Genomic DNA, 137,728 nt, shown 5'->3' on the forward strand with positions numbered 1-137,728 from the left:
TTTGTTTTAGATTGGGTTGGGGTTTTTTGTTTGTTTTTATTTTAATTCCACTTAACATACAGTGTGATGTTAGTTTCAAGCATACAACACAGTGATTCTTCCTTGTTTCTTTTAAATTATTGGTATAACCCATGCGTGTGCCCGCTGTGGTCCCTCAGTGGTAAAGCAATCCACCTCCATTTGCTGATTTTTGTATAACCGCTACTCTTCATTGGGGGCTGGGGGGGGGGCTTTTTTTCAGCTCCGTGTGAGTCCCTATGAGTAGAGACCCCCCCCCCCCCGTCATATCCTCATGTGCACCATTCCCGGCAGATGAAACGAACCTCGGTGGAAGGGAGGCCCCAGGAAAAGTGATGGGCTCTTTCCGATTATACAGTGCAGGCTCTCCTCCGGAAGAGGGGAAAGTGAGGCGCGTTCAGAGCGCTCACTTTGGACCCTGCGGCCGTGGTAGCAGCAAGACCTGGCCCTTGAAGCGTGCGAATTACAATCCGCAGCTTTGACGGGCGCTTCAACCTCAGCATTCCCTCCCCTTGGCCCCCAGTAGGCTGCCAGCTCCTACTCACCTGAGAGAGCTCCAGCTCCCGTGAACTTTCCCTTCCTGGAAAGCCCGATTGATGCAAAATCAAATGCTGGACAAAGCACGGGTATAGCTTACACATTAAATAGTAGACACACTTTTCATGGGACTTTTAACTATAAAAAAGATCATTATAGTATTAATGTTTTGCCCAGAGATTTTTCCGTATCTATCCCTCAGTGGTCCTTTTGTTGGTAAATAAAGATCAAACTAGATTTCTTTTAAGATGAAAAGTTTATTTTGCCTTTTGCCTAGAAGCAAAACTAGTGAAAATGAAAGTATAAAAATAAATACAATTTACATTAATGAACATTCCACTCAAAGTAAAAGTAACAAAAATAATGTATATAAATAAAAAATCCATTAAAAGCACAAAACAACTTCTGGCACTTTTATGAGAAGAAGCTGTGAACATTAAAATAGGTGTAAAACACACATGCTTTTACCTTAAAAAAAAAAACAACACTCCCATTTCTCAACCTTCATCTAAAGCTACTTTTAACTTTCTCCAAAACATACTATTTGTTTTAGCTAATTTGCATTATTGTGCACAAAACTTGTAGCATCTCTTTTCTTTCTGGAAAGACCCACAATGATATGAGTAAGGTGTATCCTGAGTTTTCAGAATGATAAAGCACAATTTATCATATGAAGATATTTCGATACACTTTGCCTACAAATAAAAAATTGGTAACTCAGACATTTTTGACTGTCTTCTGATTTCCTGGCTCACTCATTTAATAGATGATAAATGATATATATCTCAATAAAGAAAATCAAGTTTACACCCAGAGTAGATTATTATTGCCTATCTACAGCTGGATGTAACAGCTAATTTTTAAATAGGACAGAAAATTGGAGAAAACAATCTTTATCTCCACCTTCTTAAAAGGATATTAAGAATATATATAGTCTGCATTTTCAAAATACCAGTATTATTTAAAATTCAAGTTAGAAAGAGTAAGTGTACACAGTCCCAATTTTATGTGAGAAGCACAAAGCCCTTTTTGGAAATGGCATGATAAATTAACAGTGACATTCTCTTCCATAAAATCATGTTCCCTTGGTAACATTTTTTGGTTTCTATTTTAAATGAATACATTAGTGATGAAAACCTTATATATCAGTAATGCAGAATTTCAACTCGACAATATTAACTATCCCACTGGAAAGTCTGAACTTATTGTATAGCCCTTTAGTGTGTCCTAAATCAGGCAAGCTAGAAAAAACAGACTATGAAGGAACAAAATACGCAAACCACCGAGAAAACAGAAGTGCATGCAGGGTGACTCAATTTTACAGAATGGACGCATGGATTCACTCCTAGGTGCTACTACCTTCAAGATTGTGCTATCACCTTAATTTGTTACCCTCCACAGAAAGATTTTATGATTTAGGAGAAGTGTTTCCAAGAGTACTGGGGTAACCTACATTAAACCTAATATTTCTGCGCAAGACAACTAGTGGTTAAGACAAATGTACACTGGTGACCAAAACGGTGGCCCCCAGCTCCTTCTGAAGGGACCACAATCAGCAGGCGTTTTCTCCTATGAGATTATCCTCTAAGTCCAAGAATATGAAGACTGAGAGATTAACCAGTGTTTAAGTTTTATAAAACCAAAGAAGAACATTCTTCTGCAGTAATTCTCCCTTGAATAGAACAGTATCTAATTTATCAAATTTAGCCATCAGTATGAAGAGGTAAATGAAATTTATGTTTCCAAACGTATTTGTAATTTATCACACCTTTTCGACATTTTATAGAAATAAATCCAAATGTCCTTGAAATTTACAAAAAAACATTCTCAGCAGACAACTGGGTACAGAAAACAAACTTATGTTTGTACAGGTTAAGCAGAGATGGTCGATTACTAAGTACGACTGTGTCTTCACCCAAGCCTAATCTTAAGAGGATACTGAGGGTGTAGAGAAGGAAACAGCCAGACTGATCAAGTTTGCAGATAACTGCTCAGCCCTTTGATGTCACTCTGCCTGTGTAAACAGTCCAAGGTTAACTAAAGAGTCCTGCACAGGAAAAAATCATAAGCGTGTAGCCCCCCCCGCCCACCCTGCCCCTTGTTCATCCTAACGAATGCTGTCTTCTTAAATTGTCGCAACATTTGGCCGCTTTCTTTGGATTTTTCCTGCATATACTCCTAAAAATAGAGCAAAACTAATATTATTTCTCAGTGACAATTTTTCTATAATTCCAGTTAATGAGTGTTCACTATACACAAGGCACCAAGCTAAGCGATATACATGATCATACTTAATCCTTACATAAAATAATCCCGAGGTAGAAACTGTTACTATCTTAAGGATAATAAAACCAAGACATGGGAGAGTAGGTCACGTGCCTAAGAAGCAGCCAGAAGCAGACTCTGAGAATCCAGTTACACCTGATTTGTTGTTTTACTTAACAACCATTTCGCATTACTGCTTCTACTTTGCTTTAATTAGTGGCTTCTGAATGTCACTATAAACTCCTGAGTCAAGCACAAGACATCAAATGAGCAAATGTTTTAAAACATGAGATCAGAGATTGCAATTTAGTTTATAAGAACTATAAACAACTTTAACTGCTTTGCAGCAAACTGTAAGCCCTTAGCATCCTACTTCGGTCTAAGAGTATGAAAGTCTATCATCACAACAAAAATGAGTTTTCTATAAACTGCTAAATAAAGGGTTCATTCTCCATGCAGATCAAAATAAAGCATGAAGTTCAAGTTTGTCTGAAACATAATCCAGGCCATTAAAAATCTAAGCAAGAAAGAATGATCTTTCCAACTGCCACTATGGATCTCTGTGTTGAAATTCAGTTAGAATATTAGGCATATCCCAAATTTCCAATTTATGTAAAATGATAAAATCTTAGTCTTTTTCATTTGTATAAATAAGGCACTCATGTACAAATAAATCTTTAGAAAAAACAGGAAATTTTGTACTTGTTTAGATATATAATAATTATATGTGATAAGTTCATTTGTATTAATAATTACGAAGCAATACAATTAAACCACACTAGTTCTAGATACTGAATTTCAGTATGTTACTAACGGCAATGACCTCCTATTCATCCTCCATACTGTTGAGCATTACTTGTTCTTTTTCTTACAGATTCACGAGGGACAAACAGTGGAGATGAAATGCATGAGACAAGAACATGGATAGTCATCACCATGGCAAGTGGAGAATACCACACAAAACAATGCTAATTCCTCAACGAATCACCAACTGGCCAGGATTTATCACAATATATAACTCTAATATGGGAAAAAATTGCCAAGGTCTTAAAATTCCACATAACTTCCCAAGCAACAGATCTGGTGTTTGGTCTGAGTTCTTCCAGAAACCTTTCAACCCAGCTGATTCTGACCACCTCTGGAATAAGCAGGATCTTCAGCTACACAGTCTCCTTTAAAACAACTCCACTGACTGTCACTCACAGCAACTTCCAAAAGATGACCTTTTATATTATACTCTACATATGCAACATAATGAATTAAATTCACCATATACACGCAAAAAGTCAGCAATCATTTCAAAGTTATGATCAGTATATCTCATTCCCTCTTCAAACTTATGTGAACAAATAGCAGTAACATGAAAAAATTTATGATGTTCATTCCCTCCTAATTTGGAGGAAATAACTTAGTAATAAAAGCTCTGAAATATGCCTAATCACATATTAATGGGAAGATTAGAATTGATTAGAGATTTAATCTTCATTTTCTAGCGATTAATTTAGGTTTCTTTTAAATGTTTAGAAAGCAGTGTAGTTAAAGCAAAGCACTTTGAAAGTATTTTTTAATGGATCACATAATTTTTGGTGAGCTTATCAATGTGTCTTAACAAAGATACCCACAAAATATTAAAACATTAGCTTAACAGCTTTGCATTAGCTTAATACTGAATTTGTCTTCTTGCCACCATAAACAATTTAAAATCCATAAAACAACAAAAACAAAACTTACCCCCTCCCACCTGGCATATTCACATGTGATCTTGTGGCCAGAGGGAGAAATTTTTCATCGCTTTATGTGCAGATACAAATATTCCCGGGTGACACACTTCCCCAAAGCTGAACAAACACGTAGATTTAGGCATCGGTTATTACACTTTATTCACGTATAAAAAGGTTTTCTGAATTAAGCATGTATAATTCTACAAATTTTTCAGATTAAAAAAATGTATGGCATTTTCATTACAGAAATCAAGATTGGAACCACAGGTTTACTACGATCTCCTGACTGCCACAGAATACTAACACAAATGATCACTTGCAGGAATGACGGTGAATATGCCCAAATTATGGTGGCAAGGAAAGACAAGGAATTGCACTAGTGTGGCCTGCATCACGGGGCAGCTCGTGCATGTCCTTCTACTAACAGGCTTCGGGAACTCATTTGCTACACACCTGAAACAGGCGCTCTGTTAGGCACTCTGCTCTGTGAAGACTTCTGTCTATTTTGCACAACCCCCTTCACTGATGTCTTAGGGGTTCTAATTGAATATAAAAAAATTAATAAGTCACTTGCATTAAGGTCTAAATGTTCAACATTCAAAGAAAGCAACCATAGTGCATCAACGGTTCAAAGTACAAATAAGCTCAAAAAGGACGAAAGTCTCACGCATGCGCACAGCAAGGAAGTGACACTCTGCTTCAGCAGGGACTAGAAGACTTTGCTGGAGAATCACTTTGGTGATGCTGAGCTTACTATATGGATGCTTACAACTCTTAATGAGTAAAATGGTATGAAATGAAAAGTAAAAACATGCCAACGTAAGATGATAATTAAAATATAATACACAACAGTACACCAAAGGGTTATCTTTGAATACAAAACTTTAAAAGATCTTCATAATGCTATGAACAAATCACATTTGTAAAATAGTTACCCTTTAAGTAAACAGCACTAAATTATGTTTCCCGCTCAAAGCTAATTTTGATTTGGATGTTTTTAAATACCCTGCGGTGGCATTCTTACCCTTGTCTACTAAGGAGCCTGTGAACGGGTGCATTCTGTCCTTGGTTTGGCTGAAGGACTCTGTCGACAAAGTAAAAAATTAATTCAAAAGATAATGACATAAATTCATTCCCTCCCCGCTTTTTCTTTTAATTGATGAAAGATGATTAACCGTGAGATGGAAGTCATCTATGCAGACAGACCAATATAATAATACCACACAGCAAATCAAGCTGATTGAAGCATACTAATATGGTACTTATATTTTGCTCACCGATAGCCCAAAGCTTAGGTTTTTATCAGGATGTCCACTGTATGTGTTTAACTCTTGTGTTTTTAGGTACTTTACTTACATACTTTACAAAAACCAACTTTTCCTTTCAAACATCCAACTAGCATCACTCTTGTAAAAGTAGAAATAAGGTCAGAAATATTAAGCTAGCTTTCTAAGGTTTTTATTTATTTTTTTAAAGATTTCATTTATTTATTTGAGATAGAGAGCAAGAGAGAGAGAGAGCACAAGCCGCCTGGACAGGGTTGGAGGGTAGGCAGAGGGAGAGAGAGAAGCAGGCTCCCCACTGAGCAGGGAGCCCCACATGGGGCTCAATCCCAGGACCCAGGACCATGACCTGAGCCTAAGGTAGACACTTAACTGACTGAGCCACCCAGAAGCCACTAAGGTTTTTTAGTAAGTAACTTAAGTAAGTCCTGGGCTATGAGCTGAACTTGGGACATAGGGTGCTGAAATTTCTACCCGAGATGGCATATCCTAAAGAAAAGTCCAGAAACACCTGGTCTGACATCTGACATGTAACCAGGCACATGACCCAGTGTTAATATGGATCGCGGTGCCTCTTCAATCCTCTAGCCAGCAGAGACTGTCCTACTGATCTAAAGTTAGAACTAAATGAATAGAAAGTAAGCTTGGGATTTATAAAAAAATTTTTTAATAAATAAATAACTTCTCACAGAGACGAAGTGATTTTTCTCACCTTGTTTCAGAAGGATTTTGCTTAACCAGAAATTTCTTATTTGGCATTCCCATTTCAGCAGCTCTAATACAACATAAAAATAAGGACACACAAACATTGTATTTAGAAAAGGAGAGAAAACGCTTCTGGATGTGATGCAGGATGACAGAAACAAATCATTAACAGGTTGCTGTACCACTCAACTGTACTCAGCGCACTAGAGATTACTTTCCAGAAAGCAGCAGCTTACTAAGACAGTTACCAATCCTGGTTCTTGGCATTAGGTTTTCCTCCCATGAAGTCTTTTGCATATTAGACAAAGAATATATTCAAAAGATGTAAAATTAATACTGAATATAAAATTTAACTATTTTTAAGGCTGAGTGGCTATGATGACACAAGTGAACACTTAGTGTCCTTCGGTAATTGATACATTTAACCTAAAGATGGAATCAGATTTTACCACCTGAATAATAAAACTTCATATAAAAAAAAGGGATTTCTATCAACTGATATGTAGAAAAACGAACTTTTATCTAATTTGAATACACAAACAGACCAACAGATGACTAAAATTAATTGCTTTGCTAGTAACTGAATTAATGTGACATGAGACAAAGAAAACTTACTTCATGTACTTCCTCCTATCGAGAGACTTCTGTGTTGCAGCCGACAGGGCCACTCGTGGACTTTTCATTTTGTCCTTGAAAATACAAACCAAAAAGCTTGAGTGGTACCAGTAATACCACTAAAATAATACAGGGATGATCTCAGACCGCATGGAAAAGCTTCTCTTACTAGTATTTGAAACTTTAACTTAATCTGTCTTTAGAACTAAAACAGTCCAACTTCTTAAATAATTATAATTATTTTTCCCAATGAAATAATATAAAGTTAGCTTCTTTTTCTTTTGTCGACCCATTTAAAATCACTGATTCAAACCACACACCTCCAACACTCTGACAGATTTCAAAAAACTCTGGTTTCCAAAAAGACCAAATCCACCTGATAGCACAAAGGAAATTCAATCAGGAGCCAATAGTTTTTTAGAAGTCATCCAAACAACAGTGAACCGCTTCAATTCCAAAATCTAATCACCAAACGATACCCAATTCTTTTAAATCTGTCTTTAGGGTTAAGTGTTGCTGGTAATCCTGGGAACGGTCTATGCTTAAAATTGTAGGGAACATGCTAAAGTCAAAATAGAGAATGAGATTTGGTATCAAATCTCAAATCCCAGAAGAACCTCAATGTGAAATAAGAAGAAATAAATATATTGGTCTCCACCCCTCGTTCCTGCTGATATTTGATCTTTGATCCCTGTTCCTAAGACAGAGCTCCTAAAACCCTAGTCAGCTGAGATAGTGATGGTAGAAGCATCTTCTGCTCTAATATTTAGTCTTGACCTCAGTTCCTGACACAGAGCTCATAAATCCCTTGGAATTTTCTGGGTGACAGAAGCATCTTTTGTTCCAATAAGACAACTTTTGGAAGGGGCTCCCAGGTACAGGCTAGTCATCAGAAAGACCAAGCAGGAGTAGAAGCTTACCCCCTTGTCCAGAGACAAGAGAGGGGCTAGAGATTGAGTTAATCACTGATCACGCCTACATGATAAATCCTCCATAGCAATACCTAAAGGATGGGGTTCAGAGAGCTTCCATGAACACATCCATGTGCCGGGAAGATGGCACACTCCAACTCCACGGAGGGACAGAAGCTCCTGCCCTCAGGACCCGTCCAGTCCCTGCTCTATGCGTCTCTTCATCTATATCCTCACTTATGTCCTTATACAATAAACCAGCAAATCCCCTAACTACTGTGAGCCATTCTAGAAAATTATCAAACCCAAAGGCAGGGTTGTGGGAATCCTGTTTTATGGCTGGTTGGTCAGAAATACAAGTGACAGCCTGAGACTTTGGATGGGAGGAAGTCTTAACTGCCTCCTTATCTTGTAGTATCGGACTCTTAACTCCAACTAGATACTACCAGAACCGAAGTGAATTGTAGGACCCCCCACTGGTGTGGGAGAAGTGATCGGCGTGGGAAAAAACACACGTCTGGTATCAGAAGTACCAGAAGTTCTATGAGTATAGAAGAAAGTTTTTCTTTTCCACTCTTCATTCATTAAAAAATCACATAACATACCATTTGCCTGAGCATTTTCTCTTTGCGCACTTCTCGGTCATGATGGAGAATAGACATTCTTTCAGCTGGATCCATTACAAAGAATATGTCATGAATACCATACAGGGCAGCTCGCAACTAGGTTCAAAAGAAGAAAACATTGTCCCCATTTAAAAAGAGGAGGTTAGAGTTTAGTAATATTATGTGCACTTACACTTTTAAGGGAAAAGGGTTAAAACGTTTGTTCTTTTTTTTTTTTTTAAGATTTTATTTATTTGACAGAGAGATAGCGCCCGAGAGCACAATTGGAGAGAATGGCACAGGGAGAGGGAGAAGCAGGCTCCTCACCGAGCAGGGAGCCTGATGTGGGGCTGGATCCCAGAATCCCGGAACCATGACCCAGCCTGAAGGCAGACGCCCAACTGACTGAGCCACCCAGGTGCCCCAAAAGGGTTAAAGTTTTAATTAAAACCTCTTTTCAGTGGTTAAATGAGGGGAGAGATAGAAATTTCCATCTAAAAGCCTTCAGGACACGTGCATTTACCTGAGCTAACACTCTTTCCTGAAGAGAAGCATCTTGTGCTGAAACAACTCCTCTCTTCAATGGCGCTTCTGACTGAAAACTCCTTATGAACTCCATAGTGTCCTGGAAGATGAAATACTCCTTCAAAAACCACTTTTCTAGAAAGATTCATGATCACTGGAATTTCCTTCTGATTTTTTTCTCAGCCAATTCAAAATCACTAAGAACATAAAACTATCACTTCCCAGAAGTCAAATAGCACTCCCTTTGAAGTGAGATACATAGAAACTACTTCACTTAAGCACTTTAAAAAGTCATTTAAATGAGATTAATCAGATTTCTATAATCGCCTACATTGCAGTGACTAAGAAATGTTTGATCTGCCTAAGTTCTGAACTAATGAGTCACCTCTAGCTAGTGACTAGCCATCGCTGGACTGAGAAACTCAGCCAGAAGTGAAACAGGAACAAAAGACCAACTCCTTACTTTTACAGTTTGGCGAAGTTGTTTCAGCTTATCTGTCTGCATAAGCCTTCGAGTAAGAAATCCTTTTGCCACTGCAGTTATCTTATTAAATTTTGTTTGTAATTCTGGACTGAAAACCTAGAAGAAATCAGACAGACACCATGAGTTAAGAATCTGAGCCTTATAATCCTTAATCTATTACAATGAGCTGAATTCTACACACATATGCTCTCTGTGTGCGGTCATCTCAGAGAAGGGCCAAGCTATTTGATGTAGGGCACAAACATCTGTCCTCACCTGTACAACCTAAGATAATGTAGCTCTGTTTTTTTAAAAGATTTTATTTATTTATTTGACAGAGATCACAAGTAGGCAGAGAGGCAGAAAGGGAGAGATGGGGAAGCAGGCTCCCTGCTGAGCAGAGAGCCCGACATGGGGCTGATCCCAGGACTCTGGGATCACAACGTGAGCCGAAGACAGAGGCTTTAACCCACTGAGCCACCCAGGCGCCCCGATAATGTACCTCTTTAAAAAAGATAGCTAGATAGACGTGCAAATATCATTAAGTTCGCCCACCTGAGACCATTTAGGTTTGGCCCTTCCAAAAGGCCTTGTTACTGAGAGCTTGGTCAAGCCACCAGTTGATGAGCCCCAGAGGTAGAAGGGTGCTTCGTTTGCAGAAGCAAAGCCGTGCTGCAGGGCAGAACTTGTGAAACCTAGAGAAATACATGTACAGTGTTCTACTTGACGTCATATAATCAGAATATGCAGAACATCCAAATAAACACTTATGACTCGCTAAGAATAACAACTGCCTCTGAAACTAGTCCACGTGCAGACTTGAAATATTTATGGACTTTACGCTTCTGCACCAGATGGATCTTTTCAACACAAACAGCATCTCAGGATAATTGTAGATGTGAAGATAAGCTCTTGCTGGGTCTGAAGAATTAGATGTAATTCAAGATCACTGGGGAGACAGCAAACTGTGTTTTCAGTTGAAGCACATCACCTGCTGCATGAATTAACAAAGCCTGGGCTCTGAGTCAAATTTCCTGATAGTTTCCTGGCTGAAGTGGCTTTTCTCATGAACACCTGCTCACCAGTCTTTGATCTGCTCTCACTTCATTTTTCACTACTTACTGGGCAGCTGGCAAACGGGATTACTCGAAGGATGGAGTTCGAGTTTGAAAGTAAAATATCTTACTATAGGATAATTTCTTCCAACAGAAGAGAATTTTGAAAATATTTACCAGAACTATTTGAGTTTGAAGGACGGAGCGAGTCCACCTGAGACAGCATTGTTTCCAGCAAACCAGACTCATTTATTTTTCTCCATTCTAAGTCCGCCGCGTTGTTGATGCCCGATTCAGACGCTTCAGCTGCAATCACCTTCTTCTCTTTTAACATTTTCTCCTGTTCTTCTATTTCCTGTAGATTAACAGTGTATTGTATAACATGCTACATCTTCTGTTGAATTACGTACCAAAATACCATCATTTTAGGCTTACCTAAAAGTAATGGGTAATTATCAGCAAATGATTAATTTCAAGTTTTCCTACCTCCGACGAAATCTTAAAACAAGTATCCTTGTTCTCACAATACACTCTTGCAGAACGCATAGTTGAGCATCAATATATAAAATCTTTGAAAAATACTAAACGTTTGGAACCAAGGATTCAATAAAGTATCCTTTTGATGAATCATGCATTTATTTTTAGATAAGGAGTTAAATATTAAACCTCACATTTTGGCAATATCCACATATCAAAATCAATCACCTCCATAGATTAAGATATACAAGGGAAGAAATTACAAGTATCCTTTAGGTGACCAAAATTCATATTACCCCCAGTGAAATTCCACTTACCAGTCCCATATCCCTACGTTTTGATTCCTCACCTTCTGCAATCTTTCCTGCTCCCTTTCCTGCTCAGCTATGAGTAGTGATAACTGCTGGGCATGCTGTTCTTCTAGCCTCTTCCGCATTTCTTCAAAAGCTAACATCTTGCTTTTTAATGACTCCTCGCCTTCTGAAAAGAAACACATCCCCTCAAATTTAGAAAATTTACTAGTATCTGACAGACAGTCAATTTAAATGATTCTTCCAACCGAAGAACATTCCTGGGTCCGACGCAACACAATCAAGGTAGAGCCAGGTCCCCACTCGGAGCCACATTCTCTTCTGCCGCGCCCTTCATGTCATGCTACCAAAAGAAGAGGCCTGCTTGTCGCCACCATCCCCACTCACTCGACAGATCCCACCACGATCTGAACCGATGGAGCCGAAACTATCTGTTCAGTCAAGAATCTCCTTATTCAGGGCACCTGAGGGGCTCAGTTGGTTAGGTGACTGACTTCGGCTAGGGTCGTGATCCCAGGGTTGTGGGATCGAGCCCCACATCGGGCTCCAGCTTTGCAGGGGAGCCTGCTTCTCCCTCTCCTTTTGCCTGCCGCACCCCCTGATTGCGCTCTCATTCTGTGTCAAATAAATAAATTCTTGAAAAAAAAAAATTCTCCTCACTCAAATCAACTCTCCTTAACTCAAATGAACTTCAAGATGTGATTCTCGTCTGCATCTCACCTCTCTTCTGACTCTGGTCCTTCTCCAAGATCTCCGGTATTGTAGTTTCTCGTTTGGGTTAGGTTTGATTTCTTAAATAAATGTTCCTTTGATAGTGTAAAGCTTCTCAGCTTCAGTTTCCAAATAACACTGGATATTAAAATTTTAAACTGCAAACTAAAAAATTCATTCAACCATTGTGACTATGCAACTTATTGCATAGAAAGTGGTAAGACACTCTCAGATGTTGAAATTCCAAGTATTACACCGATGCAGTACCTATTCATGGACGCATCACAATTCAAATGAATTCAAAGAATCCTTCTTTCCAAATATAAAGTCAATTATTTTCACTGAAGATAAGCATATTATATTATCTATCTGCTATGGTATTCCCATCATTTGTTCCTAAATACATCTTATTCAGCTACAACAATATGCATTCGTGTGCCATTTTCCACAGGCAAAGGGGAGCTGAAAAGCAGTAGAAATACAACTTTCAGGGGTGCCTGGGTGGCTCAGTGGGTTGGGCCTCTGCCTTCGGCTCAGGTCATGATCTCAGGGTCCTGGGATCAAGTCCCAAATCGGGCTCTCCGCTCGGCTGGGAGCCTGCCTCTCTGCCTACTTGTGATCTCGATCTCTCACTGTGTCAAATAAATAAATAAAATCTTTACAAAAAAAAAAAAAAGAAAGAAAGAAAGAAATAACAACTTTCAGCAAAAAACGACAAAGCTCCTCAGCTCAACCACTCAACCAACAGCGAGAGTCCACTCAGCTTTCAGCTCCATCTTAAGAATGTCATAACCGGGGGCACCTGGGTGGCTCAGTGGGTTGAAGCCTCTGCCTTCAGCTCAGGTCATGATCCCAGGGTCCTGGGATCGAGCCCCACATCGGGCTCTCTGCTCGGCGGGGAGCCTGCTTCCCACTCCCTCTCTGCCTGCCTCTTTGCCTACTTGTGATCTCTGTCTGTCAAATAAATAAATAAAATCTTTAAAAAAAAAAAAAAAGGAATGTCATAACCGAGCGCTGTCCAGGGGCTCCTCTGAGAGCAAGCTGGCTGCCTCCATGATTGGCCTCACCTCCCTCGCACTGGCCGTGCTCCTCTCAAAAGCTCTGCCAGGTCTGCCCCTTGGTTAGCTGTGTGGACCTCTGGTATTCACAGACACGGCTGCCAGTCACACTGCCCTGCCCATCTGGATTAGCTACACTGGCTCCCCAGGGACCCACTGATGTTTTTATTAGAGTTCTTATAAAGTTACACAGATTTTCAATGGTCTGTCCCAACCCTATTTTCCCATAAACCCTGTTTTTTTTAGTGTGCAATTTTACAGAATGTGAAGGTTTTTTCAGGAAGGTATAGATCACAATGGAGCTGAAATGTTTATGTCCAAGAACTTCATTGACTTGACTCATTTCTTCCCTACCAATAATGAAGACTTATGAACCACAACAACAAAGGAGTTAAGAAAGACATGTTTTAACAAGTTGCTGTTAATATGACATTAGATATGAAAGAAATTTGAAATAATTTTTATCAATAAAGATGTCATTCTTTTTTTTTATAAAGATTTATGTATTTATTTGACAGAGAGAGAGAGAGAGAGATCACAAGAAGGCAGAGAGGCAGGCAGAGAGAGAGGGGGAAGCAGGCTCCCCGCCAAGCAGAGAGCCTGATGTGGGGCTCGATCCCAGGACCCTGAGATCATGACTTGAGCCAAAGACAGAGGCTTTAACCCACTACCCAAACGCTCCAAAGATATCATTCTTAAAACACTACTCAGAGGGGCTCCTGGATGGCTCAGTGGGTTAAAGCCTCTGCCTTTGGCTCGGGTCATGATCCCAGGATCCTGGGTTCGAGCCCCGCTTTGGGCTCTCTGCTCGGTGGGGAGCCTGCTTTCTCTTCTCCTCTCTCTCTGCTTGCCTCTCTGCCTACTTGTGATCTCTGTCTGTCCAATAAATAAATAAAATATTAAAAAAAAACACTACTCAGAGCCTTATTTATGATTTTTCTCTAATAAGCTGATGTCAAAGGGTTCATTGAAAGACCAACTACATTAAGATCTCATTACAAATGAACAGACTGATGAAAATATTAGAAACCACTGTCCATCTAAAAGGAAGATATCATATTAATACACTAGATTAAGACTATGAGCGATGTTTCATCCAAGAACTATTTCCTCCGTCACTAACAATATTCTCTGTGATACAAAATGAACTGTGAAAGATTCGTATTTTAAACAAGAGAAGGCTTTAAGAAAGCCTATCCAATGGCAATAAACAATAGCTAATTATAGGTTCTCCAATAAGAGAAATGAAATGAAAAACCCTGATGAACAGATGAGGACAATTATTATTGTTTTTCAAGATATCAATTAAAAGTATTCAATTAAAAAACAAATAAATAAATAAAAGTATTCAATAAAGGTGCCATCTGCTTGGCAGGTGTCAAACACTTCAAAGTTTCCTTACCTTTGGAACTACTTTCTAACATTTTATTCTTGTTCATATAGACAGATGCCTTGGGGTATCTTTTTTCTGGCAAATGCTGCCTTTCCTGTTCAGCTATTCCAGTCGCTAAGACATAAGGGCAGTTTTCTTTTTGCAAACTATCAATATCTAAATCAAGTCTCCGTTTAACTTTCTCAAAACTGTTATCCAAAAACAGTTCATTGCCACAGGCCACTGTAGGGGTGTCTATCTGCTGTCTGGCATTCTGGTTTTGCATCAGTAAAGGAGATGGGTTTTTTACATCGTAAGACTTATTCAGTTCCATTTGTAAATTGCAGGTGTTTTTCTCCAGCACACTGGCTGACTTGAGGGCGCTCACGGTTCCAAAGTTTTGACTCACTATACACTGACTGGTGGCATATGGCTCATGCAATCTTGGCATTGTAGGACACGTACTGTCCATCTTGGGTGGTGCTCTCCCATCAGACGTTAACTGACCTTCCACGATGGCAAGTCCATGAATGACCTTGTTTTCTAACTGATTTCCTGAAGACTGGCATACCTGATTTGATTTACCTACAACCACTTCCTGTATGGCTTCAGATGTATTTTTGGTGACATAAACCTTACTTGGACAAACTCCTGCTAAATCAACTGGTAACTTTGGCACAGTTTCAGGTATGTTTGTTTTTTCATCAGTATCTTGAACAACTAAGTCTACTGTCTGCTCTTTTCCTTTAGGACTTAACTCACAGGCATTTATCGGGTTATTTATAAGTATATGACATGCTGATGATGGCCTAGAATGCCTTCGATGCATTTTAGGACTCAGGCTTGGCTCTGGACTAGGTAATTTGGCATATGAACCAGTAAGACTTTTGATAATGTTATTTTCGGGAACAAAAGTGGGAATGACTTTAAAATCAGATTCAGGGTCTAAAACAGTGCGATGGCCAGTTCGTACAGGTATGTCCACTTTAGAAAAGCTACCTAACACGGACTCATTCGTGCTGCTTGCTTGAGTGGAAGCACCTTGGAGAAGAACATTTGATTTATTAAGGCTTGGTTTGTCTGGAATCACCGAAGCACAGGGTCTGCCAGGCCACTGCGCCTTCTCCTTCCCATAGTCGGTCACTTTCACAGCCTCGTTTTCTTTATCTGAGTGACTCTCGTGAATACTCCTCTTCGCACTAGTTCTCAGACTGCGTCTAGATTGTTCTCTTTCTATATATTCCTTCGACTTTTTCATCAGGTTCTGAAGACTCATTATGTAGGGATCTGGAGTAACTTCCTCCAAAAGTGTTGGGTCCAATTCTTCACTGGATGGGAAGAGACCATCGGACAGAAGAGTTTCCTGAGGGGCTGCTGAGGGGATCTTTGCAGAAGCTTCCTTTTCCACAGGGGTAACAACATCTGAACTATCACAGTGCTTCAGAGAATTAAATTCTGAGTCCCTAGCTGAATCTGTCCCATTAGATTTAAATTGGTCCTCATGATTCAATGGCAAAATTCCAGTTATCTTTTCAAACTTTCCTAAAGTAGAGTGTTCGGTAGGGCTTGGCAAGATATTTGGAAATGTGGAAGGGACATTCAAGTTTCTGACTTCTGAATCAGAATAAACTGTTTCAGTCTCCCATGGATCAAAATCACTGGCATTAGGTGCTTTTCTAACCTGGAAAAGGAAATTTAAAAATTACTATTTCCTCACTGCAGAGAAAGGCCTTTGATTTCATTCTTTTCTAAAATAAAATTGAAATAGAAAATTCAAATATTCTAATATTTGAAAACACAGACAAAAACTAAGATAACCTTTTTCTATTGTATCGTGTATCACATGGGGCTCAAATTACTACTAAAAACATGTACTGATAAAAAAATTTAAAATAAAATAATTTTAAAAAATAAAAACATCTATTGGCCATCCTGGCCTATTTATTAAGAGTATAAGAAAAAAAGGAAATTATCTAATCTGATACAAATATGCACACATGTGAATGGGTACATACACACATCTATATACACATATCCATGCACAACTTAATATTGGAATAGATGAATTTTAACTTTCTCCTGTATTATAAGTTATTAAAGTCACCAACTGGGTCCTCCCTTGAAAGCTAAGAATACCAATGTATGAGATAAATAGCAAGTAATTAAATTTCTTACTTGAGTGGCTCTAAAAGCTAACTTGTCTAGGATATTAAGCAAAAATAATTCAGTAACAAGACTCCTACCTTCCAGATTTTAACTAAAATCCTTCTATATGATGAGGTAAATTTGTATTAAATTATAGCTCAGCCATGTAGCTGAAGTTACTTAGAAATAAGAAGATTTTCACCTTAAAATCGAAGCAAATTTCAATTTAACTGACATCTGTTAATGAGTTTTAGAACAAGCAAAATAAATAAAAATTTTATAAATTAAGATGAGAACGACTAACACACAAGAGATACAACAGAAAAAATAAAATTACATTTTCTTTCTAAATAATTTGACTTTGCAAAAGAATAAAAAGTGAACTGGACGGTTTTTAAAAATTATACAAGCATATATTAAACTGACAGAAATTATCATATTATCATATCAATACAGACTCCAGAATCCTGAATATTAAGATTTTTAGGTTGTTATGTATGTGGGTTTTTTTTTCCTAGACCATATGGCACTCCCGTTATACCTTACAAATCCCAAGACATATAATGGTTTCCAGGTAGTATGCAATAAACAGCACAACAAAATATACTTAGTCACAACGTCAGCACCAAAATAAAACAAAAGGGAAACACATTCACCAAATCCATAAACATGTTCATAGGCTTAAGAAAAATAAACTGTTTCCTTAAAATACTTCACATTTCACATTTATATATACAGCAACTACAGCTATGTTTTTTGTGTACTACATGAACCTTTGGTTAGAGAATTTAAATAACAAAAATGTACCAAAGAATGATAGGTTTTACAGGCAAAAGAGACTGGAGACATCTATTTGTACGATATAAAATGTCTCTATCTGCATAATTAATTCATTACTCTCTAGTTTAACAATGTACATGCTCTATTAAATGTTGGAAGCTTTAAGACTCAACAATCTCATTAGTAGTATATTTGATATAATCCCTCACTGGACCAACAATGACATGCCATTTTTGTTTCAATAATAGGAAACACCTAGTAAATTAAAAACTTACCCTTATTATTGTGCTACATATTATATTTTTTAAAGTTAAAATGGACAGCCATTGTATTGTGCAAATTAAACTTCACTACCCACAGAAAAATGAAGGTAGCAGTTAGTGGGAAACAGCCTAAAGTTCATTGTACAAGTGTCATCTAGGATGAATTATACAAACTACAAACCCCTAAGATTATGAAAAAATGTTAAGATGTAACCAGCAAAAGAGAGCTGTATATGGCAGAAATTATTTGTTCAATGTACTTCATGGTTTTTTTTTTTAGTATGAAATGATCCAGACCTTAAAACGAATTGTTTACGAATTCAAATTCAGCTAAATAAAAATAATTGCAAAAGGCATGAATGTATTGTTTAAATGGTTTCAGTTTAGATCTAAGATGCATCTAGACAATTCTACTTATGTAATCTAAATTACATTTGTGTACTTAAAAGAATTTCACCAAAAAAAAAATATATATATATATGGGGGGCAGTTATTTACTTTAGCAGAGAATGAGAATAAGGTCATTGACTCAATAGTCTGAATAGTTCAGAGGTAAACTACAATTGTCAATCCCATCATTTTGTCACTGAAAATTCCATGTTTTTAGAGTCATAAGACACAGACAATAAGCAATTATATTCAGGGAAGGGCTCCATTGTCTAAGTACCCTCTGATTCAAGTACTGGGTGCATTACTAACAAGCAACTGAATGTTCTTCAGAGTAACTGCAATGGAATATCACAAACCACAAAGATTCTCAAACATAACAGTAAAATATATTGGTAACTAACTAGAAAGTGCAAACGTATTTCTGAAAAGTTATTATTAATGTGTACCTCATGATTTCTTAATTACAACTTCAAAAAGCCTACGTTACACACCTGAACATTTTCAAGAATCTCTTGGACCCGAGTCAATAGAGCTTTCTTCCTATTAGCATGCTTTCTTGTTTCTACATCAAGTGCTTTCTGCTTTTCTTGTTGCATTTCCTTTCTTTTCTCAATGTTAAGCTGCAAAACATCAGAAATATGTAATTATTTCTCATAAATATAAAAACATCTTAAAATCAGGAAGCCTTGAATCAAAATGATTAAAATGTACAACACGTAAAACTACAGGGAAAGAAATCTAACGGTGGGTGGGGGCAATGAGTGGGATGGGGCATGGGAGATCTTTCTGCGGGTATGAAAATGTTCTGTATGGGTGTGAGTTACACAAGTGTATGCCATATATCAAAACTCCTAGAACTTTAGAACTTAAGCTCTGTGCATTCTACTGCATGTAAATTATTCTCAACTGAATAAAAAGTTAAAAGAAAGAAAAAAACCTGTTCACTTCTCAAATGCTCTAAAATGAGAGGTAAAATAAGCCCTTGTGGCCACTGCTGAGCTTTTCATTTGGCAGTATCTTACCCCACAGGGTCAGATTCTTCAATTTCTAATCTTCTAATCAGTGTACATTTTATCTCTTTGCTATTTCAAGAAAATGTCTAAAGCCTTAATGATAAAAGAAACAGACAATGTTTTATTTGCCTACAAAATCAGAACACATTTGGTCCCGATTCATTGTACCTTCTAGTAAAAATAAAATTCACCTAAAAAATTGAAGTTTCTAAGCATTACATCTTTTTAATGAATTTAAATCTTAATTATTAAGTTCTTTTTTTTTTTAAAGATTTTATTTATGTATTTGACAGACAGAGATCACAAGTAGGCAGAGAGACAGGCAGAGAGGAGAAAGCAGGCTCCCCATGGAGAAGAGAGCCCGATGTGGGGCTTGACCCCAGGACCCTGGGATCATGACTTGAGCCAAAGGCAGAGGCTTTAACCCACTGAGCCACCCAGGCGCCCCTTAATTATTAAGTTCTAAGAAGCTTAGTCACTGCATGAAGGAGTCCAGACTTATTTTAGAATAATGCAAATGGAAAACATATCATAAAAAATTATTCCAAAATTATGCTAGTCACCTATCACATACAACATAAAATCATGGATTAAGGTCTATAAGCATCAGATTTTGCTGATAGATACGTAAATGATGAAGTCATAGACCCTAAACAACAAGGCTCAGATATTTTGGTCCATATTAAACTACTCAAGCGGGATGCCTGGGTGGCTCAGTGGGTTAAAGCCTCTGCCTTCGGCTCAGGTCATGATCCCACGGTCCTAGGATCGAGCCCCGCATCAGGCTCTCTGCTCAGCGGGGAGTCTGCTTCCCTTCCTCTCTCTCTGCCTGCCTCTCTGCCTACTTGTAATCTCTGCCTGTCAAATAAATAAATAAAATCTTAAAAAAAAAAACTAATAAAGCAATATGTTATCAAGTATAATTGATAAAAATGTTTTTTTTTATTGTTTTTAAAGTTTTTATTTATTGGGACGCCTGAGTGGCTCAGTTGGTTAAGCTACTGCCTTCGGCTCAGGTCATGATCCCAGGATCCTGGGATCTAGTCCCGCATCGGGCTCCTTGCTCAGCGGGGAGCCTGCTTCTCTCGCTGCCTCTGCCTGCCTCTCTGCCTGCTTGTGTGTACTCTCTCTCTGATAAATAAATAAATAAAATCTTTTTTTTAAAAAAGTGTTTATTTATTTATTTGTCAGAGAGAGAGAGAAAGCGCACACACAAGCACACGGGAGGGCAGGCAGAGGGAGAAGCAGGCTCCTCATGACTTGAGCCAAAGGCAGACACTTAACCACCTGAGCCACCCAGGCATACCTGTTATAAAATTATTATTTGCATGGTACCAAAGAATCATTCCACAATTTACTTGCTAATCAAAAAGGGGAAAATGTATACTTTCGAGAGTTATCTGGCAGTCACCACCTATAAAAGCAAGTCTTCAAACATCGCTAACAAGAGGGACAACTAGATTATGTAACTTCTAATTTAATATGGAGCACAAGGCATCAGCTCTAAAGAATTCTTGCCAAAAATGTTTAGCCGGACTCTGATCCAACTTTTGTTTTTTTTCCTAATCAAACTTTTAGACTTAATTTCCAGTTTATAGGAACCACAGGAACTAGAGGACAAGTAAAATATCACCATGGAAAAACAATTAGACAAATCCAAACTAAGGCATTCTGTTAAGATAACTGGTCTGGTCTCTAAAAATTCACTATCGTTACAAAAAAAAAAAAAAAAAAAAAATTGGGGGATGCCTGGCAGGCTGAGTCACTCTCAGGGTTCTAAGTTCAGGCCCCACGTTGGGTATAGAAATTGCTTAAGAATAAAATCTTTTAAAAAATATGTTTTAAAAGGTAGAGGAGCTGTTCTAGATTAAAATATATTTTTTTTAAAGATTTTTATTTATTTATTTGACAGAGATTATGAGTAGGCAGAGAGGCAGGCAGAGAGAGAGAGAGGAGGAAGCAGGCTCCCTGCTGAGCAAGGAACCCAATGTGGGGCTCGACCCCAGGACCCTGAGATCATGACCTGAGTCAAAGGCAAACCCTTAATTGACTGAGCCACCCATGTGCCCCCAGAGTAATGATTTAAACCAAGGCCAGAAGGCTCTCGAGCCAGGCTTTTAACCACTATTCTACCCTGCTCCTGAGAGCATCATGTGTGCAGTGATTTACAATAGACTGTGGAGAACCTTCCATGCCTGCACATTTAGGTCTACTGTACTTGTTTCAATGGCATGAATAAGATTCTATAAAATGGACCACAGTCTGTTAAACTAGTCTACTACTGTTAGACATTTAAGTTGTTTGTTAATCTTTTGCTATTTTAAACAATGCTACTCCATAACCTGTATGCACTTCTGGCACAGACAAGCGTTAAGTCTAAGATATTCCCCAAAATGGAACTGCTAAGTCAAAGTTACATATACTTTTAGATTCTGATAAACATTACCAAAATGGTCCCCAAAAAATAAAGTCAAGTGTTTTTCTCAGCAAAAATGCAGTATAAGCACCTTTTCCTCACAACCTAAGGAACACTAGGATCTTGGCCTATCAAGTAGATTTAAAAAAAAAAATGCAAATTCATTTGTTTTTCTTTAATTCTAAATAAGAGCCATATTTTTCAATCTATATAAGCTTTTCTTTTGTTTTTCTGTAAACTATCTTAGTGATTCACTATAGAAAAATGATTATTTCAAAATCAAAGAATATTTACCAGTGGAGAAAGCACAGCCACTCCATGGAAGCGAATAAGTGAGATGCTTTCAGACTGGACAGGCAGAAAGCTCTCTGTGGTTAGTGATGCCTCTTGGACTCTGGCAAGACTATTTTCACAGAACTTCTCATACTCCTCCATCTTCCCACAATTACACTGTAAGAGAGAAAAATGTCTTTTTTAATGTGCTGAAAAGAACATATCTTAATTATTTGGCAAATTTTATTTAGCACAGAAATATGTCTAGAATTCACAATTTCTAAAATTGGCCTTCCCAGAGGTTTGTGCTTTTTTTTTTATACTGATGAGCAGCTAATTCCTAAGTCTAGGTAAGCACCTTAAGATCCTACCCAGTTAAGCCTTGTTTCATATAGTAAATATGTCTGAACACAAGTAAGTATATAAACCAATCTTTAAATATGACTTGTTTAAAAAAGTACTAAGAACTCGCTGGTGAAAAATTCTTAATGGGAAAAAAGTTCTGCACCACTTCACTAACTTTAGATTATAAAATAGAATATTGTATTTTCCTTAGCAGGACTTATCTACATAAGAAAAACTAAATCATACAAAGGTGGAAATGCTTTTGTAGCCAAAAGAGTTATTTTTTGGAGACAAAAAGGCTATTTACATAAAAGAGGATATTTACTTTAAAAATTCTTTTGTTATCATGAAGTTCAAAGTCTAGTACTTTCACATCTCAAAAATATACTTTGACTTCCTGGTCACTAGGTAAATCAGTCAGAGGTGGAAAATCTACTGGTTCTCATATTAATTCTATTTCATTGCTGAAAACTGGAACCACCACCAAACTACTTAAAACCATCAGACCAGTAATTTCACGATTTCTGGAAAATTGTGATGGTGGCTATAAAAATTCAAGGTAATCAGGAAGGATTAGCTAGCATGTTTGCTCATTTAGCTAGTGTTAAATATTTAATTGCCTGTTTCCACAGCGTTAAGTCTGGCTTTGTTTCCTTTAAACAAACAAGGGAAAGTAAAAAGAGAGACATCATCAGACTCATCAACAGCAAGGTTATAAACTGTGAAAGCAGAAAAACTAATACAATAATGTTCCTGTAAGTGTTCATTTTAAAACAATTAATTAACAAAGAAGGGGGGGGCAGAAAAATTCAACTGATGATGCGAGATACGCAGAGATGAAATAAGATGGAGTATGATACTGTCTTAGGCCTCAAGGCACTTAAAAATTCCGTAAAGGTGTCAGGGATAAATTATAACACAATTAGAAATGAAGAAAAAGCTTCTTCTGATTTGATTATGAAAAAAATCAGATATATTGCTAATTTTGACCAACTGGTAGTCTTATCAACAAAACTTCCTACCATCCCATCAATTCTAATTATTTCTGTATTTGACTTATGCAAAGTGTGAGTTTAATTTCAAAGAAATGGATCTCTAGAGTATAAATGAGATTGTTTTGCAAACATATTCATAAAACAAGCCAAAGTAAAAAAAACAAAACACCACACCTTCCTGCATGACAACCATAGCAAGGCCTCATTTTTTAGTCTGGATTTCAAACCCCATTATGCTGTCTTAACAACCAGAATATGCTGAAGCTAAAATGTTACAGAAATTCAAATGATCCCATTACTACTAATATACTCAAAAATATTTTTTAACACAACCCCTGAAGCCGGCATAACAGGAACATAAATACAATGAAAGAAATATACTTTCTATGGGTATACAAGCAAAGCATGAAATTCTGTTTTAAAGGTCTGGGAAATGTAAGGAATAAATAGAAGACCCTCAGGGCCAGTTTTACTTTTTTCCAACAACATCATATAGATAGGCCTCACTGCTTTGGAAAGTTAAATTCATATCTCTTCAAAGGCCCCGTATGTCATACATATTGCAGATGTACAGTAATAGATTATCACAGCATAACTATGGCATATGATAGTGCATTACATACCCAAATACAAGTGCTAATATGGCTGATTACAGAAATCACCAAATGATCCTAGAGCACGACTGAACTTTTCCTGTCCTTCAGTCTCAACTTGGATGCCCCCCTCCTCAAACCATCCCTGACAATCCCATCTACATTAACCCTACATCAGTCACTATCACATCACGTTGCCTTGCTGCTTCCCAATTTTCATGGCACTTACCACTATCTGAAATTATCTTGTTTATTTCCTTGGGTTTTGTCTGTCTTCCTCCACCAAAACGTAAGCTCCATAAGCACAGGTACCTTTTCAGTCTTGCTCACCACTGAATCCCCATTACACAGAACAGCGTCAGCACACAGCAGGCACTTGATAAAAGTATTGAATAAATGAATTAGGGTAATTAACTCAATCAATAAACCAGGAGAAACCAGGAGGAAAAAAGAGAGTGGACTATACAGCAAAGAAGCTAACAAGGAAGAATGGAACTTAGAGAATGGTCATTTCATGGATGACCCTATTCTCTGAAGAAAATGGTACCTCTAAACTGCAAAGGCAATCATTTTTTAAAAATGAGCATCATCAGGCACCTGTGTGGCTCAGCCGGTTAAGCACTGGGCTCTTGATTTCGGCTCAGGTCGTGATCTCAGGGTTGTGAGATCCAGCACCTCCCTGGGCTCTGCACTGGACATGGAACCTGCTTGGGATTCTCTCTCCCCCTCACCCACTGCCCTTCCCCCTTCCTCTCTTTGTCTCTCTCTCTCCCCCTATTAAAAAAAAAAATGAGCATCGTATCCTATATGATTAAGCAAGAGGGCACTTCGTTTCTCAAACCACAATTATTTTTTTTAAAGGAGCCTTGACAAAATGCCACTCCAACCAACAATCTACTGACCCGTACTTTACCATCAGGCATTACTGGTCCACTTGAACCAATAATTTGCCAGCTGCATCAAGTTCAGACATGCCTTGTCTTCTCCATTTATACCATGACCCTTCTCCAAACGAGCCTCTTTGCAAATCCCATAGATTCATCCTTCTGCTAGCTACTCCTCACCAGTGTTCTACCAGAAATGTCACTAAAGGGAATGGTAAAAAGTAACATATAACTGATCTTGCCTTGATTTCAAATCCTAGCTGGTTGTTTACCCCTCAGTGCTCCCAAAGACATAATCTCTTTGTATACACAATAAAGGGAACGGTTCCTTATTCAGGCACATACTAGCTGTGTGTTCTTGGCAATTTACTTACCATCTCTATGCCTCAATTTCCTCATACGTAATGCAGGGATAATCAGAGTATTTGTCTCAAGAACTCAATGAGCTAATACATGTATGGCAATTAGCATAATGCAGGACATGCAGAAAGCATCAATAAACGGGGACTGCCTTTATTATTAAGAGGATGATGATTATTATGATTTTTATCACAAGATTATGAATTCCTGAAGGGCAGTGACAGTGCTTGGTTCCTGGCAGGATTCAAATGTAATTTTAAAACATGCAAAGGGGGTCATCTTCCTCATTTCGTTGTTTCCAGACCCCTCCCCATCAATCTCTAGGCGCATTCCACTTGCCTAAGTTGGGGGTAGGGAACTGGGATTACGACAAGATAGAAGGAGAGTGGGAATCACCTAGCAGCATCAGGGGCAATCAAGAGAATTTGCTTTATTAGCCTCAAGCTTATTCCCCTGAGTCTCCAAGGCAGAATAAACAGCACTGCTAGCTAGGGCATTTGGTTGTGGTAACCGGCTTTCAGAATGGCCAGAGCACACCCTGAGGATGACTCCCTCGGCAGCATCTTGGGAGAAGAAAAACGGTCCAGTTTTATCAACAGGAGATGATTCCCCGGCTCTGCCCCGAGGTTATTTGCCAGGGACCCTCTACCCTGACCCCAGCGCCCCACGCCCACCTCCCCCAGTTCCTCTACTAAGGTTCCATCCCGAGGGCCCACCAGGCAGCGTCAGCATCCGAGCATCACCTCCGCGCGGAGTGTCGCTGGTCCCCGGGCACCTGTCACCTCATACCCGGCGCCCTTCTCTGGGCTCAAAGACCGGGGTCCCAGCACCTGCGTTCGGGTTCCCTACAGAGCTCACACCCTCAGCTCCCAGGGCGCCAATTTCGCCTCCCCCCGTGGCCTCGAGGAGGGACCCACTGAGGATGTACCTAGCCCCCGCCTTATGCACACACCTGATCTCCCACGGCCGGGTCAGGCTTTTTCTCCTTCGCCACGGTCCTTGTCAGGAAGCAAACAGCTCAATTTGTACTGACAGAGCGCAGCTCGGTCCGCCGCCTCCTTCTCCTTCTCCTCCCCGCCATATTACGGGTCTCTGGCGGCAACGCGGGATCCTGGCAACCGCCACAGCCGCCGCCACCTCCCGGACTCCACCTCTTCGGGCGGCACTTCCGGTGGTTGCTTCCGGGGCCGTTGGAACGGTTGGGCCTCCAAAAAACTACAATACCCGAGGTGCATTGCGCGTCTGGTTACCCGCCCTGGCTGGGTACTTGCGCCCTGGCGTAATACTTGCGGGAGGCGCGATGCACGCTGGAAAACGTAGTCTTTACTGCAAACTAGAGTCTCGAAAATTATATGTGAACGCTGTTCAGGTCTGAACCCCCGAAGAGTTCCTTGAAATCGCTACTTTTTTCTTATCTGTAAAGTGATCACCTCTTTCTTTGTGGTCGTTGGAAAACGTACAACAATCACCAAATTTTTTTCTCCGTAAATAAAAATTTGCTGAATCCTAGATTATCAACTCTAAGCCTCAAGACATCTCTACCTTTTTGCAAATCAGTAGGAAAACAAGTCCAAGAAAGAAAGGTAACAGGTTCAAGATGAAAAGAAAAGCTCCGGATGTCTTACCGAAGTTTCCTATCTAAACATATTACTACTTTTCCAAAATATGTAGTTGCCCCTTCACATTTCCCAATTCGATTTAACCCTCCGCCTTTCTTGCTGAAAGTCCTTCCCGTGCCTACTTTTACACATGGGAAATGAGCTTTAAAAGTGCCTATCAGGGTCGCCTGGGTGGATCAGTGCGTTAAAGCCTCTGCCTTCGGCTCAGGTCATGATCTCGGAGTCATGGGGTCGAGCCCCCCATCGGGCTCTCTGCTCAGAAGGGAGCCTGCTTCCCCGCCCCCCACCCCCCACCCCGTCTGCCTCTCTGCCTGCTTGTAATCTTTGCCTGTCAAATAAATAAATCTTTTAAAAAAATAAATAAACGAAAGTGCTTATCACAAAACAAAAGTGCCTATCACAAGGGTAGTTATGAAGAACAGTTGAGATAAGTTTCTTGAACAGTGCCTAGTATAAAAGCCTCACTATTAGTCCTTAGTAGGAGGAAAAGTAAGGTTAGGAGGAGGAGTGCAAGGGCCACTGGCTTAAAACTGGGATGGCTTGGTGTCAGTCTTGACTGTCATTATTTGCTCAAGTCACTTCACTGCTCCTGGCCTCAGTTTCCTCATCCATAAAATGAGGGAATCATTAAAATCCCTTCCAGCTTTAAAATTTGATTGTGGGGGCGCCTGGGTGGCTCAGTGGGTTAAGCCTCTGCCTTCGGCTCAGGTCATGATCCCAGGGTCCTGGGATGGAGCCCCGCGTCGGGCTCTCTGCTCAGCGGGGAGCTTGCTTCCCTCTCTCTCTGCCTGCTTCTCTGCCTACTTGTGATCTCTGTCAAATAAATAAATAAAATTTGATTGTGCCTCTTCGACTGAATTCAGTCTCCTGAGATAATACCCATTGAGACTGTTGTGAGAATAAATGAGATAATGCATAAACATTTGCTAGCACAGAACCTAGAGCATGGTAAGCTCTACAGAGATGTGAGCTGTACTCCCTAAGCACTATTACTTCCTCCCACGAGAATGTAAACCCCAGGAGAGCAGAGACCCGGTTGGTCCTGTGCACTCCTATATCCTGAGCGCCTGGATTGCTGTTGGCACATCTTGAATTGAATACGTAAAGCAATCTAAACGTCCTGCCCGTGCAAGGTTCCCTGGGCAGTTTCCTCAAGGGCAAAATGAGGAGTCACTAAGATCCCTTCCAGCCATACAATCATGCAACCGCTCTTGTATTTCACCTCCTTCTGGAGTCTGAAAGCCTTGGTTGAAGTCCGGACCCCAGAATAATCCAAAGCTATTTTGGAACGTGAGCCTAGGGCCTGAGTCCTCCTCCGTTGCCATGGCAGCGACTCCGCCCCCCGAGCTCTGCAGATCCCCCGCCCTGATTGGCTGGATGCCCGGCTCCCTCTCCGGATGCGGCTGCCGCCGCCATTGTGCGGCGCTGGTCCCCTAAGAGGGTTCTCTCTGCGGCGAGTGTCTTGGGCTTTCGTCCTCGCTTCTCGCTCTCTTGTCCGGGGAGCCCGGCGGGTCCGGGACTCCCGTCCGTGCCGGTGCGGGCGCCGGCATGTGGCTGTGGGAGGAACAGGGGGGCCTCCTGGGCCCGTTCTCTTTCCTGCTGCTGCTGCTGCTGCTGGTAACGCGTAGTCCCTTCAATGCCTGCCTCTTCACCGGCAGCCTCTACCTCTTGCTGCGCCTCTTCAGCTTTGAGCCTGTGCCCTCCCGCAGGGCCCTGCAGGTGCTCAAGCCCCGGGACCGCGTTTCCGCCATTGCCCACCGCGGCGGCAGCCACGACGCGCCCGAGAACACGCTGGCGGCCATTCGGCAGGTGAGTCCCCTACGCCTCGCGCCCCTCGGTACCCCCTGGGAGACTGGGCTTCTGCTAGACCTTCCGAAGGTTCTTCAGTGTTCTCATAATAGCCTTCCCAGTTCCCCCATTCGTCCAGAAGGAATATATCCAAGTGGCCCTCGATCCCTCTGAAGTCAGAAATCTCCCAACTTACTCAGAGAACGCAGCAAAGACCTACATTATTTGCTATATGCCAGGCACTGAGGATACAGTAATAAGACAGAAACAGTTCCTGCTTTCAAAGAGCATGCATTGGAATGTGGGAAATCGGCCTTAAACAAGTAAACATAAATGAGATACTTTAAGAGACAAAAGGGGTGATGAAGAAATAGAGTAACGGGATAAAGAATGACTGGGAGGGCTTATGCTATTTTAGATAGAGTAGTCAGAGAAATCCCCTCGCAAGACATGACTTGAACTGAAACTGGAATTATGAGGGGGAGCCAGCCTTGGATCTGGGAGAAAGGTGTTCCAGGAAAAGAGAACAGCAAGTGCAAAAGTCCGGAGGTGGAAATGATCTTGGAAAGTTCGGGTAACAGAATAGATACTATGTAGTCTGACTTCAAGGAACCCAACAAAGGTTGGCAAATAAGGTAGGAAGTGTGGCCAGCCAGGTTTAAGTACAGTCTCCGTCAGTAGTTGACTTTATTGTAAACGGATCACATTCACAGAAGCTGTCTTTGCTTGTCCTCCAAATTATCCAAGTCATCTCCTTATCACCTTTTGCTCCAAACACACAGTTTGTGCCAGACAACCCTGGCAGCTGGACTCCTGATAAGTTTTTGCCTCTCTTTTTAACAAGACTGTCCTAAGACTCTTGCTCCCTCCAAACTCCTAGCAATCTCCTGACTTCATAATAATGATAGTTTGCATAGTATGCTCTCATACTATACAACTTTTCAGTTGTATAGACATTTTTGCATCTGTGGAAATACATCTGACCGTGACATTTCTTTCAGACATTATTTTAACATCAAATGGGTAGGAAAACTGACTCAAATACACGGCAACAACTAGAATTCAGGGTTCCAAGCCCTAGAGTTCTTTGTCGGAGATTAGACTGTGTTCCAGGATATAAAAACTTGGACTCACTGTCTAGCTACAGACAGTATTACATAATGAGCAAGTTACTTAAGCTCTGTGTCCCAGTCAGAGTCCCGAGTTGAGAGGGTGTGGAAGGAAGGCACCCTAGGGCACCTGTCTTCACTCCAGCCCCACCCAGACCTCAGGTTTCCTATCTGTAAAATTGGAATGATATTGATATCTACCTAATAGGTTGTGATTCAGTGAGGTAGTCCACACAAAGTGCTTGACCCATGGTAAGACCTCTACAAATGTAAGCTCTTTAGGCCAATAATCTAAAGATGGCTTCATTTTTAAAATCATCTCAGGATAAAGGTAAAAAAAAAATTAAGTCTGAAGAAGGGAAGGAGTCAGGAAGGCAGCTGTTAATTTGTGGAGGACAGCTGACTGTTTATAAACCAAGTTAGACCTCTCTTTTCTTTCTTTAAAAAAAAAAAAATTATTTATTTATTTATTTATTTGAGAGAGAGAGAGAGAGAGAGAGAGAGCACACACAACCCAGGAGAGGGGTAGAAGGAGAGGGAGCGAGACAAACAGACTCCCAGCTGAGAGTGGAGCCCAGTGTAGGGCTCTGTCCCAGTACCCTGAGATCATGACTTGAGCTGAAGTCAAACACTTAACCGACTAGGCCACCCAGGCACCCCCAAATTAGACTTCTCTTGCATGCTTCTTTCCCCTTGTTTCTTTGTGGTGTTTTTGTTTTTGTTTTAAGTTTATTTTTTTTCTTAGTAATCTCTACACCCATCATGGGACTTGAACTCACAACCCTGAGATCAACAGTCGCATGCTCTACTGACTGGGCCAGCCAGGTGCCCCAATATCTTTATTTATTTATTTTTTAATTTTTTTAAAATTTTATTTATTTGACAGAGAGACAGCGAGAGAGGGAACACAAGCAGGGGGAGTGGGAGAGGGAGAAGCAGGCTTCCCTCTGAGAAGGGAGCCCAATGTGGGGCTCGATCCCAGAACCCTGAGCTGAAGGCAGATGCTTAGTGACTGAGCCACCCAGGCGCCCCTACATTTATTTTTAAGTAGAAAGCTAGAAAAGCTGCCCTGTCTCCTTTCCATCACAATAAACCAAGGGGAGGGGTGACTGGCTGGCTCAGTTGGAAGACATGCAACTATTTTTCTCAGGGTTGTGAGTTGAAACCCCGCGATGTGTGTAGAGGTTACCTGAAAGTAAAATCTCAGTAAATAAATAAGTAGAAATATAAAGATATTGGAGAATGTATTTTACTTTCTAACTTAAATTCAGATAGGTGAAGTAACGTAGCTATACAGGAGAATTGTCATGAAAAGAAAGATAATTATAGAGACAAAAGTACATAGTTGTCATTGACTTCCATTTCAACTTACATTTATGTAAGTTGCCTTAAAGTGTAACTCAGTATTAACTGAACACAGATGGCATTCCTGAGTATTTATAAATGATATGGTGGTTTGGCCAGGAACACGATTAACTATGAATCATGTTAAATGAGGAAGTATGTATGTGAAATACACATACACATACAGTGTTTCATATCCTGTTGTGGTGCAAGGGAATTAAAGTTAATTTCCATTCAGGTATGTTTAGGTTGTACATGTCTTTAATATATGTAATAATAATAAACATTGTGCCAAGTTTCTGGCTTAAGAGGAAATGAAATATGATAATTCTGCTTGTTCCAATATAAAGTCACTCTGGATGAACTTTTTAGCTATAACAGAATTTAGCTGCTGAATACAGACTGCAGAAGACAAGCTCGTATCCTCCCTCTTGACTTCAAAAGGAATATGTAGTTTATTTCCATCAAAGTATGTTTTGTTGTCCTCTTCTTGCTCCCTTTGTGTATTTGCAGCTCATAATTCGTATTCTTAAACATTTTACTATATAAACAATCAGGAAGGACTTTCTGAGAATGGTAGAATTTCTGATGGATTTTAAAGTAGATAGAGAAGGAAAACCATGAGAGAGTTGAAATGGATGGATTCCAAGAACAGATACATGACAGTGACAGAGGAATTAAATTATACCCACAGTCCATTCTCCACCCAGGAGCCAGAGTGCAGCTTTAAAAGTATGAATCGGATTATATATTGCCCTTATTTAAAATTCTCCAATGGCTAGGGCGCCTGGGTGGCTCACTGGGTTAAAGCCTCTGCCTCCAGCTCAGGTCATGATCCCAGGGTCCTGGGATCGAGCCCCGCATCGGGCTCTCTACTCTGCAGGGAGCCTGCTTCCCCCTCTGTCTCTGCCTGCCTCTCTGCCTATTTGTGATCTCTATCTGTCCAAAAAAAATAATAATAATAATAACTAATAAATAAATAAATAAATAAAATTCTCCAGTGGTTCTCTGTTGGAATTAAATAAAATCCAAACACATTCTATCTTATGCCCTTCTCAAAGCCTCTGCTCCTGTTCCAACCACCCTGGGTGCTTGTTAGGATGCTTTTGGCTTCATGTAATAGAAACTCAAACTTCAAATATCTCAAATGATATGGGACACTTAGTAAGTATCTGCTTTTGGCTCAGGTCATGATCCCAGTGTCCTCGGATTGAGCCCCGCAGCAGACTCCCTGCTCAGTGGGGAACCTCCTTCTCCCTCTCCCTCTGCTACTACTCCTGCTTGTGTCTCTATCTCTAATAAATAAGTAAAATCTTAAACACAAACACACAAATATCTCAAACAGTAAGGGAACTTAATATCTGACATAAAAAGAATGCAAGAACATAGGGAGAGGTGACTTCCAGGGTGGTTTTTTAGGTTTTTGTTCTGTTTTGTTAGTTTTTAGATTTTATTTATTTATTTGACAGAGAGAGAGCGCACAAGCAGGGGGGAGCAGCAGGCAGAGGGAGAAGCACACTCTCCGCTGAGCAGGGAGCCGAGTGCAGAGCTCTGTGCTAGGACCTTGGGATCATGACCTGAGCCGAAGGCAGACACTTATTGGACTGGGTCACCCAGGTGCCCCCAGGATGGTTTAATTTATAGCTGTTCAGTTTATGATCATGGAGGACTCAGGTTCTGTTGCTCTATCTGCTCTGCCACCTGCAGCATATTTACTAGCCCTCATTGTAGTTTCCCGCTGGCCACTGCAGCCCCGGGCATCACATCGTCATCTAGTCTCTATCCCTCTTCCATATTCCTTTCCCAGAAGTCTCCATCACATACACACAGAGAGATTGAAAAGCGTTCACTCACTCTGAACACAAGAGAAAGTGGAACAATGTGGCAAGAACAGGTCTCTACCAGCAGAGAAAAAAGAAGGGGAATAGATTTGGGTAGACAGTCAACATTTGTTGACACATGGCTCTGTCCTACATTGTAGTCTTTGTTTTATACTTGCTCTTTCTTCTGCTTGGGAAACTGTTCCCCTAGATCTTCATATGGTTAGCTCCCTTTGATCATTAAGGTCTCGGCTCACATGACATATTCTCAGAGAGGACTTCCTTGATTGCCTTGTCTAGTGACCCCCACTGCCTTTAACCTTCACATTACCCTTTATTTTCTTTTTCAAAACATTGATCACTATCATAATTTACATGGAACATGTTTGTGATCTCTTTTTCCCTACTGAAATACAAGATCCATAATCCTTTTCTTTCTTGTTCACCACTCTCTTTACTCCTTAGAATAGTGCCTGATCTGGTAGGCACTCGATAAGTATTTGTTGGAAGGATTGTGTAGTACTAATAGCCAGTAAACACATGAGAAAAGATACTCAACATTATCAGTCATCAGGGAAATGGAAATCAAACCCACAATGAAATTCCCATTAGGGTGGCTATAAACAAAAGGACAATAACAGATACTGATGAGGATGTGGAGAAATTGGAACTTTCCTACACTGCTGGTGAGAAAAACAGCCTGGCAGTTCCTTAAAAGGTTAAACACAAAGTTACCATTTGATCCAGCAGTAACACTCCTAGATATAAATATACGTATATCTAAAAGAATTGAGAGCATACATCATGCAAAAACTTATACAGAAATGTTCATAGCATATTAATAACCAAAAACGGAAACAACAGAAATATCCAGCAACTGATGAATGGATGTATCCATTGATACAATGTATCCATTGAATGGATGTATCACCACATGTGATGTATCCATATGGTGGAATAGTATGCAGCAAGAAAAAGGAATGAAGTCCTGATATGTGTTGCAATATGAATGAACCTTAGAAACATGCTAAGGAAGGGGGGGAAAGTCTGTCACAGAAGACTGCGTATTATATAATTGTATTAAATAAAATGTCCAGAATGATTGCTCATTCTGGATTGCAAATCCACAGAGATAGAAGTAGATTAGTAGTTGACTGGGGACTCACTGCTAATGGACACAGGATTTCTTTTTGAGGTGTTGAAAATGTTCTAAAATTGATTGTGGTGGTAGTTGCACAGCTCTGTGAATTTAATTTTTAAAAATTTTTAATTTTTAAAAACCACTGAATTGTACACTTTAAACAGGAATTACATGGCATGTGAATAGTCTCAAAGCTAAAAAGAAGAAAGAAAGATGTGATTCTGAACTTCATCAGATTGAAAAAAATCTCTGCCAAAAACGCTGTGCCATTCTGTGTTCTAATAGTGGAGTCTATGGTTTTCTTCATTGTCAGTAAACACTAAGTTCTTTCTGTGTGAAGTTATAGTATAAGATTGGATATTTAAAAGATACTTTTCAGTGAAACATTTAAAAAGCCATATAAATATAATGAATTTGTGAAAGCAAATACTTTTTAAATCAATTTTATCCAAGTATAATTTACATCTATAAAAGGCAGACATTTTCAATGTTTGATGAGTTTTGATAAATATATATACCTGGGTAACCACCACTTTAATCCATTTCCATCACCCCAGAAAGTTCCATTGTGCTCTTTGGAGTTAACCCCCCAATCATACCTCTGCCCGAAGGCAAGCAGTGATACTACACTGTGCTAGTCTATTACTAAACTATTAGTATAGTTTTTAAATAAATTTTTTCATTTTAAATAAAATTTTAATAAAATTGCAATATTTTTATAAACCAGTTTATGTGAAATATGTATGTTTAGAAGAAAAATACTATAATAAGGAATTTCTCTAAAGGAAAAGATGAGTGTGAACTGTATACTAATATGTGAATTTAAAACAGGAGATCTTCTTGCCTCTGAAAAGAGGCAATAAAAGTATTGGTAAAGACAGTTGAATGCAGTCATTAGAAGATCTGGTCTGAGAAACTCTAATGTGGTGGTTCTTTTATAAAGCTTTTGCTTGGGGCCTTAATAAACTACTCAGAAAAGACAAATAAATGAACTCACTAGTTCTAATAATCTTGCTAAAACTCAGTGTCTTACCACTGTTATTTTTTGTGTTGTTACCAAATAGAGATGGCCCTAATGGATACAAATATAATTGAACTAATTATAGTGCTGGCCTCAGGGAATAAGAATAACATTTGTGTTGCAGTGAGACAGATGTGTTGTGCATACTGAAAATGTGATCTTGTTTTATGTCTTAAATGATACAACCCATATTAATTTACCAGTGCGTTATCCTGTCTTTAACTTAGAAAAGATACCTTTTAAGCTTATAAAAAGATACACCTTCCAACCAGTATAAAGATGTGAGCACTACTGCAATGACTTTTTCACTGAAATGGATTTTTTTTTTTAATCATAATAGTTTATGTTGAGTGCCAACTTTGAGCCAGGCACCAAGCTTGGTAATGTACATGCATTATTTCTAAATCCTTATGTCTCCTAAGATCATTAGAAACGTATCACCTTTTTTTTTTTTTTAAGATTTTCTTTAGAGAACAGGGCACCTGGGTGGCTCAGTCATTGAGCATCTGCCTTTGGCTCAAGTCATGATCACAGGGTCCTGGGATCAAACCCCACATCGGGCTCCCTGCTCAGCAGGGAGTCTGCTTCTCCCTCTTCCACTCCCCCTGCTTATATTCCCTCTCTTGATGTCTCTTTGTCAAATAAATAAATAAAATCTTTTAAAAAATGTTTATTTTATTTAGAAGGAGCATGTGTGCACACGCGCAAATAAGGGGGAAGGGCAGAGGGAGAGGGAGAGAGAGAATCTCAAGCAGACCCCGCTCTGAGGGCAGAGCCTGACACAGAGCTTGATCCCGTGGTCATGACCTGAGCTGGAATCAGGAGTTGGTGAGAGTTGGTCCCTTAACCAGCTGAGCCACCCAGACGCCCCGAGAAGTATCATCTTTTTTTTTTTTTTTTAAAGATTTTATTTATTTATCTGATAGAGAGATCGAGAGAGCACTAGCAGGGGGGACAACGGGGAGAGAGAGGGAGAAGCAGACTCCCCACCCGAGCAGGGAGCCAGATGCGGGGCTCGATCCCAGGACCATGGGATCATGACCTGAGCCAAAGGCAGATGCCTAACCATCTGAGCCACCCAGGTGCCCCGAGAAGTATCATCTTAAAAATGATGAAACTGAGCCTAGAGTTTTAGAGGAAATATTGGTCATACTATGAAAATCAAACTTTGAAGCTTAGAAGAAAATGGAGTTGTATTGTATCTTTGTAAGGAAAGGATTTAAAAAGAAGGAATAACCTATGCCCATAAAGGACATGATTGATAAATTCGACTGTATTAAAATTGAAAATGTGTTTTAAAGAACACAGTAAATAACAATGGCTAGCAACTATTGAATGGCTGCTGTGCAGAACTGTATGTTGTTTCTCAGTACTTGAGTACTTAAGTGTGTACCAAATATATAGACTTTCAAGAGAATGACACAGGAATGATGCACATCAACTTTAAGATGGAGAGGAATGGGGAGAAATTTCCCTTTTTCTGTAGTGTCAGTAGTAAACATATAGTGCTTAAGAGTGCAGCCTCTAGGGGCTCCTGGGTGGCTCAGTGGTTTAAACCCTCTGACTTCAGCTCAGGTCCTGATCCCAGGGTCCTGGGATGGAGCCCCGCATGGGGCTCTCTGCTTGGCAGGGAGCCTGCTTCCCACCCCCCAACCCCCCGGCCTGCGTCTCTGCCTCCTTGTGATCTCTGTCAAATAAGTAAATAAAATCTTTAAAAAAAAAAAAAAAGCGCAGCCTCAAGCACGTCATAGTTTGTATAACTAAAAGCAAATTTCTTATTTTCTGTTTCCTCATCTGAAAATGAGAATCTTAATATTACCCAAGGGTGGTGAGAATCAAATGAGTTAATATATTTAAAGCATTTAGAATAGTGCCTGACTATATAGAAAAGGCTCAATAAATACTAACTACTATTACGTTTTAGGACAGCAAGAGATTGAAGCAAATGTGGGAAAATGTTAATATCTGTTAAGTCTTTCTTACTATATACTGCTTTGTGTGTTTGCATAATTAAAAGTTTTTGTAATTTAAAATCTTGATCCTAATGACCATTTGATGTCTTCATTGTGACAAAGAAGCCAAGAAAGCAAATGCTGGGTAGTATATCTCAGAAGAACATGCTCAAGTTCTCTTTTTAGATAAATTCCAGTGTACCTTATCGTGTTTACCAGCTTGTTGGCCAACAGCCAGGGCTGCTTACATAAACAAAATGTAGTTCCCCCTAGAAGCAGGCATGGTGTTCCTGTTACAGAGGGTGGAGTTAAACCAACAAGAACCTGACCCCCTCTTGTTTATGCCAAAGTAGTGCACGACACACAGCTAATCAGCAAACACAGGGGCGTCATCAGAGGTGCTGTACCAAACAGAGTGTAGGGAAACAGTGAATTTATCTAAATATTTGTCACTGTAAGCCATTAATGGCCCATAGAGTTAAAGCAACCAGAGAATACTTAAGTTCCAGACATCTCCCCATTTACTACTGTGAGAATGGGAAGAGTAGGTAATTTATTTTTTTTTTAATATTTTTTTTATTAGAGAGTGAGAGAGAGATCATGAGCAGGGGGGAAGAGTAGAGGGAGAAGCAGACTACCCACTGAGCAGGGAGCCCAGTGCAGACAGGATCCCAGGACTCTAGGGTCATGACCTGAACTGAAGGCAGATGCTTAACCGACTAAGTCACCCAGGCACCCAAGAGTAGGGAATTTAAAGTGTGTGAGGAATCCCTAAGTGTGCAAGTTGAAGTAGGGTTATCAGGGAAAAGTAGAGACCAGGTGGATTGCTATTTGGTACCAGAAGGAGAAGAAATTGGTAAGAGATGCTATCTACCTAGCTAGCACTATTGGTCATCTTGAACATGTAGATTGTAAAATGGTATCTTTGGCCACTTGCCATTAATATTGTTGATGTTTTTGTTAAGGCAGCTAAGAATGGAGCAACAGGTGTGGAATTGGACATTGAGTTTACTTCTGACGGGATTCCTGTCTTAATGCACGATAACACAGTCGACAGGACAACTGATGGCACTGGTCGACTGTGTGATTTGACATTTGAACAAATTAGGAAGCTTAATCCCGCAGCAAATCACAGGTTAAGGTAAGTGGTTCATTGTCACTTAAACATACCTTTCTTTCAGCTTCTGTGTGGGGATCACAGAAAGACTCTGGCACCTTCTAAAGACACTGACATCTTCTGCTCCAGAAGAATTGTTTTCTTGTGTTTTGTTTTGAACTATATACAGGTTTCCCAAGTAATGAGCAGGGTGCCAGGAACAACAGAAATATGGCATGGATAGTTTTCATCTTTTCCCACTGTGGCCAGATTTGGCCTGGGAATTATTCTTAAGACAATACACTGTCTAGTCACTAACATTAGTAACATCAGACAATTACTTTGTACTATGATAGAAATTTTATATATGAGATTTACAGATATGTGTATATCTCAGAATTAGTCCTATAAGCTATTCCACAAGAAAAGGGTTCTGTGATCAACTAAGATCAAGCACTATATGGTAGATGTTCCCTTTAGGGATAAATAGTCCACATCAATCAATTATAACCTTTAATTTCATGTTTCTCAAACATGTATGACTACAGACCATTCTGTATGTATGACGACATGTATGACGACACCATTCCCACCATAAACGGCTATAAACACATTGGAATGAGTATACTGGGTAATATACTTTGGAATGTGGTTATCTAAATCCCTCTCTTCTTTGTAATACTGAAAATGTGTACTCACCATTACCCATGTTGTATCAGTTCTCTGGACAATGATCAATATTCTTTGAGTATTAAGTATTCGACCTAGTGATTATGTTATAGTCTTCCCTGAAAGATATTCAGACTGTATTTTCCTAGGATCTAAAAAGCCAACTGAAGGAAGTTATAATCTAGAAAGAGTAATGGTAACACTTGAAAGTTCGGAGTGCAGGCTGCTGGAATTGCTCTTTGCAGTCATCAGATATTTCATTGTTCTGCTATCTGCGAGAGAAATGCTGGTTTTAATATTACAGTGACAATGAGGCTAAGAGGTCAGCTTCAAAGTCAAAAATTAAAGCAAAAAATACTCAGGGTCATCATCACCCATAAAATACTTTAAGAGGGCTTGGTATTGCTTTGTTTTAGTTTTTAAAGATTTTATTTATTTGACAGAGAGAGACACAGTGAGAGAGGGAACACAAGCAGGAAAAGTGGGAAAGGCAGGCTTCCTGCTGAGCAGGGAGCCCAGTGCAGGGCTTGATCCCAGGATCCTGGGATCATGACCTGAGCCAAAGGCAGATGCTTAATGACCGAGCCACCCAGGCACCTCAAGAAGGCATTATATTATGACTAGATCATCCAGGCAGAAAATCAATAACGAAACTATCTTTGAACAACACATTAGATCAGATGAATCTTACACTCCAGTGTTTTAAAGAAAGGAGTATGTAAAAAATTTTAAACCCATAAAACTTTAGACAGAGAAGGAAATCAAATGAGAAATCTCTGGGTAACTGTTACCCATTACTATGTTACACTTGATCTTAGCCAAAAGGCCGAGAAGCAATTACCCATTACTATGTTATACTACATCAATCTACATAGGTTTTTCATTTGTTTTTTGCTACTTCTAATCTGTATTGAAAAATAGACATGAAGAACTAATTAAACACCTCTCTCATGTCAAAAAAGAAAAAATGCAATATTGGTGTCAGTTTACCATCTTAAGTCTTTAACATAGCCAGTCTTTGTCCTCCAGTTGGAACTCATTGCATTTTCTTTGTTTGAATATCAGGTGAAGTCATTGGCTTGTGTTTATGGACCATGTTGTAGGAAAAATAGGTATTTTCTCTAGAATTATCCTCAATGTGGCAAGATGCTCATCCTGAGTTGGGGGGGCGGGGCATGGAAACTGAGACTGGCCAAGGGAATAGCAAAGTCATGTCTCATCTCTCACTCCCAAGGAGTAGGCATTGAATAGAATGGCTGGCAGAATTGCCTGTACTATTTAAATTATCTTATTTTTTTTTAAACCAAGATACTACATTTGAAATTATATTGTTGAATAAGCATAAGTTAAATCATGTAGAATGAAATTTCATTATGTGAGAAAATCTGATTTCTTATATATCTGGCACATAACTTTTTCCTTTTCTTTATCAGAAAATTATGTGTAGACATTTATTTCAAACAGTCGCACTTAAATGCACAACAATACAGTGAACAGATTATGTATTTCTAGGAATTTCTCCTGCATAAGGTTCTGTTAGGGCAATTACGGTCTTAAATTTCAATCTCAAGTACTCCAGAAGTGGCATTATACTCTGGCCTTTGGTGAGTAGAGGTCCTATTATATTCTAAATCTACCGATTTCCTAAAAATTAAGTAAGTTTTGTTGTTGTTGCTGTTCTTTGGTCAAGGATATCTGTCATCTGTTTCAAGGACATAAAGTAAATTATCCCTGACTCCAGTATGGTTAAAGAAAGGAAGTTAGGGAAAACACTCTTTCCTGTTGGTTGGAAGACAGTTGTCAAACGTCTGTTTCACTAAACTTTTATCTTTTTCTTTTTCCTACAATATACTACTCCTTTTCCCTCTTTTATAGGAATGATTTCCCTGATGAAAAGATCCCTACCCTGAGAGAAGCCGTTGCAGAGTGCCTAAACCATAACCTCACAATCTTCTTTGATGTCAAGGGCCATGCAAATATGGTACAGTTTATACCACAGACTTCACTTTCTTTTTTTTTTTTTTTAATTAATTAATTAATTTATTTATTTGACAGACAGAGATCATAAGTAGGCAGAGAGGCAGGCAGAGAGAGAGAGAGAGAGAGAGAGAGAGGAGGAAACAGGCTCCCTGTGGAGCAGAGAGCCTGATGTGGGGCTCGATCCCAGGACCCTGGGATCACGACCTGAGCTGAAGGCAGAGGCTTTAACCTGCTGGGCCACCCAGGTGCCCCCAGACTTCACTTTCTTGAAAAGACATCTTATTTAATTGAGAGTCATTTCGAAAACCAACCATAGATTTTGCTACTTATCCTTCTTAAATTATTTTTACAAATTATATTTGCTTATTAGAAGTTTACAATGCAAAAATTTTTATCTTTAAGCAAATAGTAAATTATGGAACTTTTAACCTTTGATGGAACCTTTGAACAACTCCTGATATTCTACAACTAATACAAAATTGAGTTGGGTTTTTCTTACTTGCATAAATAGCATTTACAAAAGACAGTAAATAAACCATAAAGAGGCACTTTGACTAACCTCAGGAAGAATTCAGGAGTTAGACGTACGACCAGTTGCATCCGGCTGATAAGTTAATGGTTTTAGATGGACAACTGTGGACTGAATTTAAAGAGAACTCCCATACATAAAGTTTCTGATAGCTAATAGGACATTTATCTTTTATGTAGTTATCCTTCCTGTATGATTTCTAACCCTTATGTATAGTTTTGTTATTCTATGATTTGTGTAGTTAAAATTTTATGGTAAAATTACTATAATTTTTTCAAATACATAAGACATTCCTAAAGAAAATTTTGCTTAAGTTTTAGAACATATACTTTTATTCATAAAGACATATTACTGCAATGGAAATCAATGGGAAAATATGGTTTAGATTACCTTTGTTCACTTATAACCAGCTTTTCAAGTACAAATACTTTTTTTCTTCATTTGGACAACTTATATTTTCCCCCTTGCAAGGTATAATCAGTAGTGGCCATCTACTGGTGGGGAATTCTGATCTCAATTTTTTTTTATTCATCCCAGGATATATTGAAACCAATTGTTAAAACCTGAAATAAGAGCCTAAATATATATTCTAGCTTTAGCACAAGAAACTCATTTTTGAAGAAAGGAGAATGGTGCTCTGGCTCATTAATTATTCTGGTACATTGTGATATTCTTTTTTTTTTTTTAAAGATTTTATTTATTTATTTGAGAGAGAGGGAACACAACCAGGGGGAGCGAGAGAGGGAGATGCAGGCTTCCCACCGAGCAGGGAGCCCAATGTAGGACTTGATCCCAGAACCTTGGGATCATGACCTGAGCCAAGGCAGATGCTTAACAACTGAGCCACCCAGGCACCCTCACTGTGGTATTCTGATATACAGTTGTATACATTTAGGTTTTCTAGTCAGTCTGCACCAGAATCACCACGAAGACCTATTAAAAATATGAATCCCTGGACCATATCATGTAGAGAAGAAATTCTAAAAATATCTAGGGTAGTTGGTCAAAGGTCCTACATTTCACCCACAGTGTACTTCATGCTTATTGTCTTAGAATAAAGGGGGAAAAAGAAGAAAGACTATTTGAGCTTTCTGGTTGGGTGCTCACAGGTGGTTTGGGACACATTAGAACATAGTGATCTGATTCACCACAATGGTTAGTGTAAAGGACAAAGTGATGCAAATTGGAGTTAGTAGAGCACAGGAGCCAAGGGCATGGGCTTTGGAGTCCAACAGATTGTGATTAAATTCCGTCACTTGCTACAGTGTAACCTTAACCTTGATATGCTTCCATTTCCTCACGGGGTAGCCGTTGGGGGTGGCGGGGATGGGAATAATTTTAAAAATGACCACAGGCATTGTTATAAGAATTAAATAAATAATGTGGGTGAGGAGTCAGGTACAAGGCATATGTTAGTTCAGACAACAAGAATACAAGTTCGGCTCTGTAGCTCATACTCTCACATTAGTGAAGGGGGAAGAGGACATGAGTAATTTCTGTATTCTTTTTCTTTTTTGGAATGCATTTTGTTGCTTACATCTGGTTATAAGTATGTGTGACTTTTCCAATATTTAGTGATATTTCAAGAATTGTGATATAGTGACATTACATTCCACCTAATGCCTACTCACCTACCTCTGTTGTTAGCTGCTATTGATTTTCTTTTTTTTTTTTTTAAAAAGATTTTATTTATTTATTTGACACAGAGAGAGAGAGAGATCACAAGTAGGCAGAGCAGCAGGCAGGGGTGGGGGAAGCAGGCTCCCTGCTGAGCAGGGAGCCCGATGCCGGTCTCTATCCCAGGACCCTGAGATCATGACCTGAGCCGAAGGCAGAGGCTTAACCCACTGAGTCACCCAGGTGCCCCAGCTGCTATTGATTTTCAATGGCCAAATCTGTTAATTCACTAGAGGTTACAGAATGTCAGTATTTAGCTCAGTAATTTCTTCTTCATTCATTTAACTGGACTACTACAAAAAGAAACTTCTGTTCACCTTGAAGCTCTTCCCAGTTCCTCCCTTATCCCATTGTTTCTTCCTCTGTGTTGGTGATGAATGCCATTTCCTCTCAGTCCTCTGGACCAAGAACATCTGCCCTTAGTAGTTCCCAGGCTGGTTGGCTCATGCTTCTGCCAGGAAAGGCAGAGGATGATAGGGTTTGGGGTATAAAAGGACTTTTCCTAGTGGCTAAACTGGGTTATAAGAAAAAGGTTTAAAATTTTGCTTCCAGCCTCAAATGGCCTGCTGCCTGCCATACTTTCCAAAAAAGTCTGACAAAAGGGATGAGCCTCTCAACAAAACAGTAAAGCAACAGTACTCCTACTCCCTACCCCCCGTCTACTGTAGATGTGAATTTAAGAAGGATCCCAATGGATAATGGAATCTACCCGTACTCCTGTCCGTGTCCCCATATATTAGTAAACTTCTGATTTATTCAGTAGGGTTGTACTTAGTATGTAATAGTTATTGGCTGGGACTATTACATTTAAATACATGAATCTCTATGCTTTACAGGCTACTGATGCTCTAAAGAAAATATATAAGGAGTTTCCTCAACTATACAATAATAGTATCGTCTGCTCTTTCTTGCCGGAAGTTATCTATAAGGTAAAATTCAGGATTTGTGTTGTACATAATACTGTGTTAGTTGATGGTGATAACAGAAATGGGCCAAGTAACCATAAGATAGACGGCTGTTAAAATGGAACTGAATTCCAGTTAAGAAATTCCTCTTTTGAAGTAAGTCAAGCAGAGAAAGACAATTATCATATGGTTTCACTCATATGTGGAACATAAGCAATAGCACGGAGGATCATAGGGGAAGGGAGGGAAATCTGAAGGGGGAGAAATCAGAGAGGGAGACGATCCAAAAGAGACTGTGGACCCTGGAAAATAAACAGGATTTCAGAGGGGAGGGGCTGGGGGGAGGGGTAACAGGGTGATGGGTACTAAGGAGGGCAGGTGTTGTGATGAGCACTGGTTGTTATACAGAACTAATGAATTGTTGAACACTACATCAAAAACTAATGATGTACTATACAGTGGCTAACTGAACATAATAATAATAGAAAAGAAATTCCTCTTTTAACAAGAGAAATTCAGAAAGGAGAATACCATGATTCCTCTTTAAGCTCCTTTTATATTGTTTACAGGCTCATTTAGATTACTTTAGTAAACACTCTCAGAGCAAAGAATTATGTAGCTCTTCATCTCACTAAGTAATATAAGTAACCTTTTAAAAAAATAACTCTTACTGATGGAGAATTTAAAATATGCACAAAAGTCGATGGTAGTAAAATGAGCCCCTGTTTAACTGTGATCTAGCTTGTTTCATCCATACCCCCATTCATCTACCCCAGTGTTATTTTAAAGTAAATTCCAGACATCATTTCATCCATAAAAATTGCATTAAGTATCTTTGAAAAGTGTTTCCCTTTTTTTAAAAAACTACAGCCACAACACAGTCATTATCCCATCTAAAACCATTACTAACTCCTTAAGATTATGAAATTTATCTAGTCAGCATATAAATTTTTATTTGTCTCAGAAATGTAAGTGGGTTTTTTTTTATAATGTCAATTTGAATCAGGACCCAGATAAAGACTACATATTATAATTTAAAATCTTAGAACCTGTAAGTTCTTTTTCCCCACCTTGTGATGTATTTATTGAAGAAACCAGGTTGTTTTGTAGAGTTTACCCAAGTCCAAATTTTACTTCCTCTATCATGATACAGTTGAACACATTCTTCTCCTGTATATATTTCCTGTAAACTGGTAGGGAGAGCAAAAGGCTTGATTAGTGGAGGTTCAGTTATTCTTGGCAAGATAATCTCATAGTGAGAGTATTTTTTCATCAGGAGGCAGGTAACATCTGATTAACTCTTTCGTTGTGTTGTTTGCAGCTGCTATTGATACCAGTGGCCAGTTCTCAATTTCCTAGGGGTTGCAAAATCTTAATATTTTAATGCTATCATTTCTTCATGTATTAGAATACTTCTGTAAAAAGAAACTCATTCAGGGGTGCCTGGCTGGTTGTGAGTTCTCCACACTGGGTGTGGAGCCTACTTAAAAATGAAGAAAAAAACTGTCATTCACTTTAGTTATGCATTCAGCAAATAAATGCTAATCGTGTCCTTCACTTACCAGTTTCCAGGATAATCTGTTGGTTCTGTAGCATTCTTCAACAGTGACCAACAGAATATGCATTGAAAATTTTACAGTAAGGGTGGAACCTATCCACATATAAACGGTCATTGAGATGAACAGGGTCATGGGGCTTTCAGACATTTGGATCCGTGTTTCCCAATCTTACTTGACCACAAAGGCCTTCAAGATGTTTGCTACATTGTCCAGAGGAACACAGAGCGAAACATCCACATCTTCCTATTCCTCCTTGACCTTCCCCAACCCCTAGCCCTACTTCTCGTCTATCTCTGCTGTCCTCACTTCCTTCTTACCCCACTCCCTTACCCCCAGGCCCCGCCCAAGCCTTTCTCAGCCATTTTTCTCTGGAAAGGGTCAAAGCTAACCAGCCCATCTGGAAATGATCATGGTTCCACCCTCACTGAGTTCTAATTACTTATCTCTAGCCAAAGTTTAAATTGATAACCAATTGAGAGTTTGTTCCTGTGACATGAAGATTTCACTGTGAGATTATAGTTTACTCATTTTAAAGGTAAGGATTTCATGAAGGAAATGTTCTTATTTATACTGTATGTTAAATGCTTTACATCCATTACATTATTTACTCAAAGGATTTAGGTCTATTTAGTAGACATGGGGGCCAGGGTGCCATTATGGCCAACTTCAGCAGAATGAGTAACATTGGCTAAATCTAAAGAAAAATGAGAGGTATTAGACTTAAGATACCATATTTATTTAATTTCCAAAATTCCTTTTCAGATGAGACAAACAGATCAGAATGTAGTAACGGCTTTAACTCATAGACCTTGGAGCCTTAGCCATACAGGAGATGGGAAACCACGCTATGATGCTCTCTGGAAACAGTCCATGTTTGCGGTAATGGACATTTTGCTCGACTGGAGCATGCATAATATCCTGTGGTACCTGTGTGGAATTTCAGCTTTCCTCATACAAAAGGATTTTGTATCCCCGTAAGTTGGAAGGTTTTTTTTTTTTTTTTTAAATCTTCTCCTGATACATTTCCTGAAATGCTCTTCTTGGAAAGGAAGGATTAACAGTGGACAGCCTGGATTGGATTTCACCCACAAAGCCCACCAGGCCTTTGTTAAGGTGGAATGCCATTAGCTTCTTAGGTGGGAAGAGTTCAGGCATATTTCCCTATGTCCAAAATAAGTTGACCAAATATTCTTAGCGCACTTTAAAGAAAAAATAAACCTAAAAAAGGAAAGAAAAAATAAACCTGCTAAACTGTGGCAGAAGAGAGATTACATATCCTTGTGATTGGCTCCCTTTGAAAACCAACATAGAATCCAGGGCAGAGCCACAGTGAAGACAACCTGTGAGTGCCTACCTGATCCCTCCCACCTTTCTTCCTGCTCTGCTCTGCTCTGCACTATAGACTTTGCTCCATTGCTTCCAAGAAGACTTTCTAGTCCTCACCTGCTAGCCAACTCTGACCTTTATCGTGGCAGTTTTATGGCCATGTATTTTAGCTGATTAGAGCTGTTAGCTTCATATTATTTCAGGCATGCGTGCATTCGAGTCAGTCAATGTTTGGTGTCTGCCCACAATATTGCAAAGCATTATATTAAGAAGCTGAAGATGCTATGGTAAGGAAAACCATGGTCTGCCCTCATGAAATTTATAGTCAAGTAGAAGGGACAGTTGCTGATCAAAAATCCAATAAATATAAAATCACAACTAAGGTAAATGCTATGTAGAGAGAACAGTGTACATATACTGTGTAATTTCACCTAATCAGGGGAGTTAGGGAAAACATCCCCAAGGAGGTGACAACTAAGCTAAGATCAGAAGGGTGAGTAGGAATAGGGTGGGAGGGTGGAGATCCAAGTCAGAGGCGAAACACATACAAAAGTGTTAAGGCAGGGGGGCATCTCACCTGGGTGGCTCAGTGGGTTAAAGCCTCTGCCTTCGGCTCAGGTCATGATCCCGCGGTCCTGAGATCGAGCCCCGCATTGGGCTCTCTGCTCAGCGGGGAGCCTGCTTCCCTTCCTCTCTCTGCCTCTGCCTGCCTCTCTGCCTACTTGTGATCTCTGTCTCTCCAATAAATGAACAAAATCTTTAAAAAAAAAGATTTTATTTATTGGAGAGACAGAGATCACAAGTAGACAGAGAGGCAGGCAGAGAGAGGAGGAAGCAGGCTCCCCGCTGAGCAGAGAGCCCGATGCGGGACTCGATCCGAGGACCCCGGGATCATGACCTGAGCCGAAGGCAAAGGCTTTAACCCACTGAGCCACCCAGGTGCCCCAATAAATAAAATCTTTTTTAAAAAAAAAAAAGTGTTAAGGCAGGAAGGAATCTAGTTCTTTCAAGGAATTGAAAGAAAATCCATGGTCTGTCACAGAGAAAGGAAAGGGGAAGTACAGTGTAAGATGAGGCCAGGTACGGCCTCTAATAAGACTGTGTGTGTGTGTCTGTGTGTCTGTGGTGGAGGGTGTCTTTAGCAAGTCACTGAAGTGTTGTAAATTGGAACAATGTGGAGGAGGTTCTGGTGTTGGGTTTTGGAACACTCCCTCTGATTGCACACAGAGGCCCAGTTAAGAGGCTCTTTGGGGGCATTGTTAGTACTCAGTGAATACCATACTTAGTGACCATTATAGATTTCTGGAACAACTGGTTCTTATTCTAACAGTATGGGTTTTTCCTCTTTCTCCAGGGACTACTTGAAGAAGTGGTCAGCCAAAGGCATTCAGGTTGTTGCTTGGACTGTTAATACCTTTGATGAAAAAAGTTACTACGAATCCCATCTTGGTTCCAGCTATATCACTGACAGCATGTTGGAAGACTGTGCATCTCAGTTCTAGAATTTTCCCCCAGGGAGGAAACGTGGGGACAGAAACTGCCTGCTGGCCTCATGCAGGGATATCAAAATACCCTTTGTGCTAGCCCCAGCCCTGGGGGTTCAGGTGGCTCACACAAGCAATAGTCGGTATTTGCATTTTTACCTGAACCAGAGCAAAACCTGGTTTTGCTTTCCTTGCTCCATGGAATGCCTAAGTTCAACACTATTGCTCTTGAAAATCTGGGTCTGCAAAAAGGCACAACAGCTCCTGCCCCAGCCTTGCTGAGGCGTACACCAAGACCCAGAGAGGATAAGCACAGATTGAGTTGTGCAATTTGGGGGTGCAGATGCAAATGCATGGGAAATGCATGATCACTCAAAGTTGATATTTTAAAACTTGACACACTTATGTAATTTATTTAAAATATTTATATTCAGCTACATTATCAGTGTACTATAGACATCAAACTTGTGACCATACTAATAAAATCATTAAAAGGAGCACTAAGGGAAAACTGTGTACCAAGCATCATGTCCTGAGACATAAGGAATTTAGGGAGGCTGCTCCCTGCAATCCAGGGACCAGTGGCAACAGCCCCCCATGAGCCAAAGGAAATGGTGGGTAAGTCTTGATACCAGTGCAAGGGATTGTTTGTGGTATCCTGAAATAACTACAAACCACTAGGGGGCAGGGTTACGCTCATTGGGGCAACTCCAGGGCAGATGACAGTGGAACTATAAGGAACAGCCAAGAACACCTAGGCTTATCCTCCTTTTACAAAATAAAACCAAACCCGTGGAAGGAAAAGGTCTTCAGAAATGACATACCTGGTGACACAGCACAGCCTGACCTCATCAAACTGAAGCCTGCTGTTTGCCAGGAACATCCTGAATCCCAGAAATCCTTACAGAGGTATTATTCCCTTTTTATGAATGAGGAAACCAAGGCATTGAAAACTTAAAGTCTCTTACCCAAGGTCTCAGAGTCCTTGGTGCAAAGGAGATTCAAATCCAAGTCAGTCTAACTCCAGGGCCCTTGCTCTTAACCATTTGCTCTGTCTGCCTTTATAATGTAGAGCCCTTAATTCCGAGCTCTGTGCTCTTTTCCACATAAGCTTCCAGGGGTCTTACTGTGAACTTAAGTAACAGTATCTAAAATGAAATTGAGTCGGGGCATCTGGGTGGCTCAGTTGGTTAAGCATCTGACTCTTAATTTCAGCTCAGGTTATAATCTCAGGGTGAGGAGTTGGAGCCCCACATCAGGCTCAGTGCTGGTCATATAGCCTGCTTAAGATTCTCTCTCTCCCTCTGCCCCACCTGCTGGCACATGCATTCTCTCTCTTAAAAAAGAGAAAGAAAGAAAATGGAATTTGAGTCTTCAGAAAGTTGCGAAGCCATCTGTCTCCTGTAGCTGACCCTGCTCCCACCTTACAGCCCCATCTACACCCTGGCCCACAGGCCCTCAACTTAGGCGTGACTTCCCTCCTAAGCCCCAGTGGGTCGCCAGCTTCCCACTCGACCACCGGACCACCAGTCCACATGGCTGGATGGCAGACATGCAGGCTGAGTTTCGCTACAGTCAGCATTGGCAAGGGCATGATGGATGGGGCCTGGGACATTTGCCATCAACATTTACAAAGAAGTTTTCTTGAATCTAAAAATTAGCAACAGGACAAAGATTTATTCAGTGAACAGAACAAATACCTAAGCTGTGCGTACTTCCATACCACACCACGACTAGAACAGCAAGAGGAGAAGGGGAGCCCAAAGACCGAACTCTTCTGCAGACTGAACCCCACGTTGGCAAGTGCTCTGCACAGCAGACAAGGGATTATCTCTGGGGCAGTACAGACTTAACACCCCTTCTGTTGTGGGAAGACCTCCTGAGAGCCAGGAGTTCTGTTACTTGACCTTTGTCCCAAATCCATTTTGCCCTTGACCCAGGCCCAGTGAAGGATTGAGTTCCAGTGCTAAGATGTTGGGTCCTTGAAGAATGGAGAATTTGGGTGAAGAAAGAAGGTGTTAGTACTACTATTAGGCACTTGGAAGGCTTAATATAGGGATTAAAAATGGGATTTGAGGGGCGCCTGGGTGGCTCAGTAGGTTAAAGCCTCTGCCTTCGGCTCAGGTCATGATCCCAGAGTCCTGGGATCGAGCCCTTCATCGGGCTCTCTGCTCTGCAGGGAGCCTACTTCCTCCTCTCTCTCTGCCTGCCTCTCTGCCTAGTTGTGATTTCTCTCTGTCAAATAAATAAAATATTTTTTTTTAAATGGGATTTGAGATCAGGGAAAACTAAATCCGATTTTATGTTCAGCAATTTAATAGCTCTATGACCTTGGACAAGTTCCTTACTTGATCTGTAAAATAGGGGCAGTATTTTTTTTTTTTAAGATTTTCTTTATTTTTGAGAGACAGCACGAGTGAGGGGAGGGACAGAGGGAGAAGCAGACTCCCTGTTGACTGGGGGCTCAATCCCAGGAACCTGGGATCATGACCTGAGCTGAAGGCAGATGCTTAAATTGAGCCACCCAGGCACCCAAAATAGGGGCAGTATTGGTACCGCCCTAGGGGTAGCTGATTAAATGACAGAGTGCATGTAAAAGGCATGTAAAATGTTATTAACATTTATGGATTCCCTGACATATACCAGACACTTTCAAATGCTTTCCATGTGTTTGCAACAACACGGTGAGGTTACTACCATCACAATCCCACTCTATTTTTTAAAAAGATTTATTTGAGAGAGAGTTGGGGGGGAGGGGGAGCGTTGCACAGAGGGAGAGAGAGAATCTCCAGCCTTAGTGCTGAGCACAGAGTTCAACACAGTGCTCAGTCTCACCACCCTACGATCATGACTTGAGCCGAAACCAAGAGTCCAATGCTTAACAGACTGCACCACCCAGGTGCCCCACAATCCCACCTTATAGTGAAGGACACCAAAGCACAGGGAAGTTAAATAACTTGCCTAAAGTCACACACCAGTAACAGCATAAGGATTTGGTCCAGGTGATGTAATTCCAGAGCTCATACCCTAAACCCCTGCCTATCATTGTATCCAGCCCATAGCAAGGACTCACTAATGAGAAACAACTTGATCATTCCCAACACCTATTACGGTGCCTGTCACATGGTAGATGCTCAATAATGTTTGTTCAAGGACTGAATTATGGGATAGCCAACTGGAAATTTATCAAGGAAACTAGAGGTACAGACCTAGTTCAGGTGGGAGTTGTAGATAAATAATTCAGGATTCAGCAGCATCAAGGGGTCATCCCAAGAAACTCAATACAGATAAAAATTGCACCCTCAGGGCGCCTGGGTGGCTCAGTCGGTTGGGCGACTGCCTTTGGCTCGGGTCATGATCTCAGGGTTCTGGGATCGAGTCCCTTGTAGGACTCCCTGCTCGGCAGGAAGTCTGCTTGCCCCTCTGTTCCTCCCCCTGCTTGTTCTCTCTCTCTCTCTCTCTCAAATAAATTAATTAAATTTAAAAATTGCACCCTCTGCTGTTCATTCAACTGCTCCTCTGCCCTCAGGATGCCGCAGCCTGGTAATGGGAAAAGACTGTCTCAGAGGGCTTAAGAAATCCATTACTGAGTTAACAATACTCATTTTCTCATTTGGAGATCAATGTCTGCAATCCTGTTTTGACAAGAATTTCACCAAGACATAAATACTCCATTTTTATTAGATGCAAACTTCTAAATAAAATTATACCTACCATTTCCTAAAGTGGGAGTAGTGTTTAAACAGGACAATAAACCACAGTTGAGCAGGGAACCTGATGCAGGACTCAATCCCAGGACCCTGGGATCATGACCTGAGCGGAAGGCAGACGCTTAACCAACTAAGCCACCCAGGCACCCCAAAGAAGACAGTCTTTTTTTTTTTTTTTTAATTTTATTTATTTGGCAGAAAGAGACACCGCGAGAGAGGGAACACAAGCAGGGGGAGTGGGAGAAGGAGAAGCAGGCTTGCCGTAGAGCGGGGAGCCCGATGTGGGGCTCAATCCCAGAACCCTGGGATCAGGACCTGAGCCAAAGGCAGATGCTTAATGACTGAGCCACCCAGGTGCCCCAAGAAGAGAGGACAGAGTCTTAAGCAGACTCCGTGCTGAGCACAGAACCCAGCACAGAGCTCAATCTCACGACCTCCAGATCATGACCTGAGCTAAAACCAAGAGGTGAACACCCAACCAACAGAGCCACCCAGGCGCCCCTCCCTAATGCAATATTCTGAGCTCCCTATTTGCATGTTCAGGTGGCTTTTATGGTCAGGCATTTTGGGAAGAAGTACAGCACTCCCCCCTCATCCCTGGGCGGATGCCTTAAGTCCTGGATGGTACCCAACCTTATATATACTATGAGTCTTCCCATCACACACACCTATGGTAAAGCTTACCTTAGAAATCAGACCCAGTAAGACAGTAACAGTAACAATATACTATAGAACAAGTTAGGTGAATGTAATCTCTCTCCAAACATTGTCCCGTACTCACCCTTCTTCTCATGATTGAAGGAGATAAAATGCCTGTGTGATGTGACATAGCCTTAGGCTACTACTGACCTCCTGATGACGGGGCAGAAGGAGAATCATCTGCTTCCTGGCTGCAGACCATGGGTCATGGAAACTTGAAAAAGCGAAACCATGCATAAGGTATTCTAGATCCTGGCTCACTAGTTCTCAGCCCTGGTTTTCCACGGAAACCATTTGGGGACCCTTAAAGAAAAAGTACAGGCACCTGATTTGGTTGGTCTAGAGTGGGGCCTGGGCCTGACTGTTGTGGGTCAGCGGCTCCTGTGATTCTGAGTGCAGCAGGCACTGAGGACCCTGAAGCCTAACGGGGCCCTGAGAGGACTGGGAGCGTTGACCCCTGTTAGAAAGCTGAACGGTACCGACCCAAAATTCATACGCTGGAAATCTGAACCCAATACCTCAAAATGTAACCGTATTTGGATATATAGCCTTTAATTAGGTGACTAAGTTATATTAAAGCCATTAGGGTGGGACCTAATCCAATCTGCCCATTGACCTTATAAGGAGAGGAAATTTGAACACCTAAAGGTACATGCAAAAAAAAAAAGCAAAAAGTAAAAGAATTACAGCGAGAAGGTGGCCACCTGCAAGCCCAGGAGGCATCAGAAGGCAACGAAAACTGTGGACACTGACAGGACTATGACCTTGGACATCTCCGCCTCCAGGAATGTTGAAAAATAAGTTTGTTGTTTAAGTCAGCCCTTCTGTGGGATTTGGTTACAGCAGCCCTAGCAAGCCAATATAGTCCCTATCTCAAGCTTAAGGTTGTTCTTTTTTTTAATTTTTTAAAAAGATTTTATTTATTTATTTGACAGACAGAGATCACAAGCAGGCAGGCAGAGAGAGCGGGAAGCAGGCTCCCCCTGAGCAGAGAGCCTGATGCGGGGCTCGATCCCAGAACCCTGGGATCACGACCCAAGCCGAAGACAGAGGCTTTAACCCACTGAGCCACCGAGGTGCTCCCTTTTTAAAAAATTTTAAAAAATATTTTATTCATTTATTTGAGAGAGAAAGCATGAGAGGGAGGAAGAGCAGAGGGAGAGGGAGAGGCAGACTCCCTGCTGAGCAGGGAGCCCAACATGGTGCTCAATCCCAGGACCCTGGGATTCGGACCTGAGCTGAAGGCAGACACTTAACCAACTGAGCCACCCAGGCACCTCTCAAGTCCAAGTTTTAAAAGTATCCTTACATCCAAATGTTTGTGATACCTACACACTAGATCTTTCTCCTTTCCTGATACTTCCGGGAGAAGTAGGAGTTGACACAAGCCATGGAAGCAAATGGAGAACCATTCCAGATATAAGCTCTTAGCATACGGTAAACAAGCAAAAATGCTACTTTCAGAGGGAGTTCATATTGTAGTGGAGAAGCCAAAGAAGCACAAAGCAGCATTAAGATGACACAGAGGGGGTTAAAAGTCACTTCAGACATCAGTTCGGTGGGCTGCCTTCACTGACCTCACCAAGTTAAGTCTCCCGTAGTCTCCTGGGCTTCTCCTTCACAGCACCTATCACAATCACAATTAGTTACTATTTATTAATTTCCTGTCTAAATTAATCTGCTAGGGACGCCTGGGTGGCTCAGTTGGTTGAGCGTCTGCCTTTAGCTCAGGTTAAGATCCCAGGGATTCGTTTCTCTCTTTCCCTCTACCCCCCTCCCAACTCATGTTCTCTCTGCTCTCTCTCTCAAGTAAATAAATAATCTTTTTAAAAAATGAAATAAATTAATCTGCTAGGCAATAAGCCCAGGAGGGCACTGACAGTGTCTTGAGTTGCTCACCATCTTGTTCACAACTACTTGGCACGTATTTATTGAATGAATGAATAAACACAGCTAGCAACCACTAGCAGGCATAAAACCTCAAAAATTAACCAGCCGATGAAAGGAGTTAACGAATAAGTAAGTGAACGAAAACGTGAATCGATGACTAAACATTGACTACATGCTTGTGTTTCAAACGCATGTTAAATGTTTTCAAAATTCAGTTCCAATTACATTTCATGGTGGTGATTACTCAAGAAGGGACTTCTCACCTGAATAATTTGGTGATTTCTACCTTTCTGATGGATGCTTCAGTTCTAAGTACAGTCACACGCCTTGTGAATCATTTAGCAAATCTGCAAAACAAACTATATGTTGGGGCACCTGGCTGGCTTAGTTGGAAGAGGGTGCCACTCTTGATTTTAGGGTCGTGAGTTCAAGCCCCCTGCTGGGTGTAGAGATTACTTCAATAAATAAAAATTTATTATTTATTACTTAAATAAATAAAAATATTAAAAAGAATGCTATATATACATATGTGTGCATACACACACACATACATATATATTCATTCCACACACACACATACATACATATGTTTCACACATCACCACTGGTTTCATGTTCGATTCAACGTTAAGACTTTGATGCTGACTCATGTATCAACCTCACAGGGGCAGAGTCCCAATCCACACCCACACCAACCCTAGATCAACCCCCAAGACTCATACTTGATATGCAATAAAGGTTTTAGATAAGATCTCTTGTTGTGTTTCACCTTTGGGTAACATGGGGTGGGATATTTTAGTTCAAAGTCATGAACAAATGTAGGTTCCCAAATTTAGAGGCCTCACATTCCTGATTGAGGATCCCATTTTTTATTCAGGCTGGACCATTTGTCTGAGCACTGGTTTCCAAACCTTTGCCGGGGCTGGGAGGAGAGATTTCTAAGGACCAATAATTCATTCGCACATCTCTTAAGGACTGAATACATAATTCCCAGGTTCTCTCTTCCAGGTCTTTATGAATCAGTTTAAATGTTACAATAGTCTTTATTTTAAAAGCCCAAATATTTTATCTTGGAAAATCAGCAATCCAGGTATAAAAAAAGAAACCAGAAGGGAATGGCCAAATTTGCTTCAGTATATACAATGTGGCCAGTGTCCCGTCCTGGCTAATAATGGCTTGAATTCCCTTCTGAAGCTCAGAGAGGCCCGGGTGTCATGGAAGAAGTAGTTCCATCTTTGTCTTTTCATTTGATGGGTGTCTGACTGCCGCAACAAATATCACGTCTCTGGATTCTCTTCTTGAACTGATCGCCTTAATCGCAAGTCTAGGTTGGACAGAGAAAAGAGGAATGAGCACCGATGCACCACTGCCTCGTGTCTCCAAGGGAAAAACCAAATTCAAGATCCTCCTGCCTTCTTCTGTTAAGTTTCTGCAATTCTCCCCTTGAACTCCCACCATTAGGTGCCATCAGTAAATGCTATCCCAAAAAGATGGATGGGTTTGTTTGTTTCCTCCCTAAAATTCATTCCCCTCTGGACTCAACTCCTGACTTCCTTTGGGAAGTCAACCCTTCCCCATTCTCAGTCCCTAGGGTCTGTTTGGTTGCACCACCTCTACCGACAGATGTCCGATCTGGCCAATGAATCATCACATTTTCATGGCCACAGAAATTGGCTCATGGATGCACACATCACCCAGTCAGATCCAATGAAATACATTGAGAATTCTGGGTCTCTCCTTCTTTCCCACTAGACTTGAATCTGAGAAGGTACAAGAGGCTGATAAATTGTGAGCAAGAGCCTGTTCGAGAAAGGAGCGAACACGGAAAAAAAAAAAAAAAAAAAAACAGAACAGAAAGAAACCAGGTTCTGGGGACATATTCTGAGTCTCAGCTTCTGGCCATGCTTCAGGCAAGAATTATTCTTGGATTTTTGCTAAAGCCAGTTTGGGTTGGTTCTTTTAATTGAAAGGGTCATGCATGAGCAGTTCTGACCCTCTCTCATTTGGTTAAACTGGGTGTCCTTCAGGGCCAGTCTGGTTACTCACCATGAGCAGCATCATGTTCCCTGACATGGAAAGGGTCCGGTTGCTGAAAGGGAATAAAACAGGGGGCCTCATCACTGGAAGAGAATACAGACTCAGGTCCTGTTGCATAGCTGATGGCATCTGTGAGCCCCCTGCCATTTCAAAATTAAGATGTGGCAGATGGAAACCAGGGCTCTGCCACAGACAAAGCAAACATGTTTTGTTTGGCCTTTTAAGGGAAAGTGATTCCATTAATTTATTCATTCATTCCATAGACATTTACTGAGCATCTACAATATGCCAGGTAATATATCAGGGCCCGGGGCTGTAAGGGTACAGACAGCATCTCTGCCTGAACAGGGTTTACAGTCAGGCCACTAGATGCTGTATCTACATCATGCTAATGGTTTTAATTTGCGTAGATAATAAATGACATGGCGGTCTCTTCCGACAAGATCCTAGCTTCCAAAAAACCAGTGGCATTTGAATTAAAGTGGATTTACTGTTTATCCATACCTTCTGGGACACCAAGGAAGCTAACAAGGGTTTTGGACTTAGAGCAGGATTTCAAATACCTCTTATACCCTCTTGGGAAGCATAAAATTGGTAAAATCTTCTTAAGAGTATGATATGGTAAAATCTATTAACATTATCATGGGCATGCCCTATGGCAAAAATACTCACGTAAAAATAGTTTAAAATGTTTCATTACACACTGTTTTTAGTATTAGAAACAAAAAACCTGGAAACAACCCAAATGTCCAAGTATGTACAAACTGAAACGATGTCAGAAATTTAGTATTAAGTGATGAGGGATGGAGTTATGATACCAGGTGTACAGTATAGCCCCACTTTTCTAATAAATTAATAAATTTGTATATGTAGACACATATTTAGAGATGCCTAGGGAAGAAGATCCGGAAGAGTATACACTGAACCATTATCACCGTGGGACGAGATTTCAAGGTACTTTCCTTCTCAGTGGAAATACTTCTGGATGACTGGATTATACAAGAGATGCACCCAAGCCCCATGAGGGCCTTCACCATGGTAACCCCAGCACCAAGAATAGCTTGGATAGGGTCGAACGGACATTATTTGTTAAATAAAAAATACAGAAATGTTTAAACATAGAAAGTGAAGTGCCCTTATGTTATCCTAGTTTCCTGATGCACATTTTATAAGGAGGCGAGTCTGTGTCACGAGCGAGGACCCCAAGGCAACCTCCAGTCTCACCTCTACATCTCTCCTTTCCAGGATGAATGAGCTGGTGTTTGCTCTCTTCTCCACATCCTGCAGCTTGGTCAACTTTTCTATCAGGAACATTTTATCTTTGCCCTCCTGCCAAGAAGGAAAACAAAAACAAGAACAAAAATATGGAGGATGGTGTGAGGTTAAAAAGAAAATGATGGAAAGAAGGGTGATTTTTTTTTTTTTTAAGCCAGGTAGGGTCCCAGACACAGGATAGAGACTGCCGCCATGTTTTCTCTCTCTCTCTCTCTCTTCTTTTTAAGATTTACTTATGTATTTGAAGGGGGGAGGGGGTGGGAGAGGGCAGAGGGAGAGAGTCTTTTTTTTTTTTTTTAAGATTTCATTTATTTATTTGACAGACAGACAGAGACAGTGAGAGAAGGAACACAAGCAGGGGGAGTGGGAGAGGGAGAAGCAGGCTTCCCGCTGAGCATGGAGCCTGATTCGGGGCTCGATCCCAGGACCCTGGGATCATGACCTGAGCCGAAGGCAGATGCTTAACATCTGAGCCACCCAGGCACCCCACCCTTTTTTCTCATTAAACTTTCACCCACAAATTTGAGTATCTAACAACCAGTTATCATTATCATTTAGCATCCAACAGTTTTTGCTGTGGTATTTGCTTCATAATAATTTTCTTTTTTTTTAAGGTTTTATTTATTTATTTGACACAGAGAGAGAGAGTACAAGCAGGGGAAGAGAGAGAAGCAGGCTCTCCGCTGAGCAAGGAGCCCAGTGTAGGGCTCAATCCTAGGACCCCCAGATCACAACCTGAGATGAAGGCAGATGCCCAACTGACTGAGCCACCCAGGCACCCCTCATAATAATTTTCTATTTCCCTCATTCCTTCTACATTTATTCACTGGAATTCCGCAAGGAAGAGCTGTCCTTGGGAATTGGCATTTTAAACAAGTCTGCTAGCTGTCTTGGATATAGCCAACTGGTTTGGAAAGTGCTGGTCTCTAACAGCCATTTCCATACTCTAGTGTCAGTTAGAATTACCTGGAGAGCTTGCAAAAATGAAAACTCCTAGGATTTATCCAAATGATCTTAACTCAGGGAGGCAAAGCTGCATGGTAGTTAAGAGTACAAACTTTGGCCTTGCCCAATTCAAGTCCCACCACTTACTAGCCCTGAGACTTTGGGCAGGTCATTTCACTATGTAAGCCTTAGTTTCCTTAATTTTAAAATAGGGATTAAAGATATGTGTGCCCCAGAGAGAGTAATAAAAATTAAATCAGATTTTTTGTTCATTATTTAGCACATGCCAGGCATCATGTAAATGCTCAACAAATGTTATCTGTTGCCATTACTTGCTGGAGGAGATCAGGGTAATAGGAATTTGCATTTTTAATAAGCATTCAAGAGTTTCAATGAAGGTGATCATACTTTGAGAAGGATTGTTACTGAGCCTATTTCTAGCCTCTTAGTCTGGGTTCTTTTGGAGACAATGAGCCTATCTTTGTGGTCCACCCTCTGGGCCAGACTCCCAAGGATTCAGACCTGTGGAGATGCTTCTGGTGCCTCCCTGAAATGATGCCATCTAAATTCCTCCTCAGTTTACTTGGCACTGCCCTTACAACAGAAGGTTTTAAAATCAAATCCCTCCCCTGTTAAAATCTTCTAAAGGCTTGCCCAAAGTATTCTACGTGCTATATGAGAAAAATACAGGTGATGTTTGTGGGAACAGGCAGGTGAAAGAATATAATTAATCTATGCCTTTTCTTTATACCATATAAAGGACCAACCCAAGTGATCCAAAACCCCAAAGATTCAAGTAGATAGTACCCTGGGGAATCCTGCTTCTTTCCCATGTTCTTAGATATAAGTGTTCATGTCATAATTATGTTGGTATTTAGAAGAAAAGGGAACCAGCCCAGCAGCCATGAGCAACCTTATTCCCAGACTGTGGTCTCTAAATACCATTTCACCAGGACTCCCTGAAAAAATTATTCATGTTCTGGGACACGTACTGAACAAGAAGAGCCTGGAACATCTTGTCCTTCCACAGAGCAAGTAACCTATCAGAAACTTCTAGGGTCATCAGGGGCGCCCGGGTGGCTCAGCTAGTAGTGGCTGCCTTTGGCTTCGGTCATGATCCTAAGGTCCTGGGATTGAGCCCTGCGTGGGGCTCCCTGCTTCTTCCTCTCCCTCTGCAGCTATCCATGCTTGTGCTCTCTCTCTCTCTCTCTGTGTCAAGTAAACAAAATGTGTAAAAAAAAAAAAAAATACTTTTGGGGTCATGTCAAAAGAGTCTCGGAGCTAATTCAAAAGGATTTTCATTAGCAAAGGATGAGACTGTTTAAGCACAAATAAATTATTATAATTGAAAGATGCCCAAGGATACTTAAATCTATGAACCCATAAGGATAATTTTTAAATCCTCACTGGCCACATTTGGAGGTTGCTAGGTGTAGTGGGTCAAACAGTATCTCCCTTTTGAAAAGATATGTCCAAGTTATCCTGACCCCAGTACCTGTGACTATGGCCTTGTTTGGAAATGAGATCTTTGCAGACATAATTAAAGATTCTGAAATGAGATCCTTCTGGATGAGGATGAACCCTAAATTCAATGACAAGTCCTTAAAAGAGAAGGAAGAAACAGGCACACAGGGAAGAAGAACTTGCAAAAATGGAGGCAGAGAGAGCAGTTAGGAAGTTAGGAAGCCCTGAGCAAACAAGGTGAGCCAGTGGTCCCCAAAAGAAGCTATGAGAACTATGGAACAGATTCTCTCTCCCAGCATTGGAAGGTACCAGCCCTGCTGACACCTTGATTTTGGACTTCTGGCATCAAGAACTGTGAGAGAATAAATTTGTTATTTTAAGCCACCAAGTTTGTGGTTATTTGCTATGGCAGGTCCAAGAAACTAATACAGGGGGGTACCAACCCATCATTTCAAAAACTGGTAAATTAAAAGGGAAAAAATGCATCTATGTTGCCTTTCCTCTATAAATTGCATTACAACATAATTACAACATAATCAAATAGTTGGTGAGCAAAAATTCCTTTTTTCATAGAGGAATTCTAGCTAATTAATGCAGAAGAATTTCTAGGAGTAGAGTACCACTGTTTTGTCATTTCTAACAAAATCAGTAGGTCTTCTAGGCAATATTAATCAAAGGCTGCAAAATCCATCAGGTAAAAGGCAGATGGGGAGCCTTACAATGGATGGGTCAGGCTAACTAAGCATGGACCCACTGATTGCTTTTAACATCACAAAAATAGACAACTGGACATTTCACATCTCAAGGTGACGCCATAAGCAGCTCCTAGCATCATCTCTGAAGTATTCTGGCTAAAACACTGAATCTGAATTTAATCAGGTTTTCAAATCTCACCAGCAGGGTACAGGAAATAAAAAGAAAAAAGAAACATGGTGAGCACCACGACAAGGTTGCAAATCAGATATATCCAAAATGTAACAACTACCACAAGACAAATGATCTGGTTTCGTCAACAATAAATGGCAAGAGAAGAGAGGAGGTGTGAACAATTATAGATAAAAAAGAAACTAGGGGTGCCTGGCTGGCTCAGTTGGTTAAGTGACTGCCTTCGACTCAGGTCATGATCCCAAGATCCTGGGATCAAGCCCCACATTGGGCTCTCTGCTCAGTGGAGAGTCTACTTCTCCCTCTCCCTCTGCTGCTCTGCCTGCTTGTGCTCTCTCGCTGTCTCTGTCAAATAAATAAAAATCTGAAAAAGGAAAGAAAGAAGCAAGAAACATATCAACAAATGCTACCTACGGCACTTTCTCAGATACTGATTTGAACAAACCTAGTGTAAAAAGACACTTCATAGAGGTGCCTAGATGGCTCAGATGGTTAAGCCTCTGCCCTTGGCTTAGGTCATGGTCTCCGGTTCTGGGATCGAGCCCCAAGTCGGGCTTCCAGCTCAATGGGGAGTCTGCTTCTCCCCCTCTCTCTGCCTCTCCCCCTGTTTGTGCTTTCTCTATCTCTTTCTCTCTCAAGGAATCAATAAAATCTTTTAAAAAAATTTAAAAAGAACACTTCAGAGGACAATCAGGAAAATTTGACCATTAATTGCAAATGAGATGACAGTAAGGAATTATTACCCTTTCTTTTAGGTGTGATGATGGTATTGTGGTTACATTTTTTACTTTTTTTAAAAATTTATTTATTAGACACAGAGAGAGAAATCACAAGTAGGCAGAGAGGCAAGCAGAGAGAGAGAGAGAGAGAGAGAGAGAGAGAAGCAGGCTCCCTGCTGAGCAGAGAGCCTGATATAGGGCTCGATCCCAGGACCCTGAGATCATGACCTGAGCTGAAGGCAGAGGCTTAACCCACTGAGCCACCCAGGTGCCCCTGTGGTTATACTTTTTAAAAGCCTGTATCTCCATCGGGCTCCCTGCTCAGTGGGGAGCGTGCTTTTCCCTCTCTTCCAGGCTTCTGCTCTCTTACTATCTCTGTCTCTCTCGTAGATAAATAAATAAAATCTTTTTTTTTTAAGTCTGTTTCTCTTAGGCACATATAAGTTTTTAGAGATAAAATGATATAAGTCTAGATTTGTTTTAAAATAATCCAGAGAGGGTGCCTGGGTGGCTCAGTGGGTTAAAGCCTCTGCCTTCAGCTCAGGTCATGACCCCAGGGTCCTGGGATCAAGTTCCGCATCCAGCTCTCTGCTCAGCAGGGAGCCTGCTTCCTCTTCTCTCTCTCTCTGCCTGCCTCTCTGCCTACTTGTGATCTCTGTCTGTCAAATAAATAAATAAAATCTTTAATAAAAAAAAAAGTATCCAGAGAGGGCGCCTGGGTGGCTCAGTGGGTTAAAGCCTCTGCCTTCAGCTCAGGTCATGATCCCAGGGTCCTGGGATCAAGTTCCGCATCAGGCTCTCTGCTGGTCAGGGAGCCTGCATGCCCCTCTCTCTCTGCCTGCCTCTCTGCCTACTTGTGATCTCTCTCTCCCTCTGTCAAATAAATAAATAAAATCTTTTTAAAAAAATAAATTAACTAAATAAAATAAAATAATCCAGAGATGATGAGCACTGGGTGTTATATGTAACAACAATAATAATAAAATAAAATAATCCAGAGATTTATGTGAGGGTTAATAAAATAAGAGTATCCAAATGTTGACAGTAGTTGGTACTGAGTGGTAGGCACGCATGGGTTCAATAAACTGCTCTATTCAGAGTATGTCTGGAAGTTCCCCTTATAAAATGTAAAAAAAAAAAAAAAAAGTGGGAGGAGGATAACAGAGGGACTAAGGGAACTTACATTAATAATCTGTTCATGGAGCAGTCTGATCATAATCTTCCTTCCCTCTGTGATCTGCCAGTAAAGGTAGGTGATGATTCTAGAAGAGAAGAAAAGAATGACAGACACTTTTGCCAATGTTTTGGAGGCCCCAAATTCCAAAAGGATGCAAAGAAACGGAGATATGTGCTTGCAAGTGGATTTTGGCCCTACAGTGTTCCTGAAAAGTTGTATCTGGGTGAGTTACAGGTTAAATACATCAGAGCAATGGCTCTACGGGTGCCTGGGTGGCTCAGTTGGTCAAGCATCTGCCTTCAGCTGGGGTCGGTCATAATCTCAGAGCCCTGGGATCAAGCCCCATGTTGGGCTCCCTCTCAGCACAGAGTCTGCTTCCCCTTCTCCCTCTGAGCCTGCCCCCACCCTGCTTGTGCTCTCTCTCTCAAGTAAATTAAAAAAAAAAAAAAAAAAGAGCAACAGTTCTCAACCTGGCTGCACACGGAATCATGAGAGATGGAAAAAAGATTCATTCCATGGCCTCTTTTCAGATCAATTAACTGAGCTTCTCTGGGCAGAGGGCCAGATGACAGTATTTTTAGAAATTACACATGATTCTCATGTGTAGCCAGTGTGTGAGTCTGGACATTGCTATTCCAACTTCAATGTGACACAAATTTCCTGGGGAGCTTGTCAAAATGCAGATTCTGGGGTTCTGCAGGTCTGGGGTAGGGCCCAAGATTCTGGATCTCTAATAAGCGACCCAGTGAATTAGAAGTACGATGCAACAAGGCCCTAGGAAAGCCCAGCATTTTAAAGAGGTCAGTGACAACCTAGTGTAGGGAAGGGAGGGCATGACCCGGAGCAAGGACACCCTGGTTCTAGCCCCTGTGTCACTCACAGGCTGTGCAGCCCGGAACCTAGCTCTGCAAGCCAGTCCATCTCTGTCTCATCACTTCCACCTATAAAACTGAGAGGCTGCTCTGTAAGCACCATCCACCGGTTCCACTAGCCTGTGCTTTTGAGTTTCGTCTCTCTCGGGGAGGGGCTGCAGTCTCCAGCGCCATCAGGACTAGGCTTCTAGATAGGGACAGCTATTAGCCAACCAGCTGTTCCCGCAAGAAGATGACCCTAGCCTTGGCAGATCTGTTTTTTCACAAGAAGTCAGAAATCAATTGTTTTTATCTGCAAATGGAAGAACACTATCCTACCTACTAACAACGCCCGACCCATTTCAATGTAATCAGAATCTCAGAAAGAATCACACACATAATTTTCCCAAGCAGTCTCAAATCCAAATTTTCATTTTGTGTTCATGTTATTTCTTAAGAGGAGGCACAGCAGGCAGCGCTTTCTTCATAAAACAGGCAAAAAAAAAAGAAAAGAAAAAAAAAAGGAAAACCTAAGACAAGATGATAATAAGTAACTTTTTTAAAAATTCAAGGGCAAGTCAGGAGCATTCAGAATGCTGAGCTACACTGTAGCTCTTTGCTTTCCCAGCAAACCTCCCCCAGACTACCCAGGGCAGAGTTAAGGGTATGTTTCCCTCTCCAGATTCCCCAGGTGCTCCACTTACAACACAATGAGGGTGAGGATGAAAAAGAAATGCACACTTCCGATGAGGTTCCGGTAGATCCAAACAACCCACAGGTAGCTGGGCCTTTTACTCAGGGTGTCGATCCAGCCATAGATGGAGTTAATGAAGAACGGAAGACCTCGGAAGGGGCCACAGTCAGCGGAAGGTTTCAGTCTGGTAAAACAAGGGACAGAAAGACATCTCTAGCACCGGACTTGGGTATAGCTTTTTCTAGAATCAAACTGTCCTTTCTGGCTCTGCCCCTGGAAGCAGCAATTCTTGCCTGCTACACACATACCCTCCTTCCCAACGAAACCCTCTCCCTCGAGGCCTCAGCTGGTATGTTTTTTTTTTGTTTTTTTGTTTTTTTGGTTTTTTTTAAAGATTTTATTTGACAGAGATCACAAGTAGGCAGAGAGGCAGGCAGAGAGAAAGAGGAAGGGAAGCAGGCTCCCCGCTAAGCAGAGATCCCAATGTGGGGCTTGATCCCAGCACCCTGAGATCATGACCTGAGCCGAAGGCAGAGGCCTTAACCCACTGAGCCACCCAGGCGCCCCACAGCTAGTATGTTTTATACACGTGACTTGTACTCTAAGGACCTGCTCCCAGACGGGCTTCTCACCAGATCTACTTTCGCCCATCCAAAGAGCAGACAGTGATACCCTGGCTTGAAGAACTGAACTGGGTGATTAGATTCTTTTTCTGGGGAACTTGAACTAAGAAATATGAAGAGCGGACCCTGTGATTTTTGGAAGCGGAACCTGAATTGTGAATTGTCCATTGTGAAGCTGGAGCTGAATTGTGGCGACAACGGTGGCCACATGTAGTCAGTTGTTATGAACCAACAGAAACTAGAGGGAAACTAGGAACTGGTTAGAGAGAGAGAGAAAAGGGAGATGCAAAGACATCAATAAACAGAGGAGCCTGCCCTGAAGCCACTGGGGTTCCTTATGGTTCCAGTTCTGCTTACATCCTCAAAGTCAACTCCTCTGTTCTTTCATTCGCTCATTCATTCACTCATTCATTCATTCAATAAAAGTTTACTGCACCTGTACCAGGCATCGTGCTAGATACTAACCCTTGGGGATTCCATAGTAAACAAGACAGATGCGGACTGTGCCCTCTTGGGTTTACATTTTAGTAAAAAAGATGGACAACTAGGGGTGCCTGGGTGGCTCCGTCACTTAAGCATCTGCCTTCAGCTCAGGTCATGATCCCAGGTTCCTGGGACGGAGTCCCGCATCTGGCTGGTGGCTCAGTGGGGAGTCTGTTTCTCCCTCTCCCTCTGCCCCTCCCCCCATTCATGCACTCTCCCTTTCTCTTTCAAATAAAATCTTCTTTTTAATTAAAAAATAAACTATGGGAATACTGTTACGCTGAAAATAAATAAAAAATTTAATTAAAAAAAATAAACTATGGGGAAAAAAAGATGAACAACTAATGGGTAATGATTAAACAGACGTTCAAATGAAGGCATTTCTGACCATGAACGATGGACTGAAGAAAGGAAGCTGCCCTGAGAGAGAGCAGAGGTGGAACTGACAGAGACACGCAGGGTCAGGAGGGTCACCTCCTGAAGATGACTTCTGAGCCGAGAAACAGAGGGTGGACAGAAGGCCACCAAGCAAAGGGAGTGGGGAGAACTCCTCAAACAGAGGACTCCACCCTGTGTCAGGAGAGGCTCACAGGGTCCCAGGCACGGAGCAAGAGCCACGAGGATGAAGGAAAGTGGAGCGAAAGTGGGTTGAGGTCAGAGAGTTAGGAGGGAACCAGCTCAAGCAGGGCATTTCCGTTCACTTGGCTGAAGTCCCGTCCCTGTTCTGGGAATCGGCTGTACTTCGAGAAGCGGGGAAGCTGTGTCAAGTCACCTGCTGGGTGGTGACCAAACCAAGATCTCCTTCCCTTGGTTGTTGTGTCTGCTGATTTCCAAGGGAACTTGGGTTAAACAATGTATCAAGCTTATTAAGCATGTCTTCTCACTCTGATGTTTTGACATCCAGGGTCTTACTGACCCTGGAGAGATAGCCCTTGGTCCAGAACCCTTATCCCACCCTCCATCTACTCTATCAGGCTCTCACACTCAGGGTCACTATCCCCATGCCCTGATCACCCCAGGCCCAGGTACCAGACAACTCCAGTCAGCCCCTATACCTCAAAGCCCATTGAAATTGTTCCAACTAGCCAGTCCTAAACCTGCCTACCCTGCCTCGACCTTTCCTTCCCATGGAAACCACCAAAAAGGCTCTTGCTCACATTTTCTCCTCACTCCCTCTGCAACCTGACCAACCCTGGGGCTTCCACATGTGGCCCTCCGTGGTGTGGTATTCCCATCCCCCACCACCACTTCTACTGCAGTCTGAGAACAACAAACCACCTTTTCAACAGCATTCACCTTCTGATCTGCTGGCCTCCCCATACCTTAATCATAATAAAGCTGATAGGTTAAAACACCCACCCACCCCATCTTTAGGGAGCCTCTCACCACAAGGTTCCTATTTCCTACCTCCAGATGGTGATGGCCAGGGTGCACAGGACCCCGGTGAAGGATGGGAAAAAGAGCAAGAAGATGAAGAACGTCATCATCTGTGAGGCTCGCCAGGCTTTGCTTGGAGGCTGGAAATTCATCATCAGGCTGATCTGGAGAGAGAGAAAGAGCCACCTCCCATCTGCGGCCAGAGAAGCAGGCCAGAGGGACCCCACCTGGGCACTGCCTTCCTGATACCCTTTTCAGCACCAACCCCTACCATCCCCAATGCAATTTCAACCACCACAGGGTCACATGGGACTGAGAGAGGCTCATTGATTCCAACTTCAAACTGACTCACATTTTTGACGTAAAACATGATGAAAAGAGTAATCATTTGGATAAAGGGCAGCAGAGGGCAGAAGAAGGTTCCAATCCTATGAGGGAGAAAGAGTGTCAGAGGTCGGGGGAGACACACAGAGTAGGGAGTAGGGGGACATACGGGGGTTTGGAGGGAAGGGAAAGAGGGTGTTACGGGCTGAACTGTGTTTCTCCAAAATGCGTACGTTGGAGTCCTAACTCCCAGTACCTCGGAATGTGATTATATGGTGGAAATAGGGTCTTTAAAGAGGTAATTAAGGTAAAATGAGGTCACTAGGGTGGGCCCTAATGCAATCTGCCTAGTGTCCTTAAAAGAAGAGATTAGGACACAGATACACCCAGAGGAACCAGGTGAGGACACTGCGAGAAGGTGCCATCTATAGGCCAAAGACGGAGGTCTCAGAAGAAACCAACCCTATGAACACCTTGATCTTGGACCTCCAGCCTTCAGAATCATGTTGCTTAAGCCACCCCTTCTGTGGTACTTCGTTTATGGCAGTCCTAACAAAAGGGGGAGACTGCTCTGTCACTGCAGACCAGGAAAACCCCCACCTTACCCAGGATCCTCACTTGTTCTCTTCCCAGCTTTGGGAAAGAGATTTTGCAGGAAGCACCACCCACATACCACCAAATGGCCTTCAGCAAGCCCTAACCTAGATGTCCCAAATATGGGACATGTCCCTCTCCTCCCTTCATGGCATTTAAGACAGTCTGAGGTCCCGCAGGGACAGTCATTAAATTGCACTGAATGGGGTGCCTGGGTGGCTCAGTCAGTTGAGCGACTGCCTTCAGCTCAGGTCATTATCCTGGAGTCCCAGGACTGAGTCCCACATCGGGCTCCCCACTCAGCGGGGAGTAAGCTTTTCCTTCTGACCTCTCCCCTCTCCTGCTCCTTCTATCTCATTCTTTCTCTCAAATAAATAAAATAAAATAAAATAAATAAAATAAATCTTTAAACTGCACTGAGTTACACATGAGAAGGGCATTCCCCCCTCAATTCTCCCTAATGTTCCTAAGCGCCAAGAGAAGAAAATCACACTCTGTTGGCCCTAACACTTGCCCACTTCCCTTTTTTTTCCCCTGAAAGAAAGGGGAGGTGGGGGAGATTTAAACTAAGAGCCTTGGCAGATAGCAGCACCTAGCTAGAATTTAAGGACTGTTTGTGTTGGCTTGGTTTTATTTCACTTCTTTAAAGCGACTGACACGTTTCCTTAAGTAATCTCTGCACCAGAAATGGGACTCAAACTCACGACCCTGAGATCAAGAGTCAGATGCTCTACCAACTGAGCCAGACAGGTGCCCTGGTTGGATTTACTTTTCAAGTTACTTGAAGTTTCTCTCAAATGACACTAGTTTTCCATTTATGGTTGAAAAATAAAGACGCCTTTAACAATGTAAGTAGGGGCACCTGGGTGGCTCAGTCAGTTAAGCGTTTGCCTTCAGCTCAGGTCATGATCCCAGGATCCTGGGATGGAGCCCCACACCGGCTCCCTGCTCAGTGGGCAGTCTGCTTCTCCCTCTCCTGCTCCCCCTGCTTGTGCTCCCTCTCTTGCTGTCAAATAAACATACACCAAAAAATAGGCTGGTGTGCAAAAGCCTGAAGTTTGGGAAACACCTCACCTCACCTCACCTCTATCATCATCCCTAACATACACTTCCTTTCTGCTGTCTTCTTTTTTTAGAAAGAAAGAGAGTGAGCAAGGGAGGGGCAGAGAAGAATGCCAAGCAGGCTCCACAACCAGCACAGAGCAGATGAGGGCTCGATCTCACAACCCCGAGGTCATGACCTGAACTGAAACCAAGAGCCGGATGGTCTACCGATTGAGCCACCCAGGCACCTTTCCATTATCTTCTTTTATTTTAATTATTTAAACTCAATTAGCCAACATATAGTACCTCATTAGTTTTTGATGTAATGTTCAATGATTCATTAGTTGCGTGTAACACCCAGCGCTCATCAGATCACGAGCCCTCCTTAATGCCCATCCCCCACTTACCCCTTCCCTCCAACCCCCTCCTTTCCACAAACCTCAGTTTGTTTTCCGCAGTCTAGAGTCTCTCATGGTTGGTCTCCCTAATGAGTCTATAATCCTACACGCTATTCCTTATATTCCACGTATGAGTGAAACCATATGATAATTGTCTTTCTCTGACTGACTTATTTCACTTAGTGAAATAGTTTCATCTTTCAAAGCTCATCGGCAAAGGCAATATTCTCTTAAAATGCACAGAGGTTAAATCTATAATTGCCATGGAGAAAGGAGAAGATACATGTATTTTCAATTGTGCTTATTGACAATTTATTAATGCAAACCGTAAAGGCCCAGAAGTAATGATAGTCACCTCTGATTGTAACTTTTCCCCCACCTCATGGCTACTGGAACTTTCTGCAAGTGGTCAGTAGTATGAGGGCTTGGTTTCTAGGATTCAAAAACCCAACCAGGGGCGCCTGGGTGGCTCAGTGGGTTAAAGCCTCTGCCTTCGGCTCGGGTCATGATCCCAGGGTCTTGGGATGGAGCCCCACGTTGGGCTCTCTGCTCCCCAGACAGCCTGCTTCCTCCTCTCTCTCTCTCCCTGCCTGCCTCTCTGACTACTTGTAACCTCTGTCTGTCAAATAAATAAATAAAATCTTAAAAAAAAAAAACCAACCAAAGTAAGCACGTGATAAATGGAAATATTTTGTTATTATCATATTAGCTGATTTATGAACATCCTTTATTAAAAAAAATCTAAGAGTGACCCTATGTGCCATAAGGCCCAGCAATCCCACTTCTGGGTATATATCCAAAAGAACTGAAAGCAGGGTCTCAAAGAGACATTTGCATACCCATAGTCATAGCAGTGTTATTCAGAGCAACCAAGAGGTAGAAGCAATCCAAAAGGCCATCCATGGATGGATGGATAAACAAAATGTGGTATATCCATACAATGGGATATTATTCAGTCTTACAAAGGAAAGAAGTGCTCTGTAAGCTACTATATGTAGAACCCAAAGAACATTATGCTAAGTGAAACACGGGAGTCACAAAAAGATAAACCCTGCATGATTCCACTGACATAAAGTATCTAGAGTAGTCAGACTCATAGAGAGAGAAAATAGAGTGCTAGCTGCAAGGGGCTGGGGAAGGGGGAACTGGGGAGTTTTTGTTTAATGGGTAGGGAGTTTCAGCTTTGCAAGATGAAGAGTTCTGGAGATCTGTTGCACAGCTATGCAAATAGACACGGCTCAAATGTACATTTAGAAATGGTTAAGGGGCCATCACATGATGCATGTTCCTACCATCGTTTTTAGAAAGTGCTCATAAGGGTAACAATAGCCAAAATATCCCCACTTACAAAATATTTCTGAGTTGGTTTGAAGATTTTCGAAACTTACCACACCAGAGTTTGTGCATAGATCAATTCCAGGACATTCCTGGCAATGTCAAACTCTTGTAAGCCAGAACTTGTGATAAATTGCATCCCAATGAGTCTGTGAGAAAAAATCTGAGTTTAGTACCCAAATCATCAACTCTCTCCTTCAAAAGATTCCCCACAATCAATAAAGCAGAGGCTCACCAGTTTGGAATAAAGTCCTAAGTTCCCTTAAAAATGTTTGAAAGGGGGGCGCCTGGGTGGCTCAGTGGGTTAAGCCTCTGCCTTTGGCTTAGGTCATGATCCCGGGGTCCTGGGATAGAGCCCCGCATCGGGCTCTCTGCTTGGCAGAGAGCCTGCCTCCCCCTCTCTCTCTGCCTGCCTCTCTGTCTACTTGTGATTTCTGTCTGTCAAATAAATAAATAAAATCTTTTAAAAAAAATGTTTGAAGGTTCCAAGTACAAGCATATTTTCAAAGAAATAATTGAAGGACTTGAGGGAAAATGGAATTAATACAATGCATTTGAATACAGGTACTGCTGAAGTAGTTTAAAACAATTTTAGAGGGGTGCCTGGGTGGCTCAGGTTAAGCATCTGACTCTTTGATTTTAGCTCATGTAATAATCTCAGGGTTGGGGATGCCTGGTGGCTCAGTTGTTAAGTGTCTGCCTTTTGCTGAGGTCATGATTTCGGGATCCTGGGATAAAGCCCTGTATTAGGCTCCCTGTTCCTGTTTTTCCCACTCCCCCTGCTTGCCTTCCCTCTCTCACTGCATCTCTGTCAAATAAATAAAATCATAAATATTAAATAAATAAATAAAATTCCCATAAAAAAAAAACAGAACAAAACAAAAAAACCTCCTCACCTTTACATCCAGACTCTGGACAGAAGCTATAATAAAAGTGAGGTTGGGCAGGGCACCTGGGTGGCTCAGTTGGTTAAGCGACTGACTTCAGCTCAGGTCATGATCCTGGAGTCCTGGGATCAAGTCCCACATTGGGCTCCCTGCTCAGCAGGGAGTCTGCTTCTCCCACTGACCTCTCTCCTCTCATGCTCTCTCTCTTTCATTGTCTCTCTCTACCTCTCAAATAAATAAATAAATAATATTTAAAAAAAAAAAAGTGAGGTTGGGCAGACTGAGTGAGGAGACTGGGCATGTAAGCTACCCACTGAGGAAAGAATCTTTACGTCATGCCATCTTATCATGAGGGCAGCTCACAGAAACTTGTACGTGTCTATAAGGAATGAGATGCTCAGCATATTATTAACAAATAAATGAATAAATCAATAAAAGAGGACTACACATGGGCCAATGAGAACACTGCCTCAATTCTGTATCCCTGGTTTCTAAAATAACAATTAGCACATTAATCAAATCCAACTAAATGAGTCATGACATAAGTCTAGATGTACTGTCAGGGAGAGATGCCACAGCAGAGTCTTAAGATTAATTATAGCAAACACTATATGCAGTGTGACCCTATTTTTGTCTTTGAAATTATATAATACGTACACACACACACACACACACACACACACACAGCAGTATGTGCATAGACAAATCTGGAAGGATATACACTAGAATGAAAATTACCTATAGCGGAAAGTTCTCAAATGACTTTCAGTTTCTGTGTTTTGTTTCTAGCCTTTTTTTTTCCCCAAGAGAAGGTTGTAAAGGGCTAGCTGAACCAAATGAACCTGAACAATAGGGCTGTCAGGTAAAACTGAAATATCGGTTAATTCAGAGGAAAGCAGTATCCCAAAGAACTAAAGGCAGACTTGTAACAGTACACGAGGGACACCTATGTACTAAATATATAAGCATAAAAGATACCCATTCCTCCTGCTTAGCCAAGACAACAGCTTTGGCTCCAACATCAGGTATTAATTACTCAAGGCTGACAAATATTTACCTCCTCAAGAACTCTCCCAGGAAGGAATCAGCTAAAGAGAACACAAAATCCATCAGAAGGAGTCGGTAGATTTCCTGGCCAATGAGGGTTTCCCAACACTGAAAGGCAAACAAGAGTCAGGAGATGGGAGGAGGCTGTTGCTTCCTGCTCAATTCCCATCTGTTCCTGGCATTCTGCACTCATTAGGACATGACATTCATTAGGACTAGGTCAGTTTGACCGAGACCTTGCATACCCAGAAAAGCAGACTCACTCTGGGCACAGATGCAACATTCATTTGTTGAGTTTGTTTTCAAGGGTGTTTATTCCCTGTCTGTGCCCCTTCTCCCCCCAGTAATTCTGGCCCCCCTACATGTACCCCAAACTTTCCCTTCTCACTATCTCTCCTCTTAAAACTTTTCATCCCTGTCCTATGCTCTCTGAATCCCATTTTTCAGCCAGGGAGAGTAGAAGGCATCAATGGCAATAAGGCCTTCACCCTTTTTATTAACCTTAAGAAAATCCATTAATATCTGCTTGACTAAGAAAGTGGCCTAGGGCTTTAGCAGGCTAGCACAAATTGGAAGGCTGACTTATTCAGTTCATGGAACTGGTGGTCAATTATTTCTGCAGGAAGTCAGTTCTATGAGCTGATGGACTGGGAGCTTTTAGATTTGCCCAAACAAGGAGAGGGTGGTTTTCAGTGCACAGCCCAAGGATGGATGGATGGATGGATGGATGGGTAAATGGGCAGATGAATGGAAGGATAATATGATATCTACTCTAAGATCATGAATAGAAATTCTGAGAAACCAGAGAAACTCACTTCCTCCCTGGTGATCAAAGGGTTAAGAAACCAAAATCAAGGCAGAACAGCTTAGAAATCTCACCTCTTCGCCAGCCTGGGCCACAATGTTGAGCCAATAGTAACAAAGAATTCCAATGATTGATATTTTCAGAAAGATGTTTCTAAATAACAGAAGAGAAAACAACTACCATTACCTTCCATGACAGTCATTAGAACTGTTTGCCGGTATTTCCCTTTGGTCCCGTGGTAGGACTGAAACTTCCGCTCCCCTCTGGTTTGAGTGGGGCCATAGGGCTAGTTCTGGCAAATGAGTTGTGAGCAGAAGTGATGTGTGTCCCTTTGTGTCACTTCAAGGCTGGAGCATTTAAATGCCAGTGAGATTCTCGAGCTCACTGTCTTCCCTCTGGAATGGCCATCAGCATTGCTGCTCTCAGTCTGGATCCCTGTATGAATAACATGTCCGAAACCCCCTCCCCTCTACAAGGGACAATACAGTATGAGCAAGAAATAAATCTTTGTGTTCTAAGCCACTGAGACTGAGTAGAGAGGGGATGTTTGTTACTGCAGCATAACCTAATTTATATCAACTGACCTAACCTCTTTTGGCGCATCTCCAAACTATCTGACTTCACTGCTCACTGATCGTAGTAACAGTAAACGTACATACTATTCACTGGGTGCTGACCATAGACAGTACACTGGGTTAAGAACTTTACTGAACCACCTTAATCTTTACAACTTAATGCTTACAACTTTATAACTCTTAATCCTTACAATCATATCATCATACAGATAGTATTTTAAGTCTATCTTACTGATGAAGAAACTGAAGCTTAGAGGTGAAACAATTTGTCCAAGGTCACACAGTTTGCAAGGGGTTGAAATTGAGAACCATCTGCTCTAACAGCCTGAGCTCTTAAACCCAGTCATTTTGCCTTAAGTCAACACCTGCTGGTTTTTATAGGGCTTCAGCATTGCTGTGCCAAGAACTGTGTGCCACTAGACCAGTGGTTCTCAAAGTGTGTCCTCCAACCAGTAGTATCGGCCTTATCTGCAAACTTGCTAGAAAGGCAAATTTTCAGGCCCCACCCCAGAGCTACAGAATCAGAAACTCTGGGGATGGGGCCAAGCAATCCCTTCAGGTAATTCTAGTGTATGCTGGAGGTTGAGAACCACAGTGTTAGACGTAAGTTCCATTAAGGAAGGGAACTGGATCTGCCTTTTTCAATGCAAGATCCCTGATCTCTCGCCCATACCTCGCTTGCAGCAGACACTCCATATATCTGGATTAATGCATTAGTGTACCTTTATTGCAGGGTAGTTCCATATTAAAGTTGAAAACACACTCGTCTAAGCTGAGGAAAGCTCATCTTAGATCAAAAAGAATTGTCTATTTCTGAGTTTTCCCATTCTCTCTTCATGTAGAGAAGATTTTGAATATTTTGTGAAGCGGTACGAATGGCTGATGTCTATGAAAAGACAATTAACCTCTTTAGGGATCAGGAAAAACACAAATAGCAAAGTGATTGGTTCAAAATGGCCCGCTGAGGGGCGCCTGGGTGGCTCGGTGGGTTAAAGCCTCTGCCTTCGGATCAGGTCATGATCCCAAGAGTCCTGGGATCGAGCCCCCACACATCGGGCTCTCTGCTCAGCAGGGAGCCTGCCTCCCCCTCTCTCTCTGCCTGCCTCTCTGCCTACTTGTGATCTCTGTCTGTCAAATAAATAAATATGATCTTTAAAAAACAACAAAAAACAAAATAAAACAAAACCAAAATGGCCCGCTGAGCATACAGGTCTACCACCCTCCCTCCAAATTCTTCAAATGAGGTTGGCGAGCTGATCAGAAGTCAGATCTCAGATGCCATGGAAGGCAAGGGCTCTCAAACTGATCAGTAAAGAAACTCAATTTGCCTTGTACAGACCTATTATTATAAACACCCATAACCAGGAACTGGTCAGGGAACTAGCCAGAAGAAGGAATAAGGACAAAATCTGGGTAATTTTATCCTTTGTTTATTGAAACCCCAGGGTCACCTCTAGCACAAAAAGGCACACTCTCCCAGCCAATGATTTGCCAAAAGCACCCCCTCTACCTCCATATGGGTGTGTGAATTACAAAAATGCCCCTTTTCCTCCCAGCCATGCCAATGGCTACCAAGGCTCACAGCTTGACTAATGGGAACACTGGATAAATTTCTGTCCCCACACAACTCCTCAGCCAGGAACCTTTTTTGCAGTCTACAATATACACATCTGTACAACTCATAACTGAGACCTATGTTAATCCTCAAGCTGATCGCAATTGGGAGAAAGATAAGCCCTTACTTTGAGCAAAAGGCAGATGGACTTCACCGTATTTTCTGAGCACTTTTTGGATTTTCTGGCTACAAAACATTTTATTCTTGGACTTCTTTCTGGAAAACAGCACTTTGGTACTTGAGCCTAACCCTAACTGCCCTCCATGGAAAGGGAGGCTGGTGTTGGACAAGGCAGGCACACCTACCGGATCAGGAGGGTATAGACTTCATGCCGTGGCATCTCGTACCGCTCCACCAGCCTGAACAGGGAGTAGAGACGTGGCACAGCCAGATTGATGCAAGACACAAGGAAAGGCAGTAACAGCACTGCCCCGGGGTTCCTGTGGTTCTTCAGGAACTGCAGAGGACGGAGGGAAAGAACTGAGATGCCAAGTGTGCACTGAACTCTTGTCAGCCTCCCACAGAAGGCTGTCCACAATGGGGAAACCCCAGGAGTAGCTTCTCTGGGATTAGCTATCAAGGTACCCATTCTTGAGCACTTACCCTGAGCCAAGCATCACCCACATGACTGCATGTAATCCTCAGGACAGCCAAGCAGGTGGGTATGAATAGACTTATCTAATGGGCAAACTGAGGTCAGAGTGGCAAAAATGCTTGCCCAGGGTCACTCACTGCCAAGTGGAAGATTTGAACCAGGTCAATGTGTCTTAGAGGCCTGAATGCAAACGGCCATTCTCTGATTTTATTATCCTCAGCAAGAGGTTTGGGGCGACAAGAAGGTGTGCCCTGGCCATTGGAGCAAAACCGTAGATCTGGTGAAGCTACAGCACATGGGTATCGATCACTGTAGAATTTTTCCTCCCCTCTCCTGTGCAGCCCTGTTCTTTTTCACCAGGCTTCGCTGTCATTGGGTGCTGAATTAGGAGAAAGGGGGGGCCTCTGCCAGACCATGCCATACCTTTGTATGAGGTCAAGAGAGGCACCCCTTCCTTCATGTGGATGCAACACCCTGGTATTTGGCTCAGAGTGGGGTCTCGGGTGCCCCTCGGCCAGGTATCCTTGGAGTAAGGGATTCCTGTGGATTTTTCTTCTGTCTCCCACTACCCCCTTCCCCACCCCCACACCTGATCCTGCCTCCCTTAACCTCTGGATGGTTTTTGAAAGCCCCACTTCCCTTTTTGGCAAATATTTTTATAACCAGGGTAAGATAGATTCAAATGTTGTCCCCTCCCCATGCTTATGAGCTTCAAGACCTGGGGCCAGATGCATAGCTTCTCTGAGCCCCTTTTCCCTGTCTGTATAATGAAGAGATTATCATGTAACCCCTAGAGTCATTTCAAGAATTAAGTAAGACCAGGGGCACCTGGGTGGCTCACTCAGTGAAGTGTCTGACTCTTGATATTGGTTCAGGTCATGATCCCGGGGTCCTGGGATCAAGCCCTGCATCAGGCTCCATGCTCAGTGGGGAGTCTGCTTAAGATTCTCTCCCTCTGCCCTACCCCCACCACTCTCTCTCTGCCTCTCAAATAAATAAATAAATAAATAAATAAAAAGAATTAAATGAGACCAAATAGGGCAAGGTCTGACCCCTAAATAACACAGGTAGGACATCATTCACTCATTCACAGGAAACTGTAGTTGCCAATGAATATGACCCCTGCCTGGCATAGAGCAGACGTTCAAACAACTCCACTTCTGCCTCCTCACCCCGTTACCTGCCCTCCTTCACTTCTGGTGGGTGTAGAGAAAAGCTTCCAGGTGAAGAAGAAACTCAATAGTCTTGTTTATGCCTACAGCTACCTGGTCACATCCTAAGTAGGGCATTGCTAAGGCCTTAAGCACTGAGACTTAATTTCCCCTCTTTCAGGGCACACCTTAGTATGGTTGATGACAAAGCCTTAGATTTATATAATCCCACATCCAATTTCTTGCTGGCTTCTCCTTTACTTATTCACCCATTTGGCTGAGCATCTACTACGTACGAGGTATTGGGCCTAAAAGCCCCAATACTATCTTTTAAAGACAGATGTATAAACAGGTGTTTTCAATACTACACGAGAAGGGCACAGGGATAGGAGGAATACCCAACTCAGTCCAGTGAGAGTGGTGCTGGTGAGGAAATGACTGTGCTGAGGTCTAGAGGAGGAGGAGTTTGCCAGATAAGGGAATTAGGGGAGATGGGGTGGAGAATGAACTGCATGTTTCCCATCTCGAGATAAGGAAAGGCATGGTGTGTTCAGGGAAGTGTGTTCAGTTCGGTATTGAGTGCTGGTGTGTAGAATATGGGTAGTTGTGGGGTGTTGAGACTGGAGATATAGGCGGGGTCAGATCATATAAGTTCTGTCAATCGTGCCATGGAGGATAGATTTTTATATTGAGGGCACGAGGAAGCCAATAAAGAAAGTGACATAATCAGACCCACCTGTACCACAATTCTAGAAGTCAGCAAACTGGCTACAATGAGCCCCTTTTCGAGGGGATCTGAAAGTCAAAACCTACAGAAAAACAGTACTTTGCCCAGATCACCCAGCTAATTAGTCTCCAAGTTCATATCATTAGGAAATAAAGAAAAAAGCAAACATCTTTCATCACCCACAGTATTGGACACTAAGTAGACTCTTCACCTAACTCTTCTCTGGTCCTGACCACACAACCCACAAAACCACGTACCATCATTCCTGTTTTTTGCAAGTGAGGAATACAGGGTTCAGAAAGGTTAACTCATTCACAAAAGTCCATCAGATCACAATACTTCCTGAGTATCTACTCAGGGCCAGGGGCAGTGGGAAGCACATTTTTATTAGAAACCCCAAATCCCAGGTCTGTGGTCCAAGTGCCCATCTCTCCACTAGCCCAGAGCTTCTAGCTCTGAGGTGTGCACACACATCACCTGGGGACATGGTAAAGATGGATTCTGAGTCCATGGGCCAAGGAGGGACCCAAGATTCTGCAATTTTTCACAAGCTTCCACCTGATGTCAATGCTGCTGGCCACGGGGTCTGGTGTGAGCAGCAGCCTTCTCCTGCTCTCCCCTCCAGCATCCCATCCCTTCACCTGGTTCTGTGCTCTGGACTTTGGGGCTTCTGCCCCTGTGGTTACCTCTGAGTTGTTCTCAGCCAGGTAGTAAACAGCGACACAGCAGGCAACCGCCACTCCAGTAGACACAACCCAGGCCGCCAGGTGAGCAGAGAAGCGGATCAGCTGCTGATTGAGCGTTAACTTGACATTCTCCTGACGGATTTCTGACAGGTTTTCCTACAAGCACAACGAAGTCAAGCGGGCCCACAGGACCCTCTCCACTGTTAGCAAAGATTCTCCAGGTGAATCTTTGGCACTCTGAGACATAAACCCACCCCAGAGCCACAGAAGAAAGGGGAAAGTTCATGTTGGACATGGATTATGAGAGACCCATGGGAAAAATCTCAAATGGACCAAGAATCCCCATCAGGGTGTCAAACACCTTTCAGGAACAGAAGGCACCAACAGATTAGGACAGTTGTCTTGAGGAAAGTTCTTTCAAGTCATGAAACTCTTTGTTGAAAAATAAGGCTGGGTATTTATACCAAGGAAGTTAGCATTTTCAAACCTCTTATCAAAGCCCTTGCTTATAAATTCTGCTTGCTCTTTTTTTTTTTTCCTATTTCTCCCATTTCCACCACCAAGCCGCCGCCCGCCTCCCGCCCCCCATCCAGGCAACCACCAGTTTGTTCTCTGTATTTAAGAGTCTGTGTTTCGGGGGGTGCCTGGGTGGATCAGTCATTAAGCATCTGCCTTTGGCTCAGGTCATGATCCCAGGGTCCTGGGATCGAGCCCCACATCAGGTTCCCCGCTCAGCAGGGAGCCTGCTTCTCCCTCTCCCACCCCCCCGCCTTGTGTTCCCTCTCTCCATCTCTGTCAAATAAATAAATAAATAAATAAATACATCTTTTTTTTTTTTAAGTTCGTGTTTGGGTTTTTTGTTTGTTTATGGGTTCCCCGCCCTTTCTTTTTAATAAATGTTTCTCTACAGACCAGAATTTCTCAACCTCAGCATCAGTGAAATATTCAGCTATTATTCTATGTTGTGACAACTCTCCTGTATATTGCAGGATGTTTAGCAACATCCTGGCCTCCACCCATAGACACCAGTAGCACCCTCCCCCTCACTGTGACAATCAAGTCTCCAGATATTGTCACATGTCCCCTGAGGGGCAAAACTGTCCTGAGTTGAAAACCACTGGAAAAAAAGTGTTAAACTTGGAACTGTGAGGTCAAGAAGCATTTACACTTAACATTTTGGTATAAATCCCTCAGCTGCCCCCTAGGAAGCTTATACCAACTACAGAGCTACCACAGCATGTGAAAAGTTCTTTCCCTAAACCATTACCAGCACTGGGCATTATGAATTTTTTTTAAGATTTTATTTATTTATTTGACAGAGAGAGAGAGACAGCGAGAGAGGGAACGCAAGCAGGGAGAGTGGGAGAGGGAGAAGCAGGCTCCCCACCAAGCAAGGAGCCCGATGCAGGGCTCAATCCCAGGACCCCGGGATCATGACCTGAGCCGAAGGCAGACGCTCAACCACTGAACCACCCAGGCACCCCAGCATTATGAATATTTTTAGGTGTTTTTGGTTCTGTTTGTTTGTTTTTCTTTTCTTTCTTCCTTTTTTTTTTCTGCCATGCTCAGGAACCACAAAAAAAAATCATTATTACTTTAAGAAAAGTTACAGACATACTGAAGGAAGTTGGCCATGGGAAGGTGTTGTGTAAAGCAAGCTTGCCTTACCCTTATTTCAGTGCTAAGATTCTTCTGTTTCAGCTTGACAGCTCTTTCGTGAGTGACGGTGAAGTCCCAGCAGAAAATCAGTTTAGCAATCCCTCTGGAGTAAAGGTGGGGGTTGATGAAGTTGTTCCGGAAATACCTGGCCATGCTGGGGAAGGCAGAAATGAAAATACTCAGAGTTATTGAAGCAGACCCTGGGGATGCAGGAATTAAACAAAGGAAAGTCTGATCATTAACAGCAAAAGGCAACATGGAAGAGCTAGCGGCAGGTTCTACTGGGACAATAAGATCACAGACATAATGGTTACGAGCGCTGGCTTTAAGATCAGAAAGCCTGGCTGACTATCCTGGATGGCGACTTGGGGGATCTTTGTTCTTTCAACTGCTATGAGCCTCATATATATAATATATCTATATAATAGGATATATATATATAATACATATATATATAATAAATCTATGTAATAGGAATAATAACAGGACCCCCATTCACAGAGCTTTGTATGAGTTTCTGCTTGTCGCTGCACCAAAGTGCCCCAAACTTAGTGGCTTAAAACAACACACATGTATTCTCTTATTGGAAGTCAAAAGTTAGAAGATGGTTCTAAACTCAAGGTGTCAGCAGAGCTGTGTTCCTTATGGATGCTTTGGGGAAAAATCTGTTCCTCTGACTTTTCCAGCTTCTAGAGGCTGCCTGCATTCCTTGGCTTATGGTCCCTCTCAACTTCAAAGCCAAGAGAGCAGTATCTTCCATCCTCTCTGACCTTGACCCTCCTGCCTCCCACTTATAAGACCCTTATGATTAAGTGGCCCATTTTAACATCCTTAATTTAGTCACATCTGCAAAGTCCCCTTTGCCAGGTAAGGTAACATATTCACAGCTTCTGGGGATTAGGACCTGACCTCTTTGGGAGGCAGAAGGGCACTGTTCAGCCCACCATGAGCGGCAACGCAGTGTTTAGAATAGTGAGCTCTTTATAAAAGCAGATGCTGTTATCACAGTGACGACAGCAGGACTCAGTGACATCAGCCCAGGAAGCACTTAGCACTGAGCCTGACACATAAAAAATGCTGAGTAAAATGACACTACCTCTCCAAAATTTGCCACCACTGACTTAACCGCAGCTTAAGAAACATTTCCTAGTTTGAATAAAATAGAACAAAACGAAATCTCATTTTTTGAGTTAGAGTGCTGGCAGTGAGGTTGTTATGGGCTGAATTGTATATCCTAAAAGTTCATATGTTGAAGTCCTAACCTCCAGTACCCCAGAAACAACAGTATTTGGAAATCGGGTCTTTACAGAGATAATTTTATTAAAATGAGGTCATCACGGTGGGCCCTCATCCAATATGATTGGTGTCCTTACAGGAAGAGGAGATTAAGACTCAGACATTCATTGAGGAAAGACTGTGTGAAGTCACAGTGAGAAGGCAGCTGTCCATATGCCAAGGTCGGAGGCCTCAGAAGAAACCAACACGCCAACACCTTGACCTTAGACTTCTAGCCTCCAGAACTTGAGAAACACATTTCTGTGTTTAAGCCACCCAGCCTGTGCATGACGGTTATGGAAGACAGAGGCTGAACATCTGTACCTCCTCTCTGACAGCTGTCAAAGGGACAATTGTCCCTCCGTGCCCTTCTTGCCATATAACTAGTTGGGTCACTGCATCCTGATTTTCAGACTGACCAATTTCTTTGAAAGCACACAAAAACCTCCCTCCTTTACCTAAACTTATAGTCTATGTTTTAAAACAGGAACAATCAGGGGTGCCTTGGTGGCTCAGTCAGTTAAGCCTTTGCATTTGGCTTAGGTCATGATCTCAGGATCCTGGGATCGAGCCCTACATCGGGCTCTCTGCTTGGCGGGGAGCCTACTTCCCCCCCCCACCCCCGCCTGCCTCTCTGCCTACTTGTGCTCTCTCTGTCAAATAAATAAATAAAATCTTTTAAAACAAATAAAACAAGAATGATCAGACAGCAACAGGAAGTCGAAATTGCAGAGAAACTGTTTCCTGGGTAACCTTTGAGTCTCTTGAATTTTACCTAAATCTAAACCAAGCTTAGAATCAAGAAATGCAGACACTCTTATACCTGAATAGCAAACTGAAAAAACAGATGATCAAACATGCTCCGATTGTGAAGAGATAGGCCAGCTGCATGTCGTAGGATGCCCCACCGTTTCCGTGCCGGATTGTAGAATTGGTGTAAAAGCCATAGTACATCACTGTGTTTCTAAAATAACCCTGGAAGGGATAATAAACCCTAGGTCAGGTGGGTCAACCGAAAAAAACAATGACTATGGTCAGTCAGCACAGTGCATCTCTCCCATCTGCAAGAAACTTGCATCAGTCAATTTAGACATTTTGTTTGCAGGGAAAGGGCACCCAAGGCTTCTGAGAATGCAGACATTTCATCACAAGGCTTTTTAAGCTGGAAAGGACTCTCAAACCCTCCTTACAATGGAGGGACCCAGCTGTCACCACTTGAAACAGTGATCAAGCAAATCATGACGAAAACCAGGAAAGCCAGGCATTAGGGGCCTCTGTCATCTGTTAAGTATTATGGTCAAACATGTTCAATAGGAAAGGAATCAAGCCATTAGGTCTAAATTTCAATTTACAGGAAATAAGGGACCAGAGGAACAAAGCAGGGAGTCCATAGGAAACAAGTCTGCATGACAACTGGCCCGGTTTCTGCAACAAGTCAATGTCAAGAAAAAAGGGGGCTGTGTCTGGAGAGATCATTCTATATTAACTGAGAATTCAGAGAAAACGGCAAGCGAATGCAAAGTATAGACCTTAACTAGATCCTGGTCTGAAAGACCAGGCTAGGAAAGATGTTTTGGGCACAGCTGGGAAAAATCTGAATATAGTTTGGATTTTAGATGATAACAACTTTTAATTTTGCTAGGGGTAAGGACTGCAGAAAGTATCTTTATTTTTCAGAGATGCATGTTGTAGAAATTTGAAGTAAAATGTCTTGATGTCTGTAATTTACTGTAAAATGCTTCCAAAACCTAGTAAGATAAAACAGTATGAAAAAATGTTAACAATTTAAAAATCTAGGTAGTGAGTATATGAATGTTTACTTACTACTCCTTATTTTCCTATATGTTTGAAATTTTTCATAATAAAATGTTTCATACATACAAATGTAAAAAATATGCATTAGGGGCACCTGGGTGGCTCAGTCGTTTAAGTATCTGACTCTGAGCTCAGCAGAGGTCTTGAGTCTCAGGGTTGTGAGTCTGCCCCCTGTGTTGGACTCCTTGTCCATATATACACACATGCACATCATAATGAGGAGGAAAATGAAAACGAAATGTATACAATAATTCCACTTTAATGAATTTATCCCAAGGAAAAATTTTTAACAGAAAAAGAAATTAAAAAGATAAATGGAAGAAATTTATTTATTTTTTAAATGTTATTTATTTATTTATTTGACACAGAGAGAGATTACAAGTAGGCAGAGAGGCAGGCAGAGAGAGAGGAGGAAGCAGGCTCCCTGCAGAGCAGAGAGTCCGACACGGGGCTCGATCCCAGGACCCTGGGATCAGGATTCGAGCTGAAAGCAGAGGCTTTAACCCACTGAGCCACCCAGGTGCCCCGATAAATGGAAGAAATTTAAAAAGTAAACTTACAACATTCTACTTCAAGAGTCAGAAAATTTTTTCTGTAAAGAGCTAGAGAGTAGGGGCACCTGGGTGGCTCAGAGGGTTAAGCCTCTGCCTTCGGCTCAGGTCATAGTCTCAGGGTCCTGGGATCGAGCCCCACATCGGGCTCTCTGCTCAGCAGGGAACCTGTTTCCCTCTCTCTCTGTGCCTGCCTCTCTGACTCCTTGTGATATCTCTCTCTGTCAAATAAATAAAATCTTAAAAAAAAAAAAGAGCTAGAGAGTAAACCTCTTTGGCTTGGCAGCTACAGTAATAACTCCACTTGGCCACCATAGTAGGAAGGCATTGCTGACACATAAAGAAAGGGATGTGGCCATGTTCTAGAGGAACTTTATTTATGGGCACAGATTTGAATTTCATGTATAATTTTCATGTTTCACAAAGTGTTATCCTTGTTTTGATTTTTTTTCAACCATTTAAAAATGTAGAAACAGGTGGCAGACCAGATTGGCCCCCAGCTGTAATTTGTCGATTCCTGGTCTACAGAATACCAATGGCAGAAATGTCTTCTAGAAGGTAGACTCACAAGGCAGGGGCCATACATCTCTCAGTAGAGAGCTGGGTAAATAAATTATGGCTGCTGTTAAAAAGGATACCACTGACCTATATCGATGCTCAAGATACACAGTGAAGCAAAAAATGTTGCAAAGTAAGACCTCAGTATCCTGTTTTTTAAAAAATTTTTTAAAGATTTTGGGGCACCTGGGTGGTTCAGTGGGTTGGAGCCTCTGCCTTCGGCTCGGGTTGTAGTCTCGGGGTCCTGGGATTGAGCCCCACGTCGGGCTCCCTGCTCAGCAGGGAGCCTGCTTCCTCCCTGCCCCGTCTCTCTCTCTGCCTGCCTCTCTGCCTACTTGTGATCTGTCAAATAAATAAATAAAACCTTTAAAAAAAAAAAAGATTTTATTTATTTATTTGAGGGAGAGAGAGAGCACAAACAGGGGATGGGACAGAGGGAGAAGCAAACTCCCTGCTGAGCAGGGAGCCTGATGCGGGGCTCGATCCCAGGACCCTAAGATCATGATCTGAGCCAAAGGCAGAGGCTGAACCGACTAAGCCACCCAGGCTCCCCATCTTTTTTTTTTTTTTAATGTTTACCTATCTACCTACATATTGACCTAAGTATCTAACTGTATATGTTTGTATGTACATATCTATGTCCATATAGAAAGAAAAGGGTGGACAAAGATATGCTCTGAGCTGAGGCATTAAACAAGGGAAAAGGCTAACATGGACTTTCACTTAGTTTGCTCTCTTCCACAGTAGGTATCTTTCAAAAGGAGCACAGTATTTTGTAGAAAAATAAGAAAGAAGAGGTAACACTATGAACACCAATAAGAGATGTCTACCATAGAGTGGGTAAAAAAAGCAAGTCATAGGTGGTATATATGATTAATTCACCTTTTGTCAAAAAACAAAGGGATGCAGATGTGTGTGTGTGTCTGTATGTGGATGTGCGTATGTGCACAGAAAGGAAATTGTGAACAACACAAACTATTACATGGTTACCTTTAAAGACAGAAAGTTGGGACGCCTGGGTGGCTCAGTCATTAAGTGCCTGCCTTCGATGTTGTGATTCCTAGAATAGTGCTTTAGCATTATTAATGAACCATGAGAGGAAGCACAAGGCTGTCCTCCTCAACCAGAGAAGTCAGTTGAAGGAAATGACTGATGAAAAGGCTGGCTGATGTTTAAGAAAATCACCATAACCATCAGTTACTGGTTTTAGTTGACAATATATAATGGTTTATTGTTGTCATTGTCCATGCCTACAGATAATTTATTTTGTATTTTTGAATAAAAAGACATTTGTACATTATTGATAACTGAGTGCAAGAACCATGTACCAATGTACTGCTTTCAACTTAAATCACTGAGGCATTTTTACTACTATTCTGTTAAAATCAGGATTTTAGTGTTTGCCATCACTAGATGAAAAGTTAAGAAGCAGCCTTTTTGTGGAGAGTAAGAATAATTGTGTATAAAGTAGAGAAATATCCAATTATGTGACAACCTTTGTGTAATAAAAATTTGTTTAAAGTTAAACAAAAAAAAAGCGTCTGCCTTGGGCTCAGGTCATGATCCCGGGGTCCTGGGATCGAGCCCTGCACTGGGCTCCCTACTCAGCAGGAAGCCTGCTTCTCCCTCTCTCACGCCCCCTGCTTGTGCTCCCTCTCTCCCTGTCTCTCTCTCTCTGTCAAATAAATAATAAAATCTTAAAAAAAAAAAAAAAGACAAAGACTATTGTGTTGTGTATGTGTTACTTTGGGGGAAAAAAGATCTTAAAGCCTCATTTTTAGGGTACCTAGGTGGCTCTGTCGGATAAGTGTCTTGTTCTTGATTTCAGCTCAGGTCATGATCTCAGGGTCCTGGGATCCAGCTCTGTGTTGGGTTTCGCGCTCAGCGGGGAGTCTGCTTGAGATTCTCTCACTCCCTCTCCCTCTGTGCCTCCCCCCACTTCTCTCTCTCTCTCAAATAAATAAATAAATCTTTAAAACAAACAAACAAAAACCACAAACAAATAAATAACTAAATCCCCACTTCCCGTATCATTTGACTCCCAGGCAAAGTGAGAGGTCTGGAAGGGTGACCAGCAAGGTATGTCCAGGGGATTCCCAGCGGGTGAACCCCGGGTGGGCAAAATGAAGGACTTACCGCCCCTGTGAAAAACTCGAGTCCGGTGAACTGGAGGGTGTTCTTCTCGGCCACAGTAAACTGAGGGATTATGATAAAGCTGAAGGTCACAATGAACGAGAAAATGTTGAACTTCAAAAGCCACCTCAGAAAGTTAAAATAGGAAAGGACGCTGGTTCCAAACTTGCCTCCGATGACCTTGAGCGTCTTCTGCCACAGGCTGATGGAATCGAGCAGCTCTGACAGGCTGTTCTTAGATCTCCGGTAAGCCTGGGGAAGGGACACCAAGCAGGAGGCTTGACATTCCCTCAACAAACACCTGAGCAGGTCCCGCAAGAGCAAAGACGGCCACTGTGTCTAGAGAATTGTAACAAGCCAGGCATGCACTACGTATGCTTACAAAAATGATCTCATTGAATCTGCGGGACCACTCTTCAAGGTGAGTGCTATTATTACGTCCCAGGTTTGCTGTCGAAGGTGACACAGTAGCTCAGCTGTCCAAATAACTCAGCAACCTCTTAGACCTCTGCATCCCCACCTGGTTTCTCTGTACCTAGACTGACCCAATTTCTGTGGCTTTCAATGAAAGAGCACTGAACTTCGGTTTCTCTTCCCCTTGGATCCTTTCCATCCCCACTCTGCCACTTTCCTGTTTTTAACCTCTTGTGATGCCCATTTTATTGACTGCAATAGAGGCTTCTTACCCGTGAAATGGAGTTTAGACACTGGGCACAGCAGTTGACCTCAAGCATACGACGGGACTGCTTACTTTTCTCCTTGTCAACGATTTTCCTGTGGGGAACACCAGAAGAAAGGGAGAGACACCCTTGCTATGATGATTTTGTTCCCAAAATATTTACGGAGTGCCTGTGATGTGGTAGGCACAACCCAGGTAGTGAGACAAAAGAGAATGATTTCCCTGGCTTGTGGAACAGACATCTCTCCTAGTTGGAAGAGAAAGACAATAAACAATAAATAAAAGGTGTACTATGGAAAAGAAAAAAGAAAACAGAGCAAGTAAGGAAATTGGAAATCCTGGAATGTGGACTGTGCTGTAATTTGAAATAGCACAATATTCAAGCAAAAGCAAAGTCTTTAAGGAGGGGCGGGGTTAATGGCATGGATAAGGGATTGCTGTGTGCATAGGGAACAGCCAACCTGGGCCCCCAAGGAGGCTGGGATGGCTAAAATGGAATGAGCATGGGGAAGGAAGAAGGTTTTGAGTGATAACCATTGCAGGGGGAGGGGACCTATGAGTCAGTGGTCCTCAGCCTGGGGAGATTTTGACCCCCAGTGGACATTTGGCAAAGTCTGGAGACATTTATGGTTGTCAAACTCTAGGGGAGAGAGGTTTGCTACCAACACCTGATGGGTAGAAGCCAGGGATATGTTCAACCCCCTACAATGAGCTGGACAGAACCCCACAACAGAGAATGATCCAGTCCCCAATGTTGGTCATACTGGGGTTGAAAAATCCTGCTGTAAAGTCCCTGGGCCCCTCATAAGGCCCCTACCCTCTGACAGAGGCAGCCATGCAGAGTTTGAAATGGAAGAGTGTTTTCAGAAAGATCAGCCACATCTGGGCTCTCTACTCTGTTCCACTGGTCCATGTGTCTGTTTTTATGCCAGTACCATGCTGTCTTGGTGATCACAGCTTTGTAGTAAAGCTTGAAATCAGGTAACGTGATGCCGCCAGTTTTATTTTTGTTTTTCAACATTTCCTTAGCAATTCGGGGTCTCTTCTGATTCCATACAAATTTTAGGATTATTTGCTCCAGCTCTTTGAAAAATACTGGTGGAATTTTGATCAGAATGGCATTAAAAGTATAGATTGCTCTGGGCAGTATAGACATTTTAACGATGTTTATTCTTCCGATCCAAGAGCATGGAATGGTCTTCCATCTTTTTGTGTCTTCTTCAACTTCTTTCATGAGTGTTCTGTAGTTCCTCGAGTACAGATCTTTAACCTCTTTGGTTAGGTTTATTCCGAGGTATCTTATGGTTCTTGGTGCTATAGTAAATGGAATCAATTCTCTAATTTGCCTTTCTGTATTTTCATTGTTAGTGTATAAGAAAGCCACTGATTTCTGGACATTGACTTTGTATCCTGCCACATTACTGAATTGCTGTATGAGTTCTAGTAGTTTGGGGGTGGAGTCTTTCGGGTTTTCCATATAAAGAATCATGTCATCTGCGAAGAGAGAGAGTTTGACTTCTTCCTTGCCAATTTGGATACCTTTTATTTCTCTTTGTTGTCTGATTGCTGTTGCTAGGACTTCTAATACTATGTTGAACAAGAGTGGTGAGAGTGGGCATCCTTGTCGTGTTCCTGATCTCAACGGGAAGGCTGCAAGCTTTTTCCCATTGAGGATGATATTTGCTGTGGGTCTTTCATAGATAGATTTTATGAAGTTCAGGAATGTTCCCTCTATCCCTATACTTTGAAGCGTTTTAATCAGGAACGGATGCTGGATTTTGTCAACTGAGAGGATCATGTGGTTCTTCTCTCTTCTCTTGGTCCCTCAACTCTATCGTCAAATAATCTTCAACAAAACAGGAAAAAATATCCAGTGGAAAAAAGACAGTCTCTTCAATAAATGGTGCTGGGAAAACTGGACAGCTATATGTAGAAGAATGAAACTCGACCATTCTCTTACACCGTACACAAAGATAAACTCGAAATGGATAAAAGACCTCAACGTGAGACAGGAATCCATCAGAATCCTCGAGGAGAACATAGGCAGTAACCTCTTTGATATCAGCCACAGCAACTTCTTTCAAGATATGTCTCCAAAGATGAAAGAAACAAAAGCGAAAATGAACTTTTGGGACTTCATCAAGATCAAAAGCTTCTGCACAGCAAAAGAAACAGTCAACAAAACAAAGAGGCAACCCACGGAATGGGAGAAGATATTTGCAAATGACAGTACAGACAAAAGGTTGATATCCAGGATCTATAAAGAACTCCTCAAACTCAACACACACAAAACAGACAATCATATTAAAAAATGGGCAGAAGATATGAACAGACACTTCTCCAATGAAGACATACAAATGGCTACCAGACACATGAAAAAATGTTCATCATCACTAGCCATCAGGGAGATTCAAATCAAAACCACATTGAGATACCACCTTACACCAGTTAGAATGGCCAAAATTAGCAAGACAGGAAACAACGTGTGTTGGAGAGGATGTGGAGAAAGGGGAACCCTCTTACACTGTTGGTGGGAATGCAAACTGGTGCAGCCACTTTGGAGAACAGTGTGGAGATTCCTCAGGAAATTAAAAATAGAGCTTCCCTATGACCCTGCAATTGCACTACTGGGTATTTACCCCAAAGATACAGATGTTGTGAAAAGAAGGGCCATCTGTACCCCAATGTTTATAGCAGCAATGGCCACGGTCGCCAAACTGTGGAAAGAACCAAGATGCCCTTCAACGGATGAATGGATAAGGAAGATGTGGTCCATATACACTATGGAGTATTATGCCTCCATCAGAAAGGACGAATACCCATTTGTAGCAACATGGACGGGACTGGAAGAGATTATGCTGAGTGAAATAAGTCAAACAGAGAGAGTCAAGTATCATATGGTTTCACTTATTTGTGGAGCATAACAAACAATATCGAGGACAAGGGTAGATGGAGAGGAGAAGGGAGTTGAGGGAAATTGGAAGGGGAGGTGAACCATGAGAGACTATGGGCTCTGAAAAACAACCTGAGGGTTTTGAAGGGGCGGGGGGTGGCAGGTTGGGGGAACCAGGTGGTGGGTATTAGGGAGGGCACAGATTGCATGGAGCACTGGGTGTGGTGAAAAAACAGTGAATACTGTTACGCTGAAAATAAATTAAAAATTTAATTTAAAAAAATTAAAAAAAAAAAGAAAGAAAGATCAGCCACAGCTGACTTCTTTACCCTTCCATGAATCCATAGCATATACTTTGCTCTGGTGCTTTTCTGGTTTTCTTTGTCCACCCAAACGCCCACCCCCACATCACTGTCTTCCAAGGCTCGGCTCACATGCCCTCCTGCTTCACCCAAGCAGCCTGCACTGCTCCAGTGAGCCCTGTCACCGCAGTCTCTTCTACCTTGATTTGGCCTGATTTCCTTTTTCTCATGTGTAAGTTACTTGTTGACAAATCCACCTCCCCTGTCAGACTTTGTAAGTTATCTTAGCAGCCCCAGAACAATTGCATCATTGAATTATTTATTAGCAATTATTGCATCCACTCCAGTAGTTATTGCCAAGAGTACAAATGGCAAAAGAAAAAGGATGAGGAACAGTAAATGTGAAGTCTGATGGCTAAAACAGCCCTCATTCTTTCACTTTTTTTTTTTTTAAATTCCTGCCCTTAGAAAGCCTCTCTGGACTTTGTTTTTTCCTTCTGTTCTTTCCAGTAAACTTTTAATTTTAGAGTATTTGAGATTTACAAAAATGTTGCAAAAACAGTATAGAAAATTCCTATACACTATTCACCATTTTCTCCTATTAATATCTTACATTTCTTTTTTTTTTTTTTTTTTTAAGAGAGGGAAGGGGGAATAGCAGAGGAAGAGGGCGAGAGAGAACCTTAGGCAGGGTCCATGCTCAGTGCAGAGCCCAACGTGGGGCTCAATCTCACAACCCTGAGACCACGACCTGAGCTGAAATCAAGAGTTGGATGCCCAGGCCACTGAGCCACCCAGGCACCCCAACATCTGGCATTTCCATGGTAGTTGTCGAAACTAAAAAATCAACATTAGCGCATATGCCAGTACCTAAACTCTATACTATTCTGATTTCACTCGTTTTTCCACTAATGCCATGTTCTATTCCAGGATCCCATCCCACATTCCATTTAGTTGTTATGTCTCTTTAGAATCCTCTAGCCTGGGACTATTTTTCCGACTTCCCTTATTTTTGATGGTCTTGACAATTTTGAGGAGTGCTGGTCAGGTATTCTGTAGAATGCCCCTCCACTGGGGTTTACCTGATCTTTTTCTCTGGTGATACTGGGGTTGTGGTCTTTAGGAGTACCACAGAGGGGATGTGCTCTTCTAACCACAGATCTCTGGGGATGCTAACCTGATCACCTGGTCAAGGGAGTATTGGCCAGACCACATCCCTAGAAAGTTACTCTCCCTCACTTCCCATGCCCCATCCTTTAAAAGCACATCATTAAGCACAGCCCACACTCCAGGTGAGAGGAAAGAGGAGCGTCTATGTAATTTGGAATTCTTCTGTAGGAAGATTATAGCTTCTTTTGCATTCATATATTTCTTATTTTCTTTTTCTTTAAGATTTATTTATTGATTCGAAAGAGAAAGAGAGAGCCTGAGCGGGAGGAGCAGAGGGAGAGGGAGAAATTCTCAAGCAGACTCCGAGCTGAGCCTGATGCGGGGCTCAATCTCACAATGCCGAGATCACAACCTGGGCCAAAACCAGGAGCTGGATACCCAACTGAATGCATCACCCATGAGCCCTTGTTCTTTATCTTTCTGAGATGGGACACAAGTAGAAGACTGAAATTCATTTGAAATCTGGTTAAGAAGAAAAGCTTTGGATCCATACTTAAGGTTCCTTTTCTCTTCCATGGTTCTCGGCTGATTCTTGATGGCTTTAATTCTGTCTCTAGATGTCATTGGTATGAGAGATGCGATTAACTTCTGTCCTGTGGAGGAAAATAAATGGAATTTGATTTTGTTTCCTTTCACAGAATATCAACATTTTAAAAATATGGCTCTGGGGCACCTGGGTGGCTCAGTCATTAAGCGTCTGCCTTGGGCTCAGGTCATGATCCCAGCGTCCTGGGATCGAGTCCCACCCTGGACTCCCTGCTCAGTGAGAAGCCTGCTTCTCCCTCTCCCTCTGCTGCTCCCCTGCTGTGTTTCCTTTCTCACTGTACCTCTCTGTCAAATAAATAAATAAAATCTTCTTTAAAAAAATATGGCACTGACTCAAGCTTTTTTAAAAATTTTATTTATTTGAAAGAAAGAGAGCAAGCACATGAGTTGGGGGAAGGGCAATGGGAGAAGCAGACTCCCCACTGAGCCAGGAGCAGGACATGGGGCTTGATCAGGGGACTCCGGAATCATGACCGGGCTGAAGGCAGATGCTTAACTAAATGAGCCAGCCAAGTGCCCCTGAGCATGTTTTTATAAGAGCACAAGGAGAGAATAATTATATGGACTCAGCGATCCCCAAGCCACAAGTGAAAACAAGACAAGGTGGTTTGCTTGGCTTTTTTTTTTTTTAAGGTGGGCATGGAGCTCAATGCAGGGCTTGAACTCACAACCCCAAGGTCAAGACCTGAGCTGAGATCAAGAGTCGGATGCTTAACCGACTAAGCCACTAAGGCGCCCCAAGGTAGTGATTTTTTAACCTCAAAGCCAAAGCAAATGATAATGTTTGTACCCAATTCCAACTTGATATATATTTTTTTTTTCTGACAAGAAGCATTCAGCGAAGGCACAAGCCCCTGCCTGTCTGGTCAAGCTCACTCTCCTCCCCTACTTGAATGTCTAAATCACTTTCTCTTGACCCCCACACTCCAGGCCCTGGCACCTTCTTTATATTTCTTGACTGTTGTCATATGCTCTTCCAGCCCCTAGAATGACTTCCCCATCCTCTCCCAATAACTCATCTACACATCTTCACTCAGCATGGCAGATACTGTAGGTCACCTACCCCAGTAACTTCTCCTTTTTAATAGAACCCTGATTTTGTTTAGGAATCTACCCCCTCCTTCTCAAGGCCCTGAGCTTCTGCAGGGTGGGACCCATCTTCAGACACAGGGGGTGAGCCCCATGAGTCCAAGCTGAACCTCGCAGGTGACTGATTTAAGCACGAGCAGGTGACGAGATGTTGGCTAATGTTCTGGGATGGGTGATCTGCTGAGGAGTTTCCTGGAAAAGGTTTCTTCTTTCTCAAAAAAGAAAAACTGAAAAAGCCACACAAAAACTCCAAGAAAAAGAGAGATCCTTCTTGCTCTGGATGTTGTTGTGGCCACCTGTGAAGCCTGGAATGGCAGCCACCATCTTGTAATGAGGAGGAAGCCAACTGGAGGGCTGACGGGGGCAACAACAGAGAGAGCGGGGTGGCTCCCTGGTTGAGTTATTGAGCGGACCTCTCCGTTTGACCTAGTTGAGGTGAAAAGGAAATCCCCAAAAGAGAGCCACCAACTCACTCTGCTGAAGACAATAAATCTGTGTCTCTCCAGAAAGGAAAGGGCAGCTAAACAGAGAGGAAGAAAGGACAAGGAGGAGGAGGAAGAACAGGGAGATGTGGGGAGTCAGTAGCATGAGAGGAGACACCCCAATTTTCAATAAATGGCCCAACCCCACAAAATGCTTTAGTGTGGATGGATTTTTTTTTCCTTCCTAGAAATCACTGAGAGAGGCTGGACTTTATGTCTGGAGTATGATGGGCTGGAACAGAAACAGCAGCCAAGGAACCACTGTTTGGTCCCAGGAACAGGAAGGCAGGGAGGTGGTGTCAGTGAAGACCTGGTTTCATGGCGGACTTGGCAATAAAGGCCATCCTGTGTTGCCATCCAAAGTGGGGGTTGGAACTGGACCAAAGCAAGACAGTGGTTGAAGCGTCAGGCTTGGGAACCAGGCAGACCTGCATTTGAGCCCTGGTTCTGCCAGGTCATTTAACTTACTCATCAAGCACATGGAAGTCACAAATGAGCCTACCTCTCGAAGTGTGGGGAATAAGTCAAACTGAATTCAAAGGATAACAAAGAGGAAGTGTTTGGCTGAGTGCTGGGCACAGAGAGTAAGCTTGATCCAGGTAAACTCCTTTTAGGAGTTAGATGCTCCCAAAGTGACCCCTTCCTGAGTCTGTCATATCCTTAGATCATCTCCCAAACTTCAACCTACTTGATGTCTTAAAACTAAATAATCCTGTAGACAACTTGGAAGCCTTCCTTGTTCTCTTCCTAACTCCTTTCTCCCAGGGTCTCACTACCTTGGATGTTTTCATGTGAAGTACGAGACGTGTCTATGCCCACACTTCCTGGGCTATGAAGTGTCTGAGAAAATGACTCATTCAAAGATGTTGAAAACCGCAACAACTGCTTGCTCTTTTTGTCCTGTGGGCGGCTGAAACTCTGAGAGTCTGTCACATCAGTGTCAGAAATGGATGAGACCATGCCGAAGCTTGAGTTCACCAACGCCTTTTCTGGAACAACCCCAGATGGAACATTCTCAACCTCGATGATGATTTCGTTCACTTGGTCATCAGACAGCATCTCTTGTCTCCTCCCAGCCTTGTTCTCCACCGGAGTGGCCTTCCAAAGACCTCACAGAGCAGTCACACTGGCATTGTTGGGAGCCGCCAGGAAAACTGATGACAATCACAGAGGGAGGCCCCATTCACATTTTTTTAAAAGGCCAGGATGAGATTGCCAAAACCAGCCCTATACAAATCACAACAGAACTCCCCACATCGACACCAGAGGAGTCTCCTCATGAAGAGATGTGTTTTCCTGCGGGACCTCTGTCTTAGTAGCTAGGTAAGAAGTTGGAAACAGAACCCTTCATTAAAGACAATAGGGTTCTAGAAACAGAAGGCAGAGATTCTTCTAAATGACTCATAATCAAAGGGCAAGATTTTCCTTTTAATTTGGTGCCTCTGGCCTAAAACTTATATTTATAATTTTACATGCGTATATAAACCCAGGTGGGTTTATAGTAATATAATTATTATCTCCTGACTGCCTTGGGTAGCCCCCCCTGCCACTTGTCTACCCCCATATCCACTCTTCATTTTTCTTATACCCCCAGAAGATTCCTTTCCTCTGTAGGCACTAGCCTCAGCTAAAATTCTCCTAGCTTCTTTTGTGGCTAAAGATGGACCTGTAACCCCACCATTCTGGTCAATGAGAAACAGAGCTTCCCGGAATGCTTCCAGAATGACAGTCGGCCTGGTTCCACTTTTTGCTCTTCACCATTTCTCCTTCTTCCTCACCAGAGGCTGCCATTTTGAAAACAAGAAGACACACATTCAGCTGCAAGGGATGGTGGAGAAAGAAGCTAAGAAGGAGCTCAGTCCTGACAGCATCTTGGGCAGAGCTGCCATACCAACAGTGAACCCCTCTGATCATACTCCTTGTTACGTGAGAAAAATAAATCCCTCTATTGTGAAGCCATCCTATTTCAGTACCAGGCACCTGAACACAATTCCTACCCAACAGACCTGATTTGGAAATCGCCTCAGCCATGTCATTTATTTAATAGTTGGGGAAACTGAGGTACCCAAAAATTATTTGACCTTGATTCTCATCACACTCTCACTAAATGGCAGGATTGGACGAGGGCGCTCCTCCTTCTCCCCACCAGTGATAATTAATAGTAACAATGTCTGCCATTACTACAGGCCAAGTACTTTAGAGTATATAACTTAATTTTCATAATCACCCTATGCAGCATGTACAAAATAAACCCGATTTTGCAGCTAAGAAAACTGAGGCCCAAAAAGGTCAATTTGCCTAAAGTCACAAAACCAGCAAGTAGCAGAGCTGAGAGTCAAACCCAGGTCTGTCTGGACCCAAAGCAGGGCCTCTTAATCACTTCACCCCGGCCCCTTCCTGTAACGAGATGTTGATGTATCATTTATTCATTCATAAATACATGAATATTTATGAGTACCTGCCATGTGCCAGGTGCTTCATAGGTATATAGCATAATCCATGCAAATCCATCCATTTTACCAGGAGGCTGTCCACCAGCTAATTGTGTGTGGTTTGAGAATCCAAACCAATGCAAAGCAAAATGGTGAAGAAAACCAGATTCATCTTGGGTCCTGTATTTCTTTAATCCTCTCTGACTTCTGGGACTCTCCTTTTACCAACCTCAGGCTGGCTAGATAGAGCAGTCCAATGAAGTAAAAAGCCATTTCCTTTCCTCAATAGTTAAAACCATTTTCTGCTCTAGTGGGAACCAAAGAGAGAATGTGATCATTTATACGTCCATGGTTTTCCCTCCCACATAGGAATACCCAACCCTTGTAGAAGATATACCTCTCTCCTTGAGAAGGCTCTTAAAGAATGATGCTAGGGGCACCTGGGTGGTTCAGTCAGTTAAGCCTCCAACTCTTGATTTCAGCTCAGCTCATGATCTCAGGGTCAGGGGATCAAGGTCCATGTCAGGCTCTGCGCTCAGTGTGGAGTCTGCTTAAGATTCTCTCTCTCTCACACTGCCCCTCCTCCTCTCTCTCTCTTTCTCTTAAATAAATAAATAAAACTTAAAAAAAAAAAAAAGAATGAGGCAAAAGGCTGTCATATCGGCTACAATTTCAGAAGGTGAGACATGGTTTTAGGTCATGAGGCCCCTCGTTTGCACTATTGTATAGAGGATCCCATCAGTTGGTTTAGTCCTTGTTGTTCATAGATTTGCCTCCAAGTTTGAGTGTTCCCTGGCCCCTCTCCTCTTTTGCTTCCTTTTTATCTCTCCGTCTCTACCTCTGATCAGACCTTCATCACCCCACACAGTGATCCTTACAGAGCCTCCTAACTGATTTCACAGCATTCTGTCTTTCTCTGGTCCTACCGCTCCTAGATCCCAACATCATCATAATTCTACGATTATTCAGAAAAATTCTGATTAATGCAAACTCAGAGGACTTTGTTCCTGTAACTCTTTCACAAATTAATTCAACAAATATCTCTGAGCACCTACTAGGTCCCAAGCTCTGTACTAGGTATTTATCTGCAAGGTAACTCTACCTTCAACTCTTTGCTTCCCCCTGTCCTTCCCACCACACAAGCCAGTACATTTCACCTTGGGCCCATGTGAGTTGGGTTTCTGTCATATGAAACCAGAAGAGTCTGGTGAAGACACCTTGATATCCAGGAGAGAAAAAACTCTGCATATCTAAAAGACACCCCTGGTATGGTAAATTAAGCAAGTACTGCTTCAGTTACCACACCGGAGGTCAAAAGGAAATAGTGATGTCTGTATTGTCTTGAACACATTCCTCTCTAGAGCTGATTTTTTTTTTTAATACCATCTATTTAAGCCTTACCTTGGGGTGACTTGTGCCAGTCGCTTCCAGACAATGGTGGGCTTCCATAAACTGGGTGGGGGCTACTTTCACTCACATAAGCAGGGTTCACTGGAAACGAAGAGGCAGGAGACATCACCAATTAATCCCACCATATTAGACATTACTGCACAACTAACAGTCAGTAAGACCTCAACCTTGACCTCAAAGTCCTAACAGACTGATGACTGAGTGCCTGGATGGAAAACAGGACATAAATATGGAAACAATGCAATTAAGTACAAACAGCTTCAATTGATGGTTTTCATTTAAGTATAAGCCATGGTTAAAAATAATTGTTACAAGGGAATACTACTCAGCCATAAAAAGAATGAAATCTTGCCATTTGCAATGACATGGATGGAGCTAGAGGCTATAATGCCAAGTGAAATAAGTCAATTAGAGAAAGAGAAATACCATATGATCTCACTCATATATGGAATTTAAGAAACAAAACAAATGAGCAAAGGAAAATAAGAGAGAGAGAGAGACAAACTAAGAAACAGACCCTGAACAATAGAGAACACACTGATGGTTAGATGGATGATGGGAGTTGAGTGGGGGAACGGGTGAAACAGGTGATGGGAATTAAGAGTATATTTATCACAATGAGCACTGAGTAATGTACGGAATTGCTGAATCACTGTATGGTACATCTGAAAGTAATATAATGCTATAATTCTAGAATATTAACTACACTGGAATTAAAATTTAAAACTTGATAAAAATTTAAAAATTATTATACTAAGATCCAGAATATACCTACACATATATAACTGAAAAACAAGTTTCACTAACAATACTTTGCTTGACTACATAAAAGGATCTGATATATTCTTATCCTATTCCATTCCTTTTTTTTTTTTTTAAGTACACTCCGTGCCCAGCAGCACAATGCAGGACTTGAACTCAAAACCCTGAGACCAAGATCTGAGCTAAAATCAAGAATCGGTTGCTTACCGACTGAGCCACCCAGGCGCCCCCATTCCATTCTTTTCTATCTCATTTTTCAGAATTAATTTCACAACTTGTTAACGAGCTACAACTCAAGTTTGGAAAATACTTATCTAGGGGGTTGAGCAGAGAACATTTAGGGCACTGAAACTCTTCTGTATGATACCGTAAGGGTGATACATGTTATTATACATTTGTTCGAACTCACAGAATTTATAGCACCAAGAGTGAGCTCTGATGTAAACTACAGACTCAAGATGAAATAATGTGTCCATGTAGGTCCATCAATTGTACGACGTGTATCATTCTGGTGGCAGATGTTGATAATGGGAGAGTCTCTGCTGTGTGGGCGAAGGGAGTTGTATAGGAAATCTCTGTACCTTCCTCTCCCTCAATTTTACTGTGAACCTAAAACTGTTCAAAAAAAAATTAAAACAAAAAAAATGAAGAAAAGAAAAAACTTGTCTAGATGATCACAGAAGTTCCTTCTATTTCTAACATGTTATGGTAATGCATGAATAAATTTGAAAGATGGCATGATTTTCTTAGGGACAGAGTCTATTCTTAGCATTTACACAACAGTGTCATATTTCAGTATATTTTTATTCCACCTACAGTAAACATTAAAAGCTAAACTCTGCAACTGAGAAAATGGAACACAGTTTGATGTGAACCATGCACAAAATTACATTGCAAGAAGTTCTGAACTTCTTGCTGGGGATCAGTTCCCAACTTTGTTACTTGCTGATGCCCTCTGGCATGTTACCTAACCTCTCTGAGCTACTATATTATAGTCTCTAAAACAGGAAAAATGATGGGAACTTCACGTAGCATTGTTGAGGGAATCTCATCAGTTAACACATGCAAACTGCTTAAAGTAATCCTGGAACATAGTAACCTATTGATATATATTAACTATTGTGGTAGATCAGTTATTATTCAGCATATGTCATACCACAATCCCCTGACATCTCACCTGAAACTGGGCTTGGTCATGTGACTTTTATCAATGGAACACGGCATTAAGTGACAATATGCCAGGTCCACGTCAAAACCTTAGACACATGGTGTGTTTTTACTTGCCACTTTGAGTACTTCGGGCTTATGCCATGGAACAACAATGCCCCCAAGTGGCTCCCTTGTGGTTCAAGAAGGACACTAGGCTCTAGACATAGGACCCATGACCTGGGATCAAGAACAGCCACACCCAGCCTCGTTCCGTCAAACTCCCAAGCAAACCTGCACATGTGCGAGTGAGAAATAAATCCTTCTTTATTGTACAGCACTGGGTTTTTGCATCTGTTTGTTATGCAGCATTACTGTGGCAATAGCTAACTGATACATCCTTACCAATGTCATTGCTATTAATTCATTTAGCACTACTTAAGCACCTGCTGTGGCCAGCTACTGTGACACTAGGAAAATTACCTAGAGGTTTAAAGAATATATGGATAAAGATGGGCTCTTAAGGAGAACATTGTCTATAATGATGGCATAGTCCCGGACAATTGATTGCCAAGGGCTACAACCCCAGTCCTACAAAGGAGTCCAGAAAAAGAAGTCATACTCAACTACTTTTTTTTTTTTTAGCATAAGTAGTCAGGGGCACCTGGGTGGCTCAGTTGGTTAAGTGTCTGCCTTTGGCTCAGGTCATGATCCCAGAGTGGTGGGATCGAGCCCCTCATTGGGCTCTCTGCTTAGCAGGGAGCCTGCTTCCCCCTATCTCTCTGCCTGCCTCTCTGCCTACTTGTGATCTCCCTCTCTGTCAAATAAATAAATAAAATCTTAAAAAAAAATCTTCTAAAAAATAAATAAAGTATAAGTGGTCAGGAATCTTTTGCCCTGATCCTACCCAGCAATGATACAGGATAAGTGAGAGCCAGGCTTTGTGTCAGAGAGACTGGTGCCTTCAATTTACAACAGTGAGATGATCTTGGGCACTGTGCCTCCGAGCCTCAGTTTTCCCATCTATAAATAGGGAAATTAGTAGTGGCTGTATGAAAGGTGGTTGTTCAGATTTGAACAAGACAATAAAAATAAAGTGCTTGGCTGAATCTCCAGGGGATAGGAAACACTCAGAATCTACTTGGCATTATTAGCTCCACTTGCACTGGGGTAAGGCTCTGTTTCTCAATCTTTTTTTCATTACTGACCCCCTAAGGAGTCTTTTTAGATATTTCTTCCCCATTACCTTCTCCTATGAAATTTTTAATACTACAGATATACTGTGTGTCTGCTTATATATGTATACTGGTGCTTTACATATTAAAAGAAGAATTAAAAGAAGAAGACTGGGATGCCTGGGTGGCTCAGTGGGTTAAGCCTCTGCCTTCAACTGAGGTCATGATCTCAGGGTCCTGGGATCAAGCCCCACATCGGGCTCTCTGCTTAGCAGGGAGCCTGCTTCCCCCTATCTCTCTGCCTGCTTGTGATCTCCCTCTCTGTCAAATAAATAAATAAAATCTTGGGGCGCCTGGGTGGCTCAGTGGGTTAAAGCCTCTGCCTTCGGCTCAGGTCATGATCCCAGGGTCCTGGGATTGAGCCCCGCATCGGGCTCTCTGCTCAGCAGGGAGCTTGCTTCCTCCTCGCTCTCTCCCTGCCTCTCTGCCTACTTGTGATCTCTGTCTGTCAAATAAATAAATAAAATCTTTAAAATAAATAAATAAATAAATAAATAAATAAAATCTTTTAAAAAAAAAAAAAAAAAGAGGAAGACTTTTCTGGTCTTTCAAGAATAAATTTTACCAGGGCACCTGGGTGGCTCAGTTAGTTAAGTGCCTAACTCTTGGTTTTTTTTTGTTTGTTTTTTTAAAGATTTTATTTATTTGCCAGAGAGAGCGAGAGTACAACAAGCAGGCAGAGAGGCAGGCAGAGGCAGCGAGAGAAGCAGGCTCCCCGTCGAGCAAGGAGCCCGATGTGGGACTCGATCCCAGGACCCCGGGACCATGACCCGAGCCAAAGGCAGTGGCTTAACCAACTGAGCCACCCAGGCGTCCCTAACTCTTGGTTTTGACTTAAGTCATGATCTCAGGGTCCAGGGATCAAGCCTTATGTCAAGCTTTGTGCTCAGGAGGGAGTCTACGTGAGAGTCTCTCCCTCTCCTTCTGCCCCTGCCCCCCCCACTCAAGTGTGCACTCTCTCTCTCAAATAAATAAATTAATCTTTTTTTAAAAAAAGAGTAAATTTTACACCCTTGGGATTCATATGGTCCCCCACATTGAGAATGCATGACGTAAAGTTTTGGAGGAGCCCAAATGAACACTTTCTATGCAAATGTGCACTGGTCAGTGTTTTTCACCAGTGTATGACAATGCATCCCATCCCCTCCTCTCCATCTGCTTCAAACTCCTCCCCATCCACCCTCTCAGGCATAAGGAATCCGCCATTTGCACCAACCAGCACTTGGGTCCCTCATTCTGTTCTTGGTTGAACACTCCTCTTCCCTGGCCCCACTGGCTCTAAATTTCTACACTATTGACTCTCGTATGATGAAATGGCTCCCTTTACTCTATAGCAAGTCCCTATAGCAAGTCCCTGGAGGATAAGAACTTTAGCATGTCTTTTGCCTCGCAGAGCTGAACTTCTACACGCAGCAGATTCCGAGGACAACATGTTTGTTCACATATGAAGAGTCTGCTTGTTATTCTTCTTTTTTCAGTCTTGACATGCTGGCGTCACCCACCCTTATGCTTTAAGTAACCTGAGGACAGAGCTGCCTCTTACTCCCTTTGCCTCCCAGTAGCTTCTGAATACTCACATGCTGACTATCTGAACTGCACAGCCTGAATCCAGCCCATAAGTGATTTTGTTTGCCCAGTTCAATGTTTTAAATTTTTTTTTTTTGAGCATGTAAAAATCAGGAGGTTTTAGAAGAATCTGAGGATTTGGCCATACTGAGCCCACATTCCCCCATAACCCCAATGGGCCAGATCTGAACATCAGTCACCTCACGTGGGCATAGCGTATGCACACATTTTTTCATAATCCCTAACCAGGCCACTTTGACAAGTGATGATACTGCTGTCTTTCTAGTCCCTCAATGTTCAAACTTTGTAAGGTGGACATTTGAATGGGGAGGGATAAACCAATTCTTCTCTTCCTAGAACTTTTAAAAAACTGCTCCCCTAAAAGCCCACTGATATGACTTCCTTCCCAGGAAATGATCTTCATCTTAACAAATGCTTACCATAGCCATCGCCAGGAGCCCTTGGCACAGAGCTGCAATATGGATTTGCCATCCCTATGGATTTCATAGCAATGCTTTCAGGGTAATCTTCATTCTCTCTCCCAAGGATGTCCAAGGGGCCATCACCCCTATGACGAAATGAGGGCCGGATTGAAGATGTTCTGCTGAGTACCCTGAAATCCCAAAATGATGGATCAAGATTCACCCAGGAGCATAGTAAGGATAGTCATCCATTCATCATTCATCCATCCATGGATCCATTCATTCCTTCCACATACGCTGACTGAATGCCAACTATGTGTTAGGCAAGGTCTAGGGGGTGAGAACACAAAGATAAAAACACCAGGTCTCTACCCTCAAGGAACTCTCAGTCCGGTCTGGCAGAGCTTCTTAGACACATTTAAGCAATTATAATAAAGCAGTAACTGGTGAGTACCTAAAAACAGGCCCAAGGAGTTCAGAAGAAAGAGAAAAGAATTCTTGCAGGCAGTTTGGAGGGAAATCTACATGGAAAAGAAACATCACAGATGGGATTTGAAGGATAAATTCATATATAAAGATTTAGGAGGAGAGCATTCCAAGGATAAAGAACAGCATAAATAAAGGTGTGAGCCCATAAATAGAAGTATTGAATACATAAAGGGAATACTTCAAAAATCAATTAACCTGGAGCAATGCTCTCAATTTTAGGTACATGCCCCCAGACAATGGCATCAGAAGCTCTGAGAGTTGGGTCCAGGCAGCTGTATTATTTTTAAAGTTTCCCAGGTAATCAGGTGATTCTAAGGCTCAGTCCAGGTCAAGAACCACTGTACTAGAGGTAGGGAGGGGATACGGGTAGTAAGGAGATGGGAGGAAGTCAGTCAGGTAGGTCTTTGGAAGCACTTTACATTAGACCAGTGCATCCTCTTTCTTAAACATCTTCACGGGGCTCCTGGGCGGCTCAGTGGGTTAAGCCTCTGCCTTTGGTTCAGGTCATGATCTCAGGGTCCTGGGATTGAACCCCACATTGGGCTCTCTGCTCAGCAGGGAGTCTTCTTCCCCCTCTCTCTGCCTGCCTCTCTGCCTACTTGTGATCTCTGTCAAATAAATTTAAACAATCTTTTTTAAAAAATTAAAAAAAAACATTTTCATAAGCAAAGCAGCGTGGTCTTTCTTCCAAAAGGTTATGGAGAACCATCGAAGATCAGAAACAAAGGAGTAAGAGAATCAAAGGTGTATCTTGAAATGATGAATCAGGCAGTGGGGGATAAGACCAAGGAGGCCACTTTGATCTGGTTCTGTTAATCCTCCTACTTAGATTCTGAAGACATTTGACCCTACTACACACCCAAATCTCATATCCTTCCTTATTCCTCAAGATAAATACAAACCATTACCTTTTCTTGAATTTATAAATATCACTAGTAGAACAGGTACAGGCCAAATGAGATTCATATTGGTTAAATTTTCACAGGGTATAATTTTTTATAGATTAAAAATAACCTGACTAAAGAATCATATCTTGTTGGCAACAGGAACGTCAAAAACTTAACCCAGAAAAAAAATCAGATTTGGTAGAACTAAGTCATCCAAACTAGCACTGTCAATGTCCAATACTGTCCTTAGTAAAATTTGTCAATGACCAAAAATTGCTGGAAGACTAAAAAGATTTTTGACAAAATTTAGATCTATAGAATCTGAACTAGGAAACATTGGAGTTAGTTTTTTAGAATGAACTTAAAGGAATACCAACAATGTGGGGAAACTATGACTGATAAAATTTGATGAAAGTAACAACAAGGTAGAAGGTCATTAAACTAAATCTGCCATAAACATGAAAAGTGATCAATTCAGATTCCAACAATTATAGTAAAATTAAAATGAAAGTGGAAAAAATCAGGACTGGTACAACCACCTTGAATTAAAAAAAAAAACAACAATTGAGGCATTAAATTGAGTTCATGGAGTTAGACCTTCAAAGGAGTTTCTTGATTAAAAATGAATTCCTGTGGATATAATTCTGGTTTGGGGTCCTAACTATCAAGTCTTAACCCTAACTTTATTGGCAAAGTAGCAGGGTCAAAACAGTGGGAATCTAAATGTCTTGTAGGGATTATAGGAATAGGCAGGAGACTGCAGAGGTTGCTATCCAAGCAAGAGATGATGAAAGATTCTGTTCAGGTAAGGGCTTGAAAGCTCAGTGAAAGTTCATGGCCCAGGTGAGGTCTACAGGTAGGTATGAAAGTTTCCTACAACTTCAGGTCACAGAAAACTCTTACATGTCCCTGACCCCAACAACACCAACCAGGTTTCACTTGCTTGATGATCTAGCATTCAGCCCCCACCCCAATGGAGAGACATGCTTGCACTTACTCTCTGGTTATTTCTGAAGTCTCAGGAGAGCCATAACCATGATCATCCTCAGCAACTGGGTAATCAGGCTTCCCCCAAAAGTCTGGAGTGTTCTGATAGTCCTCAGCATTGGGATAGTCTGGTTCCCCAAAAAAGTTTGGAGAGTTAAGTTGATTCTTGGCTCCTGGATAGTCGGGCTCTCCCAGAGTGTCTATGTATGGATTGATTCTGGAGCCAGCATATTCTGGATTCCTTCTGGAACTGAGATGGTTGGAATGTGCTCTGAAGCCAGGATGGCTGGAGTTTTCCTGAGCTCCAGGGTAGTCTGGTTCTCCGAAAGAGTCAAGATAATCAGGATTTGTTCTGGAGCCTGCATAGTTTCCACTCCTTCTGGAACCTGCAAAGTCAGAATTCTGCTGGGATTCAGAGTAGTCTGGCTCTCTGGATGAGCCTGGATGGTACGGTTTTCTCCAAGATCCAATATAATCTGGCTCTGACAATGATGTGGGATAATCTGGACTTCTTCTGGAGCCAGCAGAGAATGGATTGCTTCTGGTGCCAGACTGGTCTGGATTACTCTGAGATCCTGGATAATCTGGTTCTGCTAGAGACTCGGGATAGTCTGTACTTGTTCTGTATTCTGCAGAGTATGGGTTGCTTCTGGTGCTAGGGTAGCCTGAGTTGTTTGGAGCATATGAAGAATCTGGATAATCCTGAGTTTTCAAATGTCCCCATGCACGGTTCTGAGATCGTGAATAGTCAGGGTAATCTGGATCTTCCTCATACCCCTTATTACTGTAGTAGGCAGACATGCTGGCACAGATTCTTCACCCTGGAGTGTTAAAATGTTCTTGCATTTGAGCTACTCAGGGATCTTTTTCTTTTTTTAATCTGAAAAGCAAAAGGAAGTAAAAGTTCAGATTTTTTTTTTTCTTCCCTGCCGAGATCGCTGGTTATCTTCCACTATCTATTCTCCTTTCTTTCACAGTTGAGTACACAGCTGCCCAGAATCAGGACTATGTTTCCTAGTCTCCTATGCACCAAGATGTGACCAGAAGAGTGGACAATGGGACGTGAGCAGAAGCAATCAATATAACTACCAGGTTTGTGCTGTTTACAAGGGGCAATTCTCCTTTTCTCAGTCTTCTTATCTACCTCCTGTGGGCTAGAATGTGGAAATGATAGTGTGGCATCTTGGGTCTCGGACACCAAAGTGGTACCCACCCTAGGGATCATAGCACAATGGATGGAAGAAGCCTGGTTGCTGATGACATCACAGATCAGTGCCAGCATATCAGCTTCAGCTTTATGTTAAAAAAAAAAAAAAGAAAGAAAAGAAAAGAAAAAGAAACTTCATCTTACATAAACTGTTTTGAGGGGTCTCTGATACATGTGGCCAAACTTAGATCTTAGAACCACTATATTCCTTTGGTTGTAGGGGGAGCAAAACAATAAACCGAAAGACTGGAAGAAACAAGGACTTTTTAAGCACTTTGAATGCACTTGTGGTTATAGGATTGATTAAAGCATAAATATGAATGCACAAAGGAAGAACAGTTACTGGTAACTGGTAACTGAGGAATTGGGTAAGAAGACAATTGCTGCCACCCCTTCCAGTTTGTAAATATGATTTTGTGAGTTCTTTGAGCTCTAATCTATACACATTGTATACTTCCCAAATGAGAAATAGTTGGATTTAAATTTCTAAGTGCACTGGATATATGTTGCTTTTACTAGTTTATTACTCATTTTCCCTTCTTTTGGCTTCAATGCCTTGATTTTCATGGGGGCATCTGTCCCTCCCCATTCCTCACTTCAAGAACAGTCACATGACACAGGCCTAGTCAATCAGTGTCCACCATGCCCCTGGCCACAGGGTTCGGTTCAGGAATGGGCACATAACCCAGACTGGTCCTCCAGGGCCTTGACTGGATTAACTGGGAAAGAAGCACTCTCATGTCACTAGGTTGCCACGGTGATGGAAGGTGAGCCTAGAAATGCTGGTATAGTATCCATAGAAACAGAGAAGAAAAAAAGAAGGGGAGAAAATGTAAAGGAAAAACCAACAGGATTTGTGAACTGAATGGATATGGGAAGGGTGAAAGGTAAGGAAATCAAAAGATAAAAATATCTCCACAGTTCCAAGCCAGTGTGATTAGATACAGTGTTGATGTCACTGAAAGCAGGAAGTAGACCATTTTTAAAGTTCAGCCAATGCTGACAAGTTTATCTCTATGCAAACCAAAAGGGTTAGACTCTTTGTTGAGTAATCAGAGCTGAAGAATTAACCTTCTGCCATTAACTTTAGTCTTAGAATGTTCGTTTGCCAACTCAATTCCAGATTTCTCAACACAGTGGAAGTCAATCGCTTATTATTTTGTCCCTGCCCAGCATCCATTTCTCTCTTTTGTGATAACACTTTCCCTTGAGTAATACCTCTTCCCCCTCTCAATCCACATGGACCACATATGGACGTATGACTCAAGTAGGATTCTCTTCTTTCTGGCCACAGTGATTGGGTCAGGGTACAGAACCCAGTCAGAACCAGTGAGATTCAATTACGGAGTTTTGTCAGAAATGTTGGGAAGAGACGCTCTCTTTTGTGGCTGGACTTTGGGTTAGGAAGTTATAAGACTGAAGCTGTCAGTGGTCACCAGTGGAGGAAGCCTGTCTGAGAGTGATGTCAATGGGGAAGAGGTAAGAGCCACGAGATAAACCAAAAGATCAAATACTGACGACAGTGTTCAAGCACCTGAATCCAGCCATGCCTGAAGACAGCTGACCCCTGGACACCTGAATCATTACATTCCCTTTCGATGTAAGTTAGTTTTAAGTTGGGTTTCTGTCATTTGCTAATGACAGAGAAAGAGAAGAATGCTGATGGCTATATCCAGTTTTGCAAACAGAAACATCTACACACATGCACATGTACGTGCATACACACACACGCACACGCACAGAAACATCTACACAAACTGTGAGTGTCACAAAGACTAAATGTTATGTGATAATGCAAATTATTTGCTTATATTTAAGGCCACAAGTTAACATATAGATGATCTAGGATTTCCGTGGCCTACCAAAACTCCAGCTATCACATCTAAAAAGCTAACTGATGCCTTCTAAATTCAAGAAAGTGAAACCTGCGGGGCGCCTGGGTGGCTCAGTGGGTTAAAGCCTCTGCCTTCGGCTCAGGTCATGATCCCAGGGTCCTGGGATCAAGCCCCGCATGGGGCTCTCTGCTCAGCAGGGAGCCTGCTTCCTCCTCTCTCTCTCTCTCTCTGCCTGCCTCTCTGCCTACTTATGATCTCTGTCTGTCAGGTAAATAAATAAAATCTTTAAAAAAAAAAAAAAGTGAAACCTGGTACAACAATACCAACCTAAGAGAAATGAGTATGTCCACCAATAGGCAAGAACAGCATTCACAGCAGCTTTTTTTCCATAGATGCCAGAAATTGGAAACAACCTAATGTCCTTCAACAGTAGAAGTCAATAAACAGTAGCATATTCATACGATGAAATACTACACAGATGTAACAAAGACTGACCATCTGCTACATGCAATGACATGGATACAGATCATGTATGTAACAATGATTCCAAGAGCTAGATACAGAAGTGTACAGACTCAATTACATTTATCTGACGTTCAAGAACAGGCAAACGAGCAAATGGTGCTAGAAGTCAGAATAGTGATTACCTTGGGGAAGGGAGGAGATGGGCAATGACATGAGGGAGCGTCTGGGTGCTGGAATGTTCCATATTTTGATCTGGGTGACGGTTACATGGGTATCTGTGTGTGTGTGTGTGTGTGTGGTGTACGTATGTGTGTGAAAATTCATCAAATACACTTGAAAATTGCACACATCTCTATAAATATATTTGTCCTTAATTTTTAAAAGAAAAATAAAAGGAAAAAGACCTAAGCTAGAAGCCATAACATAAAACACTCTATTTCCCCCAAGGGGCTATGGAAAAAAAAAAAAAAAAAAGAATGGTTCTGGCTCATAAACATTCCCAATTTTCTTATATATATATCACAGAAAATCTGAATTAATGAAAGCAAAGCTAGGTAAGGACAGGACACGTTATCTGAATCTAATCATCTGTGTGGTGCTATTAAATGAAAGCAGTTAGGAGCCCAGCCCTTGGCATCAGGTGTAATTGGATTTAGTTTCCACCTGCTGGCTGTGGGGACCTGGGCAAGCCATTTAACCTCTGAGTCTGTTTCCTGGCCTATCCAGTCCTGACAATAATATCTCATAAGGCTGTTGTAAAGAATTAATGAGATAAGGTACATAAAGCAGTTGGCACCAAAGAAGCATTCACTAAAAAGAAGTTATTATTTACCATTATTTGTATTTATGTGTAATATAAACCCTGGCAAGTTCCAAAAGAGAGGGAAGTTGGGGTGGATAATAAAAGTCATACACTCAACCAGGACACGATTCAAAAATAGACAATGTTTCTGGATACCTGTGTGGCTCAGTCAGTTAAGCAGCTATCTTTGGATCGAGTCAAGATCCCAGGGTCCTGGGATCAAGTCCCGCATTGGGCTCCTTGCTCAGTGGGGAGCCTGTTTCTTCCTCTGCCTGCCTCTCTCCTTCCCTCCCCCATCTCTCTCTTTCTGACAAACACGTAAAATCTTTTTTTTTTAACAATAATAAATAGACAATGTTTTATAATGAAGTAGAGGGAGGAGCAACTCTGCGTAATTCCTAGATCGACGTAGTGAGTCTGAGTTTTAATTTTGCTGTGAGCTTCTTATTAGTCTGGACTGAAAGGGAATCATGAAAGTATATCTGATACTCACTACTTCTGGAAAAGAGGAAGTACACCAGTTCTTCAAAAGGGCCACACTTCTTCTCAGGATGATTTTCTTAAAAGAATATATCACAAGAATGTTTCCAAAGGGATGGGATAACCACACAATAAAGCCAGGGTTCAGGGTCACCAGCAAAAAGCTCAGAAGCTCTAGCAAATCCAGACTCAGCTGCAGGGGTAGAGGGGGGAGGAGACACTGGGGCCACCTCCAGGTCACTGTGAGATCAGCAGCCCCCATGCAGAAAGGCAGCGGGATATGGCTATTTCTGGCCCATGGCTTGTGAGCCTAAGTGACAATGTCACTTCCAAGCCAAAGCATTTAAGAGCCAAGATACAACCTTCTAGCTCCATTATTCTTCCCGCGACGGCAGTGTCATTTCAGATGGGGACCCATTAATGAGCCTGGGTTCCTGCCTGACTATATAAAACACAGTCCACCCCTACCAATGCACGATAGCTCTTATGAGCAAGAAATATATTTTATGGGGTGCCTGGGTGGCTCAGTGGGTTAAGACTCTGCCCTGGGCTCGGGTCATGATCCCAGGGTCCTGGGATTGAGCCCCACATCAAGCTCTCTGCTGGGTGGGAAGCCTGCTTCTCCCTCTCTCTCTGCCTGCCTCTCTGCCTATTTGTGATCTCTGTCAAATAAGTAAGTAAAATCTTTTTTAAAAAAAGAAATAAATTTTATGAGTTAAACAATATATTGTATACTCATATAAGAGAGAGAGAAAGATTTTATATGAGATCAGCCAACAATTAGTTCCAAGTTTGTTGGTACAGTTCTCTGTTCCACTGATAACATCTGCCAGGAGCTTATATATTCTACTTCTTTATCACAGCCCAGAGAAAAATGGTGCTCTAACCACTACCACCCACATTGGGACAAATTCCTAAACAAACAAAGAGCTAAACCCACAGAAAAGGACTGGAAAAAAGGAGGGAGGAGGAAATAACCACAAGAAAATATTCTTGTATTGATTGTCAAATGTAGTAGGAGTGACCTTCCAAGAACCCTACTCATAGCTTCCTATTAACTCTTAGGGAAACAAATATCTTGCCCTTTCAAAAGAATACTTCTGCTTTGTGCCTTGGAAAAGCACAAAGAGGATAATGTATACATATACATATATAAGTGAAAGTGAAATGAAAGTAGTTAGGAGCCCAGCCCTTGGCATCAGGTATATATATATATATATATATATATATATCTATCTCCCCCCCAAAACTGTATTGCTCTACTACCTTCCCCATAAGGGCTATTGAGCTATCTATTCTGAGTTCTCCTTTTGACATCCCATTGACATCCATCTCATCCTTGAATCCCACTTAGGGTTTCCCACTTCACAGTTTCAACGGTTTTCAATCACATTCCCAAGCAATTCTATGCCTTCTAAATCTGCTCATTGTAGACTCCCCGTTTGATCTTGCAAGGCTCCTGGTTTGAATGGGTGATCCTAACAATCCTGCATTTGCCATTCAGCTAGCCCAGGAGTGTTCAGGGGATTAATTACATCCTACAGTCATGATGAGGTCTCATTCTGGCTACTTATCTGAATGTCACCTACCTCTTAGCCTTCCCAGACTTAAGACAACATAAGCCAAGGCATGCCACCTATGAGCTCGGTTCTGCATCACCAAAGCAGCCTCACAAATCATAAGGACATGGAGGCATTAGGGTTGTCGGGCCAAGTTTAGTGTGTGATGACTGAAAACTGGAAACAATCCAGAAACCATGAAAGGGGATGGGCCAAAGCACATCTGCACAGTGGAATATCATGGAGCTGTCAAAAAGAATGCTTCATATCTTCCCATAGCAGCAGAAGATAGCTGGCTATGTACGGCCCCTCTCTCTAATCTGCTTTGTCCATCTCCTGCCCCAGGGCCAGGCTAGAATTGTGACCATGCAGATGTGAACCACGTGCAGTTAACTGAGGCCAGTTATTACCTGAAAGAAAAGGGAAGAGCAGCCAATGGCCTTGAAAACAGCACCAAATGCAGAACATCACCTCATACCATCACCACCACAAAATCTAATTTCAGCTGCACATTTTATCTTTTCAAGAGGTGAACTTTGGAGGCACCTGGGTGGCTCAGTCGGTTAAGTGTCTGCCTTTGGCTCGAGTCATGATCCTGGGGACCTGGGATTGAGCCCCTCCGTTGGCTTCCTGCTTGGTAGAGAGTCTGCTTTTCCCTCTGCCCCTCCCCCACCCCCAGCTTGTGCTTGTGCACACTCTCTCCAATAACTAAAATCCTTAAAAAAAAAAAAAAAAAAGGTGAAGCTTGTCATGCCACAAGTAACAGGGTAAAACTCTCAACCTAAGTGAAATCAATGTTGCCTATGCTAGCTACATTCCAATAAATGTAAACGATATAAGATACAGGCATATTAAGACTGATGGTCATAATCACCTAAGTAATCCTGTAGAAATTCATAACTAGTTCCAAAGAGCCACCATCTGTTTGGCTTCAGTGTTTTCAGTGTCACTGGAGATGGTCCCAAAGTAGCTGCACTAATTTCTTTTTTTTTTTTTTAAGATTTTATTTATTTATTTGACAGAGAGAGAGAGAGATCACCAGTAGACAGAGAGGCAGGCAGAGAGAGAGGGGGAAGCAGGCTCCCCACCAAGCAGAGTGCCCAATGCAGGGCTCGATCCCAGGACCCTGAGATCATGACCCAGGCCAAAGGCAGAGGCTTAACCTACTGAGCCACCCAGGCGCCCCAGCTGCACTAACTTCCAATAGCTGCGGGTAGGTAGCCTTTTCACTGACACATTGTCACTTCAGATGCACAACCAGGAATACTCCCCAAAACTGATCTTTCTTCCTTTCCACTGGATTATTCCCAGGCAGTCCTATATGCAGCTTGCAAAAAGTCAGGTGCGAGATGCTAATATAGAAAAACAAGAATGGCAGGATTAGTCTCCATTAAATTAGGTTTTCTCAATCTCAGCACTGTTCCCATTTGAGGTCAGAGAATTCTTTGTTGTTGGGAAGCTGTCCTGTGCATGGTAGGAGGTCCAGCAGCCCCCCTGGCCTCTACCCACGAGGTGCCAGTAGCTCCTCCCCCAAGGTATGACAACCAGAAATGTCCTAGGCATTGCCCAATGTCTGCTGGGGACAAAATCATTATCCCACCACCCCACCCCTGTGTTTCAGAACAGCCGAATTAAACTATTATTAATGTAGGAAGATCTAGGGGCTCCTGGGGGGGGGCTCAACAGCTTAAGTGTCTGTCTTCAGCTCAGGTCATGATCCTGGGGTCCTGGGATGGAGCTCTGCATCCATCAGGCTCCCTGCTTAATAGGGCATCTGTTTCTCCCTCTTCCCACCCCCCACTTGTCCTCTGTCTTGCTCTCTCTCTCTCAAATAAATAAGTAAAATATATTTTTTTAAAAGGATGCACAGCAAAAGGTGACTTTGTCATAAAAGAGATAGGAGAGGACATTTTGGGTGAAAGAGAAAGCTAAGTGAAGAAGTGAAGTGCACAAAGTAAGAAAATGTGTACTTCTGAGACGTAGTAATTCCTACTATTATTCTGAGCCAAGAAGTGAACAGAATGATGTACACGCACACTCTTGCTTTGTTTTCACTTGATTCACCACAGAGACTCTGCATGCTCCCATCTTACAGATGAGAAACTGAGGCTCAAAAATACCTGGTTAAAAAAAAAAAATACCTGGTAAATTCAGTGAGTTCTCACAGACAGTAAGTGGGGACAAGGATATGAATGTAAGTTTCTTTTTTAAAAAAAAAGAAAAGATTTTATTGGGGCGCCTGGGTGGCTCAGTGGATTAAAGCCTCTGCCTTCGGCTCAGGTCATGGTCTCAGGGTCCTGGGATCGAGCCCTGCATCGGGCTCTCTGCTCAGCAGGGAGCCTGCTTCCTCCTCTCTCTCTCTCTCTGCCTGCCTCTCTGACTACTTGTGATCTCTCTCTGTCAAATAAATAAATAAAATTTATTTATTTGAGTAAATAAAAAATTTATTTGAATAAATAAAATTTATTTATTTGAATAAATAATTTATTTGAATAAATAAAATTTATTTATTTGAATAAATAACTTATTTGAATAAATAAAATTTATTGATTTGACAGAGAGAGATCACAAGTAGTCAGAGAGGCAGGCAGAGAGAGAGAGAGAGGAGGAAGCAGGCTCCCTGTTGAGCAGAGAGTCCGATGCGGGGCTCGATCCCAGGACCCTGGGATCATGACCAGAGCCGAAGGCAGAGGCTTTGAGCCACCCAGACACCCCGAATATAAGTTTCTTAACTACTACACCGAACCACCTCCTACACACATGGATTTTTCATTTTTTACTTTACTTATTTAATTACATATTTGGAACAATCAATGAAGATTGCTCAAACAGAAAGGGAAACAGGGGCACATTTTTTCCCCCTATTCAAGATAGAAAATAAAAACAACACAACTCTGCTCGAGGTGAAAAGAAGACTTCTTTGCAGAAAGGAAAAGAGTAAAAAAGCTGAATAAAGGGAGGCAAGAATTGGCACAAAGACAGACACATAAGGGCACCTGGGTGGCTCAGTTGGTTAAGCATCTGACTCTTGATTTTGTCTCAAGTCATGATCTCAGGGTCGTGGGATCAGGCCCCATATCAGGCTCGGTGCTCAGCATGCAATCTGCTTAAGATTCTCTCTCTCCCTTGCCCTTTGTCCCTTCCCCTGCTAAATAAATAAATAAATACATAAATTTTTTAAAGACAGAAACATAGACCATTGGAATAGTATGGAAAGCCCAGAAATAAACCCTTGCATATAAGATCAAATGACATCTGCCAAGGGTACCAAAATCATTCAATGAGGAAAGGATAGTCTTTTCAATAAATGGTGTTTGAGAAACTGGAGAGTCACATGCAAAAGAATGAAATTGGACTCTTACCTTATACCATACAAAAATTGGCTCAAAATGGATCATGACCTAAAAATAGGACCTAAGACTATAAGAATCTTAGAAGAAAACATAGCAGAAAAGCTTCACATCGTTGGACTTGGGTGTGACATTAAAACCAAAAATAAAAATAGATCAACTGGCCTACATCAAAATGAAAACCTTCTGTACATGAAAAGACACAATCCAAATAGTGAAAAGGCATCCATGGAATGGGAGAAAATATTTTACAAATCATATATCTGCTAAGGGTTAATATCCAGACTATATAAAGAGCTACCACAATTCAACAATAAAAAAAATCCAACAAAACAAAGAAACAGATTTTTTTAAAAAGGCAACGAACTTGAAGAGACATTTCTCCAAAAAAGATTTACAAATAGCCAAAAAGCACATAAAAAAATGCTCAACATCATGAGTCATAGGAGAAATGAAAATCAAAACCACAATGGGATGCCACATTTTTTCCATTAGGATGGCCACTACCAGGAAAAACAGAAAACAACAAGTGTTGATGAGGATGTGGAGAAATTGGAATCCCTGGGCTTTGCTAGTGGGAAAGTAAAATGATACAGCCATTATAGAAGACAGATGGCAGTTCCTTAAAAAATTAAAAATACAGGGGTACCTGGGTGGCTCAGCTGGTTAAGCGACTGACTCTTGGTTTTAGTTCAGGTATCAATGTCATGAGATCAAGCCCTGCACTGGGTTCTGGGCTTAGCTCTGAGTCTACTTAGAACTCTTTCTCCCTCTCTTTCTGCCCCTTCCCACTGCTTGCTTGATCTCTCTCTTTTTCTCTCTCTTTCTCTATCTCCCTCCCTCTCTCCCTCTAAAATAAATAAATAAATCTTTTTTAAAAAATTAAACATTAAGGGGTGCCTGGGTGGCTCAGTGGGTTAAAGCCTCTGCCTTCGGCTCAGGTCATGATCCCAGGGTCCTGGGATCGAGCCCCGCATCGGGCTCTCTGCTCGGCGGGGAGCCTGCTTCCCCCCCTCTCTCTGCCTGCCTCTCTGCCTACTTGTGATCTCTGTCTGTCAAATAAATAAATAAATAAATAAATAATTTTTTAAGAAAAAATCTTTAAAAAAAAAAAAACATTAAAAATAGAATTACCGGGGGGAGGAGTCAAGATGGCGGAGAAGTAGCAGGCTGAGACGACATCGGGTAGCAGGAGATCAGCTAGATAGCTTATCTAACCATTGTGAACACCTATAAATCCAACGGGAAATCGAAGAGAAGAAGAGCAACAATCCCAGAAACAGAAAATCGATCACTTTCTGAAAGGTAGGACCTGCGGAGAAGTGAATCCAAAGCGACGGGAAGATAGACCCCGGGGGGAGGGGCCGGCACCAGGCAAGCGGCGGAGCGACGGAGCAAAAAACCGGGACTTTTAAAAGTCGGCTCCACTGGGAGACATCGCTCCAGAGGCTAAACTGGGGGGAAACCCAGGCGGGGTCAGCATAACCCCAGGACCCGCGGGGTCACAGAAGGACTGGGGGTGTCTGAGTGCCGCAGAGCTCGCAGGTATTAGAGCGGGGAAGCCGGCTATAGCGACAAAGCCGAGGAGTGAGCTCTAAGCCCGGGGTTACCTTGTGCCGGTCGCAGGCTGGGTGGGCTCGGAGCGCGGCCGCAGGCCGCGGAGACAAAAGCGACCCGGCGCTTTTCTCCAGCTCCAACAATTGACTGCTTTCCTCGAGGCGCGACCGCAAGCCAGGGAGGCGGGGCTATTGGGCGCTTTGCTCTGAGAGCGCACTGAGGAGCGGAACCCCAAGCTCTCGGCTCCTCCGGGCCGAGAGATTGGGAGGCCGCCATCTTCATTCCCGTCCTCCGGAACTCTACGGAAAGCGCTCAGGGAACAAAAGCTCCCGAAAGCGAACCCGAGCGGATTACTTAGCCCGGCCCCTGGCAAGGGCGGTGCAATTCCGCCTGCGGCAAAGACACTTGAGAATCACTACAACAGGCCCCTCCCCCAGAAGATCAACAAGAAACCATCCAAAACCAACTTCAGTCACCAAGAACAGCGGAATTCCACAGCAGGAGAAAGCAAATCCTACCTGGACAAAATGACAAGGCGGAAAAACTCACCTCAAAAAAAAGAACAAGAGGCCGTACCGAAGGCTGGAGACCTAATCAATACAGACATAGGTAGCATGACAGATCTAGAGTTCAGAATGACAATTCTCAAGGTTCTAGCCGGGCTCGAAAAAGGCATAGAAGATATTAGAGAAACCCTCTCCGGAGAGATAAAAGCCCTTTCTGGAGAAATAAAAGAACTAAAATCTAACCAAGTTGAAATCAAAAAAGCTATTCATGAGGTGCAATCAAAAATGGAAGCTCTCACTGCCAGGATAAATGAGGCAGAAGAAAGAATTAGTGACATAGAAGACCAAATGACAGAGAATAAAGAAGCTGAGCAAAAGAGAGACAAACAACTACTGGAACACGAGGAGAGGATTCGAGAGATAAGTGACACCATAAGACGACACAACATTAGAATAATTGGGATTCCAGAAGAAGAAGAAAGAGAGAGGGGAGCAGAAGGTATATTGGAGACAATTATTGGAGAGAATTTCCCTAATATGGCAAAGGGAACAAACATCAAAATCCAGGAGATGCTAAGAACGCCCCTCAAAATCAATAAAAATAGGTCCACACCTCGTCACCTGATAGTAAAATTTACAAGTCTTAGCGACAAAGAGAAAATCCTGAAAGCAGCCCGGGAAAAGAAGTCTGTAACATACAAGGGTAAAAACATTAGATTGGCAGCGGACCTATCCACAGAGACCTGGCAGGCCAGAAAGAACTGGCATGATATATTCAGAGCACTAAACGAGAAAAACATGCAGCCAAGAATACTATATCCGGCTAGGCTATCATTGAAAATAGAAGGAGAGATAAAGAGCTTCCAGGACAAACAAAAGCTGAAAGAATTTGCAAACACCAAACCAGCTCTACAGGAAATATTGAAAGGGGTCCTCTAAGCAAAGAGAGACCCTAAAAGTAGTAGATCAGAAAGAAACAGAAACAATATACAGTAACAATCATCTTACAGGCAATACAATGGCACTCAATTCATATCTCTCAATAGTTACCCTGAATGTTAATGGGCTAAATGCCCCAATCAAAAGACACAGGGTATCAGAATGGATAAAAAAACAAAACCCATCCATATGCTGCCTACAAGAAACTCATTTTAGACCCGAAGACACCTCCAGATTTAAAGTGAGGGGGTGGAAAACAATGTACCATGCTAATGGACATCAGAAGAAAGCTGGGGTGGCAATCCTTATATCAGATCAATTAGATTTTAAGCCAAAGACTATAATAAGAGATGAGGAAGGACACTATATCATACTCAAAGGGTCTGTCCAACAAGAAGATCTAACAATCTTAAATATCTATGCCCCTAACATGGGAGCAGCCAACTATATAAACCAATTAATAACAAAATCAAAGAAATACATCGACAGTAATACAATAATAGCAGGGGACTTTAACACTCCCCTCACTGAAATGGACAGATCATCTAAGCAAAAGATCAACAAGGAAATAAAGGCCTTAAATGACACACTGGACCAAATGGACATCACAGATATATTCAGAACATTCCATCCCAAAGCAACAGAATATACATTCTTCTCTAGTGCACATGGAACATTCTCCAGAATAGACCACATCCTGGGTCATAAATCAGGTCTCAATCAGTACCAAAAGATCGAGATCATTCCCTGCATATTTTCAGACCACAATGCTCTGAAGCTCGAACTCAATCACAAGAGGAAATTTGGAAAGAACGCAAATACATGGAGACTAAACAGCATCCTTCTAAAAAATGAATGGGTCAACCAGGAAATTAAAGAAGAATTGAAAAAATTCATGGAAACAAATGATAATGAAAACACAACAGTTCAAAATCTGTGGGACACAACAAAGGCAGTCCTGAGAGGAAAATATATAGCAGTGCAAGCCTTTCTCAAGAAACAAGAAAGGTCTCAAATACACAACCTAACCCTACACCTAAAGGAGCTGGAGAGAGAACAACAAAGAAAGCCCAAACCCAGCAGGAGAAGAGAAATCATAAAGATCAGAGCAGAAATCAATGAAATAGAAACTAAAAAAACAATAGAACAAATCAACAAAACTAGGAGCTGGTTCTTTGAAAGAATTAATAAGATTGATAAGCCCCTGGCCAGACTTATCAAAAAGAAAAGAGAAAGGACGCAAATAAATAAAATCATGAATGAAAGAGGAGAGATCACAACCAACACCAAAGAAATACAAACAATTATAAGAACATACTACGAGCAACTCTATGGCAACAAATTTGACAACCTAGAAGAAATGGATACATTTCTAGAGATGTATAAACTACCACAACTGAACCAGGAAGAAATAGATAACCTGAACAGACCCATAACCAGTAAGGAGATTGAAACAGTCATCAAAAATCTCCAAACAAACAAAAGTCCAGGACCAGACGGCTTCCCAGGGGAATTCTACCAAACATTTAAAGAAGAATTAATTCCTATTCTCCTGAAACTGTTCCAAAAAATAGAAATGGAAGGAAAACTTCCAAACTCATTCTATGAGGCCAGCATCACCTTGATCCCAAAACCAGACAAGGATCCCACCAAAAAAGAGAATTACAGACCAATATCCTTGATGAACACAGATGCGAAAATTCTCACCAAAATACTGGCCAATAGGATCCAACAGTACATTAAAAGGATTATTCACCACGACCAAGTGGGATTTATTCCAGGGCTGCAAGGTTGGTTCAACATCCGCAAATCCATCAATGTGATACAATACATTAATAAAAGAAAGAATAAGAACCATATGATACTCTCAATAGATGCTGAAAAAGCGTTTGACAAAGTGCAGCATCCCTTCCTGATTAAAACTCTTCAAAGTGTAGGGATAGAAGGCACATACCTCAACATTATCAAAGCCATCTATGAAAAACCCACCGCAAATATCATTCTCAATGGAGAAAAACTGAAAGCTTTTCCGCTAAGGTCAGGAACACGGCAGGGATGTCCGTTATCACCACTGCTGTTCAATATAGTACTAGAAGTCCTAGCCTCAGCAATCAGACAACAAAAAGAAATTAAAGGCATCCAAATCGGCAAAGAAGAAGTCAAACTATCACTCTTTGCAGATGATATGATACTATATGTGGAAAACCCAAAAGGCTCCACTCCAAAACTGCTAGAACTTATACAGGAATTCAGTAAAGTGTCAGGATATAAAGTCAATGCACAGAAATCAGTCGCATTTCTTTACACTAACAACAAGACAGAAGAAAGAGAAATTGAGGAGTCAGTCCCATTTACCATCGTACCCAAAACCATAAGATACCTAGGAATAAATCTAACCAAAGAGGCAAAGAATCTATACTCAGAAAACTATAAAGTACTCATGAAAGAAATTGAGGAAGACACAAAGAAATGGAAAAATATTCCATGCTCATGGATTGGAAGAACAAATATTGTGAAAATGTCTATTTTACCTAAAGCAATCTACACATTTAATGCAATCCCTATCAAAATCCCATCTATTTTTTTTAAAGAAATAGAACAAATAATCCTAAAATTTATATGGAACCAGAAAAGACCTCGAATAGCCAAAGGAATATTGAAAAAGAAAGCCAAAGTCGGTGGTATCACAATTCCAGACTTCAAGCTCTATTACAAAGCTGTCATCATCAAGACAGTATGGTACTGGCACAAAAACAGACATATAGACCAATGGAACAGAATAGAGAGCCCAGAAATAGACCCTCAACTCTATGGTCAACTAATCTTCAACAAAGCAGGAAAGAATATCCAATGGAAAAAAGACAGCCTCTTCAACAAATGGTGCTGGGAAAATTGGACAGCCACATGCAGAAAAATGAAATTGGACTATTTCCTTACACCACACACGAAAATAGACTCAAAGTGGATGAAGGACCTCAATGTGCGAAAGGAATCTATCACAATCCTTGAGGAGAATGCAGGCAGCAACCTCTTTGACCTCCACCGCAGCAACTTCTTCCTAGGAACATCGCCAAAGGCGACAGAAGCAAGGGCAAAAATGAACTATTGGGATTTCATCAAGATCAAAAGCTTTTGCACAGCAAAGGAAACAGTTAACAAAACCAAAAGACAACTGACAGAATGGGAGAAGATATTTGCAAACGACATATCAGATAAAGGGCTCGTATCCAGAATCTATAAAGAGCTTATCAAACTCAATACCCAAAGAACAAATAATCCAGTCAAGAAATGGGCAGAGGACATGAACAGACATTTCTGCAAGGAAGACATCCAGATGGCCAACAGACACATGAAAAAATGCTCCACATCACTCGGCATCAGGGAAATACAAATCAAAACCACAATGAGATACCACCTCACACCAGTCAGAATGGCTAAAATTAACAAGTCAAGAAATGACAGATGCTGGCGAGGATGCGGAGAGAGGGGAACCCTCCTACACTGTTGGTGGGAATGCAAGCTGGTGCAACCACTCTGGAAAACAGTGTGGAGGTTCCTCAAAAAACTGAAAATAGAGCTACCCTACGACCCAGCAATTGCACTCCTGGGTATATATCCTAAAGATACAAACGTGGTGCTCCGAAGGGGCACGTGCACCCGAATGTTTATAGCAGCAATGTCCACAATAGCCAAACTGTGGAAAGCGCCTAGATGTCCATCAACAGATGAATGGATAAAGAAGATGTGGTATATATACACAATGGAATACTATGCAGCCATCAAAAGACATGAAATCTTGCCATTTGCGACGACGTGGATGGAACTAGAGGGTATCATGCTTAGCGAAATAAGTCAATCGGAGAAATATAACTATCATATGATCTCTTTGATATGAGGAAGTGGAGATGCAAGGTGGGGGGGTTTGGGGGGAGGTAGGAAAAGAAAAAATGAAAAGATGGGATTGGGAGGGAGACAAACCATAAAAGACTCAATCTCAAGAAACAGACTGAGGGTTGCGGGGGGGAAGGGGGATGGGAGAGGGTGGTGGGGAAATGGACATTGGGGAGGGTATGTGCTATGATGAGTGCTGTGAAATGTGTAAACCAGACGATTCACAGACCTGTACCCCTGGGGATAAAAATACATTATATATTTATTAAAATAAAAAAAAAAAAAATAGAATTACCGTCCGATCCAGGATTTCACTACTCGACATACATACAGAAGAATTAAAAACAGCATCTCAAAAAATGTGTATACACACACACACATTTTCATAGCAGCATTATTCACAAAAGTGAAAAGGTGGAAGCAACCTGTGTCCATCAATTGATGAAGGGATAAAAAAAATTTTATATATCCACGCATTGAAATATTATTCAGTCTTAAAAAGCAAGGAAATTCTGATACCTTCTATAACATACATGGACTCTGAGGACATTATGGTAAGTAAAACAAGCCAGGCACAAAAACACAAACACGTATGACTCCAGTTATATGAGTTACCTAGAGTAGTCAAATTCACAGAAATGGAAATAGGCAACAGAATAATGGTTGCCAGGGTCTGGGAGAAGGAAATGGGGAATTGTTATTTGTTGTTTGATGGGTACATAGTTTCAGTTTGGCAAGATGAGAAAGTTCTAGAGATGGTTTGCATAACAATGTGAATGTATGTAACAGTACTAATTGTATACTTAAAAATGATTAAGAGGATAAATTTCATATCATATGTATTTTATCACAATATAAGAGAAAGGAAGCAAGAATTTTCCGAAATCACAGTCATTTCAAAGTGAAAACCCATTTTCTAAAAAAAGCAAAACACTAAAGCACTGTGTCTGTGGGGGAAATGGAAGAGAAAATGCTAGAATAAGCTGAGCATGTGAAGGCTCTTTTCCTCAGTTCCCAAATAAACTATAGAAGCTTTCAAATAAATCAAAATTAGCTACAATCAAAGCATATTGTTTTTGAACTGTGTCATTTACTTAAAGCCTCAAAATAAACACAATAAAACCCTCACTGAAATGCTGAGCATAGCATTCATCCCGCCAATGAAAGTAAATTGAAACAATAGCCCTGAACACATTTCCAGCCCCACCTGCACTTGACAAAGACAACTGACAAATGGGACACTTGCAGCCTGCCTCCTCTACCAGGATGGCAAAGAGCAAAGGCAAAGCAAAACTTGGGGGTACAGATACAAGCCGAAGAGGATTCTCTTATCCAGAGGAATGTGTCTCCTGGGGGCTCTGGAAAAACCAGATCATATGCCAAAGTTAAAAAACAGAGAGAGAGAGAGATTCAGTAACTCCCCCACCGTAACCCTGCTCAATGGCTTTCCACAGAATCGAGAATAACATCTAAACTCCCTACTCCCTAACATCTAAACTCCCAAGAATAACATCTAAACTCCCTACTGTGGGGCGCCTGTGTGGCTCAGTTGGAAGAACATGCAACGTTTCATCTCAGGGTCATGAGTTCAAGCCTCACGCTGGGAGCAGAGATTACTTAAATAAATAAAACCTTAACAATAACAACAAAAAGTGATAATAATAATAATAATAAAAAACAGGGGCACCTGGGTGACTCAGTTGGTTTGAGTGTCTAACTCTTGGTTTTGTCTCAGGTCAGGATCTCAGGGTTGGCCCACAGAGGACTCCACACTGGGTGTGGAACCTGCTTGAGACTCTCTCCCTCTCCTTCTCCCTCTCCTTTCCCTCTGCCACTCCCCCTGCTTTTGAGAGAAAGACAGTAGGAGCAGAGGCAGTGGCAGAGGGAGAGGGAGTAGTAGGTTCCCTGCTGATCAAGGATCCTGATGCAGGACTCGATCCCGGGATCCTGGTGTCACAATCTGAGCCAGGGGCTGATGCTTAACTGACTGAGCCATACAGGCACACCCTCAAAAAATAGTTAAATAAATAAAAATAAATAAATAATAAACAAACTCCTTACTACGGTGTGAAAAGTAACGATGAGCTGACTCCTCCTACCTCTCCCCTTGTTCTTCATCCTCCAAGTCAGGGGTTGACACACTTTTTCGGTAAAGAATCAGACAGGAACTATTTTAAGCTTTGCGGAACAATATGAACTCTGTAGCAATGACTCACACAATGGCTAGCACAAAAGCAGCCCTAGACAATATATCGTCGAAGAGGTCTGTCTGTGTTCCAATTTATGGACACCGAGATTTGAATGCCATATAATTTTTCTATGCCATGAACTATTGTTTTGATTTTTGCCAACAATTTTAAAATATAAAAACCAGGGGCGCCTGGGTGGCTCAGTGGGTTAAAGCCTCTGGCTTCGGCTGGGGTCATGATCCCAGGGTCGTGGGATCGAGTCCCGCGTCAGGCTCTCTGCTCAGCGGGGAGCCTGCTTCCTCCTCTCTCTCTGCCTGCTTCTCTGCCTACTTGTGAACTGTCAAATAAATAAATAAAATCTTTAAAAAAAATAAAATAAAATATAAAAACCATTCTTAGTTCACAGGCCACATCCAAACCCAGGGATGTAGTTCGCTACGCCCTGCACTAGACACACTGTCCCGTTTTCCTGGGTCATGGCCTTTGAACATGCTATTCCTTGGGCCTAGAATGCTTATCCCTTCACTCTTGGCCAGGCTAACCCTTCATCCTTAAGGTATCAGCTTAAATGCTGCTTTACAGGGCAGTCTCCTTTATTCCTGGATATGCAAATAGTTCCCCTTGAGCCTCTACCATAGCATCCTGTCCTTTTACCCATGGGACTTACCAGTTTGTAATTATATATTACTTTCTGTGCTTGTATTGTTCAATACTTGTCCTCCACTAGACTGAAAGCTCTGCGATGGCAGGAGTTACACTATTTTGCTCCTCATATGCCCAGCATCTAGCACCATGCCTGGCATGCAAGAGCTCTCAATTAATATTTGTTGCATGAACAAATGAAGGTTGTCCTATGAAGTTCTCATTCATCTCATCCATCATCTGGGGTCCCTCATGATGAAGACATCTCAACCCATGAAAGGCAAAACAAACCTACACTGGGATGAACCGGACTTCTCTGGGTAAGGGGGCTGGTGGGAAGGTTCACACAGATAGCATTTCTCATGCCTGGGTCTAATTTTTGGCACAAACCTATCCCATTTATAAACGAAGGGCTTGGGGGGGGGTGCCTGGGTGGCTCAGAGGGTTAAGCCTCTGCCTTCGGCTCAGGTCATGATCTCAGGGTCCTGGGATCGAGCCCCGCGTCAGGCTCTCTACTCAGCAGGGAACCTGCTTCCCCCTCTCTCTTTCTGCCTGCCTCTCTGCCTGTTTGTGATCTCTCTCTCTGTCAAATAAATAAATGAAATCTTTAAAAAAAAAATAGACTGGGGCATCTGGGTGGCTCAGTGGGTTAAGCCTCTGCCTTCGGCTCAGGTCATGATCTCAGGGTCCTGGGATCGAGCCCCACAACGGGCTCTCTGCTCAGCAGGGAGCCTGCTTCTCCCTCTCCCTCTGCCTGCTGCTCTGCCTACTTGTGATTCTATATCTCTCTCTGTCAAATAAATAAAATAAAATCTTTAAAAAAAAATAAACTGAGGGTTTGGGATCAGTTCAGGGATTTTTTTTTTAAGATTTTATTTATTTATTTGACAGGCAGAGATTACAAGCAGGCAGAGAGGGAGAGGGAAGCAGGCTCCCCGCTGAGCAGAGAGCCGGATGCGGGGCTCAATCCCAGGACTCTGAGATCATGACCTGAGCTGAAGGCAGAGGTTTTAACCCACTGAGCCACCCAGGCACCCCACAACTCAGGGATTTTTGAAAGGATCATTTCCCTTGTGGAAAATACTAAGGAATCTTTTTTTTTTTAATAGTAAGGAATATTCTGGCGATCATTTCTTCTTTCTTAATTCCCATTCAATATTTCTAACTAACAAGTAGGTAAAGTCTCCGTTGGTGTTAGTCTTTAACACCTATCTGAATTTGCCATTGTCTCTTTTTCAACAAAGACAGAGCAAAGTTCCAAGTTCAGAACCTTCATGAGGCCACAACTTTCAACTAGAATTTATTTTTGAAATTAGCATACAAAAAATATCTTTGGTGTCTAGTTCTACTCGTTTGAACACAGGTATACCACCACCACCATTGGGATACAGACCAGTTCCATCACTCCAAAACTCCCTCATGCCATCCCTCTGTGATCAACTCCTCCTACCACCCTCTGCCCACCACTGATCTATTCTCTGCGACTCTAGCTTTGCATTTCTCCAAAATGTTGAATGAATGGAACCACACAGAATGTAGCCCTTTGAGACTGACTGCTTTCACTCAGCATAATCTAGTAGGATTGAACAACATGGTTTGGTTTTCCCTGTATGTATGTTTATATATAAATGTTTAGTCACCTATATTTATAAGCAAGCAACACAAGTTTTCCATTTACAATAATGACATAAGCTTCCTTTTAAAATAGATCTGTTAGGTTAAAAAAAATAGATAAATATTAGTATGCATGGTAAGAAAAGGGGCAAAAATCATGAAGGTGGAACATGGAAGACTAAATCCTGGGATACAACAGACATTACACAATAATATAATTGCAATGCATCCCCTTCCCCCAACACATACACACAAAATACCAGTCTGTAATTCTAAGAATTCCTGAAAGGGAAGAGAAAAGGATTTTAAAAGAAGAAATGGTCCATTCCCAGGCTTCTCATTTCAAGCAAGCTTTCAGAATCGCAGTTCTGGAAGCCTCCATTTCATTCTCAGGCACCTGACCTTGCAAAGACAATTCCAACACAAGAAGTGAAGGCCACCGCCCATCCCTGAGCAGTTACCAGGGCAGGAAGCGATCCTAAGCAAACCCACATTTCAGCAGAAACCTAGATTTTGTTTATGTTCTTTGTTACCATGTTAGCTTAAAAATTACTTTGGCTGTCACCACCCACACCACTACAAACAAATGCTTTAGAATCTTTTATCTGCAGTGTGTAATGTTTAGAACAAGGAAATAAAGGCAATATAAATAGTATCTTACAACCGTGCGAAGGCAAAACCTTCAATCACCCATTTCATAAAACCCTCCGGTAACTAAGCATTAGTTCATGCCCCACGGGACCTCTCAGAGACAGTATCCACCTTCGACCCAGGTGTAGTCGTAACCATACATTTGGGGAAAAAAAAAACAAACAAAAAACCAAAAAAACAACTATACGTTTGGATCCTTCAGAAAACAAGGTCTGTGTTTGCAAAAGACCAGTATCAAAACTATGAATAGGAGGGAAAAATATAAATAGAGCTAAACGGATATATACTCCTGTTCTTTATTTATATTTCCCCTTCATAAAATAATTTACTTAATTTTTAAGATATTTGCTTAATTTCCAAAGAAAGGTAATTATATTTTATGAATGCAAGTAGAGGGACTCTTGGGTGGCTCAGTTAGTTATGCGCCGGACTCTTGGTTTCAGCTCAGGTCATAATCTTGGAGTCGTGGGGCTGGGGCCCCCCCTATGTCAGGCCCCACAGTGGGCATGGAACATGCTCAAGATTCTCTCTTCTTCTTCCTCTGCCTCTTCCCCTTCCCTGCCTCTAAAATAAATTTTTAAAACTTTATTATATTTTTAGGGGGGCCTGGGTGGCTCTTTTTTTTAAAAAAAAATAATAATAAAGTTTCACTGATGAGTGCACATCAAGCTGAGGAGCCCACAAGACTCACTTGGGAGCTTGCTGGAGACGGGGGCCTGTGGATCATCAGATGACCAACCAGTCCTAGTTTACCCAGAACTGTCCTGGTTTTAGCACTGGAAGTTCCCTGTCCTGGGAACCCGCCAGTCCTGGGAAGACCACTTGAGCTCAGGGCCCATTCCCACAAGTTTTTATTTAGTGGATCTGGGATGGGACCTGGTAATTTGCCTTTTTATCAGGTTTCCAGGAGATTCTTTGGTACCCCAAGGTTTAAGGATCACTAAAAAGCAGCTGGTTAAAGCAGGTGCAGGGAGGTGGGAAGGAAACGTGGTGGGTTGCTTGCACCTTGGCAGCTCAGTGTCTTCTTGCATGGCTGGCCTGCTCCAATCCGTCCCAGAAGAACAAGGACCCCTCTCTGGGAGAGCCAGAGACAACACAAGATATGTAATAGCTCTTGTCATCACTGAGAGCTGCTAGAAGCAATGGCCTCCTCCGCAATCCAAGGAAGGACCTCACTTCCTGGAGACCTGGAGGCTGTGGAAACCCCTCCTCATCCCCTTCGCCACCATCCATGTGCTCAGACTCCTGCCAGGAGCAGTGAAAAATGATAAAACCTTAATATCCACTGTGGCTAGGATCTCCTACTGCTTTCTCTACCACTGGGTCTCAGAAAGGCAGGAGAGGAGAGTAAAGCCAGGGTGAGCTCTATCCACACCCAGGTTCTGTGGCAAGCCTCTCTCTCTCTCTCTCTCTTTTTTTTTAAAAGATTTTATTTATTTATTTGTCAGAGAGAGAGAGAGGGAGAGAGAATGAGCGAGCACAGGCAGAGGCAGAGGGAGAAGCAGACTCCCTGCCAAGCAAGGAGCCCGATGTGGGACTAGATCCCAGGACGCTGGGATCATGACCCGAGCCAAAGGCAGCTGCTTAACCAACTGAGCCACCCAGGCGTCCCAAGCCTCTCTCTTTGAGAAGAAAAAGAACCCCCTCGTGGATCCACCTCTGGGACTAAACTTGGTTCTTTAAAAAAATATATTTATTTTTTATTTATTTGACAGAGAGAGAGAGAGCACAAGTAGGCAGAGTGGCAGGCAGAGGGAGAGGGAGGAGCAGTCTCCCCGCTGAGCAGAGAGCCCAATGCGGGGCTCGATCCCAGGACCCTGAGATCATGACCTGAGCTGAAGGCAGATGCTTAACTGACTGAGCCACCGAGGCGCCCCTAGAAACTTAGTTCTTAACAAGACTAATTCAGATCCCTATACTCGTCCTTATAATGCCTATTTAAACAAACATTATATATTGGGGCGCCTGGATGGCTCAGTGGGTTAAAGCCTCTGCCTTCGGCTCAGGTCATGATCTCAGGGTCCTGGGATCGAGCCCTGCGTCGGGCTCTCCCTGCTTCCTCCTCTCTCTCTGCCTGTCTCTCTGCCTACTTGTGATCTCTGTCTGTCAAATGAATAAATAGAATCTTAAAAAATAATAATAATAGGGGCACCTGGGTGGCTCGGTCGTTAAGCGTCTGCCTTCGGCTCAGGTCGTGATCCCAGGGTCCTGGGATCGAGCCCCATATCAGGCTCCCTGCTCGGTGGGAAGCCTGCTTCTCCCTTTCTCTCTGCTGCTCTCCCTGCTTGTGTTCCCTCTCTTGCTGTATCTCTCTGTCAAATAAATAAAAATCTTTAGAAAAAAAATAATAGTAATAATAATAATAATAAATAAATAAATAAACAAACGTCATATAATACAACCCAAGTATTATGGTTCCAGATTTGGAGGGGAAAAAAAAAAACAGAAGCAGAGGGTACCTGGGTTTTCTTTTTTCTACAATTTTACTTATTTATTTGAGAGAGAGAGAGAGCATAAGCAAGGTAAGGGACAGAGAGAGAGAGAGAGAGAGAGAGAAGTATACCCCTGCTGAGCAAAAAGCCTGAAGCTTGAGGCAGGGTTCGATCCCAGGACCCCAGGATCATGACCCGAGCCTAAGGCAGATGTTTAACCAACTGAGCCACCCAGACACACCAGAAAAGGCTAAAGATTACTGATTTGTGTTTTTCTTCCAATTTGGCTCGGTTCCACAGCGACTGGCAGAGAGGATCCTGCAATTCAGGCATTTGTGAGTCACCCCAGGAATGACAGTTCCAGCGGGGCAAATTAAACCATCTTCCCGGGATTTCCACCTACCTCCTCTCCTGCTAAGGGCTTTCCTCTGATCGTCAAATTTATACGTCAAGCCTCTGCCACAGGAGAAAATTCCACCTCTCCTTTAGAGAGCCACGGTTTTTCATTTGTTGGGGGTGCTAACAAATGAAAGACTGGGAACAGCAACTCTGGACCTCCAATTCTCCCTGTGAATGTATAGAAATAGGACTTTCTGCTCTTTTTTTAAATGCTACCTACCCTGATTCAAATGACATAGAAAATAGAACTTGCTGCTTCTGGCATTTGTAAAAATACAGAAAACTTATCCAGCCCCTTACTTCTTTTCTTATAAGTAAGGAGTGTTCTTTCCAGACATGACCCTACCAACGATTAGCACTGCATCAACCTGGATTTATCTCTGGGAACATTGAACCTGAGGTGGCTGAAAACAGCCTGAGAAGTAATATAATCCACTTTCATGGCACTCCATTCTGGGAACTCTTGGCAAACATAAACCACAGAGTGACTCACTGAACTTCTAGAAAGAAGTATATACCTTCATCCTGACCCTTTCCCCCTGGGGAGAGGACCTTGCCTGGCAAAACATGATTATTAGTCCTACTTCCTCAACATCCATATCTACTGAGATCTTCTTTCCCTCTCCAGAGCAGAAGGGAACTAGTCAGACAACAATGGTATCAATAAGCACAAAGACAGCACCACTTTATTGAGTACCTTCCTAAGTTCCAGGCACCATGCTGTGCCCCTCACATGCATTAGTAATCATATCCCCCAGCAACTTTATGGAGAGGTATTATTAGTATTATTATCCCCACTCTGTGATGGTTACATTGAAGCCCAGAGAGAGTTAAGTAATTTGTCCAAGATCACACAGCTAAATAGAAGCAAATGGGATTCTAACCCATGCATGGCTGACTGAACTTGGATCATGGTCATCATCTTCATTGTTATCAGAGGAAGAAGAGAAGGGCAGAGAGGAAGAGGGGGAGTTAGAACTAACATTTCTTGAGTGGCTCACTGTGCACCATACTTTCTTACTAACCCTGCTACATCGAGAGGAGGTGGCAGTCCTTAGCACTCTACCCATTCTACAGACAAGCAAACTGAGCCCTGCAAGGTAACAATAACTCACCCACAGTGGCACAGCAGGACCTGGAGAAGCCCAGATTTTGATTCAGGAAAGCAACACAGCTCTGGAGCTTGCTCACTGACACGCTCCCTTGCTTCCCATTTCCCCATAGTCATTCTTGCCTCTAACAGGAAATTGCACATTTATTCTGGACCTGGCACCTGGTGATAAGCAACAGGACAGCCTGTTTCTGCCTTATCCCAGGGCACATCCCCAGGGGTTCTCTATCATTTCTGGACCCCGACACCACCTTCAAAACACCGTATCTTGGGGTGCCTGGGTGGCTCAGTCATTAAGCCTCCAACTCTTGGTTTCGGCTCAAGTCTCGGGATTGAGCCCTGCATTGGCTTCATGCTCAACGCGGAGTCTGCTTGGGATTCTCTCTCTTTCTCCCCTCACTTGGACACTCTCTCTTTCAGATAAATAAATAAATAAATAAGCTCTTAAAAAACAAAAAACAAAACCCTTTCTTACCTGCCCTCCGTCCCAGCGTTCCCTCTCCACTCTGTAGAGACACAAGTCCTCTGGTTTGTTTTTTTTTTTAATACTAACCCATAAAGCCCATCGTCTTGTGCCTGAGACACAGCCCTGCTTGCTCTCTTAGTCACCCTACTGGGACGGGCCATCCAGCTTCTCTCCCCTCATCAGCCAATAAATAACCTGGGTCACACCCACTTAAAATGCAGATCGGTCCTTGATCCCCAACGTCATGATTGTGCCATGGCCTCTGTGTGCTAGGTGTGCAAAGACGCCCTGCCTGAGAGCCCAAACTGTGTACTTTCTTCCTGAACCCCAGCGCCGCCCTCCCAACAATGTTCTTTTCGCATCAGCACACTAAAAAGAGCAAAGTCCTTACTAAAGGTTATTTTATCTCTTAGATACCATAAGGAAGTAATTAGGTTGATTTTTTTTTTTAAATCCCAGAGAGTAAGGTGGAGTGAAAAGAGCCTATCTTTTCCTGTATTCACCAAAGCATTCTTCCACAACATTATGCTCCACTAGACACCCTCAAGCAGGAACAGCCCCGGGGGCAACATTCAGACCTTATAAGTTAACTCCATGATTATGATGGCGGGGCCCTTCCAGAGATAAAGGACAGGCAGCTTGGAACCAGCCCACATTTCACAGCAAGCTGACTTGCATCCTTACTCTAGTGCTCTACAACTCTACCCCTCTGAGGCTCTACGATTCTATCCTTTTGAACCTCAACCTTCCCCACCCTCATCTACAAAATGGGGACAATATACTCTACCTCCACTGGGTTTAATAGCTCCCAGAACTGTCATCCCTGGGGCGACTTGTGGAATGCCTGGATTACAGAATCCTGCCCGTCAATCAGTACGGAGCCTAGCCAACTCAGAGTCCAAAGCAAAAGGACAAGTCAGGCAGGGGCACCTGGGTGGCTCAGCGGGTTAAAACTCTGCCTTTGGCTCGGGTCATGATCTCAGGGTCCTGGGATCGGGTCCCCCATCGGGCTCTCTGCTCAATAGGGAGCCTGCTTCCCCCCCTCTCTATGCCTACTTGTGATCTCTCTGTCAAATAAATAAATAAAATCTTTTTTTAAAAGGGGGGAGTATAGCTCAGTGGTAGAGCATTTGACTGCAAAAGGACAAATCAATAATTCTCATGTAGGTATAAGTCAGGGTCCCTCAACCTCAGCACTATTGACATTTTGGGTGAGATACGCTGTGTTGTGGGGGCTCTCTTGAGTATTAGAGGATGTTTAGCAGTGTCCCCAGCTTCCCTCTGTTAGGTACCAGTAGGACATTCCCCATCACCAATCCCACAAGCTGTGGGCAACCAAAAATAAGTCCAGGAATGGACAAGTATCCTCTGGGAGGTAAAATCACCCCCACTTGAGAACCATTGCTGTGAATGATATAGTGTGTCACAAACTTTGGATAGTATCTCCCAATTCCCATTGACAAGACAAAGAAATCAGCACCTCAGCAATTTCCTCTAGGAAAATTTTTCTGCCCCTCCATTTCCCCATTTCTAGAAACTATCCCGTATTTTTACATATTGAGCCCTCCTGCAGATCAGGGAACTGAAGCTCAGAAAGCAACCTGTCAAAGTCCCGGAGCTAGGAATTACTCCAAGACAATATCTGAATCCAGGTCTAGCCAGAATAACTACTATGTAACTGTCCCTGACACCTGAAACCTTCCTCCCAAAAGCCTCATCAGCTGCAGTGGGTAATGCACTGAAGCAGAGGGCCTTGGGCCCTCTTTATACAACAAAAGTCTCCCAGTGACAGCCTCTTTGACACAAGATGGAGACTAGGATACCAGGTGACACTCCTCCCTCTGCACTGAATATAGGGAGTTTCTTAGGAATGTTCCAGATAGCAAACAGGGGCCTGGCTCTGTGAACTACACAGAAGGCAAGTAAGCTCCTTGGTCTCCTCCTCCCTCCCCTGCCACTTCCACTCTCCCCTCTGCCTCCTCTAAATGAAGGAGTGCTGCTATATCATCCGCTTTACTCCTGCAGGGAAAGTCACACCATTCACTGCAGCGAGTGTTTGCTGAGCATCTGATAAGTCCCAGGCACTGTTCTGAGTGTTTTAGGTTTATTTGATCCAGAAGAAAACCGTGTGGGGTAGTGATCATTATTGTCCCCATTTTCTAGATAAGGAAACTGAGACCCAGAAGAGCAATAACTTGCCATATTCACTCTACTAGGGAATGATGGAACTTGAATGTCAAGAACACGCAGACTTTATGATCAACAGACCCGGGTTCAGATGCTGACTCCTCTACCAGGCACCCAGGTAACATCCAGCAAGTTACCTAACCTCCCTGAACTTCAGTCTCCTCATCAGTAGTATGGAGCTAGCAGGGATTGTTTTAAGAATAACAACTAATATGTGCTTCTCAGCCACTCATCAATGGTTTACTGAGCATCTACTGTGTGCCAACCACTGGGGCTAGATGTGCAAACAAAACAGCAGAAGGATCCTACCCTTGTGGCACTCTAGTGGGATACACTTCTGTGTGCTAACTCAGTTAATCCTCACAATAACCCCTCACAATTACATCCTTGTACCCATTGCACAGATAGAGACAAGGGGTCTCAGAAGCAGCTTTCCCCCACCTCCCTTCAACCTTCTAGGAAATAGTGGGACCTGGATTAGACGTTAAGCTCAGTCTCTGGAGCTCCACTTCTTGGATTCAAATTCTGCTGTTTCCATCTAATTGTTGCAGACAAGTTACTTAACCTGTCTGAGCCTAAATCTCTTCATGGGTGAAAGGGAACTGGGAGGCACTATCTCAGGAGACTGTCTGGGGAAAAAATGGATACCTAACATTCAGGAAGTGCTTCTTGTGTCCCCGGCACACACAAGGCTCACAGAAACCCTAGGAAAGGGGTCTTATTTTGAGTCCCTTTTTATGGAGGAGAACGCTGAAGCCCAGAGAGTGTAAGTAACTTGCCCAGAGGCACAGAGCGCATAACAGTGCAATTCCAAAGCAAGCTCTGAATCATGACCTGGCGGCCCAGCACTGTTCCGTGAAGTGCCAGATAATTGGGTGCAATTATTCTTTCCCCTACACAGGGCAGCGGATTGTGCGCACTCTTAAGAGGCTTTCTTAACACAATGGGTCAGCTCAATGCTGAGGTCTGGATCCTCCCATTCCGAGATTCCAGGCCTCGGGGTGGTTCTCCCCCCCCATTTCTTGTACCCCATCCCGGCTCGCTCCCCCCAGTCACAACCCAGTCACCCCGAGTTGGGGACAAACCCTGCTGGAGCGCCTGGTTCTGCCCATTGATCCCCTCTCTCGGATCCAGGGAGGAAGCTCTACCAAAGCCGCTGGATCTTGTAGATACCTGGGAAGACAGTCCCAGAGCTGGCCCCGAGACCTGGTGAACCTGCCCTACCTCCAGTCGGCTCTCACGTCCCCAGAGCCTGGAGCTGCGTCTGCTCGCCTGCAAGGCACATCGACAATCCTGGCCGGGGCAGCTGGTAGCGAGGCTGCGTTTCCGGACTTCCTGCCTGGAGGGGAGATCGCTTTCCTGAAATCTAGCCAAGTTCCTGCAAGTGCTGAGTTAGTACACCTGTTGGCATTAGAAACCTCTATTCATGGCCCCAGGTCTGCGTTCATTGTTTCCTTCCATCCAGCAAACCTTCCCAAGCTCCCACTGGCTGCCACGTGCTGGCACCCAAAAGTTCCCAAGGGCCACAGGCTAGGGTTGCACTCTCCAAAACACTGGCCACTAGCCACATGCGGTTATGCAGCACTTGAAATTGTGGCACCAATGTACTGAGATGTTTTTAAGACATAGGATTAGGGGCGCCTGGGTGGCTCAGTCGTTAAACGTCTGCCTGTGGCTCAGGGTCCTGGGATGGAGCCCTGCATTGGGCTCTCTGCTCTGCAGGGACCCTGCTTCTCCCTCTCCCACTCCCTCTTGCTGTGTTCCCTCTCTTGCTGTATTTTAAATACATAAAATCTTAAAAAAAAAAAAAAAAGACATAGGGTTAAAAAAAAATCCACAACACATTTTTCAAACTCATTAAGAAGTTTTTAAATGGGGGTACCTGGCTGGCTTTGAACTACTGCCTTCAGCTCTGGTCATGACCTCCGGGTCCTAGATCAAGCCGAGTAGAGCTCCATTCTCAGAGGGGAGCCTGCTTCTCCCTCTGCTGCTCCCTCTGCTTGTGCTCTCTCTACAAATAAATAAAATATTTTTTAAAAGAAGAAGTTTTAAAATGATTGCATGTTAAAATGACAATATTTTGGATACAGATAGTTAAATAAAATATATTATTACAGTTATTTTCTCCTATTTCTCCTTTTCTAAAATACACCTACTAGAAACTTTAAAATTATGTGTCTCCTATTATACTTCCATTGGATACTGCTGGTTTGGGGCAGGAACCCATAGGATGTTCCTCAAATACCTCTCCCAGTTCTCTTCTAGAATTTATTCAGCCCTTCCTTATTTCCTCCAGGAAACATTTGGGGAAGACTGGTGGGAACCAGGCCCCGTGCTAGTGTTGGTTTGCAAATTCAGGAGCCTCCCATGTGTAATTTGAAATTGGCCCTGTACACAGAGGGCAAAGAAAGACCCAAGAAAGAGACCACATCAGATTGATAGGTGGCAGGTTTAATAAGCAAGGAAACATATACAAGGCTTGTCATGGGCCGATGCAAGACAAGTAGATCCCTATACCTGTCTTCTAGAATCTTAAAAGTTTATATAGAAGCCTTAATGGGGTTTAGTCATGTATCAAGTCCCGATACTTTCAACAACACTTTTCTCTCTCAAGTTTGCATTCTTGAAAGCTCCAACTGTGGAAACAGTAGGCAGCATGTACATGCCAAAGAGAGAGGAGAGGGTGAGAAGCCAGCACTTGCCCAGGGCCAGCTCAAGGGCCAACTAATGTCCATGTCCTCTCCATGACATCCTCCAACAGCTAGACTTGGGGAATCGCATGGTAAGCAAACAGACACTGCCAATGACCTCGGAGATGATCAGGTCAGGTCGGGTGGGAGAGGTCTATTAAACAAAACGAACAATGAGTAGAAAAGGCAACCTAAGGAATGGGGGGAAATATTTGCGGGGCGCCTGGGTGGCTCAGTGGTTTAAGCCTCTGCCTTCAGCTCAGGTCATGATCTCAGGGTCCTGGGATCGAGCCCCGCATCGGGCTCTCTGCTCAGCAGGAGCCTGCTTCCCCCTCTCTCTGTCTGCCTCTCTGCCTAGCTCTGATTTCTCTCTGTCAAATAAATAAAATTTAAAAAAAATATATTTGCAAACTATATATCTGATAAAGAGTTAATATCCAGAATATATAAAGAATTTCTACAACCCTTGGGACGGCTGGGTGGCTCAGTTTGTTAAGCGACTACCTTCAGCTCAGGTCATGATCCCAGGGTCCTGGGATCGAGTCCCACATCTGGTTCCTGGCTCAGCAGAGATCTTGCTTCTCCCTCCCATTCTGCCTGCTGCTCTCCCTGCTTGTACTCTCCCTCTCTGTTAAATGAATAAATAAAACCTTTTAAAAAAATCCTTAAAAAAAAAAAAAGAATTCTGACAACAACAAACAACAAAAATAACTAGATTTTAAAATGGCCAAAGGACTTGAATAGACATTTCTCCAAAGAAGACACACAGATGGCCAAAAAGTACATGAAAAGATGCTCAACATCATTAGTCATAAGAGAAATGCAAATCAAAACCACAATGAGCTATCACGTCATATCTGTTCAGACTGCCACTATCAAAACAACAGAAAATAGCCAAGTATTGGCTGGGACGTAGAGAAATTGAAGTCCTTGGGCAATGTTGGTGGGGATGTAAATTGGTGCAGCCATCATGGAAAAACAGTTCCTTAAATAATTTAAAACAGAACTACCATCAGATCCAGGAAATCCACTTCTGAGCATACATCCAAAAGCATTCAAAGCAGGATCTCAAAAAGTTATTGCACATTCATGTTCATTGCAGCATATCCGCCATAGCCAAGAGGCAGAAGCAACCCAAATATCCATCAACAGAAGACTGGATAAAGAAAATATGAGTTCAGGGGCACCTAGGTGGCTCAGTGGGTTAAGACTTCTGCCTTCAGCTCAGGTCATGATCCCAGGGTCCTGGGATCAAGCCCCATGTCACGCTCCCTGCTAGGTGGGGAGCCTGCTTCACCCTCTCTCTCTGCCTGCCTCTCTGCCTACTTGTGATCTCTCTGTCAAATAAATAAATAAAATCTTAAAAAAAAAAAAAAGAAGGAAGTTTTGATACATGCTACAACATGGATGAACTTTGAGGACATTATGCTAAGTGAAACCAGCCAGTTACAAAAGGGCAAATTGTATATCATTCCACTCATATGAAATACCTAAAGTAGTCAAACTCATGAAAACAGAGAGTAGAAAGGGTGTGGGGAAGGCCAAGGG

At 42.2% G+C, this 137,728-nt stretch overlaps 3 protein-coding genes across 4 annotated transcripts; 1 reads left to right on the top strand and 2 right to left on the bottom strand.

Moving 5' to 3' along the window:
- Positions 1 to 800: 800 nt before the first annotated feature.
- Positions 801 to 26,253, bottom strand: CCP110 (centriolar coiled-coil protein 110). The gene is made up of 16 exons (XM_080830945.1): positions 26,042 to 26,253; positions 24,075 to 24,220; positions 21,934 to 22,089; positions 18,702 to 18,830; positions 14,663 to 16,313; positions 11,530 to 11,660; positions 10,881 to 11,058; positions 10,204 to 10,343; positions 9,649 to 9,765; positions 9,184 to 9,285; positions 8,661 to 8,777; positions 7,145 to 7,218; positions 6,537 to 6,599; positions 5,566 to 5,625; positions 4,995 to 5,080; positions 801 to 2,733 (listed from the first exon to the last, which is right to left on the bottom strand). The coding sequence occupies exons 3-16, from the start codon at positions 22,072 to 22,074 to the stop codon at positions 2,681 to 2,683; spliced, it is 3,042 nt and encodes a 1,013-aa protein (XP_080687071.1). The 5' UTR covers positions 22,075 to 22,089; positions 24,075 to 24,220; positions 26,042 to 26,253; the 3' UTR covers positions 801 to 2,680.
- Positions 26,254 to 28,094: 1,841 nt separating this feature from the next.
- GDE1 (glycerophosphodiester phosphodiesterase 1) lies at positions 28,095 to 48,908 on the top strand. Of its 2 annotated transcripts, none has more exons than XM_080830720.1 (6): positions 28,095 to 28,517; positions 37,849 to 38,024; positions 40,524 to 40,629; positions 43,671 to 43,763; positions 46,061 to 46,272; positions 47,979 to 48,908. In XM_080830720.1, the coding sequence occupies exons 1-6, from the start codon at positions 28,257 to 28,259 to the stop codon at positions 48,124 to 48,126; spliced, it is 996 nt and encodes a 331-aa protein (XP_080686846.1). In that variant the 5' UTR covers positions 28,095 to 28,256; the 3' UTR covers positions 48,127 to 48,908. The 2 variants fall into 2 exon arrangements, with proteins under 2 accessions (XP_080686846.1, XP_080686847.1); XM_080830721.1 differs by having other exon boundaries at positions 28,453 to 28,517; positions 37,853 to 38,024.
- A 6,776-nt stretch (positions 48,909 to 55,684) lies between these two features.
- On the bottom strand, positions 55,685 to 106,009 carry TMC5 (transmembrane channel like 5; the record flags this gene model as incomplete). The annotated part of the gene is made up of 20 exons (XM_080830450.1): positions 55,685 to 55,731; positions 56,454 to 56,496; positions 57,669 to 57,773; positions 62,916 to 62,994; positions 64,465 to 64,638; positions 66,968 to 67,101; positions 67,290 to 67,365; positions 70,686 to 70,781; positions 72,577 to 72,674; positions 73,446 to 73,524; positions 75,867 to 76,018; positions 78,721 to 78,876; positions 80,389 to 80,533; positions 82,478 to 82,629; positions 86,715 to 86,963; positions 87,398 to 87,485; positions 92,249 to 92,348; positions 97,706 to 97,795; positions 102,864 to 103,036; positions 105,219 to 106,009. The coding sequence occupies 20 exons, from the start codon at positions 106,007 to 106,009 to the stop codon at positions 55,685 to 55,687; spliced, it is 3,027 nt and encodes a 1,008-aa protein (XP_080686576.1).
- Between the last annotated feature and the right edge of the window lie 31,719 nt (positions 106,010 to 137,728).

The sequence above is a fragment of the Martes martes genome (assembly GCF_963455335.1).
Source record: "Martes martes genome assembly, chromosome: 18".
In the NCBI taxonomy this organism is placed as follows: Eukaryota; Metazoa; Chordata; class Mammalia; order Carnivora; family Mustelidae; genus Martes; species Martes martes.

What these genes read in the sequence shown, in the direction of transcription:
- GDE1 (XM_080830720.1), top strand. Translation starts at nt 28,257, where the DNA reads ATGTGGCTGTGGGAGGAACAGGGGGGCCTCCTGGGCCCGTTCTCTTTC. An exon ending in GCAGCAAATCACAGGTTAAG is followed by an intron (nt 38,025 to 40,523) that starts GTAAGTGGTTCA and finishes CCTCTTTTATAG; the next exon opens with GAATGATTTCCCTGATGAAA. An exon ending in TGCCGGAAGTTATCTATAAG is followed by an intron (nt 43,764 to 46,060) that starts GTAAAATTCAGG and finishes ATTCCTTTTCAG; the next exon opens with ATGAGACAAACAGATCAGAA.
- CCP110 (XM_080830945.1), bottom strand. Translation starts at nt 22,074, where the DNA reads ATGGAGGAGTATGAGAAGTTCTGTGAAAATAGTCTTGCCAGAGTCCAA. An exon ending in TTCAAACTCAAATAGTTCTG is followed by an intron (nt 10,344 to 10,880) that starts GTAAATATTTTC and finishes GTATTTCTCTAG; the next exon opens with GTTTCACAAGTTCTGCCCTG. An exon ending in AGGAAAGAGTGTTAGCTCAG is followed by an intron (nt 8,778 to 9,183) that starts GTAAATGCACGT and finishes TTTTGAACCTAG; the next exon opens with TTGCGAGCTGCCCTGTATGG.